Source organism: Acomys russatus, chromosome 5 (genome assembly GCF_903995435.1).
Source record: "Acomys russatus chromosome 5, mAcoRus1.1, whole genome shotgun sequence".
Taxonomy (NCBI): domain Eukaryota; kingdom Metazoa; phylum Chordata; class Mammalia; order Rodentia; family Muridae; genus Acomys; species Acomys russatus.
The window spans coordinates 53521081-53658060 of NC_067141.1; the positions used below are offsets into that span (position 1 = coordinate 53521081).

General features: G+C 42.5%; 2 protein-coding genes across 2 annotated transcripts; one reads left to right on the forward strand and one right to left on the reverse strand.

The window, feature by feature from the left end:
- Positions 1–25490: 25490 nt before the first annotated feature.
- Stambpl1 (STAM binding protein like 1) lies at positions 25491–80720 on the forward strand. The gene is made up of 11 exons (XM_051146353.1): positions 25491–25666; positions 56051–56134; positions 63687–63904; positions 68249–68324; positions 69648–69743; positions 71587–71944; positions 72845–72969; positions 74017–74154; positions 78169–78281; positions 79877–79976; positions 80391–80720. Exons 2-11 carry the CDS (start codon positions 56105–56107, stop codon positions 80445–80447), a joined length of 1311 nt encoding a protein of 436 aa, XP_051002310.1. The 5' UTR covers positions 25491–25666; positions 56051–56104; the 3' UTR covers positions 80448–80720.
- Positions 80721–81446: 726 nt separating this feature from the next.
- Acta2 (actin alpha 2, smooth muscle) lies at positions 81447–92282 on the reverse strand. Its single transcript, XM_051146354.1, has 8 exons — positions 92107–92282; positions 91447–91575; positions 88753–88863; positions 87143–87227; positions 86602–86763; positions 84965–85156; positions 83456–83637; positions 81447–82127 (listed from the first exon to the last, which is right to left on the reverse strand). The coding sequence occupies exons 1-8, from the start codon at positions 92233–92235 to the stop codon at positions 81984–81986; spliced, it is 1134 nt and encodes a 377-aa protein (XP_051002311.1). The 5' UTR covers positions 92236–92282; the 3' UTR covers positions 81447–81983.
- Between the last annotated feature and the right edge of the window lie 44698 nt (positions 92283–136980).

Genomic DNA, 136980 nt, shown 5'->3' on the forward strand with positions numbered 1-136980 from the left:
TTTACTTCCTCTTCAGTGCGGTTTGATTTTGTATTTCTTCTGTTTCCTAATATGCTTAGGCATCCTCATGCACCCTTTCTCCACACTCTCTGAAGCAAACCTTTTGTAGCTCTGTAAGAACTCCTTTGTACCTTCCCTTTGTTTCCTAATCAAATTGTTTCCTAATGTAATTTAAATATCTTACAATTGGCTTAGGAAACACACTCACCCTTTCTCCACTGGCAAAGCCATTCTCCGAAGCAACTCTTTTGTAAGCCTATAACAGCTCCTTGTAGATTCTTTCAACTAATTTGTGAAGAAAGAACTTTTCATTTCCCTGCCCCATTGCCAAAGCTGATGCTGGCTCCTCATCTAAGCTCTCCTCCCTGAACTTTAAAAGTTTAAGTTGTTTTCTATGTACACCACGGTTCATCTAGTTGGAGTCCATCTGGTTTTAAAGGAACCATAGACATTTTACAACTGTGGAAAAATAACTGTTTCCATGTAGGGATTAACTCTGAAGCCACTCCAACTTGGTAACCCTAGGTCACTGGATCTCAAACACTGAACTACCAGGTATGTTAAATTAAATTTAAATTTCGACAGCTTCTGAAATTCCACGGAACATTTTATGCTAAAAGATACTGTGTTGCTTCACTAAGAACTAAAAACCTTTGTTAATGGCTGAAGATGTTTCGATGTCACACCTAGTGCCTGGGAGGTTTTTGCATGGTAGATGGCAGCCGGGGACCATGCTGAGAAAGCCACAGCACCTGGGATAGCTCCTCACAGCAAGGCCTGCCCAGTCCACAATAGTGGTAAGAAAACAATCGGGTTCTAAAGTCAAGAGTCAGCTACCTACTCTGCAAACTCCATTAGTCCTCCAATGGCTCAGGAATTAGCTAGATGACTTAACACTGTGAGCCTGTTTCCTAGGAAAACCTCTTTCACACCATGAGGCAAATAATGGTACTCAGTGTGGCAACCCTGACAAGGGGAAGAGCTGCCTGCTGTACTTGTTGCATGGTAACTTTGTTTTGCTTCTGGTTGTCTTTTACATTTAAAAGGGAGATGATGTAACTCAGTGGTCTTGTAGGGGTTCAGTGTTCACTGTGTTCATTGCCTATCTGTGACTTTTAACTTACTTTAAGATAGAGGATTATTTAGCTATTTGGGAAGAAAGGAGATTGCTTTTTAAAACTTGGCTTGCTAAGGTCAGAGCTGCTAGTCCTGAACTGCCCAGATTCCTATCCTCGACCTTGGCAAAGCCTAGATCTTTCCAACCAACCACTTACCACAGCGTAAGACTTAGTATCCTGAGTGATTCTATCAAAGCTATTTCCCTTTATCATTCATTAATTCAACCGAACAAGTGAATGAACCTATTCACTGACTCACAGTAAAACATGGTATCATGTTCAACTTAAAATTGCTTTCACAGTGCTGAGCATTGAAGCATCTAGTGTGTTTGAATGACATAAGTCAGTATTTGGTACATGGCCTCCAGTTTATAAGGTCCTTAGCCTACTGACTCATAGAAATTTTCCCTAGTTTTTAATTGATCGATTAGTTGACTGATTTGACACAGGGTCTTACTCTAGCTCAGTGCAGCCTTGAATTCACAAATTCATGCTGTTTTAACTTTCCTTAGTGCTGCTGGGATTGCAGGTGTGAACCACTCTGCCTCACTAGAAGAGTTCTTTGATGTCCTTCATCTATCTCTCTTTCTCACCTACAGTTTACATTTCTCATCCCTACAATTATGACTGGAGCTGAGTGTGTGATGTAGTGTTTAAAGAGCCTAATAAAAACTGTGGCAGATAGGAATGCTACAGGACACTTGAAGAACAAGAAAACACATTTATATCTTAGGCATATTTTAGATTTTATTTGTGTGTGTGTGTGTGTGTGTGTGTGTGTGTGTGTGTGTGTCAATGTATGTATTTTTGTTGTGTGTGGGTATGAGTGTTTATGTGTGGTGTGGTGTGTAGAGGGGAGTGTGGGCAAGGAGTCCTGGAAAAAGAGCTGTGTCAATAAAGACTGGCTGACTGATTAGAATTGCAGTAATGTAAAGAGATTGGGATGCTGCGAGTCCAGAGCCTACTATACTTTATCTTGGGCTAGTATTAGTCTGCTAAGTAGCAATGATCACCTGCCCACCTCTATGTCAGCACTAACATGATGTGACTAAGAGATTTAAAAAACCCTTTTAAAATCTCTTAACTTAGTAGACCACTAACTTACGCCTACCTCACATTTAAGGATGCCATCACTTTACAAGAGAGATTACCCCACTTCGGTGTAACTCCTGCCTCTCTGATGTGCACTTTTAAAAGCCGTAATTCATAACTCTCTTTGTTCTCTTGCTGTAAAACATCATGAAACCGCTTGTACATTAGAGATGCACATTTTGAGGAGACATGAACATATGTGCCTCATATTGCTCCAGAATAAATCTTATTTTTTACACCTCTAAGGAGACAGTTTGCTTCCTTCCTTGACAAACCCTCCATCCACGTGGAGGGCAGAGGACAACCCTGAGTAGTGGCTGAGCCAGAGTCTCTCCTGTTGCCTCCAGTGCTTTGCTGCACACTCCAGGAGGGATGCCCTGGAGCCTCTGGGTGATGCTTCTGTCTCCATCTTCATCTCACATAGAAACACTGGAATTGCGGATGCTTGCCACGTGTCAGATTTCAATTACTTATTTTAAGCAAAAGTTTCAGTGTGTGAGAGAAAAGGAAATAGTTATGTTTCTTACACTGGAGAGATGCAAGAACTTTTAATGCCTTTATCCCTTTATCTTTATCATCATCAGCACCATCCTCATCATTATGCAGTATCCTTAAGAAAAGCTCCAGAGCTTGTAAAATAAAAGTCCCTCGACCCACATCAGCAGTAATGAAGCAGTCTCTGGGCTAGGATATAGAGACCTGAAACTAGGATTGGGCAACCTTAGGGTGGGGCGATCTTTATTCCTCTCTTTCTCAGAGCAAAGCCTGGCAGGAGATAGCGCAACGTGGTTCAGTCCTCACAGTTTATCTGGCTCCACACATAGTTTTGGACTTGCACTTAAATGTGCCAGAGTTTAAGATTCTGAACACTCTTCAAATAAAACAAACAAAACTGAACGGTGAGTGGTGTCCACTTCCTTCTTCTTGCCCAACCCTGAAAAGCTGGCCTTGGAGGGGTGCTTTCAAGCCAGGGCTGTCATGTTATCTGGATCCAGGCATGAAGCCACAAAGATCCCTTATGATGCATGGTCTGTGAAGTCAGAACATGTTATGGAACATTGATTTTTGACCTACTAAAGTTCCTAGGCACTACTGTTATGTATTTCTTCTTTTAGCTGAGTAATGTTGTTTCCCCAGAGGAAGAAAAAGAAGACAGTTGATTTACTGTGAGACCTAATACATAAGAGATCTCAGTGACAAGTAACTTGAGGATGGATAAAACTTGGAGAATTTAAACAACGTAAGTAGTGGGGAGAGAAAGACACTAATAAGAGATGAATGGCTCTTTGAAAAGACAAGTGGGAGGTCAAGAGAACAGGTGTAATGTTTGTGAAATGTGTTCTACCTCTTCCATGCCAATCATGCTCCCCTGGAGCAGGGATTTTGGGGTAGATGCCATTTGCTCTCTGGAAGCAAAATGATTTTGAAGAGCATTAACAGCTCACTCGTTTTTCAGAACTTGGCTCCTTTATACAAAAGAAGGGAGACCGACACAGTTCTGCATGGCCATGCCTTCAGAATCTGTGGTTTTAGCTTAAAATACTCTTCATACAAATATGCCATGTTTTGAGTGATGTGTTCTGATCTTTTTCATTTCCTAAATAGACATAGAAAGTATCTGTGGTTCTAAAAGGATTAAGATGAGAGACAAATAGGAACAAGCTTCCTGTGTGGCTGGAGAGATAGCTCAGTTGGTAAAGTGCTTGCCTCAAAAACACAAAGGCCTCAGTTGGAGTCTCTGAATTCACATCACAACCAAACCTGCCAAGAGCCGCCCTGTTAAGGGAGCTCACTAGGCATGTGGGCTGTCTAAGAGGTGATCTGGTGTTGGCAAGGTCTTATACCATGATGTACCCTCAAACTGCTTCCAGCCTCTGACATGCTGTCAGGAGCCATTGATTTGGGAAAGTCCAGGAGTCATGAGAGATCTCCGGAGGTGATTCGATATTTGCAAGGTCTGTATCGCAATGTGCCCCAGAATTGCTTCCAACCTCTGACTACCCTGTCAATTGTGCACTGCTGCATCTCTCTGAAATCTGGCATTAGAGCTGGGCATGGTGGCGCATGCCTTTAATCCCAGCACCCAGGGAGGCAGAGGCAGGTGAATCACTGTGAGTCTAAGGCCAGCTTGGTCTACAAAGTGAGTCCAGAACAGTCAGGACTACATTCATGGCCAGCCCGGTCTACAAAGCGAGTCCAGGATAGCCAAGATTACACAGAGAAACCCTGTCTCGAAAAACCAAAAGTAAATACACCTGGCATTGGTGTGAATTGTTATTTTCTGAGTACTGACCAGCTCTGATTGAGCAAACTTCCTAGAGGATCTTATTGAAGATGTACTTTTTGTTATCCATATGAATTAATCCCTGATTATGGAATTCCTGATTTGACTCAAATAGTTTTAAAAGTTAAAGTTAGTTTATGGCTGCAATAAATTCCTTTGTGGACCTCCAGATGCCTCACCAGGATAGCCTACCAGCAGATTTGTGGCTTCAGATAAGCCTACACCGCAGATGGCACCACGAATCCCGGTATTTCACCATAAATATAGCCAAATTTGTTTAAACTCCATGTGAACCTATATGGAATGAAGTTGCCTAGAGATGTCTGAATTTACTCTGTTTCTTAGAATGAAAGACAGACAGAATTATTGTCCTGAGCTCATAATGAACTAAGAGATAGCTGGATAATGTATAGCCAGGTCCGTCCTAACTGATAAGTTGTATACTCTTGTAAGTATCAGACCCCATTAACCTTAGACCCTGCCAAACTTCGTCATTTTGAACTCACCACGAACTTATGTAATGGATACATAGATAAGAAATATTTAGCTTTAAAGCATGTAACCTGTTATATCTTAGAATTCATCTGTTTTTGTGATTAATTGTACTCTTTTGACTATGAGGTAATTCCCTTTTCTCAGAAGTATAAGTACAGTCTACAATAAATGTGAGGAGGAGAAAATTGAGAAGAGCAGAGGAAGAAAGATTGAGCAGCTTAACTTCAGTTGAAGTTAAGACGCCTGACTTCATCCACCTTTTCTCCTGGTCCTCTTCTCTTGAATGTATGTGTGTGAGTGGTTTATTTTCTATCTCTCTCTCTTACTTCTTATTTCTCTGTAGATTCGCAAATAAGTTAGCAGACTCAGGGCCACCAGCCTTTTACGGCTAATAAGCCTAAGTTTACACCAACTTATTGGAGATCTCCGCAAAGAGGCCTATCTACAGATCAAAGCGCCTCCCTTTATGACCCCCGTGCAGTTTCCAGCCAGAAGCCGCTTTTACAGCCTCAGCCATAGGAAAGTTGTGGTCAGTTTAAGTTCTCCTCAGCCACAGTACAGCCAGTCCCTAGAGAAGAAACCTTGGGCTCTTTTTCCCTTTCCTTCCTTTTTCTTCTTTTAATCCTGATCGGTTGCCTGAGCCATCAGCTCTGGTCACCCAAGAGATAAAGTGAACAAGAAGGGCATCCGCATCCAACACCAGAGAAACTACCCTGGACCCTCTCCTGAGCACCAGCCGGGCATTAACACAAATCAAACCAAACACAAAGGCCTGTGTCACACACTTGTAATCCTAGCACTGGGGAGGTAGAGCTGGGCAGATTCGTGGGGTTGGAGGCCAACCAGCCTACCCTAGTAGGAGAAGATGAAAACAGTAAGAGACCTGTTGTCAAAGATATAGAATGAAAAAAGTAGACAGCATATTAGAAACAATCTAATATGCTGATCTAATATCTATTATCTAATATGCTGATCTAATAAACTGAGGCTATCTGTTATCTTTCTCTCTCTCTCACACACACATGTACATATATAATATGTGTATATATGTGTGTGTGTTTATAAAATATGTTATTTGTGTTTATATATATTAGATACACATATAGAACACCTATGTATACATACTATATACATATATGTGCATGCATAAATGCATATGCACATGTAAAATATATGTTGTGTTTGTATGTATGCATATGTATATATACACATACATAATATACATATAACAAACACACATGCACAGCACGCATAGCAAACAGCTCATAAAGTCCTTTAAGTATATATAATAGTATTCATTGTGCCAGACAATAGTCAAGCTTTACTTGTATAAACACCACTTACGTCGCCAGCCATCCTACATATGAGGCGTAACTACCCTTTTAAACAGTGACGACTCTGAGATACAGAGACCTGAAGCAACTTCTCCAGGGCTGTACAGTCAACGGCTACACAGAAAGGAAAGCTGGGAAATTCAGCTTCAGAATCTGTGATTTCAACCACTGTAGGATGTGATGTTATTTCCTCTGTCCATGAACATGTTCACAACTGCCTTATATGCAAAATCCAATAGCTGAACTTTTCCATGCTATACAATAGTCTACTTCAGAGTTCCTTCCTTGCTGTAAGTAACAACTTCCATTTATTTAGCATTCCAGAGCCTTCAGCCATGAACACAGCACATCGCATATGTTTATAGTTTAGACATAACAGTTCCTTGAGGCTCTAATGACAACTGCTGCCATCCATGATTCAGCTTGAGAACTTAATCCACATGGCCTCGTTTAGTTCTTCTTGTTCTTCTTCTTTTTAGAATAACCCCATTAGATTGTTGCTATTATTATCCCCCTCTCCCTGATAAGGAAACTGAGCCTCTGAGAGGTAAGGTTATCTTCTCCAGATAACAGTCAGCGAGAGGCAAAGCCCAGACCCAACCTCAGCCTTACGTGTGAGGCACTCCTCTGTACCTCTATGCGCTCTGGCTACCTAGAAGAAAATGCTGTTCATTCGATCTCAGTGGGCTTTATTTATTCCTTGGTGGCAAGAAGACTACATGCTGCTGTGATGTCTTCATTCTTTCCTGATCATGTTTTACTGTCTTCACCCAAGTACAGCTAGTTCTTGACTTTTTTATTTTTTTTTTTTAATTAATTCAATGGGACCAGCTCTTTTCCTGTTACAATACAACACTGGCGTTACTAACTCCGGCCATCCAAATGCTATAGCTGATAAAAATCAATGCTTAAGAAGGCTTCTGGAGCCAGCGGTGGTGGCGCACGCCTTTAATCCCAGCACTCGGGAGGCAGAGGCAGGTGGATCCTGTGAGTTCGAGGCCAGCCTGGTCTACAAAGTGAGTCCAGAAGAGCCAAAACGACACAGAGAAACCCTGGATACTGCTGAAGTCCATTCTATGACAAACACCATGACCAAAAGCAAACTGGGGGAGAAAAGGGTTTATTTCATTTTACAACTCCCAGGTCACAGTTGACTGAGGAAAGTCAGGGCGAGAATTCAAGGCAGGAACTGAAGCAGATACCAATGAGGATTGGTACCAACTGCCTTGTTCGTTATGGTTGCTCAGCTTGCTTTCGTAAATACCGAAGGGCTATCTGCCATGGAATGATATTGCCCATAGTAATCTAGCCCTTCCCACGGCAATCAGGAATCAAGAAAACCTCTGGCAGACTTACCCGCGGACCAATCAGATGGAGACAAATCCTCAGATGGGGGTCCCTCTTCCGAGGCGACTCTAGTTTGTGTCCCGCTGACAAAAACTAACCAGCATAGGATTTCTCTCAGGAATAATGGGTGAGGAGCTTTTTCCAGGAGTAGAAATGACTCAAAAACAGCTGCAACACCAAATGTGAGCGACAGTTTATGAAACCTGGAAACGCGGAGTGTGCCACACGCCCTGCAGGCAGCTCAGTTGATGTCTTTTCCAGGCCTCTTGGTTGATCTGGGTCTTCCAGGTAGCTTGCCTTGTTTGGACCTGTCTCAGCAGTCAGTCCCCATGGCTTAAATATGCTTCCAAATTCTACGCACTTTCCTGAGGGGGGGGGGCTAGTGAATCTGATCAGTTTCCACAATTTCCTGAAGGTGTTGAGTTATTTCCTGAGCTTAAGATGCTCCCCTGCAGAGCGGGAAGCTTCACTTCCTCTCAGAACATCGGTTCTTAACCTGTGGGTCGGGGCCCTTTTGGGGATTGCATATTAAATACACTGCATGTTAGAAACTTCTATTATGATTCGTAACAGTAGCAAAATCACAGCTACTGAGTAACAACAAAATACTTTTATGGCTGGTGTTAGGGTTTCATGGCAGAAGGAAGGACACCTTGGTGGATTGGAACCAAGGACTGCCACAAAGTCACACCATGCAACAGGTCTCATGTTGGAGATATGTGGGGGTGAAGCCACAAAGTCACACCATGCAACAGGTCTCATGTTGGAGATATGTGGGGGCGAGGGGCAGGGAAGAGGTTGGCTTTGAGCGAGGGTGGAAGGGAAAGAGGGAGCAGGCTGTGCAGGCACTGGCTTTTTATGAAGGGCAGGTAGCCCGTGACCATAGGGAGCACGCGCAACTCCTGGCTACAGTGGCAACGTATCACATTTTGGCAGCTGGTGATAATGTGGTTGCTGTCACTGGGTGACTGGAGCTGGGCTTGGGGGAGGAGGTTTCCAACCGTTGGGGTCACCACAACATCAGGAACTGTATGAAGGGGGTCACTGCATTCGGAAGGTTGAGAACCACTGTCTTAGAACACCCTACTGTTTCACCTGCACCTTAACATCCTGTGTCTTAACGAACTTCCTCCGAAGGCTCAAAGAAAATTGCTTCACTCTCAGAGCAAAGCTGCCCTGATAGCCACAGATGCAAACAGCAGGAGGCAGCATTTTTTGACAGCAGGCTAAGAAGGCCAGATAAAGTAGAGTCTGAAGGCAGATCTTCTGTACGTGGTCCTGGCTCTTCCCCCAAGGACTTCGCTTCCATTCATGGCTCCTGACTGCCCAGAGTTGATGGAAATTCCATAGTAGTGCCCCTTGCCTAACGTCCGAGGTCAGAGCATGTGTTCAAGGACCAGCAGGTGGCCAGTTATTGTGCTCAGATGAGAGAGTGGAAAGCCCTGCAGGCACAGTTGTGAGTGATGAACAGTGTTCAGGTGAACAATGGAACAGTGATTGAGTAGGATTTGGGACCACTGTGTTCCGTATGAGACCTTAGTTCAGTTTTGTTTTATTTTGTTTTTCTTTCTTTCTTTTTTTTTTTCTTTCTTTCTTCTCTTTTTTCTTCTTTTTGTTTTGTTTTGTTTGGCTTTTTGGTTTTTTGGTTTTTTGGTTTTCCAAGACAGGGATTATCTGTGTAGCCTTGGCTGTCCTGGACTAGCTTTGTAGACCAGGCTAGCCTCAAACTCACAGAGATCCACCTGTCTCTGCCTCCCCGAGTGCTGGGATTAAAGGCGTGTGCCAATGCATCTGGCTCTTAGCTCAGTTTTTTATGAAAAGTTAGGTCGCTGGATTTCAATTTCCTGATCTGGTTTTCTGTGTGAATTTCAGCCTACATCAGCTTTCCTGTCTTCATGTTTGAATTGACAGGCCCATAATCTTACACCTGTTTAAACTGACATCACAATCATGTCCAGACCAAACATTACAAACAAAACCCAGAAATGTTACAGCATAACTGAAAATAAGAGTCTGCTGATGGAGTGGTAATCTTCTTGACTTTGTCCTTATAAATTTGCTCATTTCAGGCAAGATCTCTGAGTGTACTCCTCCTTTTCTTGTTTTTGTCCTTTGTCACTTTGCTTTCTGCCTTTTGGGGCAGGACTTTCTGGTATATCTCCGGCTGGCTTTGAACTTGAGAATCCCCCTGATGCAGCCTTCTTCTCCTTCTCCTTCTCCTTCTCCTTCTCCTTCTTCTTCTTCTTCTTCTTCTTCTTCTTCTTCTTCTTCTTCTTCTTCTTCTTCTTCTTCTTTAAGATTTATTTTATATAGACGAGTGCTTTATCTGTGTTTACACCTGTAGGCCAGAAGAGGGCACCAGAGCTCATCATAGATGGTTGTGAGCCACCATGTGGTTGTTGGGAATTGAACTCAGGACCTCTGGAAGACAAGACAGTGCTCTTAACCACTGAGCCATCTCTCCATCTCCAGCCCCTGATGTAGCAGCCTTCTTAAAGGAGAGAGAGAGAGAGAGAGAGAGAGAGAGAGAGAGAGAGAGAGTGGACGAGAGAGAGAGCGAGAGAGAGAGAGAGACGAGAGAGAGAGAGAGAGAGAAAAGAAAGAAGAAGACAGAAGACATGAAGAAGAAGAAGAAGAAGAAGAAGAAGAAGAAGAAGAAGAAGAAGGAGAAGGAGAGAGGAGAAGAAGAAGGAGGAGGAGGAGATGAAGAAGAAGAAGGAGGAGGAGGAGGAGGAGGAGGAGGAATACATTTATTCCTGTTAATACACACCCTAATAGAGCCAACTACCAACTACCATCTGGCACTTTAAAAGCTTAAACCCAGTCACACTAAGGACACCTGAGTTCTCCAGCTCTCTGAGTGCTGTTTGAGTCCTTAATGGCCAGTTTCCCACATCTTGAACACCGCCATCATGGGTGAGCACTGGGATCATTGGTGAGCACCACCATCGTGGGTGAGAACCACCACCATTCATTCTGCCTGGCTTGAACATCAGTGTTCTCATCTGAAAAGTAGACTAGTCATCAAATTAAATGAGCTGCTGAGCCTGGTGGTTTATGTCAGCCATCTCAGCACCCAGAAAGCTAAGACAAGAGGATGATGAGTTCAAGGCCAACCAGGACCACATAGTAAAAGACTTTTGTCTCCCAAAAACTAAACTAAAACAATGCATCAATGAGTTAGCAACTTAAAGTGTCTTTGAAGTACATAAGAAACTGTCTACGACAGCGGCTGCCATCAGTTCCTCTGATCCCCATGCCTGTGTGCTGCTCAGGGTGTAAATATGTGATTGACTTCCACACAAGCCCCATCCCACAGCACATTAAGAACCAGTCAACTTGATATTTACCTACCAAGGCAAGACCATTAAACATCCAGGGGCCACTAATTCCCTGACAGAGAACTTTCCTCTGGATGCTCTGACTTCCAGTGCATAAGAATATGACTTCGACGTATTTTCAATGTCTTCCCAGAAGTCCTGGAAACACAGAAAAACCAGTAAGATCAAACAAACTCTCTGGAATCTGGAATAGGGTAGCCCTGCCTTCATGAAGACGGGGCTTGTCTTAGGTGGGATAACTCTATCCCCTGATGCTCCTGACAACTCCTAGCTCTAACTCTAATCCCTTGGGTTTGGAGCTGTAGTTGTTGTATGATAAATGTATATATATATATATATATATATATATATATATATATATATATATATATATATATGTGTGTGTGTGTGTGTACATATATATATATTTTTCATTCAGGATATTAAATGCTGGGCCATATATATCTTCTTTGTATGATTGTCAATAACATGTGTTTAAAAGGCACACCAGAGATCCACAGAGCCCAGGAAACATTTGGATTTTCCTTTGACTGGATCCTACTTCCTTTCAATATCCGTTCACCTGTGGCCTAAGAGCCCTTTCGAGTTCTTGTTCTTGGAACATTCTCATTAAGCTGCGTAGGGGCTACATAGAACATTCCACTTTACAATGTTACAACCCTGGCACATGCTCCAGGCTCAGAGAATGATGCCCATTGCCGAGGAACTTGGTCACATTAGTTTGATTTGTTAAGTTTAAAATAAACATGTAAGGAATGTGATAAATAGATATAAACTTAAATATATCCTAGAATATATATGTATAAATTTAAATATTTTGGATATATTTTATAAAAATTTTTCAAAATAAATATTTCAATAAAATGTGAAATGTATAGAATGAAATCTTGCATTTTTGTTTAAGATATTAAGTAGAAAATTTGGTAACAAAAATCTCCTTATTCATCTCTAGATAGTCTCATTCTATACCTCTGAGAAGATAATAAAACATTCTTTTTTTACACTATCCTAAATCTCAGAAACTGTAAGTAATTAGAAATGAACAAATCCAATTTTTGGATAAATTTTAAGTAGCATTACCCATGACCTTTTGGGTGCAGTTTGAATCTAATCTAACTTTGGCCCTCGGTTCATAATTCTAACCATTAAAGGGCCACAGTCAAGTTTCAACAATAAGAAAACTATATGGTGCTGGAGTGAGGGGGAGGGGAGGAAGAACCAGCTGAAAGATAAAGAGGCCACTTACCTGCCACTAGGACATAGGGCCACTTCCTACCCTCCAGCTAAGCTATCTACATGAAGGAGCTGGTGATGTAACACAGAAAATTTCAAACATCATCAGAAGTCTGATCCCCCTCAGAATTCTTCCCCATGTAAATGGCAGTATAGACGTGTAATTATGCTGCAAAATTACTTAGAAACATACCCTTCAAATCTTAGGTCTACCTCTAGCACAATCGTCTGTACTATGATGTCCAGAAATATTCAAGTGGTGCTATTTGCTGTAGACAAATATTAGAACCAATCAGACTTCCTCCAGTTGCAGAGTAAAACAGATAATACTTAAGACGGTGATAAAGTTGAACACTGCGGAGCAGTGAGATTGAAAAATCTATTTTAGCTACAGAAAAAAAATATAGATATGATGCGCAAACAAGGTATAGAGCAAAGAAGCTGGACACAAGGTGATCCAGGCTTATAATCCTACATGTATAAATTGATTTTTTTAGTACTAACAATCAGATCCAGGGCCTTGTGCATGCTAGGCAAGCTGGCAGCCATGAAGCTATACCTCTTATTTCCCACTTTAAAAATTTTACACAATTTGAAAGTGGTAAACTAACGATGTTGGGCTTTGAGAATTGAATCCGCAAATCACCTTTCAAAACTAAAAGAAAAATGCCTCAGAGGTAACTCAGGGAATTTCTTGGATGTTGGAAATATCCTATGTCTTGATCTGGATTATGTCTTCCAGCATGTTTATTCATTTTAGGATAATTAACTGAAAATATAATATATATATATGTATATATATATATATATATATATATATATATATATATGTATATATATATGCTGTCTTTCTATTACAAATACCTTCTCTTTCCTCCCTTTCAGGACAAAGAGATTTAAACATGCAATTGGTTCACAAATGTTTTCTGAAAGCCACTTGCCTGAGTGCTTTTACTCCTCTTTCCACTCCCTTTCACTCACCGTTCTCTCACAGAATTCCCACTGGCAAGCTTGTCTTTCTTCTCTTCCTTCTCCAGGTGGAGATGACTGTTTCGACATAAGGTTGTGCAAGGGCTTGGCCACCTAGGACTATGCTTCCCCTCAACCCTGAGTCATATATGTGGCATTGTGGCATCCAGATCATTTGAGAAACATAACAGGAAAAACCGGGATCCCTCTCAGGTGAAAAACAAACAAACAAACAGAAGAATAATTAATACTAAGAATAACTTCCAAGTGGCGCAAACAGCTCTGCTAAGAGCCTGGAATTGAAAGCCTGTCCCTGAGGGAAATTACAGATCTCTTTGACAGTGTCCTTAAAATTCGTGGTATCCATTTTAGAAATATAAAATGGTTACTAATATAGTAGATATTTTCCTATTGTTTTGGCTGCAATCCTGAAAAATATGTATTTGGAGACTTTCCTACTCCCAAACTGTCAAAGAATAAAAATTAATAATCAGAGCAAAACAACAAAAAAGGGGAAAGATTTCTCAAATTCCTTTTCATCTCTGACACAGGTCCTGAGTAGAAGCTGTGGCCTTTTCTTTCCAGTGACTATTTCCAGTTTCTAAAAGCAGTAGGTTAAAATTTAGCCAAGAATTCTAAGAAATGTGAAAGGCCTAAAGTTTGTTTTTGTTTGTTTATTTGTTTGTTTGCTTGTTGTATTGGCTCTAGGCTGGTGAGTAAGCCAGCTGTAGAAAAACTGGTGCATGACATAATAACAGTTGTGGGCCAAAACAATATGCCATCCATGAATCAGAGCTTGTTTGTGTACCTATTCCCCGTCATGACCATGGCTCTGATGGGAGAGATGTGAATGTGCGTGTAGACACATCCGGATATGAGGTGTCTGTGTTCCAGAGAAAGGACAGGCACACACACCCTTGCTCTGGAGAAAAATAATCTCTCTTCCTTCAATGTCTATGCAAACGTATTTGGGGAAAAAAAATCTTAGAACAAAGGCAACAAGTGCTCCAGATTGAACAAAGGACAGAAATGAGAAGCAGCAACAGAAAATTGTTTCCAAAGGCAGGGCTCAGTGATGAAGGCACTAGTTGGAGTGACTCAGCTTGATGATGCTGCAGTTAGTATCTGCCCCAAACCAGTTCTGGATCCCGATCCCAGGTAGGGAGTTTGAGAGCGCCATCCAGGATCTCTTTCCCTCCCAGCTGTCTATCTTGACTAATGCTCTAAAGAAGTGGTGACACTTTACTTGGAAATGCCACTTCCTGTCTTTTGTTTTGATTGGCTCATTTAGCCTCTTAGGCGGCAGGAAGGTCAGCTGCCCTGCAATCTATTAAAGCCAGGTGCAAGTTATCTGCCGCCTTCAGTTTTAAGAAATAGGAAGTGCAGCCAGAGGTGGTGGCGCACACCTTTAATCCCAGCACTGGAAGAGGCAGAGGCAGATCCCTGTGAGTTTGAGGCCGGCCTGGTCTATGAAGAGTGTCCAGGCCAGCCAAGGCTACACAGAGAAGCCCTGTCTGGAAAAAACAAAGCAAAAAAAAAAAAAAAAAAAAAAAAAAAAAAAAAGAATTAGGAAGTGAGTATATGGATCATTCAGAGTCTGGACTTGGAGTAAACTGCCTTGTGAACAATTTCTGAAGGCATTAGATCCCTGGGATTCAGGTTTCTAGAACCTTGAGGAGAGTCTGTCATAATCTATATAAAGAAACTCAGCTTCCAGCAGAGATCAAGGAGTCTGACCATTTGTTGGTTGTTGATTGAGTGTTGTTTCTCTGTACCAGCAATGCCTCATGAAAGATAATCTTTGTTCATTGGTTTGTTCAAGAATGTACAGTAATTGGACAGTTACCTGTGGACATAAGGTTGCTGTGTTACAGAGAAGGAACAGGCACATACACCCTTGCTCTGTAGAGAATTACTGAAACCCAAAAAATTTCATGCTTGAAGTTAATATTGACCTAATATTTAATATTGGTTTTCATCTCTGAAAATGTTTCACAATGTCCTTACAGTAGGTCTTTTTTATAATTTTCCAAGGTGACTTTGATATCCTGTATGCTGACAACTCTATGATGGGCTGTGTTATCTTACCATTTCTGTATTGCATATTAATTAAATGCTACACTGCAGCCCCCCTCAGCTATTGGAATAAGGAGTCCTACTGTCGTCGTCTGGTTTGCTGCTCAATTAAAAAGGAAAGAAGGGACAGGAGAGAGATGGTTCAGCGGCTTAGAGCACTTGTTGATTTTGCAGAGGACCCAGGTTGGTGCTCAGAACCCATATGGTAACTCACAACCACGTTACTCCAGTTCCGAGGGCTCGGATGCCCTCTCTGGTTCCTTGAGGCACCAAGTCCACATGTGGAGCACACTACATACATGTGGGAAACCACAAAATAAGGTCAATAAATCTCTTAAAAACTGGATGAAAGCAGGACACCCACATGCTGTCAGCTATAGTACTTACTGCTTCTCTGTAAACCATGCCTTTTGTAAGATTGCATTTTAAGCAAATGAATAGCTTCCCTTCTCTCACGTATGTGGGTGTTTTGTCTGTATGTAGTCCACACGTCATCTGCATCATCTGCATGCATGGTGCCCAAGGAGGGTGTCAGATTACCGGGATTGGAGTAACAGATGGGTTTCGAGCCACAATGTGAGATCTGGAAATTAAACCTGGATCCTCTGGAAGCAGTTTTGAGTTAAACCATGCCTAAACTAAAATACAAACCATGATTTCTGTGTCATGGTGGTAGTGAAGGCCAGGCCAGTTGTTTAAAGACAAACAAGTTGTTAATGTGCCTTGATGGTTTCCAGCTCCTTGAGAAAAGAGTATGGGAGTTTCTACTAGGAAACAGAATAGTCCTGCTGGGTCAAGATGGCATTGTCACCAAAAGGCATGGCCAAGGGATGGAGAGATGACTGCAGGGGAAATGTGCTTCCCAGGCAAGCATAGGTACCACCTTAGAGCCCCTGAACCTGTGCTAAAGCCTGATGCCGATGCTCAACACCTCCATGTTAACATGTAAAGTGGAGATGAGAGAATCCCAGGAAGCTCCCAGGCCAGCCAGCTTAGAGTAATGCAGCAGAGAACAGCAGGCCCTGCTTCAGACACATTGGAAGGTGAGGGCTCACACTGACTGTCATTTGACCTCAATCTATACACACACACACACACACACACACTCATACACCATGCACGCACTACAGGTATATACACACACACTAACACACCACACACTACATACACAAACTCATACACCACACACACATATACACACACTCACCACACAATACTACATACACACACTCATACCACACACACTCACATACCACAAACACACTACACACACATACTTGTACACCATACACACACACACACACACACACACACACACACCACTCACTCACAAAGATACTTTCAAGACAAGCTTGAGAACTCTCCCTAGAATACAGGGCTGTTTTTCAGTGTGTGGATGACCTGCTTAAATCTGTAGTCCTATTCTGGCAATTTCCTACAAAAATATCCCAAAATATCATAAAGCCCTTAAATGTTCTAGCTTCAAGGAGACACACTCTCAAAGAAAAAGGCCAAATCCTCCTCCAAAACAGTTGCTTCTTAATCACATCCAGACCACCTGGGACTTTGCCGCTCCAAACACTAAACAACATTTTAGGTCCTTTGGGGGGAATGGCAGGATTATTTCAGGGTTGGCTGACACATTTTGGCATAACGGTCAAACCGCTTTATAAAGCTATTAGGTACCAGAGGCCGTACTTTTAGAATGGAACCCTGAGATGCAAGGGGACTTCTCGTCTGTAAAACCAGCCCTAAATTAGACCCCAGCTCTGTCATACCAGACTTCATGAAACCTTTCATTCTTCAAGTTGCAAAAAAAAAAAAAAAAAAAAAAAAAAAAAAAAAAAAAAAAACACAGAATTTATACAGGTGTATTGACTAAATGCCTGGCATCTAAGTTTCAGTTTCTTTATGAGTAAAGCCCAATGTAGCTGTTATAAAGAATAACGGAAATTATATCTACGTAGCATCTAGCACTCTGTCAGGTGACACCCAGGAGAACTTGAGCCTTGACTGCAAAGGCTGAAGTGTTGTCAGTGCTGGAAATGGAAAGAATAAAAATCAAAGTGACAAAGTTAAACAATGGCATGTTTGGGATAAACATAGGAGAAACACGGGCAATTCCTGAGAAATTTACTTCCTGGGATAGACTTAGGAAGGTATCCTCCTGGTGTTAGTTAGCAGATAGAGCCCAGATAGTGGATGAGATCCGAAAGAAATGGAAGCAGGGCAGACTGAGACATCAAGGCTTGAACCTGACCAAATGCCTGCTGTTTCTGGCCACTCAAGGACAAGGTCAGGCTTAGGGGATCGTATAAAAGAGCCAGGGCCTTGTGATCTAGTTCACTTGGTAGCCTGCTTCCTTATCTTGTACAATGCTCTAGGTTTGATTTTTTAGCAACACATAAAACAGGATGTGATGGCACAGGCCTCAAATCCTGGTGCTAAGGAGGCATAAGTAGGAGGAGCCAGAGTTCAAGGTCAACCCCAGCTCTATCCCAGGTGGAGATCTCTGGAACCCTATCAGAGAGAAAGAGAGGGAGGAAGCAGAGAGGAAAGGAGAGGAGAAGAGAAGAGAAGAGAAGGGAAGGGAAGGGAAGGGAAGGGAAGGGAAGGGAAGAGAAGAGAAGAGAAGAGAAGAGAAGAGAAAGAGAAGGGAAGAGAAGAGAAGAGAGAAGAGAGAAAAAGAGAGCCAGGGGCTGGGAGATACACAGCTCAGTAGGCAAGGGCAGGCTGCACAGGCATTGAAGATCTGAGTTTGGATCCCTGCCACTCACATACAGCCAGGTATGGTCACACACTCTGGAATTCCTCTGCTGGAAGGGGAGACAGTTGGCTCCTCAAAGCTTGTTGGCCAGCCGTTCTAGCCTGTTGGTGAACTCTGGAATCAGTGAGAGATCCTGTCTCAAATGATATTGTGGGGATCAACAGATCAATAATGATACCAGACTTCAATTTGTCCTCCTGCAATACATCTGCATGCACCAGCACTTACGCTCACGCGTAAACACACACACACACACACACACACACACACACACACACACACGCACACATGCATGACAGATGCACACACATACACTATACTAAACACATACATACACACACCCCATACACACAAATGTGTAAAAATAAAACCCAGATACAAGTCAGTATAATATTTACTATAGCTGTTCATTTCTACCCACCCTAATTTCCTAATGCTGAATGACTGGCTCTCTTGAGTCTCCACTTTAAATCACACCACCCTCCCAGGTAGATTATGCTAGCATGCTTGTGCAGGGTCAAGGGGAGGAGGATGCAAGGTGCCCTCTATTGTTCTAATGCAGGGTCTCTTACTGAACTTAGGGTTCCCTATTTTTATTTTTATTTTTCCACTAAGGTATGGCCTACAAGCCTCAGCAATCCTCCTGTTTTCAGTTCAGTCCCCTCTCAGTTCTGAGGTGCAGGTGACCCCAGCCATGCCTGGCCTTTTACACAGGTGCTGGAGGTCCTGACTCAGGCCTCTATGCTCACACAGTGAGCCCTTTTATACACTGAGCCATCGCCCCTGCATATACTTTATGTTTTGTGGTCGCACTTTTCACTGCGGTAACTTCCGCTAGCAAATTTTAAATTCAACCAACACAATGCCACCTTTTATGTCTAGCATGTTTTCTTTCAAAAGTTGTTCAAATCTGTTGAATAGCTGAGACGTATTGATTTGCTCATGTTCTGTTACACTGCTTTATGTGGCTAATGGTGCTCTGTAGCTGTAAAGCTCACTGATTACATTGGCGTAGCCTCAGCAGAGACCAACAGCTAAGGGATGACGATGAAGAAATACTCCTTATCCCTCCTCTGATGAACTTTTTCTATCTTCCTCACACATTCTTGCACAATCTACCAGAAGACCTTCTTGTTTAAAAAAATGACAATTCAAACATTATTAATATGGTAATATCATATGTACCAAAATCCAAGAGGTCGAGGAAATATTAGCTGCAGAAGGAATTTTTGTTCTCCACCAAGGGCCTGCCTGCATATTGAAATGTGTCCCAGAATAAGCTTCTTTTACCTAGAGTAAGTTTTAATTTGAATAGCATCCAATTTAGTTTCCAAGCTCTTCTGAGCTACAGTTCTTGATTTGCAAATAGGAAAATCTGAGTTCCCAGGAATGTGGTCCTGAACAGTTTGTAAGTGGCAACAGGGGGATGTCACAGTTGACATTGTCTGGGTTTAAAGTAGTAGGAGAAGAACACCCAAGTAAAACTCACGTGTGGAGAAATGTCAAAAGCGCCCCAAGTTTCTGCTCCTCAGAAAAGTTCTTCCTGTGTTGAAACTACCGTGGCTATAACTGAAAATCGAAAGTCATTATTTTTAGCACAGATCAGTGGCTCCCAAAATTTTTAATTTCAAAATTTCCTTAGACCTTATTTTTCTTTACAATGACAAGGTGGTGACAAACTGGAGCCCTTACAGGGGCTAAGCTGCAAATTACCAAGAAGCTAAACTCCCAGCCCTGTTCCCTGTCTCTTCCTGCCCAGCTTGAGAGATGGTTGGATTTTTCCATCTGTGTCTGCATTCAGGATAGGTCACCACACACACACACACACACACACACACACACACACACACACACACACACACACAAATCTAGAACTCTCTACTGCAAACTCGTGAAAGGACCAGAGCGGAACTGTCAATTCATGGCTTTGTGTTCTCCTGAAAAATCCTTTTGAGCTTGTTGACAGAAAAAGTTTCATGAGCTCCCCAGACCCCACCCGGTCTAAATGACTGCAAAACAGAACTGTGAGAACACATGTTTTCTAGAAGAGTCGCCTTGCTTCCAAGCACACAATGTTATCAAGTAGAGTCAGTTGGGTGTGTTGGTGCTTGTCTCTCTCCTGAGATTTGACATTAAACATAAGTCAGAACCAGAAAATTCTAAATCTGCAACCAAGTTCAAGGCTAGCCAGCCAGTCTGGAGCCATGAGCAGTGCTGAGTCAAGAGACCACCACTTTATGTGCATACCTCAAACTGCTGGAGTAGTACATAACCAGCTTGGCATCCAGGCTAACGCAAATTCAGCCCTGCACACTTTCTACTGCCAGTTCCAAGAAATAAGATTCCAACAAACAAGGAAACTAGAGACCACTCCAAGTTCTTGGCTTCCAGGTTCCCTAACGAGAGTGCAGATCTCTGTGTTATAACCAGAGGCAAGAAAGGACCTTTTGGTTTTGAGTCCCCACACCCAGAGGCTGTTCCACATCTCAGGACAGCTCATCGTTGATGTTGTGGGACAGGAAAAATCTGCTTCTGGCTGTATTGCGCGTCCAGTGGGACTCATATGTCATCAGTTGGGAAATACTGAAATACAGGGTTACTCAATGAAGCAATTCAGAGTGCAGTGCCCTGTTTCTGTGAATGCCAGCAACGAAGTAAATGACAAGGAAGTAGCATCTCTTAATTCATGGCTCTTTCTGATATAATGTATGTGTTTCCTTCTTTCTTCCTTTATCCCTCTCCCCCTTCATTTCTTTTGTTCCTTCTCAAATATTTGATATAGAACTGTATGAACTAGGTACTGTGACAAGCACCATTTCACCAGCATGTGGTTGCCAATTTCATTTACTTTTTATCTATTAAATTCTCCTTCCTTAATAATAGTGTTGGACCCTAGAGTCTACTCGGGTAGAGGGTTGTCGTGAGAGACCACTTGAGGACCACAGTGTTGATGCAAAAGCACAAGGTTTATTGCTGACTGCGCGTCAGGGGACCTCAGCACTCACTCGGGAGGGAGGCACACCGAGTCACTGTTACAGGCTGCTCTTAAAGGCTAAAACCGCAAAGGTTAGGAGGGGCTGCATGCCCTATGTTAGGATTGGCTCTGGTGGTCGCTAAGGTGCTTGTCTAAATGTTATTGTCTATTGCCGGGGTTGTTGGTCTTGGGGGCTATTCTTGGCAGGGAGGGGTGTTGGGGAGTTTCCAGAGAATTTCCAGATGGTACTTTTCTGAAAACTGTTTACCTTAGTTGAAATTGTTTATCTCGGTTGGCCACCTTGATCTCAGAAACTGAAACTGGCCTTCAATTCTTTCTGGGTCACTTTCCCAAGCTTGTCTGGGTCATGTTCCCAGGCTTAGGCTGAGAGAAAGAGAGCCTTACAATAGAAAGCCATGAGATTTATAGAAAAATTGGGAGTACAATTCCATATAAAGGAGACAGTAGCCATCCTAACAAATATCTAGGAGGTAGATTTAATAAATTCTCCGGGAGGTTTTTTTTTTTTTTTTTTTTACACCCTTGATATTACATGGATAGCAACTCTGTCCTTGTTTGATTAACACTGGATCATAAGCAGCTTCAATGTCCTTAACATCACAATAAACATCGTGATTCCAGCAGTTGGTCATTCACAGTACAATGGAAAACTCTTACTCTTCATTTCAGACTCCCTCTGGAGACATTTCTTCTTAAAAATGGAGTTACAGGGGAGAGGAGCATGTCCATTTTATAGTCTTCACTAACATACTGAAAAAGTCCTTTCCCATCAATCCAAACGACACCATGAGATGCGGAAGCCCATTTAATCGTACCCTAGCCAGCAATACAGATATGGCTGTCTGTGAAGAAGCAGTCTTGGCTAACATGATTTTTTTTTTTAATTCATGTATTTTATTTTGCATATGGAAATTATGTATTTATAATAAACTAAATACAGTAAGAAAAGTTGTGAAACTATCAGGAAAGTCAGAATGTTTAGCTTGTTCCTATTTGGCAACCTCAAAGAAAATACCATTTATCCCATCTAGGTGAATCTGAAGTTTTGTACCTAAATTATTCTCTGTCGTGTCTTGTATTTATCAACTTAAGAACATCTTTCTAGACCATAAAACGGTTTTTTTTAAAATCCTAAATAAAACAACGTAAGCCTAACTGTGAAAGTATGAATGTAGTACTAGAGACTGAATGCTAGATGGAATATACTCACCCGTTTTAAACAACGGTTTTGCCGCTAAACTCCACCCCCCAAGGCCTCTTCTTATCATTTATTTGAAAAAACAACTTACTCTGTAGGCCAGCCTAGCCTTTAGCTAGAACTCACCCACTCCAGATTCCCCAGCAGCTGGGATTATGGGTCTGAAGACCTCTCTTTCCCTCTTTTCCCCCAACTCCCTTTCCTTCTTCCCTTTCTTCTCAACCGTCTCCTTAGATTTGTGGATTTTAGTTAATCTTGAGATTAAATCCTTAAAACTGAAAGGAAACAATACTGTAGAGTAAAATTTGAAATCTAAGATGAAAAAGTCTAGACTCTTGTAGCTCCTCTTCACAGAGTACTTAAGTCACTCCCAAGTTCATTGTGGCAAACACTGAAGCCATTTTCACCAGCTTATTAGGAAAGGCACTGGAAGGCCACCAAGCTGCATATCAAACAGGTGGGAAGCTGCCAGTTGGAATCAGAATGCGCTTTACTATTCCACTACCCCAGTTAGACATCATTGGCACTGCCTGTGTAGGACAGCGCCATTGTCATCTCTGAAGCTACTGTCCCTAGACACGAGAGCCCCTTCATAAGTCATAGAACTATTTCTAAACTTCTTTAACAATGAAATCTAGAGTCAAGGCTGGATAGGAACCTCTGATTGGCTGAACTTAAGTCATATGATAGTGGCCTACCTACCAAAGAGGAGATGTGTGTGTGTGTGTGTGTGTGTGTGTGTGTGTGTGTGTGTGTGTGTGTATCTGCAAGTGGACACGAGAGGGAAGCTTCCAGGAGTTAGTTCTTTCCTTCTAGCATGTGGGAGACAAGAAACTCAGGTAGACAGGCCCAGCAGCAGGCATCTTTACCCTCTGAGTCATCTTGCCCAAAATGATATTTTTGTTTTGAGACAGGGTCTTTACGTGCTGGCTACGCTGACCAAGAACATTTAAGTCTAGTCAGTTCTCCCACCTTAACCTCCAATTAGTTGGAGCTATGGGCATGCATCACCCTGCTCTCTTTTTAAGAGGGACTTAGAACGATACATAGAAACATCCATCCATGACCTGTCACTACTGTAAGCATATATATAAAATTATAGAGTGTGATTATTTTTCACTATTATCACTGGAATGTAGATTTTTTCTAGCAAACAAAGAGATTATCCCATCTAGAACATCAGACTCAAATGTCTACCAAACCGACAAATGACACTGAAGTGCATGCACACACAGGAGTGACGGACGACCCTGAGACTGTAGAAAACTGAAGAACCTAAAGGAGCTAACTGCTACTCAGTTACAGTGGGTGGAGAGTCTTAACATCTGTTTTGATAAACATTAAAACTCTGAATTTTGAGGTGCTAAGGACGTTGCTCAAGAGTAGAGCTCATCCTAAGCATTCTTGAAGCTCTGGGTTTGATCCCTCCCACAGCAGAAAAACAAAATTTAAAATTTTAAATATTTGTGGAATTTTCTGGTTTGGGTATTTGGAACAACAACAAAACAAAACCAAAAAAAAAAAAAAAAAAAAAAAAAAAAAAAAAAAACCGAACACCATTGCTTCTTGAAAATCAGGGCTACAGACTGCCTTTGGCAGTGGAAGCTTATTTTTTAACATCACAGTCGGGTGGTGCCACCTTAGAAGGGGCTAAGGGTGAGTCAAACAGCTCAGAAGATGACAGAGCCCGGGTTGCAAGTTTGGTTTCCAAAGGAAAAGCCAACCAAAGACAGCCAGTGCGCTTCACTCCACCTGTGGCCTTCTCTCCCACTTAGAGCTGGGTTCCCACCTAAGCTGAACAAAAAGACCCCCAGTCTCATCAGAGGCAGCAGAGTTCCTAAAGTCCTGTCGAGTTGGTGGGGTCTCTGCCCCCTCAAAGAAGCAGCTTTTGAGATAGTCTCAGTTAGATTAGTATCACTGTGATAAAGCAACATGACCAAAGTCAATTTAGGGAAGAATGGGTCAATTTCACTTCCCCAACACAGTCCATTCTTGAAGGATGTCACGACAGGTTTTAAGTGGGCTAGGAATCCCGAGGCAGAGACTTATGTAGAACCCATGGAAGGATGCTGCTTAGTGGCTTGCTCCCCAGAGTTTGCTCAGTTGCCTTTCTTACAGCACCTGGGACCACCTGCCTGGGGGTGGGTTGGGGTGGGTGGTAGCACCAAGCACAGTGTGCTGGGCCCTCTCACATCAATCAGTAATTAAGAAAATGCTCCACAGGTTTGCCTACAGTCCTGCCTTGTGGAGGCATTTTCTCAAATCAGGTCCTCTCTTTGCAGGTGGCTCTACCTTGTGTCAAGTTTCCATAAAACTAACCAGCACAGACGTGGATTCTCCAGACTCCTTCCTTCCTGCCCCCTCTTCCTCCCACACTCTCTGATTTAAAGTGCGTCTTCTAGTACTTTGCCCTGAGTAAAAATCATAGATAAATACTTTTGTCTGTGTCTCATTCACGGAAAATGTGTAAGGCGCAGCTTTTATACATGGGGCTGCAGTAAGTATGTAAGGCTACGCTTACTGTGATGCGGGCACAGATGGAGGGCCACAGTGAAGACATGTTCTGATGGCAACAATATAGTAACAACGAAGAGCTATCCGTTTGTGTTTTCCTAGCTCAAGAAGGTGGGGAGAGGGAGAGGTATTTCACAGCGGGAGTACTTAGTCACAGACAAATCTCAAAATGGGATTCCTACATAAGCTGTAACCCTATATCCGAAGCCATGACACCGGCAAATCCGGCTTCATCATGGCTTGTGCGCCAGTTTTGGAGTAGCCCAGCCAACCCCCCCCCCCCCACCCCCAGCTTCCAGAAGTTGATGGTTCACAGTGCGGTCCAGGTGGTACAACCTTGGGCAGGGAGTATGCAGGTTGTCTGGGGTTTAAATCACAGGCAACCATTTCACTCTGGCCCTAGGCCATCCGCAAGGACCCCCCCACCCTAGAGGCTTTTCTGCAGCACGTGGGAGGCTGTGGCTATGGAGGAGGGGGCGGAGGCAGAGGCGGAGGCTGCAACCAGAGGCTGGGGCAAGGGAGGCCCGGACAGTCGCAGTGACAGTTTTGTTCCCTGCGTTGCTGCGGGAGAGGGTGTCATCACAGATTCAGAGGCCACTAGCCAGTGCGTGGGTTTGCCAAGGTGCTGGGGCTGTCCTGCCAGCAAGAAGAGCGAGCCCAAGCTACGAAAGGCATCGGAGCTCGTCCAACCACGAGCAAAGAGAACCCAGAGAAGGAGGCACGGCCAGGACCAGCCCGCGGGCACCTCCCAGCCTGGTGCCACCGTCACCAAGCGCCGGTGCCCTGAGAAGCAGCCACCGCCGCCCGGGCTGCAGCGGCTACACGGATGCCCGAGCCACGCGGCCCGCGCTGGGCCAGCTGCAGTCGCCATCCCACGCGAGCTCCCGACACGCACGACTGCTGGTAAGCGGCCGCACACGTGTGCCCGTTGGCCGGGAGGTGCGTGGAGATGACTGCTAGCTTCTTTGTAGCCCTGCGGTCTCCGCCCCACGCGCCCCTCTCCGCCCTAGGTTTAGTTTCTTTTGGCTGGGGAAGTGAGGAACTGTGCTTCCTGGCCTCTGGGCCCTCCAGTTGGCGACCTGGACCCGGCTGCGCGTGCTTTTCTGGTTCAGACTTGGGGTGCATCCTTGCAGATGATGTCAGGCTTCTGAGAGCCCACCTCACTGGTTTTGCGTGGGGTTTCACGTTGCTGCACCGGATGTCAAAGAGGGAGGGGCGAGAACTGGTAAAACACCTTCATACTGGAGGGTGGGGGGGAGGAGAGGGCTTTCTAGATGTTGCATTGAGAGGGCTTTCTAGATGTTGCATTGATGCCATTTAGCCCCGTGAGACATATTCTCTTACTGGAAGTACTTGAGTGTTCGCTAAAAGCCTCAAGGGAAATGCACAAAAAAGGCGCAGTGCTATTAAAACATAATTTTCCAGAACTCTCCGAAACAACTGATGAGAGTCTAGTGTCCAAAGTGCTGTGCTTAATTGAAATTTAAAAGAAAAATTCACAATGAAACAGTAAATCAAGAAACAGAATCTGATTTAGAGGATTGGGGAAGGAAATGTCTAGGTTGGTGTGAGGGGGAGGGGCCGGTCTGCCTTCCCGAAATGAGTGAGCCCTAGTGAGCACTCCACTTTCCAGACCTCCTGCTAGCCACTGAAAATTAAACGAAGTCTTAAGTTTTAAAAGTGTTTCCAGAAATAAGGTTAATCTGAGCTTCTGTCAAGGTCAACATTGATTTGTGAGAGCAGACAAAAACCAACACTTGAATGTTTGACTTCCGGTTTCAATTTTTACATTAGTATTTGTTTTCAGACTTGTTTCAATGGTCAATTTTTTGTACTCCTGGCAGATGGTAAATTGAACTTTACAACTGTACCCTGTAACTTTGCTGGGCATTTTTTTGGATCTACTGTAAATATCTGTGTTCATTTTAAACGTGTTCATGTCTGAGCAGTAGGCTGATCCCATTAGAGCAATGGTTCTCAACTTTCCTGATACAATTCCCTCAGGTTGTGGTGACCCCAGACTTCATAACTGTATGCTGTATGAAGTATGCTACTTCATAACTGTAACTTTGCTTCTGTTATGAATCTAAATGCAATTATCTGCTTTCCAATGGTCTTATGGACTCCCGTAAAAGGGTCATTTGACCCTCAAAGGGATGGAAACTCGCAGGTTGAGAACCATGATCAACCAGGAAAATTAACTAGATTTAAGTCATTTGTTCCACTCGCCAATAGCAGGGTGTGTAGCTCGTGGAAATCCCATGCTGGGTACTCCTCAGCTGTGATGTATGTCTGCATCAGCAGCTTCTTGGGAATTTTAAGAAGAATTTTATTTTCTTGTTTCCTTAAGTAAAATATGTATCACTTAACCTATAGAGGCAGATTCTAAGTCCTTTACCCATTTCCAAGGGGTAGTAGCTTGGAGGAAGTAGTGAGGGGCCTTGGGTTCTGTGGCTGCACTTGGCACTAGAAAGCACTCTTTTGCGTGTGTGTGTGTGGGGGGGGGGTGTTTGTTTGTTTTTTTCGAGACAGGGTTTCTCTGTGTAGTCTTGGCTGTCCTAGAACTTGCTTTGTAGAGCAGGCTGGCCTTGAATTCATATTGCTCCGCCCACCTCTGCCTCCCAAGTGCTGGGATTAAAGGCTTGAGCCATCACTCGCCCAGCTTTTACAAAGCAGTCTTAACTGTATCTCTGATTGGTTGCTGAAAGGGATGGTAAAAAGTTAGAGTTGTTAATAATAGTGAACACTTTCTACTTTTAGTTGCTTGTGACCCCTACTTTAAGGAGTCTTCTCGGGTCTACTTTTGAGGATAATCTGGGAAATAAAATAAGACAAGCCTGATCCTCCTCAAATTAGTTGTTTGTTTGTTTGTTTGTTTTTTTAAACACAAAACTAGGCTTCATTTGTTCATGCGTGTCATTGTGCTGTTTTTATTAGCTCCCTGCATGGCTCCCCCTTCCCGTCACTCTCCCTGTTACCCCTTCATCCTTCATCCCCCAAACGGTTCCCTTTCTGTCTCCTGACATATGTACTACTGTTTCTTGTTCCCTCTTTCCCCTTTCCCCTTCCCACTAGATAAACTTCTTTCACCCTCTCAGGTCTCCTTTCCGCTTTCATATCCTCTCCCCCACCCCCACACACACTGAAACCTAGAATCTGTACACAAGAGAAAACATACTATTTGTCTTTCTGAATCTGGCTCATTTCACTTAATGTAGTGCCTCATTTTCTTTGTAATAATTTCATGTTTCTTTTCAGCTGAATAAAAAAAAATCTTTATAGGCTCATGACATTTTCTTTATCCATTGATGGACATGTAAGCTGATAATTTTTACTCAAAATTACGAGATGCATAGTGTAGATGCCCCTGGGTACCTGTCAAATGGCCTCCTGGCCATTTATGTTGTCATGTTAGAAACTTTTCCCCCACTTACTTATTTAGCGTATGTGTGCACATGGGCATTAATTAAGAGGACAATTTTGAGGATTTGGTTTTCTTCAACCCCCTATCTGGATCATGGGGGTTTTAACTCAGGACCTCAGCCTTGGTGCAAGCAGTTTTACACACTGAGCCATCTCTGAAGATATGCCAGTTGAGACCTTAATTAGCCCACTGGTGTCGTGTGTTTCTGTTTAATCAGCAATGTTTTTCTTGACATATTTATGGATTTATAAGTTATTTCCATTGAAACTATGAGAAATGACTCATGGTTACTGCTGAAAAATAGCAGAGCCAGGGCTTAGGGCTGATGGGTTTCAGCTGTTCGATAAATAGTTGTCAAATGAGCAACAGGTTCTAGAACGTCTTTGTCTTCCCAACCTAACTTACATTGACTCTTCTGGTATTGATTTTCTTTTTGGACATAACTTTATATGAGTCACTAAATGTTCCATCAAATCAAAGGATAGCTAGTACATTCAGTGAAGAAGATCAGCTTCCTCAGTGGGAGGACCAATAACCATTGTCCTAAAACAGTGGCTCTCAGCCTTTCTAATGCCAGGACCCTTTAATACAGATCCTCATGTGTGGGGACCCCAAGCACAGAATTATTCTATTGCTGCTTTATAACTGTAATTTTGCTACCATTATTAATTGTAATGTAAACATCTGATATATAGGATATCTAATATGTGGCCCCTAAGTAAGGTTTGATTAGTCCCAAAGAGGTCATAACCCACAGGTAAAAAACAACATAAAACACCATATTGAGACCTGTTGACCTGTTTCTCCCAGCTCCATGGATGTGTCTATCCTATTGGACTGTGTCCTGATGCACTATGCCCTATTGCGGACATATTCAGAAATCCTGAGCTGACATCACAGAGTCCCATTCAGGAATAATCTGGATGGAACTACATCTGGATGCAGCTTTTGTCAGAGATTATTTGCATCTCTAAGCAAATACACTGAATGGCTAGTACAGTTCTTCCTCTCTGTAGGCCAAGTAGAGAGGCCAGTTTAACATTTGGCAAGCTGCTCAGTCTTCAAACCACAGATCGTTTGATTCCCTTTCTAATTTTAAATTAAGTCCATGTTATTTTTGACTATCGAGGCACTTGGCTTAGAGACATTAGCTCAGATGGGTGGATCCTTCATAACCTGTATTTATGAAAAGTAGTCTCTTAATCCAACCACCAATGATTTGTCTGAGGAACTCCTTTGGAATGTTAGAAGTTTATCTTCTTCTTGCTGTCTCTCTGACCTTCCATTCCTAGTCATCAGCAATTCTCTATGTGATTCGGGGTCTAACTTCAAGATGAAAGTTAGAAAGCCACTGGAATTGGCTTAGATATTAATATTGTATCATTTAACAATAATGCAACATTAATTATATATTCTTCCCTTTATATGCTTCTTTGAAGAGGCTTGTCTCATTCTGAATAAAAATGAGCCATACTCAAAAATAAATGTGTAAAATTAAAAATTTCTTTTCACAGTTTTGAAATAACACAAACACTGCTATTTTCTGCATAATGAAATATGGTGTTTTTGTATCAATAGTCCTTTGATATAAGTAGGCCTCTGAGAACCTCCATAATTTCTTATGGCTTTTGGAAGCCATGCACTAAGATTTTATTTTATGAGTTAGACAACAGCAGGTTCCTTGACAAAAGTCAGTGATGGAGGCATATTTGCATAGGTGCATTCTCCCAACTGCATAGGAATGGGCTAGGAATAAGAAAAAGAGGGAGTGGTAACCTAGTGTTTGTCAGTAACAACCTAGTAAAAGATCCTTAGGACACCAAGATAAAGACAATTTCAGATGAAGACAATTTCAGATGTCAGGATTCCTTATATAAAAATAGGCATACAAATAATTATCACCATGTTACACTCTTGTTCAGGCACCTCAGCCTAACCTCAGCATTCTTTTCTTCTGAGCCCTGGTATAACTTCAGAACCTTGCAAAGTTTGAGAAGTGTTTATTAATAGATATTAGTTACTGATCATGCTATCTCAACAATGGTGGGGTGATTAGAAACATGAATTTATTTTTCCTTTTACTAGTTGTGTCATTGGGAAAGTAGCTCACTTCTTTGAGGCATGCTTGACTCATCTTTCAATTGGGAAATTTAATTTCTATTTCATAATAGTTGAATTGGAAGACGTGAATAAGTACCTGTGTAAATAAACATTATCTGATACGAATGAAGAGCCATGTGTGCTTGTTACTGTTTTCAATATTTATAAAACACCTATTTGTAGTAGACACCTTTCTGCATATTTTAAAAATTGAAGTACAAAGAGGCCTGGCATACTGTTAAGTGCCATAACCTAGTAGGTGACATATCTGGGAATCAAACCCAGACTATCTGCTTCCAACACCTGCTTTCATCCTATGTGTGCGTTTCCCTGTTGCCTATACTGCATATTGCCTCCTAGAGATACTAACAAGTACAATATGTGTGATTTTTTTTCCCCCATGGAGCATCACAGCTCCCAAATCAAACATAGAGTTCCCATCTCTGCCTTAGAATTGTTACTCAGAGTATTGTACTTTATGGAGGACTATTTTTCCTTGACGTTTTAGTATTTTGTAGATTATTTTTAATAGCTCATTATTGGAAACTCCATGGAATCTACAAGAGTAACCCTAGCAACAATTTCTAGTGATGGGGGACACGGAGCCTGGACTGATCATCTTCTGTAGCCAAGCAAGGCCTTAAGTGAGGGGATTGGGACATGAACCCAGCCACTAAACCTTTTACCTACAGACCTGCCTGCAGAGTGTGCTTGGACTAGAACCTAGCAGAGTCATCGTCATAAAGACCTGAGAGACTTCACCTAGACACTATAGGGGCAGATGCAGAGTCTCACAGCCAAACATTAGGCAGAGCTCCCCAGGTCCTGTGGAGGAGGGACTAGAGGGGTCAGGGACACACTAGGAGAACACAGCCCACAGTATCAACTGATCAGGATTCATAGGATGTTGCAGAGCTCTAGAAGCCTGTACAGGTCTGAGCTGCATATATGCATACATGTTAAGGCTGAGTAGCTTGATGTTCTTGTGGAAATCCTAACAGTGGAAGCTGGGACTGTCCCTGACCTTTCTGCCTACTTGTGGAACCCTTTTCCTCCTAATGGGTTGCCTTGTTTCTCCTACTGGTATGTGCCTGGTCTTATTGTAACTTGTTATGCTGTGTTGGGTTACTGTCCCTGGGGGGAGGGCTGCATTTCTCTGAAGGGAGGAGGAGGGGGTAGGACTGGGGGAGAGTGGAGATGTTGGAGGGGGAGACTTAGGGGAGGGGAGGGGAAACTGCAGGTGGCATATATGAGAGAAGAATAAAAAATTTTAAAGGAATTCACACACACACACACACACACACATATGCATGTGTGTGCACATGTTCGCCTTAAGTCCATATATAAAGATCAGAAAATAACTTTCAGGGGTTGGTTGTCTTCTTTCACCTTGTAGGTGTTGGGGATCAAATTCAAGTTAGTAGATGTGGTGGCAAGTACTTCTACCAGCTGAGCCCTCTCACTGGTTCTAATTTGTGTTTTTACCTTTGCTTCACAATGAGTTAATTTTCTGTCTTGTAAACAATAAACATACACAGCACATACATCTACCTTCATACTCAACAACTGTACTTGAGATAGGGTGGACTTAAAATGTGCAGTAGATCCTGAGTCTGTATTGGCTGTCACTATTCCAAGGACCTCTGTAGAGGAATTTTAATTTAGAACATGGTTGCTGTGGCAAGGGATCACATCCAAAGACCTTCTAGGTCTGTGTCCCCAGCTGGAGTATAAACAGGCCTTTAATCCCAGGAGACAGAGGCAAGTAGATCTCTGAGTTCCAGGCCAGGCTGATATAGAACAAGGTTCAGGTTAAGAAAGGCTTAGGTTCAGGCATGGTGACACACACCTTTAAATCCCAGCACTCAGGAGACAGAGGCATGCAGATCTCTGAATTCCAGTCAGTGCTGTTCAGGCAGTTCCACTGAGTCAGTGAGTTGAGGACAGTGCAGTAGAGTTGAGTTGGTGTTGGTTCAGTTCCTGGAATTCAGAGGCAGTTTTTCCAGGAGAGTTTTACAGACACAGGTTGTAGAGAGAGCAAGTTAGATACAGATAAAGACAGACCAAGCCTGAGAATGAGAAAGAGCCAGAAGATTAGAACAGATTGGTAGAGTTAGTTTGAAGCCAAGCAGAGAATATGAGCAAAGTAAATTGTAGCTGGTCTTTGGCTTCCTTTTTTTTTAATTTTTAAATTTTCTTTTATTAATTTATTCTTATTACATCTCGATGGTTATCCCATCCCTTGTATCCTCCCATTCCTCCCTCCCTCCCATTTTCCCCTTACTCCAGTCCCCTATGACTGTGACTGAGGGAGACTTCCTCCCCCTTTATATGCTAATAGAATATCAAGTCTCTTCTTGGTAGCCTGCTATTTTTCCTCTGAGTGCCGCCAGGTCTCCCCATCCAGAGGATGTGGTCAAATATGAGGCACTAGAGTATGTGTGAAAGTCAGACGCCACTCTCCACTCAACTGTGGAGAATGTTCTGACCATTGGCTAGATCTGGGTAGGGGGTTGAAGTTTATGGCCTGTATTGTCCTTGGCTGGAGCCATAGTTTGAGCGGGACCCCTGGGCCCAAATCTGCCTATCATAATGTTCTTCTTGTAGATTTATAGGACCCTCTGGATCCTTCTACTTCGCTATTCTCCCATGCTTCTCTCATCTGGAGTCCTAATAGGATGTCCTCCCCTCTGTCCCAGTTTCCTGGTAAGTGAAGGCTTTCATGAAACATGCCCCTTGGGCTAGTACACAGATATAAGTGAGTATATACCATTTGACTCTTTCTGCTTCTGGATTAACTCACTCATTATGATCATTTCTAGCTGGAGAAATGGCTCAGAGGTTAAGAGCGCTGGTCTTTGGCTTCCTTAAGTAACCACATGCGGTTCTCAGAGCCTGGATTATAATTATTGGTAGGGAGAGCACCCTCTTTCTCTGCCGGGCCTCCGCCCCGCCCCCTCCCCATGCCCTCACACCCTGTGATGGTGCAGAGTGGAGATGTCAGCTCCTGCAGATCTTCTATAGGGGACCTAGTCTGCCATCACCAATTTAAACACTTTCACAACATTACATTATACTTTCTAAATTGTGTTCTTATAAATAATTTGGGGAAGTCTTAACTAATAGCTAGTCTTTGGTTTGTTTTCAGGCTGGACCTGGCTGGCGTTTAACTCAGGGACACACAAGGCTGTATTAAGCATAGACTTGATCACTGAGCTATACAGGTCCAGTCCCAATGTTGTGTCTCACTAGAGCAGGTGAGAGTTTTTCCTGGTCTTGGATAAAGCTTTTCGATAAACGATGGAATACTTTCTTGAGGGCATTTTAAATATCTTCTGTGTCCTTTGATTTAAGTATTACTTTATTTAACCAAAGTTTCATCCCTTCTAAAAGAAAGTCTTCCATTTTCTGAGTTTTAGCTTGACTGCTGATGACAGAACTTGAGATTTTTGGTGAATTTTGGTAGCTTGGTTTTTAAACATTCGCCATAACTAATGCTTTAAGGACATCTCAGTTGAGCCAGAGATTTGGCAAAGGTTCCTATGAGAGGTAACTTTAAGTGAACCATCACAGATCAGTCACTGGTGATTTGACTGGGTGATTCATTGGCTTGATTTGGAAACAGGAGGTCAGGATGACTCATTTTAACCCTTTCTGGCTCCATGTGTGCCGACTTCCTGTTTTGCATTTGCCTGTGTTCAAAAAGAAGGTCCTGGTACAGGTCCCTTGAAGAACACTATATCTCAAGCTCAAATGACCGAGCAGTAATCAGCCTTGCGCCTCTCATTAAAGGCGGAAGGAAAACTACATTTAGTAATAGGATTACGTTTGAATTGCTCCTGCTACTGATCGCATGATTTCATTGATTCAGGTTGTTATACTGTGCCCTTCCACTAACGCTGTTTCCCTTAACAGCGTGGCTGTGCATTTCTGTGGCTACAAAGAAAGCTAGAGAAGTCTTTCTTGTTCACGGATTCACGCTTCTGCCTAATGGTGGATTGGCTCTGCTTCTTTCTCCTATCCGTTTTATCCCCAGAAGGGTTGTTTCTAATTTGTCACATAATTTTCTTTCCCCTAACAATAAAAGTGAAGCCAGGAGATGGAATGAGATAGGAAAGGGCTGCAAAGGGTACTGCTTTGTGTGGGTGTTTCTGTTCAGGAGCATGGGGAAGCTGCTCACTGACTCAGTGCAAAAGTCAAGTATGCAAATAAAATTAAAAACAACTCAGAATGGTGGATATGAAGCTTTGCCTTTCCAATTAGTAAAAAAAAAAAGAAAGAAAGAAAAGAAAATCAATGTGTAAATGTCAAAAGAAATATAACTGACTCTCATGTTCTAGTGACATATAGTTGAGTTTCTTTTTTCAAGTAGGGTATTGTCAAATAGTGAATACTTAGAAAGGTAAACCTCAACTTAGCCCCCCCAAAAATACCTTCCATCCTACATACATGGTTTCCCTTTCAGAATGTCAGAGTGGTGTCTGGCAGCTTCTGTCTAAAAGTCTCTGCAAGAGATTTGGATGCAATAGGTTAGGAAGGCATACTTTGAGAACCACAACTAACAGCGAAGTCTAGTTTCCTATCCAGATACTTAGTTCTGCTTTAATTTTTGAGCATGTATTCCTTCTGAATTACATATCCATTTCCACATAATCATAAAGTACAACACAACTCTCAGGGCTGCCTTGGAGTTCTTAGAATGGAATGGTGTTGCACCTTTCATGCCCTTTGTAATACCTGATTGTGTGGGGGGGGGCATTGTTGTTGTTGTTGTGTTGTGTACAGAAACCCTCAGTGTTAGCAGGAGTTTGTAGAGATGTCAAATGTCCTTCTCAATGCCCACTGTTTGTAGATAGGTTTGGTCAAGGGAAGGCTACAGAACATGTAGTAGACAGTGCAAGGCAGTCTAATAATGTGTGAAAGAGAAGAGGATCAGACCAAGAGGGTCCTAAAGGTCTGGCCAAGGTGCTTAATGTGGTCATTCCTGACAAGGTACCCTTTGGGGCTCAAGGCCTTGGGCAGCTTCCACAGATGCCACAGTGGAAGCAATAGGGCAGAGGATACCCAGAGATGAGAATCCATTAGCCAGCTCAGAGATGGCGTGGAGGAACCTGATTACTCGCCCAAAGCCATATAAAGTGCTGTCTCTTCCTAGATAAATGAGGCCTCACCCTTGATTTGTATTCACCCAATTCCCAGTGTCCAGTGTGGTGACTCCATGCCACTCACTCCCTTGGCCTGCACCTCTTGCCTTCACCCACGGATTAAATGTGATAGAAATAAATGTATCCCTCAGACTGAGTCACATGGTACTCCATCCAGAAACAGAGGAATGAGCTGAGCCAAGCCAAGCACAGGTTTGTCACCATTAAATGCAAATGGGAACTTGAGTAAGGACCCAGCTCTGGATTGAGTAGGGCCACCTTTAAAGATTTTGCAGTAGGGCTCTCCGTCTCCGTGCTCACAAATGTCAACAGCCAGGAAATTGTTGTTGGGTTCCAGTGATTGACGTCATGATGCGTAACACTGACATCACCCTGCTTGCTCATCTGTTTGCACACAGAGAAATTGACTAGCCAAGAACTCGAGCTTTAAGCAACCTGCTCAAAACTTATAAGCTTAGAAAATACGTAACTTTTCAGTCATAAGGTGATGCATGCATGTAGGAAATGATACAGAAAATGAATTAGAAGTCTCCTGTGATGCTATGTTTGAGGAAAAATTCAGCTGTGTACCAGATGGTTCAATTCCTAATGCCAATACAAGACGCATCCATATGCATGCTACAAGCATGATGTCTTGCCTTGAGTGCTTTCTACCGCTTGGTATTTTCACTGGATACTCTGACTTGGACAGCTTCGCAGTCCAGTATAGAAACATTTAATTCTTTTTCTTTTTTTCTTTTTTTTTTTTTTTTTTTTTTTTTTTTTTTTTTTTTTTTTTTTTTTTTTTTTTTTTTTTTTTTTTTTTATTTATTTATTTATTTATTATTTATTTTATTTTTTTTTATTTATTTTTCTTTTTTTTTTTTATCCCATCCCTTGGATCCTCCCATTCTTCTTCCCCCCTCTCATTTTTTTTGGCTTTTAATAACGTGTACAAGAGGCCAATTTGTGCTGCACAAATACTCTGTATGTGGGGACATGCCATCTGTCAGATTCTTTTAAATGATTCTCTTCAGATGACTATCTTTATTTCTAATTTTTAATATTTTAAAAACATGCCACAGTTTTGTTTTGTGTGTGTGTGTGTGTGTGTGTGTGTGTGTGTGTGTGTGTGTGTGTAAGTAATAAATCTAAAGAACAATTTTCAAATTTGAACTGCTGGGTCAACAAGAACATATGTTCTTCAGAGTCATCACTACTGAGTCTGACCAGTTATGTGAATTTCATCAATCGAGTAAATAAAATACCTAGTTTAAGTTCAAGGCTTTGGTTTGTTTAGTTTTTGTGGTGCCAGAGATCCAACACCTGTAGCTGGTGCATTCTGGGTAAACACTAGACTACTGACCTATAGTCTTGTGTTGTGATTAGGTTTGCTTGTTTGTTTGTGTTTTTAATTACTCATGAGCTTAAACCTTTTCCTCGCTTCACATGTGGCTGTAAAGATTTATCTAAAAACTTGTTTGTGTTTCACATCTTCATTCAGGCTTGTTTCTTTACTACTGACTTGCAAATGTTTCATCTGGTATAGTGGCAATGGGTATAATAGGGGCTGCAACTGGTTCAACTATTATGTTATGAAGGGGGAGATAAACCTATTTCTGTTTTGATCCGAAGTGTGGGATAGAGAAGAGGGCAGGATGTTTACCACATAGATGTGAGAGAGCAGGATGTTTTCCCACTTAGAAGTCGAACTACTTCGTGGGGAAGCGTAGTGAAAAACATTCTTGAACAGACTGAGAGGATATATATATATATACATGAGCCCAAAACAGGAGAGAAGGCTTTTTGGTTGGGACTTGGTGTTTGGTTGCTCATCCCTGCACTGCAAGAGGCTCCTACAGAGAACTGCTCCAGGGAAAGATTCAAGGCTTTGAACTGCAGCTAAGGCTTGAGGTTCCAGCTGCTGCTCCCGGTTTCGGCGACAACTTTGGTGGAATTGCTGGTCTGCTGAAATCCTGCTGACTACGCCAGGAGAATCATTCCTTGGAACTGATACCCAGAAGGTTTGGTTTCTTTATAATGTTCTTTAATATCCATTTCTGATAGTTTGGGCTAGTCGGGTTGTTAGGGAGGTAGGCTCGTTTAATAAGTAGACAATAAAATATAATTGGTAAGAAAGTTGAGCCTACAATAAAGATACTATTGAAACACTTTTAAAATACTTCATTTTAGTACAAACTGAAGCCAGACAAGAAATCCCAGCAGGGTGGGGCACTGGTTGGCATGATGTCCCAGCAAGTAACTGAAGAGCTAATGGCATTTGACAGCTGCTGGGGGAGGGTCAGTCAGCTTTCTTTAATGAGGTAACCCCTGATAGGTCAACCACACTCCAGGGCAGGACTGACTTCTAAGAGTAGTAAGTAGGGTAACACAAACTGGACTCAAATGGGGGTGGGAATTGTGACTTAAACTTGGGTAAAAAAAAAAGTGGAGAAGGGGGCTATGGGAGGACTTTAAATGGTGAGTATGATCAAAATACATAAAGTTCTCAAGGAATTGAAATGTTTCGTTTTAAAATAATTACAAATTGCCAAAAAATTGTAGAAATAACCTACAAAATTTATTTACATTGTTTACACTGATTCTGTAAATATTAACAGTCACAGAAGTTATAGTCCTGCTGTCTAAGGTTTGACTCTTTATTTCAAATTTTACCAAAGTCCTTCTTCTGGCAGAGGAACCAGTTCAAGATCACATTACACTTAGTTATCTCTTCTCATCAGTGTCTTTAAATCTTGAATCATCCCTCAATCTTTCCAGTTTTCATGATCTTATGCCTTTTTAGAACATTTTGGGGGCTTGTTTGTTTGTTTGGTTTGACTTGGTTCAGTTTGGTTTTTTTAGGCAGTCACTCGATTCTGGTCTATTTGACATTTATTCAGTTTTATATAATCGCTAGTGTATAAGCTAGTCTAGTGGCAATCAGAACACCCTGCCTGAAGAAGAGATGGTTAAGCCATTTCTGTGAGGATGGGTAGGAAGAAGTGTAGGATGGCGGCATACACATTTGCACTGACTTTGCATGAAGCATCTCAGTAACTGAAGATGCTGGTGTGTGGAGTAAGGGTGTGAAAGAAAGCAACTGGGTCAGAACGACCTTGGCAGGACCTATTGTAGACACTCAGCTGTCCCTTTTTATCCATGGCATTGAGTTCTTTGGTTTCAGCTACCTGTGACCAAGAAAGAAAAAAAGGGACTGCAATACAATATTTTGAGAAAGCAATTCTAGATCCACAAATCTCTCTTTAATTTTAAACACTAGCTATTTGAGAATTTCATACAATGTATTTGGCCATATTCACCCATCCCCCAACTCCTCCCAGATGCACCACCCCCTATCCAAACAATTTTGTGCCCTGATTAAATCTTTTGTGTATTGTTATAATTGTTCTATTTTGTCATTAGTTTTTATAAATCTTTTAAGTGTCTAACTTATAAGTGAAACTGTCCTAGATACACATGCTAAGGGGGAACAAAGCATATATTCAAATTTTGGTCCTCTGTGTAGTTTTAGGCATCCAGGGAGGGTGTTTAAAACATATACTTCATAAGTTAGATACTATATTCATAACTATGACATTAACAATGGAAATATATTAAAGACCTTTAAGCAAAGAAGTGATGATGTCCGAGTCAGGTATTAAGAGGCCACAGCATATGTCACATAATGGAGTTAATCAGAGAGAAACAAGTTAGAGGCAGATAGATCAAGTACTGAAGCTCCTCCAGAAAGGTGGGCAGAGAAAGTGGCAAGTATTTAGGGGCCTCCTGACAAGATAGAAGATGCAGGCTTGAGAGACATTTTTGAGAGCAAATCAAATAAATCTACAGGTGGAGTTGGTAGGTAGAGTCTGAGGTTGAGGGAGGGATAAGGTATGCTGTGTACTGTGTGGTGGCTCATTGGATATTGGTAAGGACCATATTTCCAATCCCCATCTCTGCTGCCACTCGCAGCATCTTTATTTATGTTTCTGCATCCCATTGTATCTGGGCTGTTTCCACGTTCTATGAGTATTCTTCAAAAAGTCCCCCCAAACTATATTACCCATCCCATTTACTGTCTCTAGTTCAGGCCTGGGCTACTTCTTTCCACGGTGAAAGACTCGCATCCTGACTGGGCCACCACATCTTGTCTTCTCATGGTCAGAGAAGTTTAAGTTTGTCAATAAGTATTAAATGCCTTATTTGGAAAAATCACCTTATTATCCTGAATTGATAATTAAACAAGAAGTTAAGTACATCTCGGGAGACTCATGGGTCATTACCCAATTAAAACTTGAGGCAAAGAAAAGAAGGTTGTTTTGCCTCGGAAAATGAACTACAACCTGTATTTTATTCCTAAGCTAGACATGGCCAAGAGCTATTCATCAAAAAATGTCTAACCATAAAGGTGTCAGAATTATTTTTTAAGAGGTAGACATATTTTTCAGTTATCTTATGATTGGTGAATTTGGAGATCTGCCTTAGCCAGCTTTGCCACCCTGGTGAAACTCCTGAGACAGATGAGAGTAGGGAAGATTGAGTGTGACTCAGGGTTCCTGGGGCTGTTTGAGTTCTCAGTCACCCAGCTCCATTACCCTGCAGTCCAAGACAAGGCAGAGCATCAAGACAGGAAGCAAGTGGTGGAGAATGGCTGCTCATTTCTCAGAAGCCAGGGGAAAAAAAGCAGAAGGGGGGAAAAGAAGAAGGTGTGTATGTGTGTGTGTGTGTGTGAGAGAGAGAGAGAGAGAGAGAGACAGACTGACAGACAGACAGACAGACAGTGACTCATGTGTGGGCATCCAATATCACCATCAAGGGATGATCCTACAAACTTCATGTCTTTTCACCAGGCTGCACAGCTTAAAGGTTCCACAAGATCTCAGAAGTGCTATCCACTATCTGAGAAACAAGCCTTCACAGTCCATTAGATAGCCGATTTATCTAATAGATGGATATATATATATATATATATATATATATATATATATATATATATATATATATATATATATATATATCTCAGCTGTACCAGCCATCTAATGCTGGCTGTTGGCCAAGGGAAAGACTTGCTGGTTGACTGCTTGCCTAGCAGATGGGAAGTCCAGTACTTATCGTCAGTATCTCTTCTGCCATGGATCGATTCATTAGAGAGTTCAACTTGTTAAAACTTGATAGGAAAATGAAGCATCTTTCATATAAGAAGTCTTGCTAGACTAATACACATGCAAGGAGTGATGTCAATTAAGAAAAATCACCCTTTTCATTACGATAATTGTTTCAGACAAAATTACACTTAGCAGAATATGTGTATACTCTTAAAACAACTGCTTATGAATGGTTTTTGTTTGGTTGGTTTTGGGTTTTGTTGTTGTTGTTTGATTTTTGTTCTTGTTTTGCTTTTTGAGACAGGGTTGTGTTGTTGTTGTTGTTTTTTTAACTAAAACAGGTAACAATTTTATTTTCACATTCACAATATAAATGAAGCCTGTACTTTTTAAAATACCACTTCTCCCCTCCAAAACTATTCTGTTGGAAAAGGGGAAGTTTTCTTATCATGCAGCTAGAAAACACTCAGGCTCAGTATGGTGCTCTCCTGGGGAAACAGAACAAGAAATACAAAACTAATGGAGGAGGGCCTTTCTGCTTTTACTTGTCTGGCTGAGTCATGCCAGGCCGAGTAGGAACCATCATAGGGTAAGCAGAAGGTCTCATCATTGGAGGCCCAGGCATCATGGGCATCTGGCCTCCCATGGGTGGCCTCATTCCAGGAGCAGGTCCTATGGGCATCTTCCCACAAGGAGGAGAGCCCATCATGGGCATCATCTGAGTGCCTCCCATGTGGGGTGCAGGCATCATGCCAGGATGAGGAGGTTCCCAGAGACTGGGAGAAGGTGGGATCATGGCCCCTGCAGGAGGAGGAGCAGAGAACAGAGCTGGGGTTATCTTTGTGAAAACGCGTCTGTTGTTTTTTCAGTCAGGCTCAGGGCCAGCTCCTCCATCCACTTTTAGTCGTAGTCTTTCGCATTCTCTTTGTGATTCCTACTGCTGCAGTGTGTCTTCCTCACAGATGGAGAATCATGGATAAGAGACGTATCACAGTAGTCACAATAAAACTTAGGCATGTTTGCTCCGCAGGCTGTTAGCTATCTAGTTCGAGAGAGGGTTTTTCTTTGTAGCCTTGGCTGGCCTGGACCAGGCTGGCCTCAAACTCACAGAGATCTGCCTGCCTCTGCCTCCCTGAGTGCTGGAACTAAAGGCTTTGCCACCAATACTTTTATATATATACTGGGGGGGGGGGGGGAAACGGCCTTTTTATAGGGGAACAACTGACAGACACAGCTTAAATCATCAAAGTTCATTTCTCTGATAATCAGACAAGCCAATGCCAAATCTCTGGATGCACCCTTAGGATACACCGTCTCATCTGCAATAGTTTTGCTTTAAAATGCTAGGCTCTAATTGATGCTTCGTGGTTACTTTGTATTAGGTGCCACACTCCCTTTACTATGCAATTGTTTAGCACCTTTACCTTTCTGCTGCTACCCTTGCCCTTAAACAAGGTCTGAAAGCTTCCATAGGTCTCTGTGTTTATTCCCTGTTGTTTCACCACCTTCTCGTTTGTAGATGACGCGGAAGGAGAAATACATTTATATGGAACAGCAGACAGCATATTTGTCCTTAGCCAATATTGAGTGGGAAATCACAGTTGGAAGCCCTGGTGGAAATGAAGGAATACAGAGCTGCAGCTCAAATTAAATGGTAGCCGTGAAGAAAAAAAGAAAAGAAAGAAACAGAGAAAGAAACCCCACTGTATTCTGTAGTATAAAGACCTTCCAAGTGCAAAGATGGAAAACCAACTTTGGGGATGCAGGTTGAGGGGAGGGGAAGAGGAGAGATACCTCCATGTCCTAGAAACCATAAGTACGTTCTAAAGAAATGTCGGCTGAGTGAAGGCTTAAGCATTTTTACTGTCTTAGAGGAATTTTACTTGATGCAGTGTCTCAAGTTTTTATGTAAATAAGCATATCTTGGACTGCTGGATTTAAAAACAGAGACATCGAGATAGCCAAGGGCACCTTTCCTAGAAATTCTGACTCACTTAGGATTAAAATTTTTTACCTCTTGTTGCCAGCATCTCTCTTGTTACTGTGGTCCAGGTAGTCCAGGAACTACCTTCAGAGGAAAAATTATATCAGCATCCGAGAGATGCCACTTACAGGGAGGGAGAGATAAGAGAGCTAGGAACCAGTTGCTTTTTAAGCATTTCCTTGGCATAAGGACCTCCTGAAGAGTGCTTAACTCATTACTAGAGAGAGCCAGGAAAGGGGAGGTGGGGAGTACCCTCACCCTGCCAGACTATAGTCGGATTCACTGACAGCCTTTTATGGCTTTTGGTCACTGCACTGAAGAACCAAACACAAATGCAATTACACACAGGAAGGCAAGGAACAGTGCAGAGCTGTATGGCAAAGGACAGATACTTCAGAGTAGCTGGCTATCGCTTTCTTTTGTTTGCTTTCAAATAGTGGTGTCACACTAACATCATTTGCTGGAGAACTCTCCTTAGGAATTTTATGACAATTACATAAAATTAGTCATGGCTAAGGACTGGCCCTATCTGCCTCAGAGCTTCAGCCATCTTGGCAAGCAGAGAGATTATGTCATTAAAAATGGGTTTGTTGAACTAAACACCTTTGAATAGTATTTTTTAAGTAATTTGGAAAAAAGGGAAGCATATTGCACTATACTGTAGAAATCAGCAGCTTAAATTTGAACTGAATAATTCTGTTATTTTTTTTTAAAGATTTACCAGCGGAAAAGGAAAATTATCATGCTAAATTTATGATTAGAAAAATGTGTTAAAGTCCAAGTATCTTAAACTTATTTACCAAATATTTTTATATTGCATATTAATTGATTTATCATATTTAAGAAGCTTGGAATCCCCACCTATTCAAGATAACAATGTTGCTTTCCTGCTAGTAAATCATCTTATACGTTTATGAAATATCTCTTGGATACCATAAAACTTAGAATTTATCTTAAAAGCCAGTCATACTTTGAACTGAGCCATGTCCTGCTAGAATAAGTGTGGATTCAGATTCCTTTATTTGCATGTACCAGGTGGCCAGGCACAGACACTGAATCATTCTGCCTATGGGAAAAATGTGAATGACTGTCCTTTTAATGTCTTGGGCACGGAGATTATGAATCATATATTTGTGATGCTAGACTGAAGTCCCATTTCAGCAGCCAGTTCTGTCATTCTTGCCTGAGGTCCATGGATTTGACCCTCCCCTGGATTTTACTGTTAACGCCCCATGGTTAATGAATTGCTGGGATCACTGCAAGGCTGTGACTGAACTCTGAACTCCTTGTCTTGCTTCCTTCCTCCACCGTGGCTCAATTTTATTACCTCTTCTAGAAGCTTTCCTTTTTTCCTGCGTAAAATGGAGCGAATGATAGTGGGCGCTGCGTCATGTGTTTGCCAGGCATCACCTCGCCTTCAGACAGCTTGGAGTTTGAACTCAAGCATTCTGACTGTGGGTTACGAGCCTGGTGTGTAAACTCATGTGTCTGTTATCTGAGCAGGCTATCTCCGGGGCAGTCTGAGATCATGTGTGTTGATGCACAGTTCCATTAGGGATGTCTTTATTAGCATGGCAGGTGTCTTGCCATTATTTGATATGTTAAAAGAGACAAATAATACTTTATTAGCACCCCCCCCAAAAACCCAGCTGTCTGTTTCCTAGGAAATAATAGAGCAGAAGGACTCCATCTACAGGTGGCAACATACAAGATTTTTACAACACAGTTCATAACAGTAGCAATTACAGTTATGAAGTAGCAACAAAAATAATATTATGGTGGGGGGGTCACCACAACATAAGGAAGTATATTAAAGGGTCACAGCTTTAGGTAGGTTGAAGATCACTGCAATAGAGGAAAAGAAAGGATAGAGTAAGAAATAAAAATGGAATTCATGGAGTATATTTAGAATCATCAGCCTGTAACTCTTTCATAGATAAATGCTTGCTACAAATCTATACCCTGGCTATTCTTTTTTTAATTTAAGACCTATGAAACAGGTTAAAAGACAGGAAAGACTGAAGCTAACACTTTCAGTGAGAAGTTGGAAGGTCTTTTAAACCCAGGACAGGTCAAAGGAGTCAAGCAGAAAAGAAAAGAGCATTGCTTCCAGCAAATACTTAGAAACAAAAATGAAGTGTCAAAAAACTAATAATGTTGTGGTTTCCATCAAGGAAGAATTAATATATGTCGGAACTGTTTCCTTCAGAAATAGCTAAACCTTACAAACTTATTGTCATATCATCATCATCATCATCGTCATCATCATCATCATCAGTATTGTGTCAACTCAGTTAAGGACACTTGCTGCTCTTGCAGAGGACCTGGGTTTGGTTCCTAGCACCCTCATAGTAGGTCCCAACCATCTGTAACTCCAGTTCCACATGATCCGCTGTCCTCTTCTGACCTCCACAGGCACAGCACACCTACATAGTAAACATACACACATGTAGGAAAACACTCATACACATCAAAATAGCATAAGTAAATCTATACAAAAAAAATTAAACTCCCCCCCAAGACTGGTGTGTATTTAATATTCTCCTCTGTAGCACCTCCCAGTCTTGATCACTGGTCAACTTCAAATCCATCTGCTACAGAGTGTTTACTTAGGACATAGCAGCAAGGATGAGACAGAAACCTGCCACCCAGTAGGTATTCACATATGTGTAGTGGTTGACAGATAGAGGAAAAAAAACAAAACAAAACAAAACAAAACAAAACAAAACCTCAATAGAAGCTACCTCTCATGGTTTTGCCTCTTCCTTTCCATTTGCATCCTTTTCTTTCCCCAGAGCTTCCTTTATCTCCGGGAAATGTGTTCTTTTGTATAACAACTTTAAAGACTGTTAACATTCAATTATTAATTGGCAAATTCTAATTGTGCATGCTATGTCTTTATCTTACCCATATTTTGGCATAGATAAAATGGAGTCTAGGTCACGGTACACTTTTCGTAAGTACTATAGGTTAAGTATTTTAAAATATCAGAGTGCTCTGTTTTAGAATCTTTCAAAATGAATAGAGGAGCTGTACCTCACTAATCGCCCCCCCCTAAAGCAGGTCCCCATCATTAAGATTATGACTCTGGAGGGCCTCCTTTGTGCTTCTGTCATTGAAGGCATGGGAGTAGCCCGCTTGCTTTATCTGAATCCAATTAGATCATTGCAGCTCAAGGCCTAGGATATAAGAATTTCCTTTCTGAATCTCCAACTAAGTAAATTGCACCCTGCTCTCCCTGGAGAATGAACTCTAACCCAGTGAAGGCAAGAAAGGCTGTGCATTTAGCCAGTGAGTCCTGAGATGCATGCAGATGGCATGAGCTAGTCTGTTCTCTCGCCTAGCACCTCACCTGCTTAGCCAGGTCACCTTGGCACTCCAGGAGAAAAGGACACAGCTAGGGAAAGATGCCCCCAGCTCTTTCCGGTGACTGTGAAGCCTCTAAGGAGAATGCTCACTGTCTGATGGATTCCTTTCTATATTCTGGAAAATACTGCTTTTATGGATATGAAAGTGGGTCAGGAGTTTGAGCTAAAGTACCCTCTACCTGGAAAAAAAAAAGTGGTTTTGTTTTTTGTTCTTGTTGTTACTGTTGTTTGTTTGCGGTTTTTGTTGTTGCTGGTTGGTTGATGGGTTGGGTTGTTTTTTGTTTGTTTTTGTTTTGTTTTGTTTGCAGGGGGAAGGGAGATTATGTTTGAGACAAGGTTTCTCTTTGTAGCCCTGGCTGTCCTAAAACTGTAGACTAGGCTGGTCTCCAACTCACAGATACCAGCCTGCCTCTGCCTCCCCAGAGCTGGAATTAAAGGCATGTGCCATCATCACCCAGCTTAAAAAGTATATTTCAAAGTATATTAAAAAGTTTGTAGCTTAGTTGTGCAGTACTTATGCAGCATGTGAGACCCTAGACTCTGAATATCCCTGGCCCTTCAGAAGGGGAGGGGAGGGTGGAGAAAGAGGGGCAAAGGAGGGAAAAAACCCTAAGATACAAAGAAGTCACAAAATACCAACCAGATATTCCCTTCTGTCCACTCTGGCCATTATTTGCTCCACATTTTAAAAGACAGAATCACAGCATCCTCCACAATCTTTGGGGCCCATGAAGACTTGATTACTGTGAGTTAGGAATCAAATGGCAAGAGGCTAATGGCTGCTGCTGGGTGGAAGAACAGTCAACTGTTCCCAGCGCAGAGTGGAACTATCACTTGGAGAAGGTTTGGGGATGAGGATATTTTTGTCATAGACCCTCAGGGTCTCGGGGTAGCTGGCTGCTCCATTTTTCACTAGGCTGCTGTCGCGGCTGGTCTTGTGGGAAAGCAGCTAGCTTCTTGGTGCTCACCATGAACACACGCATTTCAGGCACCCATTGGGAACACACACACTTCAGGGACCCATTGGGAACACACACACTTTGGGCACCCACTGTGAACACACGCACTTCGGGCACCCACTGTGAACACACGCACTTCGGGCACCCACTGTGAACACACACACTTTGGGCACCCACTGGGAACACACGCACTTCGGACACCCACCAGGAACACACACACTTTGGGCACCCACTGGGAACACACGCACTTCGGGCACCCACTGGGAACACGCACTCTTCAGGCACCCACTGGCAACACATGCACTTCGAGCACCCACTGTGAACACACGCACTTTGGGCACACACTGTGAACACACGCACTTCGGGCACACATGGTAAACACACATGCACTTCGGGCACCCACTGGGAACACACATGCTTTGGGCACCCACTGGGAACACACGCACTTCGGGCACCCACGTTCCCAAGCCTTATATGTCAAGATCATCAGGAAGCTGAAGCTCCCTATGTCTCTGCAGAAGGTCCGTTTAAGAGATTATTACATTTTCTAGAGGCTGTGTTAGGAAAAGAGTTAGGGATGAACACAGGAAGGCAGAAACTCCTGGCAGGGACCTGGCAGGTTAAATACAGCCTCATGGCTGGCTGTACTTCAGATGTTATCGGATCTCAAGAATGCAGACTGAACTGGGGCTGAGGTTAAGGAGCAGGCTGAGACTAAATCAAACATTTCTGATGGGTGTTCTCAAACAGCTGTAAGGGTGAGAACAGTGTATTCGGGCCATTTGTGAATGACATTGTGGACCTGGAGGAACACACTATGGACCACTCCTAGCAAGAGGATGTCAGAACCAAGTTTACCTCCTGCTTGTGTGAGTACAGAGCTGTTTGCTTTGTATGCTTGCTGGCACACTGGTCCTTCACTTCCAACAAGTAATTATATTTTCTTCTTGCATGACATGCAGGACTTCCGTGTTGCCTCTGACGTTCTGTTTCAGTATATTTCTGATTCTCCAAACTGCAAAGTTTATCGTTGGCACTTGAAGTTATCTTCGGCCTGTCTTATCCATGTTAGCTGTTGAAGTATAGAGTTAGAACAGAGAGCCCCAAGCCGGCGGCTCTCCTATTGTTTAAACATTTACATGGATTATTTCCTTCCAAGAAGCACCATTTGCTTATACTCTTAGCACTCAAGTTGTTTGCCTTCACTCCTGTTGGGCAATAAATAAATAATAAAAAATGATTTTGATTTCCTCATCAGAACCTTGATTCTGTTCCCAATCCACAGGTTAAAAACAATTGGGACTTAGGCTCCCTGGTGCCAGAATGCCTGATAACTGGCAATCTGGGACTGGGGAGATGGCTTGCTTGGTAAGGAACTTTAAGTGTGAAGACACGTATTAGTATCTCAGGCACACACACAAAGCCCAGGTATGGGTGGTGCATGCTTGCTTGCAGTTTTAACTGTAGGGAGCAGATACAGGTATATCCCTGAGGCTGGCGGGCTAGCTGCTCTTACGAAATCTGTGAGCTTCTGGCCCAGTAAAAGACCTTGTCAGAAATAAGTCAGAGAACAATGCAGAAAGGCAGTCCTACGCTGACCTCTGATTTCTACACACACACCTGCACATGAACACACACGAACAGGTACAGATGTCCCTCTCTCTCTCTCTCTCTCTCTCTCTCTCTCTCTCTCTCTCTCTCTCTCTCTCTCTCTCTCTCTCTCCTCTCTCCCTCCCTCCCTCCCTCCCCCCCTCTCTCACACACACACACACACACAACTGAAAATACAATTTTCATATAAAATGTTTCTAGTTTTAAATGGCAAAAACTGACCCCTAACAGTTAAAGTTTACTGCAAACAGCCAAATTAACTATTTATGACAACCAAAGGTAGCATTTGGAGGTGCAGCTCACTGTAGATCTGGGGGATTGTATGATATTTCTTCTAAAGAAGCCTGCTTCCAGGGTGGGGGGTTAAGGGGAGATAAAGGAAAGGTAGAAGGCAACCAGACAGGTGCTGAGGCAGAGACACGCTTGTGTTTTCATATTACTATAGGGATAGTCCCCGTGTTTCCCTTAGTCCCTGTCTTTGCTAGGATGCAGGTCCAGCTGCCTAAGCAATCACCCAGAGCAGTCAACAACAGAGAAATCTGCATCTCTCTAAGTTGTCTGAGTGTGAGCAAACTAAGATACTCTTCTTTTTCATGGTGGCTCATCCTTATGACACATCTCACCTTCATGTGACTTCTGCTAGCAAGAGGGGCAGGGGTGGGTGGAGCATGTCATATAAGTCCCCCTGAGCTGGAAGCTTGCTCCCCACAGGAGTGAGAAAACAGATTCGTGGTGAATGTCATCACAAATGTTAAGGCGAGAAGAGATGAGCAGAGGTAAAAACAGTTAGGGAACATTACAGGGGGGAAACTGAAGAGCTTACAGCTGGGCATCATGTAACCAAGCCAGCCAGAGAAGAGGAAGGGTGCTCTCTGATACCCAGCTGCATCCTTTGCAGCACCCTTCCTTGAGGAACCTGTGCAGGACTCTGCTACCCTTTTCACATATTCTTTCTGCTAATGTGGCCAATTGCAAGCAACTAAATAGTAAGTAAGAACAGTTTTGAGAAAGCCTCCACTCATTGTAGGAAAAAGACTACCCAGACTAAAAAAAGCCAAAAAAAAAAAAACAAAAAACAAAAACAAAAAAAAAACCAAAAAAACAAAAACAAACAAAACCAGGAATTAAATGTGAGGTAACCAAGACCAATTTTGTCTCCGTCTTGGTAGCTATGGTAGAGTTAGCTTCGTGATGACACCACATGCTAGCCACGTAAATGTGAGGAGAATGAGCACAGACTCTCCACAGCCTGGAACACCTGCAAGGTCAATGATATCAATACCAGCCAGATCCAACAGCTAGCAGACGGTCAAGGTCGACAGCTGACAAAGGAGAAGTCAGCGAGTGTGTGTGCGTGTGTGCGCACGCCCACACACACACGCACACACATGCACATGATGGGCAATACATGAACAGAATGTGACCGTCTCCCAACTGAACCAGAACATACACAGATGTCACCCTATAATCAGTTAAACCTGTGATAGGCCCCAAGTGCTAACCAATCTCAATAGAAATTACCTCAGTTTTTGTCCAGTTTCTACGATGAATACTACAGAAACTGCCCCCTCCCTAGACAAAACAGTTTAACATTTTCCTCCTTCTTAGGGCTCCCTTCCTGCTCTTGGGAGTTTCACTTTGCCCCAATTCCTCACTTTTTCTTCATTTCTCTTAACTAAGAGAATTGACTCCACTTTGCTTTCTTCTACAAGTCCCACACTGGAGTGAGACAGCCAACGTGAGCATCAGTGTCTCAAGTTGACTTTTGGGGACCACTGAATTTCTTATGTCTTAAGTCCCTGGGTCACTCAAATCCAGGCTCAAGAAAATTTCCTATCATTTTCAGTCATTCCTGTTATTTCTTTTCATGACCCAGACCTCGACTCCCTCACCTCTGTTCACACTCTATAATCTATGGTGACGTGACCACAGGAGTGGAAAATGTCGGTCTGAGCTATGTGCCCTGTATCTACTGAAAATTATATATCAATATAAATACTAGAAGGAAAATGGCATAATTGAAAGAAAAGTGGAATAATTGCCAGCCTGCTGGGCTTTTTTTTTTTTTTTTTTTTTTTTTTTGGCTTTAGTTTTGTAAAGCTGGGTGTCTCCTATTATTTAAATTCTCTCGTTATATAAGCAAGATTCCAGTGGCATAAATGAAAGATGACCTTGTCATTGATATTTGCTCTGTTGAATTCTTATAGTTTGCTTTAGTTTTGCTTGCAGTGGCAGTATGATGAGTTTTTATGTTGTTCATTGGCTTGGATGCCTTAAACTTCTTGCTCTCTAAAAGATCACTAATTTTAAAAGATGTTTTGTTTTGTTTTGAAACAGGGTTTCTCTGTGTAGCCTTGGCTGTTCTGGACTCCCTTTGTAGACCGAGCTGGCCTAGAACTCACAGAGATCCTCCTGCCTCTGCCTCCCTGGGTGTGGAGATTAAAGGTGTGCACCACCACGCCCGGCTAATAGCTATAAATTTTTAAATGTGTTATGTACAGTATTAAATATTAAAACAGACATTAAGAGTATTTAAATGGAGGTTCTGTGAGTTACTTTACCCACTTGGAACTCTCTAAAACACACTTGTGAGGGATTGACACTAAAGTGCTTGCCAAGAAAGCTTGCGGCCTGGGGTTAGATCCTCGGCACAGACATAAAAGTTGGGCCAGGAAGGGCTTGGCTCTCACCCTAGCCCTGGGGAAGGAGAGGCAGGAGGAGCCCTGGGACTTGCTGACCAGCTAGCATAGCCAACTATGGAGCATCACATCCCCTGAGAGATCCTGTCTCACAACATGTGGGGAAGGGATCAAGGAAGGCAACTGACGCCTATCCGTGACCTGCACACTCATACACACCTGTACATATTCACTCATACTCTCACATGCAAGCTGGAAGGGACTCTGGCCAGCCCGAGCATGGCAGGCATTGCCTCTGGCAGGCCTTGCCTTTCTCCTGCATTCCCTGGGCTTGCTAAAACAAAAACAACAACAAGAACAACAACGACAACAACAAACAAAAAACCCAAACAAATAAATAAACAAAAAACATTAAATTACACTTCTAAACCTAGCCCATAAGGTCGATCCCCTTATTTGTCCCTTCCTCCCCCCAAGGCTGACTACCAACCTCCAACTATCAAAGTATTGAAGTCCAACAATCAAAAGTCCCCACTTTGATCTCCTTAATTCACACACCCAGTTAAAATTAACCAACTCATCCTAACATGGTGTGTCCCCTTGTGCCTTTATAAACCGCCATTTTCCTCTGTGCCTAGAGACATCCTCTGTCCCCTGGGGACAAATACCGCTGCCTCCCTCCCTTGTTCCTATCCATCTTCTTCCTTGTCCTTTAGCTCCTGTCTCTGACTCTTATTCCCTGCCCTTAGTCCTTCTGGGGAAAATAAGTTTCCTTTGTACTAAAAACTTGGTCTTAGGGTGTCTTGAGCCAATACTGGTCCCTTCAGTGCTTGCCCACACATGCACCAGAAAGGAAACGCTGTAGTAATATCATGAAAATAATACTGACCTTTAGCACCCCATGAAATCATTTCCGGATACCTAGTCTATGCTTTGAGAGGCACCAACCTAGATTGTTGTGATTACTTAGCCATTATAAGGCCCAGAGCTAGGAACTTAAAAATACAGGAATTCATATAGGCACAGTGCCATCAAGCAATGAACAGTTCACATAATAGCCCAACCAATCTGTGAACTTCTTTCATCTTTTATTTGGGAGGAGTTGGTTTCTCCCACTGAATAATAAACGCATGTGTAAATGCTCAGAGTGATTATTGTACCTGTGTCAAGCTAATTAATTCTAGTGTTTAAGATTTATGAACTAGGCATTTTATACAAACAGACACTTGTTACAAAGAAAAATGTGTTCATTCAGTTTTGTACACTTGCTCTTGTGTCTAGCCACCCACTCTAAACACATCATTTCTAATTTGGTGTATCCGTTGTCCTCTTAGAAATGTGAACTGTTGAGCGGGTACATTTCGACCTTCTTTACAGCCAGGCTGCAGCCATGTGACCTAGGCATAGCTGATGGACATCTGTATTTCATGCTCTGATATGGAAACTACAGACATGTAGAAATCCCCAGGCAACTGCACATAGTTTCCATGGCAACAGTTCATTGCAGGAGTCTCTGGTAGAGGAAGCTGCTGACAATCCCCTCCCCCTTTGGGCTGTGACAGAGACAGCAGGGTGGTGTTTTGGTCGAAGGAGACTTCTGTGAGTTTAGGGTGGTGTTCCTGGAAATGCAGCCTGGGAGCCCAATTTTGCTGGCCTCCCTGGAAACACATGATCTCTCCACTGTTCTCTGAATTCAAGAGTTGGGGTCTTTGCCTGTAGCCAAGTATCGTGCATGATTCAGTCCCAGGTGCAGTAGGTGTGGCTCTTTTTAACACATCTCCAGAAGCTCTTGGATGAAAAATCCCTGGACTCAGTTCTAAAATGCCAGTTCCTGGGCTTAGAATCTTCGTGGATGAGTTCTAGGACTCTGTATTTTAATTAATTCGTTAATCAATAAAAACATAGTTTCATGGGTCCCAGGCTGTTCTTGAACTTGATGTGTAGCTCAGAATGGCCTGGCACAGGAATTCTAACTTCCTGCTTCCACCTCTGCAGGAACAATTCTTTTACAAAACCAGATGACTGGCTAGTATTTCTTTGTCCCCATGCACTGTCCCTCACCCATTCACATTGTTCTAGCTCTTTCTAAGCTCTCCTTTCCCCCCTTCTTTTTTAAAAGTTATTTTACTTTTATTGGATGTCTGTGATTTACACATCATGCACCAAAATCCCTCTCCTATCCCAGTAAAGTAAAACAAACAGACAAACAAAAACTCTTGTCACAAAAACTGTAGTGTATCACACAGTAGAGCCTTTTATCCACATATGTTTCCTTTCAATTGTTCATTGCTACGAGTCATGGGTCTGGTTTGAGGCCTACACTATTGGTGCCTGAGCCCCCCACTTCTTTTTGATGTTTGAAACAGGGCCAGGGTCTCACATAGCCAAGGCTGGCCTTCAGTGTTCTATAGTGAAGTCAATTGAACTTCAGTTTTCTTTATCGAACTCAACTCTTTTTGTAGTTGAACCTGACTTTGAACTCCTAAATCCTACTGAGTCTGTCTGCTCCATTAGCGCAGACATGTGAAACTACATCAAGCAGAGTCTCTTTCTTTCTTTCTTTATTTTTTTGGTCTGAGAACTAAGAAGTGTCAATTCCCCTGTGAGAGTTGCCTGCATTCTACATGAGCCATGGTGCATCTGTGATCAGTGCACACTGTTGACTTGTGACTATAGCTCTCCAAAGCAGTTTCTTTCCTAAGTAACCTTGTCCCTCAGGTGGACAGCTCAGCAGTTACTCCAAGGTTAGATGGAGACAAGAGGAGACCGGCTAGAAGCTGTGAGGCAGAGTCATTTTCTTCGAAGGGTTTCGCTGGATTTGGGATGAAAAACAACAGGAGAAGAGTGGATTGATCGGATTGGAGCCTTGTGAAATCATAGAATGTTTCAGCTTAAGAGACTGCCACGTCCCAGAGTTTCCGAAGTAAGAGGAGAAGAGGAATGTCCAAAGTTACCAAAGTGGCAGGTAGAGCAGACCGAGTGTGACCCGGTTAACGGTTAGAAAGCAAGGATGTCAGTGTTCTTGGTAGTGAGGGACAGTCAAAGAAAGAGAGTGACTCAAGGATAAATTAAGGCTTTGCTGGCAGCACCGCACTCCAGCCTCTGTGGACTGAACGATGAAAAGTCACACAAAAGCATAATATGTATCACTTGGTTCAAAAACATTGCTTTTAGGCTAAAACAAGTTCCTCACACCGAAAATGCCTAATCTAATCTATATGTTTTGTGAAGAAAAATATCACACCCCTGATACTTTTGTCCTTACTGTGTACTGTTTGCAGTAGCTAATAATGCGAGACATTCCAGGTGTGCCAGGACTGGCTTGTGACCAAAGTCATGCAACGGCCGTAGAACTCCTTCAGAAAGCAACTCTACAGATAACAGGAATCACCGTTTTCTATAATGATTCCTTCAAGGTCAAAGTCCTTCTAGAAGACTACTATTTCATTCTAATGTTTACTCTAGATATGATGATTCTACTGGGTTTCGTGCTACATACGAAAGGAGAGAGAGATTGACCTCCACTGTACAAAAGAAGGGCTGGCAATTGCTGAGCTAAGATTTGAACTTAGAGATGGTCTTCGGGGCACACACCTTTAATCCCAGCACTCAGGGAGGCAGAGGCAGGCAGATCACTGTGAGTTTGAGGCCAGCCTGGTCTACAGAGCAAGTCCAGGACAGTCAAGGCTATACAGAAAAACCCTGTGTTAAAAAATTTTTTTTGATCTTGGGCATATTCACTCAACACTGTTGAAACCTAGTTTCCTCAACCTAAAAATAAAGATTCTAATAATTTTAACATTAATAGACTATTGGCTATGGGGTAGGGCTCTTGTGTAGTTTATGCAGTAGCACATGTAATTCTTGCTACAATTATGTCAATGGCACTATTACTTCTCCACTTCTCAGATGCCCCGGCAGTATAACTTACCTGTAGTCACACAGCTAGCTGATTTGCTATTGCTACCATATCTATCGCCTTGAACATAATGGCTAAAGTCAGCCTATACTCACCTTGGGTTTTTGTGGGACATGTGTCTGAGTGTATCTTACCTAGATTCTCTTTTTGGCATCTTAAGGCTTCAGTCAAGCTGCTGGCCTAGTAAGGACAGACCAGGGATCTATAACTTGGGTGTTGGTGGCTGGAGGCTCAGCTGTGACTGTGACTCATCTGAAGTCCTTGTGGTTGTGGTGTAGAATTAGCTTTCTTGCAGCTGCAAAACTCTTGACATCTGGCTCTCAAAACAAGCTGTTCAAACTCTCACTTCCTCTGGTGAAGACTTGTTGGCACCCTGTCTTTTAACTAACTTAATGCCAACGGCTTAAGAGGTGTTAATATGTCTGCAATGCACCCTCATCTTTGGTATGTGACGGAACATAATCATGGGAGCAATATTCACTTACCGTGTTCCATAGGCAGAAGACCCACCAGAACAGGACAGGCTTGTCCATTCTCAAGGGGAGGCTACTCCGCAAACCATGACTCACAGTGACGGGGATGCACAATGCTGTCTTACACTTCTGCCAAATGCAGCTTGAGGGCCCTTTAAACCTAGCACGCTCTCCAGGTGAAGAGTCAGTCACCTCAGCATCCTTGATCATAAAAACCATCCTCTTCCTTCTGCCTTTGAAGGAAGTTAAGCCTGTTTTATATATAGCCCTGTCCAGGATTCTAAATAAACCAGCACAGAGCAGCTTCATTGCTCTGCTCTTCAAGCGTTAACTCCCAGCATCCCCTCCTCTTTGAACATCAGTTTCAACACACGCACACCAGCAACCACCCACAGTTTTCGATTTTCTAGAGAAGACCTCCATAGTCTCTTTAGGCACTCTGGTTTTATACTTTTTTTTTTTTTTTCAAAGTGCTCACAGTCTTTTGAACTTGGGAACTGAGACTTGAGTTCTCATAGAGTTAACCTCAGCTTTTCTTGCTCTGTGTCTTCCAAACAGATGATGTGATTGAGAAGAAGGAGTTGAGCACCTCGCCTTTGCAGCCAGGACAGCATGGAGCAGCCATTCACTGTGAATTCACTGGTAAGTCATGCCAACTGATGCTTTGCTCATGCTTGAGAAGCTCAAAAGAAGAGCAGAAAGGATGGAATGTAGAATTACTACTGCTTTAAGATGAAGAGCACTGCCTTGTAGGTAGGTTTGTGGCCCTCTGTGTGGCCGTGGCCTTCGAGGAAGTGACTAATAAAGCCATCTTTGCACGACTTATAAATAGCGTTTTGCTCTCAAATATGTGGAGTTTTAATCTGTGTGGCTAGAATCTGGGAGTGTAAATCCTGTAGGAAAACACTAGAGGGGCTTTCAGAGTGGACTTCCTATTGCGTACACTCCAATTTCTTTGTGCTTCGGCTGCTTTACAGATAAAAGCTGAAGGCTTGCCTCGTGTGGTACCAACTGAGAAGTGTGACATGCTCAGCGCTGAGGTGTTGCCTGGGCATCCCGCTTATGTGTCTGTGTTCTTGAAACTCTTGACCTTCTCACTTTCCCTCCACAGGCCTTCAGAATTCACAGCTTTTCTACCTGCATCCAGAATAGTGTGTTTGAGAGGCAGTGGCAGGGCTTTGGGATCGTGTTTGCTTGCTCAGTGTCCCAGATCAGTCCCTAAAAGTGAACGAATAGAGACATGCTAGTCTCTTTGGCCCTCATTTGTGCTGTCTTTAGGAAATGCTCTGGTTGTTAACTTTGTCACTGAGACAGTGATCTATGGCTGAGTTTTAATTCAGTGCTACTGAGTTTTACAGGGGAGTGTTAACTGGGGGAAAGTAGGAAAAAAAATCTCATTTAGGAAAAATTGTGTACTGAAGCTCATAGTTCCTGCCTGTCATGTAGGGAAATCTTCTAGAGCTTCTCTGGAGTTATAAAATTATTCCAAAAACTAGAAGAACAGTACCATAAGGTGTGAGTCAAAGCAAGAGTGTGTGCAAGGGTGTTTTTCTATGTTACTTAGTACTTTCTTTTTTTTTAATACTTTATTTTTATCTTATGTGCCTTGGTGTTGTGCTTGCATGTGTGTTTTAGTAAAGGTGCCAGATCCCCTGGAACTAGAGTTACAGACATTTGTGAGCGGCTATATGTAGGTACTGGGAATTGAACTCAGGTATTCCAGAAGAGCAACCGGTGTTCTTAACCACTGAGCCATCATTCCAGCCCCAGTACTTTATTTCTTAATTGATATAAATTTTCAAATGTTTTATTGTTTAAGAATTTCATACATTTATACAATTATTTTGATCCTATTAACCCCTACTAACACTTCTCAGAGTGCTCCCCCCACACACACCAGTTAGTTTTATGTCCCCTCTCCCATTTTTTTAATGACCTGTAGAATCCAATTTGTGCTGCCTGCAAACTCATAGGCATGGGGTACTAGAGCAAGACTAACCTACCAGCGGGTCACAGCTTTAAGGAAAACCAAGTCTTCCTCTCTAAGAAGCCATCAACTGTCAAGAGCTCCTCAGCTAGGAGTGAGGACTCATGAAGGTCTCCCCACTCACACTGGAATGTTGTACAGGTCTTGCACAGTTGACCAGACTTGCTATGAGTTCATGAGTGCATATGCCATCACCAAAGGCGTTCTTTTTTTTCTTTTTTAAAATATATTTTATTAATTTATTCATATTACATCTAAATTGTTATCCCATCCCTTGCATCCTCCCATTCCTCCCTCCCTCCCATTTCCCCTTACTCCCCTCCCCTGTGACTGTGACTGAGGGGGACCTCCTCACCCTGTATATGCTCATAGGGTATCAAGTCTCTTCTTGATAGCCTGCTATCCTTCCTCTGAGTGCCACCAGGCCTCCCCATCCAGGGGACATGGTCAAATATGAAGCACCAGAATTTGTGTGAAAGTCAGACCCCACTCTACAATCAACTGTGGAGAATGTCCTGTCCATTGGTTAGATCTGTGTAGGGGTTCAAAGTTTACTGCACACCTGGAAACAGCCTAAGTGTCCCTCAGTAGAAGAATGGATAAAGAAACTGTGGTACATTTGCACTATGGAATACTACTCAGCTATTAAAAACAAGGAATTCCAAAAATTTTTAAAAATAGGTAGAATTAGAAATGATCATAATGAGTGAGTTAACCCAGAAGCAGATTGAGTCAAGTGGTATATACTCATTTATATCTGCATACTAGCCCAAGGGATATGTCCCATGAAAGTGTTCACTTACCAGGAAAGTGGGACAGAGGGGAGGACATCCTAATGGGAGTCTAGGTGAGAGAAGCATGGGAGAATGGGGACATAGAAGGATCTATAGGGTCCTAGAAACATACAAGAAGAACATTGTGATGGGAAGATCTGGGCCCAGGGGTCCTGCTTAAACTATGGAACCAAAGGCATTCTTTTGCACTTTGGAGACATTCTGACTCTTACCTTTCTGCCCCTTCTTCCATTATTGTTCCTGAACCTTGTAGGGCCTATGACAAAGATGTCCCATGTGTGGCTGAGCATGCCTCAGACAATTATTCTCTGCACATTGACCAGATGCGAGTTTCTACACTAACTGCCATCCACTGCACAAATAAACTTCTTTGATACGGTCTAAGAGCTGCACAAATCTATGGGTATTTAAAGGGCAGTTTAATACTCTGTTTAGCAAAATAATAATAGTAGGTCCTTTGAGCTCCCAGTCATGGGGTCTTGGCCAGCACCAGATACACATTTCCTTGTGGCGTAGACCTAAAGTTCAGTGAGAAAAGTAGTTGCCTACCTCCATGATATTCAGGCCACTCTTGCACCCACAGGCATATCTAGCCATGGTGATCATTATTGTAGCTCACAAGATTCATAGCTGGTAAAACTGTTGATGACCTTTCTTCATCAGAAGCCCAAAAAGCATTATATCCAGCAATAAAGAACTTCCTGGGCCATACTGACCTGATTTCTCCATGTGTTATGAACAAAGTACATAGTGTCTTCAGCAGTAGGGTCTTACTGTCAAGTTCTAGTGGGAAATCATGAGCGATAGCAGTAGACTGTGTTGCGTAGGGCACCTCCAGAACGTTCCTAACAAACATCTTGAGAGAAGGCATCATACACCTGGCCCTGGGCTTTCTATCTGGCAATCTCTGACTTCTCGGAGAGGCATTATCCCTTAGATTAGAAAACTCTAATTGTATTATTTTTATAACTCTCTATCACTCTCACCCTCTTCCTCTTTCTCTCTTCCTCTCTCCCTCTCTCTGGATAGATATATTTAGTAATCTTATAAAATTTTAGGTTGCCATATGGCTTTTTCAAACATCCTTAGTGTTAATCCCCCCCCCATCCCATTCTCTGCCCTTCTCCCACAGCCCTCCTCCCTCCTTAAGCATTTTCCCCATCATTCTCTCTGTGTTACATCACCTGACCCGTGCTGTCCCCTGCTCCCTTAAGATCTGTCTGTTTTCCCCTTCCCCTCTATGGCTCCTTTCTAGTTTACTGGCTTCTACATGTACTCCAAATTAAATACACAAATATAAAGAATTGATGCTAGGATCCACATATGACTGAGAATGTGCCACATTTGTTTTTCTGGGTCTTGGTTACCTCACACATTATAAAGCTTCCCAATCTTGTCCATTTACCTGGAATTTTCATAATTTAATTTTTCCCTTGCAGATGAATGCAATTCCATTGTACCACATCCTCATTGTTCATTCACTAAGTCATGGCATCTAGGTTGTTTCTATGTCCTAGCTATTGTGAATAGAGCAATTAGCAAAGATGTGCATGTGTCTCAGAGGTAGGAAAGAGAACGCTTTGGGCATATGCCCAGGAGGGGCGCATCTGGGTTATATGGTAGAGCTGTTCTTAGTTGTTGACGAGCCACCACGGTTATTCCCATATTGGCTGCACTAGTTTGTACTCTGACCAACAGAATTCCCTTTCCCCTACATCTGTGCCAGCATTTGCTTTTTCTGTGTTCTAAATCTTAGCCATTCCAACTGGAGTACACTGAAATCTCACAGCAGTTTTTATCTGTAATTCTTTGATGGTTAACGATGGTAGAACACTTTAAAAATACTCCCTGGCCATCTGCATTTGGTTTTTTGTTGTTGTTGTTGTTGTTATTTTGTTTTATTTTGTTTTGTTTTTGAGAACTCTCTGCTCAGTTCCATAGCACACTGTTTAACTGGATTGTTTTGTTGATGTTTAGCTTATTGAGTTCTTTCTATATTAGAGACACTAATCCTTCTACCAGATATATAGCTGGTGAAAATTTTTCATTTTAATGCAAGTCTATAGGCTGCCTCTTCAGTCATTTAAAAGATTCCTTTGTAGTATGGGAGCTTTTTAGTTGCATGAAGCCCCACTTATTGATTATTGATGCTATTTCCTGGGCAACCAGGGTCCTAGTCTGAAGGTTCTTACTTGAGTCTCTGTCCCACTCTTTCTTCTAGAAGTTTCAGGTCTAGCATTGTGCTCTTTGATCCATTTGTTATTGATTGGTAAGGAGCAGGGTAGGAAAGAAGGACTGAGTTTCATTCTTCTGCATGAAGACAGATAACCACTTTTCTATTAAAGATGCTCTAATTCTCCAATGTATAGTTTCCCCTTCCTTCTCAATACCAGGTGACTATACGGTGCATGTATTCATTATATCTGGGTCCTTGATTCTCGTCAATTATTAAGTTGTCTGTTTTTGTTCTGTTTTTACCACTATAGCTTTATAGTAAGACTTGAAATCAGAAACAATGGTTCTTCCACACTGTTTCTCTTATTCAGGATTGTTTCGCTATCCAGTGTCCTTTGTACTTTCATATGAGTTATTAAGCTTTTCTTTCAATTTCTGTAAATAACTGCAACAAATTTTTTGATGAAGATTTCACTGAATCCATAGATAACTTTTGATGGGTTGGCCGTTTTCACAATATTAACCCTAGCCACCCACACGCATCAGAGTTCTCTCTACCTTCTGGTGTCCTCTTCATTTCTCTGTTCAGAGTCTTAAAGTTTTCATTTTATAAGTTGATTCCAGGTATTTTTTAAGCTACTGTGAACGGGATTATTTTCCAGGTTTCTTTCTTGGACTGTTTGTTGTTGGTATATAGGAAGGCTGTTGATTTTAATGTTAATTTTATAGCCTTCCCCTTTTCTGAAAGTGGTTATCTTCTCTAGGAGTTTCCTGGTGGAGTCCTTGGGGTACCTCATATAAAGCCATTTGCAACTAGGGAGACTCTGACCTCTTCCATTCCTATTTGCATCTCTTATTTCATTCTGTTGCCTTATTGTTCTGGCCCTGTATTTTATAGGAGTGATGACATAGTTGTTTGTTCCTGATTTTAGTGAGAATGTTTCAAATTTTTCTGCTTAACATGATGTTGCCTATTGGTTTCTCATATATACTGGTATTGAGGTGAGATCTCTACTTCCTACAGAAATTTTATCATGAGAAGATGTTGTTTTTTTGTTTGTTTGTTTGTTTGTTTTAGAAAATGCCTTTGACAACTTCCAACAGTATCTTTTTGAAACCATATTTGTAGGGCCTGAGATGTTAATTCAACATATGTATGTGCTTTGCAATGATTGAAGCAGGGCAGTTATCATTTCTAGTTCTCCGTCAGAAACTTTTGCATAATTTTATAAATTGTGGTCTTTTGTCGCCCTATTGTGTTTTAGAACTTTAAACTAACTCTTCCTGCTAACTGTATTTTGGCTCCTGTTATCTAATGAAGGGAATGTGGTTTTCTTTGGCATGAGCTCACTTAGGTAGGAAAGGCATAGACTGCACTGCTGCTCATCCTGTGTCTCTAGTATTGGAATTCCTGACCAGGAAAAAAAGAGATGAAAAAGTGTAAGGTGGGCACCAAAATTTTGTGTGGCCTTTTTTTTTTTTTTTTTTTTTTTTTTTTTGTCGTCACTTGGCCTAGAATCTTCTTTTCTCTGGGAACACAGGAGACTAAATCTTACTACTTCCTGACCTGTAATTGGACCTGGTATGCCCAACAAGTCACAGGAAAGGTACCTGGAGGCCTTGCAGAGAGGAATGACAGGCCCGGGCTCCTCACTGGGGAGGAAGTAGCAGGAAGTAGCTTCCATGTTCACTGTGATACGTCCAAAAGTACCAGCACAGGGAGCATGGCTGCCTTCAGCTTAATGGAACTGTAGGAAAAGTTGTAGAGCTCTTGATATATGTTAAACCTCTAGAAGCGAGACATATTTCATATTTCTAGTGTTCTACTAACCATACAATTGGAAGTAAAGTAAATCAGATGACATGAGAAAAGCTCTATATATCTAGTCTCCTGCGCCCTGCCCGTGAACGTTGTTGGCTCAGTTGTCCACAGCCAGAATGAAGCTTTATCTGATTTAATTCTTTTTTTCAGTGCTTTCTACAGACTTTCTTCAAATGTTTCACTTTCACTGTAGCGGGGCTTGTAAGTTACCCATATCTGATTAAGGAGAGTCCCAGGAAGCTAAGTTTTCTCTGAGGTCACCATCTTCCTGGAGTGTGAAGTAACGGTCAAGAGGTCTCTAGGTGAAGAACGCATTACGTTCTTCTGGGAATGCTGACTGAAGCATCAGTTGTGCAGCCATCTGCAGAGAACCTGAGTTTGTAGATCTGCAGTAGAGCCAGTTAGGGATTTGCATTCTTAAGAAAGGCCCCGTGGCTGCTGTTGCTGCTGCTGTAGGTGGCTGGACCACACACTTGAGACAGACAAGTCTGAACTAGGCAGGAAACAAGCTGTGGCCTGAGTGTTGTATCCGTTGCCTTGGCAAGGAGCCAGACTTGTTTCCACATTGTCGAACAGCTGCTTTCACATGTGGAGAGCAGAAGTCAAGTAGTAAAAAAAAAAAAAAAACATCCTGCTGGGCCCTTAATAAATAGAAAGAAGATTCTGAGTCTTGCCTTTCTGAAGGACTACTGTCTTCTGAATAGTTATCCTTAATATGCATGCTCTCTGCACTTCCAAGGCTTTATTAGTAAAGATAGCAATAGACGTGACTTTTCTTCATAGTTTACTACCATTTTCTCAGCCAAGCACTAATTAGCAGAACAATTACTATTAGATGGAAGTTTATTAGATGTATTTATGTTTTAAAATGGATTTCGAGGGTATTCTTTTTTTCTGAAAGACCTTCTCTGGGACTTATCAGTCCCAGGGGTTTTTGTTGTCATTTCTTTTTGTTTTGTGACAATGGAGGGAGACCCTAGACAGTGCCAATTAGAGTAGCTGTTTTGTGGGATAGGATCAAATCTAACAGTAACTTTAATGCAAGCAGCTTTCTGAAGAATCAATGACACAAGCCATACAATGACAAGAATGACCCAGGGTGGATCACACCCACAGCTTACATGAGGATTAATGATCCTTTACCAGAAACATTTGCATACGTAGGAAATGCCACATAATTCTACTTTGAAATTTATGAAGAGGTCTTTTACCAATAAAAATTTATGTTCGTCTTGGATGTGTGTCTTTTGGGGGTATGCTTATGCAGAAAGGTTTTATGTTAGGTTTATCATTAACTCTTATTGAATGGGTTTTTGGAGGTATTAGTATTGGGTTTTGGGAACAGAAAATGCATGCACTAAGTAATTATATACATTTAAAAAGATTATAATTGAAGATTTAAATGTTGTGTTGCAGAAAAAGTTAGCTGCCATGCCTGACCATACAGATGTTTCTCTAAGTCCAGAGGAGCGGGTCCGCGCCCTAAGCAAGCTGGGCTGTAATATCTCCATTAATGAAGACATCACTCCACGTCGCTACTTCAGGTCCGGAGTGGAATTGGAAAGGATGGCATCTGTGTATTTAGAAGAAGGAAACCTGGAAAATGCCTTCGTTCTTTATAACAAATTTATAACGTGAGTCTTGTTTTAGAGCAGCAGTCCTCATCCCATGGGTTGTGACCCCTTTGGGGATCAAATGACCCCTTCATTGAGATCACATATCAGATATCCTGCATATCAGATGTTTGCATTATGATTCATAACAGTAGAAAAATTATGGTTATGAAGTTGCAGCAAAGGCAGTTCTATGGTTGGCAGTCATCGCAACATAAGGTACTGTACTGAAGGGCTGTGGAAGGCTGAGAACTAGTGTCTTAGTGCTATTTAGAATGAGAACATGGGGAGGCTATTTATGTGATATTTTGGTGTGACAGTTCGCGTACCATGAGAGTTTTCACATTCAAACCAGTTTGACCATCTTGAGGCTGAGGAATGAGAGGAAGCTCTGGGAGGGTTGAGGCTCTCAATAGTCAGACGAGCCTGTCTCCTTCTTCCCAACTCTAATTTCACATTTCGTGCCATTTTCTTCCCATAGGAGCATGAGTGTCCTGAGAGAAGGAGCCATAGCACTCTATGGAGAGCAGTGGTTCTCAGTCTGTGCTTCACACCTGGGTCAAATGATCCTTTTAGAAGGATTTGCCTAAGACATTGGGAAACCCAGAGATCTGCATTACAATTTAGAACAGTAGCAAACTGTCACATTGTGAAGAAGCAATGAAAACAGTCTTATGGTTGGGGGTCACTACAGCATGGTGAGCTGTATTAGACAGTCACAGGAGTAGAAGGGTTGAGAGCCTCTGCTCAGGAGCGTGTCGAGTCTACCATTGATGTTTTGAAAGTTTGATTTGAAGAGTTAAGACAAGAAACATGCAGGAGAGACATGGTTTCTGGAGCAGGTACAGTAGAGTCCATCTCACATACAATTGAGCACACAGAAGTGTTTGCTTCTTCCTGCAAGAATTTAATATACAAAAGATGTTGAGTAGAACTGACTACACCACACTATCCATCAAAATATACCACATTTCCACTCAGACATTGGGTTTTGGCTTTTTTTTTTTTTCCCCTTATATTGATGATACTTTTTAAAAACTTTTTTTTTTTGTTTTTGTTGTTGTTTTCTTTGACATTTTTTAGTAATACTGTCTAACTTTAAGAGCCCTCATAAGTGGTTTGGACTACACTGCCTAGAAGATTTCCTCTAATCAGTAATGAGGGAATGTAAGATAAGCCTTGTTGTTTTAGTTTAAAACCATATATTAATTAATTTCATTAATTTGTTTTTAATTGAAAAATAGTTGTGTATGTTTATGATGCTTTTGTTTGCATACACATTTCAGTGGCTAAGTCAAGCCAATTTACTATTTTGCCTACTTGCCATTTTTCATAGTGAGAATGTTTAAAACTTCATTGTCTTGGCAACTTTCTAGTTAGTGTGTAGTTCATTGATTATAAACACCATGTTGTATACCAGATCTCTAAACTTACTTCTCCCATCCAACTGAAACTGTGTACCCTTTAATGTTTTAAAAAGTGTGTGTATTTATGTATGTATGTGCGTATGTGCATTTGTATGCATGGATACAGGTGCATGGGTGCCATGGCACACACGTGGAGAGTTCAGGACACAACCTCACGTGTCAGTCCTTGCCTTGCCTTCCACCTTGTTTGAAATAAGGTCCCAGTCTGTGTTATGTGACACTGTTCCTAGAGAGACGTGAATGTCTATGCACCCCATAGAGGGAACTGACAACAAACCAAAGTGAAGATACCAGCAACATCCAACTTGATCAACCAATGGGTTTCATTGGGGTTATTTACAGGAGTATAGGTGAAGGCTTTTGTACAGGAACAGAAATGACTCAGAGACAGCTGCAATACCAAAAGTCCACCCAGCACCCAGCGTGGGTGACAGCTCATACCCGGAAACCTGGAGCACACAGCACAATCTATCTCTTTCAGGCCATTCAGGTAGTTTAGGCCTCTTCTAGGTAGCTTAGCTTGTCTGAGAGTGAGGACTGATTAGCACTCCTTACTGTTTATATATGCTTGAGAAGGGGGGTGGATCTAATAAATCCTGGTCAGTTTTAGGGATTTCCTGAACCTTTCAAGTTATTTTACTTCCTCAGTTTAAGGAGCTTCCCTGCAAGGTGGTACGTTTTACCTCCCTTTAGATGGCCCTGTGTCTTAGCAAGCTTCCCTCCAAGATGGAGGTTCTCTCACTCAGAGGCAATTGCTGTACAGCATTACTGATGACTGAAGTGTGCTTGTTTCCAGATTTTAAATGAGTTCTGGAGATTCAAACATAGCTACTCAATGCTTTCCCTTTTAAGCCATCTTTCTAGTGTTCCCCCACCTCTCTCTGTTTTCCTTACTTAGACAAAGGGTTTCATGTAGCCCAGACTGTTAGGAAAACACAATGTACCCAGAAGGCATCGTATACCAGCAAAAAATGAAGTTAAATTCCTGGTCTTCTAGCCTCTCCCTAGTCTTGAGGATTACAGGTGTATGCCACCATATGTGGCACAGCCTTTGACCTTTACAAAATTCAAGTGTATGTGAGATCATGAAATACCTGTATTCTGTAGTTTGCTTATGTTACTTATAATTTGAGTAGTTCAGTTGGAAGGGATATTCTGAAAACATTCAAATTGAAAGAATAAAATATTTAAAAAACTGTTTTTAATGATTCCATCAAGGACAAAAGTAAAAACAATTTACATATTATTTAATTTCCACCTTAATAAGCTTGAAATTTTAACCTAGAATTCAGAGAGTGGGTGACTGCCTTCATCCCACGTGGAAAAAAAATCAATTGTTAGCAAGAAGTTGAGCAATAAATATGAAACGGAGAATTGTCTACCATAGTCTATGGCCAAAATGCTCCAAAAGTTTTAGTTTCTGAACTATATTTTCAATGGGTCATGTATTTTCCACCTTCAGACCCAGTTTTGTATAAACTCTTCCAGCATTTTCCTCATGAAGGGAAAAAGTCCAGGATCCCCTCTGGGTTAGTGGGTACTCAGAGCATTTGAACTCTCTTGTCATGTTAGCTGAGAGAGAATTTTTGCTTCACTTATTTTTCCCCGGGCTTGAGTGATGTGTCAACAAACCAGGCCTTATGGGAGAAAATCTCTGAGGACTGAGGGTCTGTGATGGTCCTCTGTTTCTGAAGTCTTTGGCAACTAACAGCTTTTCTTCAGCTTCTCTAAGGCTTAGCTGTCCTGTGTCAGAAATGTAAGGAAGTTAGGCCAGTGTGTAAGTGTGGCCCATCACCCTGTCACGGGGTGAGATGAAATGAACATCTGGTTAAAAGCATCGGAATCAGTCATTGTAAGCTACTCACCCATATGAAGTGATCTACACCCCACCATGATCTAGGAAGGAAAGGCTAGTCATTCATTTTACAAACCCATATTGATTGCTTACTATGGGCTGACACCATTCCTCATGCCATGGATACATCATAGAACGAGGAGGAGAGATGCGTGCCCCTGCAGAGGTGCTATCTTCACTTTCCCTGGGCGCAGTGCACCTGGTTTGCACGGTTTTCTCTTTGCATCTGCTGCATTTTCTCCTGTAACACTTCCACTAGTGACTCTGTTGCCGTCTCTCTCTTAGCCGCCAATTTTCAGTTACAAGTCTAAACACATGACAGTGATGCGATAGTGGTTGTTCTGAGTCTGTTTTGGGGATTCAAGGGATTTATATCCGTTGTTCCAAAGCCTTACACATAAGTAAGACAGTGCTCTGATGGGTTCAAGTACCCAAGACCCAAGAAAGAAGAGAATGAGGAGAGTATGTAGAAATCCTGACCTTAACCCACGTCTTAGTCTGTTTTCTATTGCTGAAGGCTGTGACCACGAGTAGCTTGAGGAGGAAAGGATTTATGTTTCAGCAAACAGTTCCAATCACAGTGCATCACAAAGGGAGGTCAAGGCAGGAGCCCAGATGCAGAAACTAAGGCAGAAGCCATAGCAGAACACTGCTTTCTAGTTTGTTCCTCATGCTTTGCTCAGCCTGCTTTCTTATACAGTACAGGACCACCTTCCTACGGGTAGCACCGCCCATAGTGGACTGGACCATCCCACACGGATCATTAAAAAGTCCCACAGGTTTGCTTATAGGCCAATCTGAAGGAGGCATTTTTCTCAACTGAGGTTCATCTTCCCAGATGATTTGAGCTTGTGTCAGAACACTAACCGACACAAGTAACAAGGAACTCCAAACAACGTGTTCTTTGTTTGGTGTAAGTACTTTTAGAAACAGAATAATAGTCCGACCAACCTTTCTTGAAAAGGTGGGTGGAAAGACCACAGTTAAATAAAAGGTCGACTTTTTTTTTTAGGATGCTCATTAGAAAGTCTCTGGCTTCTTGCTGTCACAGAATGCTAATGCTGTGTTTTTCTCTTTCTCTAGATTGTTTGTAGAAAAACTTCCCAGCCATAGAGATTACCAGCAGTGTGCAGTGCCGGAGAAACAGGATATCATGAAGGTACCCTGGCCAGATGCTCTGCCGTTATTGATTCACAGCTTCTTTCCCTCTTTGCCTTGTTCTCAAGGGAGCTTAAGCACAAGAAGCCCATTCCATCAGCCCTAGCATTTGGATTTCTTCCTAAGATGCTTAATGGTTATGACTGTATCTGTTCAAGGTGTTTAATTGATGCTAAGAAGATGAGGAGGAGGAGGAGGAGGAGGAGGAGGAGGAGGAGAGAGAGAGAGAGAGAGAGAGAGAGAGAGAGAGAGAGAGAGAGAGAGAGAGAGAGAGAGAAATGCTCCATCAACTTAGGATGTGAAGAAGGAATTATATTATGGTTTTTCTCAGAAATTGAAAGAATATTGTTTCCCTGTACTTACTTGTACTTACTTACTTACTTAGCTGCTTTTGACTGCTCTCTACAGGGTGGGATACCTATTTGAAAATCCTTAGTGATTTTTTTGAGGTATTCCCAAGGTTCAGCTACAGGCATGTAGTGTGCTCCATAATGTTTCAACCCCTGAGCGCTACAGATGACAGTGATCCAATTAAACTCTATTGCTTAGTGACATCGTAACCACTTTTGTTTATGTAAGTGTATACTATGATTTTTCACATAGAAACAAAAGTCACTACGGTAGATGTTTCTCGGTATGTATCTCTCTGTAACCATTTACTTCCTAGGAAGAAATTTTGGTGGGAGAGTTTAGCTAGAGGTGAGCTGCTTGGATCCTGGTCCTAACTGGATCATCCATCAGCTGCTTACGTAAATCAATCTCACTAGGCTTTTGCTTCCTTTCCATTGACTCTATCCAGTTTCCTGAAGAAGCTGTCTGAGATCCCTGCTCCCTTACCCCTTCCTAAGATGTGAATTCAGTAGATCTGGGATTAGGACTTGGAATATCAACTGTTAGGAAAGGTTCTTGAGCTGCTTTTTGCATCTGACATCCCTACACACAACACACCCCTTCATGCCCCCTATAACACCAATGTTAAGTGATTTACAGATGCAATGAGAAATTCTACTGATACCTATCTAAGATACCTACCTAACTAGTGGAATTAATAGAGATTGTACAAAGGAACACACATACAGACACACATACAAACACACATAGACACACACAGACACACACACAGACACACACACACACACACACACACATACACACACTGTATTCTGGAATTCTAGAATAGCTTTATTTTTCAGAGCTCAGTTTTGCCATTTATAACTTGAGTTCTAATGTACATTCCAGCTATTTTTCTTTCTCAGCTGATGCACTGAAAAAGGATACTGAAAATCTCACTAATTTGTGTCTGTGTGTCTGTGTGTTTTTAAAGAAACTGAAGGAGATTGCCTTCCCAAGGACAGATGAATTGAAAAAGGACCTGCTAAGGAAATATAACATAGAATACCAGGAGTATTTGCAAAGCAAAGTAAGTTCAATTGGCACATTTATTTCTTTGCTGTTTTCTGTGAAAAATGGCTTTTGAATTTTATTTGTGTATGAGTTTTTCAAATATATACATTTCCATTAAAAATTAAAGATGCGATAATGTAAAACTAATAAAAAATTCATGTGCGTGTCCAGGTTAAGCACGTGCTCTAAGGATGTGGTATTTTCATTTCCTAAACCATCTACTAAAGCTCTGCATTAGGAAATAGAGTTTCTGCAGTGATTTAAATAGGGCTTCTAACCAACTCTTGCCAGTGTAACCTTGAGCCAGATGGCAGATACATTTTTTTCCCGCAGATGAACAGAAGGGGCTGAAAGTAAATGCAACAGAGCATGATTTTTGATGTATTTAATTATGTAGGCCCTGGAAATGTGAACTTAGTTCTTAAATAGTACAGTCAACATTCTGTCAAGATAGAGAACAGCCTGAAAGATAATCAAACTTCCCGTGGATTTTTGTTTCTGCACTTTTATTACATAGTGAAAGAAGACTGAAAGGCATTGGAAAGGAGAGAGTAACCAGGAAATCTCTGAGGTTTTCAGATTCAGAATGCAAGCCTGAAGTCTCAGGAGATTATTAGATGTGCTGGTTTGCCTCTTTGTAATGACTATTTGCTTGGGGGTTGCCTACCTCACCGCCTCTCCCTTCACTGTGGTCTCTCTGCCTCTGCAAACAGTGCCAGAGCAGGAAGGCTGGCTGATGTGAGGTATTCTAACTAACCTGTGAAAGGAGCATACATGGATCTCCTCGGCAGGGCCCCCACTGGGCGGAGCACATCAGACCACTGTGCTGCGTTCTGCTTCTGGTAACACCAGTGGCCTCACATATTCCACGTGGAAATTTCTGGAGACGTAGAATGGCAGCAGCCAGGCCTAGGGGAGAGGAGCAAAGCTACCCAGAAGCCCTGACTGTGGGTATCACTGCCATCCTCTGATGCTTGTTAGAAATGTAGAATACTTGTCAAATAGGAATTCCTAGTGCTAACAAGGCCTGGGGTGTGTGGAAAGCATTGTGCAAGCTGAGTCCCCAGTGCTCTCCCCACCTTACAGTACCTTGCCTGTAGGAAAAGTTTCTTTCCACATCACCTGGTGAACTTACTAACTCTTGGGTATCCCCGTACCCTAATAATACCCAGATATTTTGTTAGCACTTGGTATTGGGATTCTTAATCTTTAACCCAACTTTTGGTTAATAGTTCTGATAGAAGAAATGCAAAACACTTCCGGGAACCACTTCTCTGTGATTCCCTTTCTCCATAAATTTCCCCTAGCAGATGCGCTCTGTAGACAAATACAGAAAGGCTCTAGGAAGCCCTAAACAAGAGCGTCTTAGTATAATGGGCATGCTCTCTTTGACTTTTCCAGCATGGCAGCCACCAGCCCAGGGGGCTGCTGGGTACTTAGAACCTGACTAGTGTGTATTGCTAATTTTATTTAATCTCAGCTAGTTTGTATTAAAACAGCAGCGTCTGGCATGTGGCTATCGGATTGGTGTTTAAGCAGGGCTGTTTAAGGGGTGAGGTATTTTGCTCCATGTGGTCTGATGGGGCAGGAAGATGAGACACTGATATTCCCGTATTTAGAAGCACTGGGAAACAGAGAGAGTAACTGCTGTACTGTCTCTGGTGAAATACAATGAATTTAGAAACTGTTGTGTTCATCAGATTAAGTGCTTAAGCTGCATATTTATTTTTTGTTTTACTATTAATCTCTCTCTGTTTCTGTCTCTCTGTCTCTCTCCCCTGCCAAAAAACTTACTGCTTTCACTTTTATGGTTTTGTCTCTGAAATTGATGGTTTTTTTTTTCCTCACAACTATCTTAGAACAAATATAAAGCCGAAATTCTCAAAAAGTTGGAACATCAGAGACTGATAGAGGCGGAGCGCAAGCGGATCGCTCAGATGCGCCAGCAGCAACTGGAATCCGAACAGTTCCTGTTTTTTGAAGATCAACTCAAGAAGCAGGAGTTGGCCCGGGGCCAGAAGCGAGACCAGGACTCACCCGTGCTGTCCGAGCAGACTGATGGAAGCACCCTGTCCTGCTTTTCCACCCACCAAAACAACTCCCTGCGGAATGTATTTGCGGATCAGCCTCAAAAAAGTGATAGAAGCGATTTTGCTGACCACTCTCCTCCAGTGAACAGGGCACTAAAGCCAGCGGCCACTCTAAGTGCTGTTCAAAGTAAGTCAAGTAGGGCACAGGTGCATCTGACCTTTACTAACTTTAAAACCCAACCTACAAAACTTGCCTGATGATAGACCAATCATATTCTTATATTGAGTAGGGAATTTAAATCATGAGTCCAACCATTTATTTTCCTTCTCTGTGTTTTACCCAAGACATACAAATATGTTAAAGAGAAAACACTGGAGAGGAAAGAAGATACTGAAAAATTATTTGCTGAAACCCTGGCTCAGTGGTCAGATACTGAAGTGTTTAACATTAGTCTGGACTGGTGGGGTCTCGGTCACATAGCTAACAAGTGAACAGTGTGACTTTCCACCAGCGTGTAGTAGTGTTAAGTACTGTCACAGTGGCTCTATCAAGTGCTCCAAATTAAATAGGCAATTCTTTTTCACAGAGGCACCTATATAAGTCATCGTAGGCAGTCACTTTGCATGCTATTTTGCTAGTAATTATTTTCAAAAATAAAATGAGCTTTTGTAGACTGATCGCTCACGTTCATTCGAATTGAAGGTAGCACATAGCAAACACAGTAAGGAATATTCATCCCATGTCTTATGATATATGAACTGTGGCCTGAGGGTCCTTTGGCATGTTTGTGGTGTGCAGAAAGAAAAGACACATATGCAGGAATTGTTTGACAGGGCAACTGTGTAATAGAGTTTACTCTTTATAAACCTTCTTGTAAAATAATTTGTGTATGAAGTATACATGTCAGTTGACCCTCCTTCTAATCAGTGTTTACTTTCAAGAGTTTTTTTTCTAACTAACTATGGAAAGTGAAACAGCTGGTAGTTTCAGTGTTGAAATTTGTACTTTAGTTGCTCTCTGAAATTCAGTTCTGAATGTCAAGATCCAAGATTTGTTCTTAGCATGTTTCTCCTTTCTCTGCCTTAGATTTAGTAGTTGAAGGCCTGAGGTGTGTAGTTTTGTCAAGAGATCTTTGCCATAAATTTCTGCTGCTGGCTGAATCTAACACAGTAAGAGGAATCGAAACCTGTGGGATCCTCTGTGGAAAACTGGTACGGTCTTATTTCATCTCTCTCTTTGAGTAGCACTGGCCTCCCTGTGATAACAAGAGTAGGATGTATGGGTGTGTGTGTGTGTGTGTGTGTGTGTGTGTGTGTGTGTGTGTAAATATTATGAAATTAACCTTATACAATTAACTTCCTTAGATGACTGCCATTAATCATGGATTCAGCCTTCTAAAGAATGAACTGTAAAATTTCATGAAACACTTCTTTAAATAAAACATTTAGAAAACTGTTAGGTTACAAGTCAAGATGTAAGCAGTAGTGCTCACTGTGGAGGGAGGCCCTGAGGCTGGAGAGAGGATGGTTCTGTAAAAAGATAGGAAGCCCAGCAGGCCCTGAGGATGACAGCACAGTGACCTAAAACACTCATTTTTACTCTAAGACCCTTTCTTTTCCACATTTACCTTTTCCGCAAGGAGAGCGATGTATTTCTTTTTTCTCTTTACTCAATTCTAAAAACCATATTATGTTAACTTTGGAAGACACTGGTGACTCTTAGAGAAAGTCCTATTATTTCATAATTACATACAATGAGATCTGGTGCTCTTTTCTGACCTGTATTACATACAGGCTGAACACTATATACATAAGAGAGAGAGAGAGAGAGAGACACTTCAGCCTCCACAACTCATAGGAATACCTTTTAGTAACATCACACATTTGCTAAATTCATCTCTGTCCCTCTAAAGAAACCCAGCCTTGCTGTGTGAAGACATTTCCCATTGTTGGTCTGGTATGCCAAGGCACTATTTGTTAATAGATAGCCATTGCTCTCTTTGATACTAATTTTATTTGTATTTTCAACAACAGAAAGGGGTCTCAAGCCCCAAACAACAGGTGTCCAAAACTTTTAAGTAGAGTCAGTTTCTCTGTGTGTTTTCTAACTGTGATCGTGTGTAGAGAGAGGGGTGGTACAAGCAGTATAGGCGGTACATATGAGGAGGTCTGGCTAGCTGATAATGCAGCACTCCATATCCTGCTAAGATGTCTCTTCTGTCAGAGACTTGTTACTTTCTTTCGATAATTGTTTCCTAGACGCATAACGAGTTCACTATTACCCACGTGGTCGTGCCAAAGCAGTCTGCAGGCCCAGACTATTGCGACGTGGAGAATGTGGAGGAGTTATTCAGTGTTCAAGACCAACACGGTCTCCTCACGTTGGGATGGATTCATGTACGTTTGACATTTTGGATTTCAGTTTATTTTTGTATGCTGTGTTGTTTCATTCCTACAGGAATTCAGCTGAATTTAAACTGTTTCTTGTTTTTATAATTTCCCAGGGGTGATAAGTATCATGATATTGCATCAGTTTATTCAATGCTGAGCAATGCATAACTGTCCCATCTGGATTTCCAAGGGGAATCTTATGTTTTCTAGCTTCACCCAGAATTAGGAAAGCTAACACATGACGACAGGTCTTCCTCTCATGGGTTCAGATGAGCCTCACCCAGACTCTTAACTGTGTAATAGTCTCCTGTCCTTCACTATAAAATTAAATTATAAACGTTTCACTCATGACGCGTCTTTTAAACAACATTTGTGTATACCAAAGAGGGTCCACACACTCTAGTGTCCTGCCCCGCAGAGCCAAAGCGTATGCATCAAATGGCTGGGGAGTTGAACAAATGGCTAGGGCCAGAATGTTAGGTTCTGACATCTCCCGGGACACAGTCGGTGTGAAGCTGCACTTAGACATCAAATAGACCTAAGGTTAATAAGTGTCAGCTCTGCTAAGAATTCATGAGAGGAACACTGGGAAGTGGGGCCAGCTGTAATGGTGGCTCCATCATCCACGGAGTGGGAACCATAACTGATGAAGTGAGCCTAGCTGTGATGGTGGCTCCATCGTCCACGGAGTAGGAACCATAACTGATGAAGTGAGGCTAGCTGTGATGGTGGCTCCATCGTCCACGGAGTAGGAACCATAACTGATGAAGTGAGGCTAGCTGTGATGGTGGCTCCATCGTCCACAGAGTAGGAACCATAACTGATGAAGTGAGGCTAGCTGTGATGGTGGCTCCATCATCCACGGAGTGGGAACCATAACTGATGAAGTGAGCCTAGCTGTGATGGTGGCTCCATCGTCCACAGAGTAGGAACCATAACTGATGAAGTGAGGCTAGCTGTGATGGTGGCTCCATCATCCACGGAGTAGGAACCATAACTGATGAAGTGAGGCTAGCTGTGATGGTGGCTCCATCATCCACGGAGTGGGAACCATAACTGATGAAATGAGGCTAGCTGTGATGGTGGCTCCATCATCCATGGAGTAGGAACCATAACTGATGAAGTGAGGCTAGCTGTGATGGTGGCTCCATCGTCCACGGAGTAGGAACCATAACTGATGAAGTGAGGCTAGCTGTGATGGTGGCTCCATCGTCCACAGAGTAGGAACCATAACTGATGAAGTGAGGCTAGCTGTGATGGTGGCTCCATCATCCACGGAGTGGGAACCATAACTGATGAAGTGAGGCTAGCTGTGATGGTGGCTCCATCGTCCACGGAGTGGGAACCATTAACTGACATCATATGTTGCTCAGTGTTGAATGAAACAATGCCAATGAATTTCCTAACATTTTTCTAGAGGCCAAGAAAAACTATGAATTTTATTAACGAAGATAGTCTGTTTGTTTTCATAGTTCATGTTATCTAAGAGATTTTTCTATTTAGTTGTACACAGCTCAGTCTGGGCACTGTGCCTGTCTATGCATCTGTAAGTAAAATGTCTGAGACCAGATAATTTATTAAGAAGAGAGGTTTCATTCTTATAGTTCTAGGGACTGGTATTGGCACTGGTGTCCAGAGAGAGCTGCTTTCTGTTTCCAAGACAACACCTTGGTCCTCCATCCTTTTGGGGTGGGAGGTGGAAGACCAAGAGAACACCCCCTTCACCCTGAATCCCTTCTGCTGGGCTGCTATTAGTCACCTCCTAAAGGCCACACCTCTCACTGCTCTCCTGTTGACTAGGGTCCCCTAGAGAATGTCAAGGGGACCTCACCATTCTAATGATAGCAGACGGAGACAGGTCATCTCACTTAGCATGAAATGCGCGTCAAAAATCTGGGTGTCCTCAATAAACCCTAAAGAATGAACAGGGGTTGTTTTGCATTGTATTTGTTTGTAGAAAAGTGTGGGCATGCGCACGCATGCACACACACGCAACCTAGGCCAGTGGAGCAGATGCCAGCCCTGCTCGGACTTTGAGTCCCTCTATCCTTAGTCAGGACTGCTAGCTTCCAAGTTCTCCCATGGACTGAGGGAAGCCAGTGACCTCTCTCACTTCTCTGACGTCATCAGTAAACAAGCTAGGATGTGAAAGCCCTTTGAAAAATTAAAACCGGCCCTCAAATGTGAGAATGTATTTGTAAAAGAGAGCAGCGAAGCTTTCTAGTCATCTATTTGGTTTATTGAATAGTAAATACCTATATGCCTTACTGTTGGATCTGAATTGCTGTTTTGAAGTATTTAGCCTAAGAGAATTTATATAGGATGCACTTTAAAATGCAAAATAAGCCACAGCACAGAAGAACTGGGGAGATGGGTCAGTTGGTACAAGTACTTGCTGTGTAAACACGAGGACCTGAGTTCAGAACTACTGTCGCTACCTAAAACATGGGGTGCTACAGTCTGAGCCTAGATCCCAGCACTGAGGAGACAGAAAAGGGGCAGATCCCTGACAACTGCTAGGCAGCCAACCTAGCCTCGTTACTGAGCTCCAGGATCAATGGGAAAAACTAACTCAAAAAATAATGTGGTGAGCCATAAAAAGGATAGGCCTGCTGTTAACCTTTGGTCTCTGTATGCACTCACACACACAAACAAACATATACCACGATATCACACATGCGTGGACAAACACACGCACCACACACACCACACACACACACACACACACACACACACACACGCACGCACGCACGCACGCACGCGCGCGCACACACACACGCATGCACATACAAGCTGCATCAAGGAAATTATAACAAACTACATATGCAGTGCGTTGCAGGCCAGTCAGTGTTCTTCTTGATAAACAACTCCCAAAATAGAATCAAAAGTTTTCCTAACAGGTGATGTGTCTGTTACGTATGTGCTACAGTGAATTTAATTTGTTTAGTTAACAGACTGGTCATCATTCTAGACTTCCAGGGCTTTAGATTTAAATTGAGTTTACAGTGTCATTCTGTTGGAGTTGAATGAAAATGCACAAGTGTTGCAATCCCGAAGCTCAAGTCATGCTAGTTTTTACAACACACAGTAACCACCAGCAGTCAGTCCCAGGGCTAGGCCCTGCAGTTACACTCTTCCTCAGGAAGAAAGTCTGAATTGGGATCTGGTAGGCCTGAATTTTAATTTTAAATGTCTTGGCTTGACTAACTCTTTTGACTTCTAGAAGTCACTGTGCATGTTGTTTACCTCAATCATCGCCTTGTCTGTAGAAGAGACATAGGAATAACAACAGCACAGACCTTAGTGAGAGCCCCCAGACACCGTCAGCAACTTGGAGACCCTTTTCTCCTGTGGGTAAAGATGAAGAGCCATAGACAGTCTCAGTGCTGTGCTTTATTTACTTCTAGGAGTACAAAATGAGCCCAAGACCCAGATTTCTGATCTCTGTGGCAAGGTTGCTTCATCTGGAGATCCTCATGTGTGGATTGAGATCTTCAGATTCTTACCTTGTTAGATTAATTAATGGAGGATCAATTCAAAGCCTCTGGCAAAGTGGAACTGTCTCATTCTTTCTCACAAGGGAAGGATATATACTCCTAGAAACTTAATTTATAGTTATTCCAAACCAACAAGAGTATGCTAGAAGAAAGAATTCTGTCAGCCCCCATGCCCAATTAATTTGTATTTTCATATTATTATTCTTATTGGCAGTGGTGGTGGTGGTGACGGTGGTGGTGGTGGTGGTGAGATGTGTGCAAGGGCAGGTGTCCAGGTGTCATAGCACACATGTGGAAGTCAGAGGACATACTTCAGGGAGTCAGTTCTCTCCTTCCACCATAGGCTTCAGAGATCTAATCCAGGTCAACAGGCTTGCATGGCAAAGGCTTTTACCCACTGAGCCATCCCACCAGCCCTCACCAAAACATGGTTCCCCCCCCCATGTGTATTGGCTTACTGAAAGTAACAGGAGGAGTTTTAAGCAAAGCTTCCCTAACGAGACTGTCTTCTTTCCATGTGTAGACACACCCCACGCAAACTGCATTCCTGTCCAGTGTGGACCTTCACACTCACTGTTCCTACCAGCTTATGTTGCCGGAGGCTATTGCCATCGTGTGTTCCCCAAAGCATAAAGAGTAAGTGTGACAAGAGGGCTCTGCAGAGTCCACCATGCCATGGCACTTGGATATGAGGCCCTTAGGAAAGAGATGAGCTGTGCTAGTACCCGTAGCTCCACAGTCTTGTTTGTTTGTTTGTTTGTTTGTTTGAAGCCCCTTCAAAGGTGAAACTGCTAGTTATTCCATGTAACAGGGATGCTATCCCAGGTGACTTTTGGAGCCATATTTCTACTGTTCTTTGTTCTATGAAAAAAAATTTACTAGCTTTGCTCATATACCTCCAAAGCTTTCCTAGTTTGGGAATACAAATGTTATTATATAATATGTTAACACAAAACATAAGTCTTGAAAAGAATTGCTTTATTCTTGAGCTAAATGCAAGTAGACATGGCCGGGAATGTGTGTCCAAGTTGCCCTGAAAGACATACTCCACCATGGGAGTTGTCCCATAAGATTTTATTATTTACAGAACAAAGCTACTTATAAACCATGACATTTACTAAATACACTTACAGAAATAGCATGGTTACAGCAAAGGGGTGGGGGGCACGGACTATCTCGTAGTGATCAGATGTTGTCTGATGGCATTTGTAACAACATTTTGGATTAGTTAAAGGTCTGTTAAAAATATTTTCTAAAGGGACTGGAGAGATGGCTTAGTGGTTAAGAGCACTGGCTGCTCCGTCAGAGGACCCAGGTTTAATTCCCAACACCTACATGGCAGCTAACAACTGTCTGTAACTCAAATTCCAGTGGATCCAACTGCCTCACACAGATAGTCATGAACACCAAGCACCAAATGTACATAAAAATAAAGAAAAATTATTTTAAAATATTTTCTAAAACCTGTGGTAGTAGTTATAAACACAAAGGTGGTCAGTGAATAGTTTTTAAGGAAATGGAAAACATCTCAAAATAATTTGGCCCTTGTCACAACATGCACAACTCTCCACAGTCAACAAGTGTAGCATGGTCTTGTTTTTGAAATCTCTTAACACAAGAGTGGCTTTTCATTGTCTGGAGACTTCAGTTTACAAGTAATTGTAATCGTAAGAATCAGACAGACATTTTTTGAGGCCTGATATTCTCTCTCTCTCTCTCTCTCTCTCTCTCTCTCTCTCTCTCTCTCTCTCTCTCTCTCTCTCTCTCTCTCTCCCTCTCTCTCTCTCTGAAAGCTGTAGGATACCTGACCACTGTGACCCCTATCTCTTCATTCTTCTTCCTTACCTGTCTTGGACTGATGCGAAGAAGACACTAGATGATAATAGTTTCTATGACTTGTTTATCTAGTGGCTAACACCGCCACATGCCTGATGGTTGGCATAAAGCACACTAACATTAGCGCAGAAATCAGAACTATCTGCTCAGGTAGAGAACCATACGTATGACCTTTCATATAAGGTCTCAACAGCTCAGCTGCCTGTCCCTTTTGGGTCCTCTGGATACTTGGAGATCAATGGTCCTAAAGGCAGTCATGGCAAAGCTAGTTGTAAAAGTCATGGGGGAATTCCTGGTTTGTGTTTTCTTCCTCCATCCCATGTGGAGGATGTACGTGTTTATGTCTTCCCTAGGCGGTCCTTAACGTTGTGCTTCTTTTTCACCCTCCTATTTAGCACTGGCATTTTCAGGCTCACCAGTGCTGGCATGCTTGAGGTGTCTACTTGTAAGAAAAAAGGTTTCCATCCTCACACCAAGGACCCCAGGCTGTTCAGTGTGAGTAGACACCATGGATGATTTAATTGTTGCCTTTGTTGTTGTTGCTGCTGCTGCTGCTGCTGCTGTTGTCCTCATCATTGAGACAGGGTCTTTCTGTGTAGCCTTGGAACTCACACAGGCCACACCGCCCTCAAAGGCAGAGAGTTCCACCTCGTCTGCCTCCTAAGAGCTGTGATTGAAGGTGTGCACCACAAGTCCTGGCTCAGCAGCAGCGGTTAGTCTCACAGATGTGCAGTGTGACTAGCAGCACAAATTATTCTCCCAGATGTTTAGTTTATACTGATTCTAACCCAACTCAGCAATATTTATAAAATTTAGGAAAATGTAAGGAAATCTACATCCCTCCCCTAAAGAAAAACCATACATTAAACATTATTAGGTAACACTGTTTTTTTTTTTTTTTTCTTCTAGATATGCAGCCATGTGTTGGTAAAAGACATAAAAACAACTGTGTTGGATCTGAGGTGACAAGCTCTAATCACAAGACCAGATACCTGTCATGGATATGTGTGGCTGCCGAATTTCTTATGATGTTCCAGAAGTGACTGCTGATATTTTATATTTATATATTTTAGACCAAGACTTTGATATTTATTGTTCTTGCACATTTTTGAAGTTTCCTTTTTGGGTTGCTGTGTCTCCAAAAGAGGCCACATGGTGTTCAATCTATACCTATTAATGTACCCAAATGGTATCATCAGAAATAAATTGTGCTGCAAATAACAACATGTCTATTTGTAATATCTTATTTGGACTTATTTATTTTATTATTTTATATGTGTCAATGTTTTGCCTGAAGTGTATATGCGTACCATATGTTTGCCTAGTGCCAACAAAGGTAAGATGAGGGCTTTGGATGCCCTGGGATCTGAGTCACAACCAATGGGTTTCAAACCACCATGTGAGTGCTAAGAATTGAGGCCAGGTCTCCTGCAAGGACAAGAAGTGTCCTTAAGCACAAAGCCAACTCTCCAGCCTCAATATGTTTTGTAGTTTTAAAAGAACAAAAGCCTTTGTATGTCGCGAGCTGATATACAAAGGAACTGCTGGCATGAGCAGCTCCCTCAGGAACTACATTTCTGAGACACCTTGGTTTCCTCATCCGATGAGTGATGATAACAGTATTTTCACATTAAAGAAAAAAATAGTGATGGTGTGTGAAAATCCTGTGTATGGTGAATGACATGAGTAGTCCCTGGAAAATACAGCCGGTTTTTCTTTCCTTTTAGTGCAAATATATCCACTGCATTTTTGTCTGAGAGAGGTATTAGTCAAAGGAAGAGGAACATCTGATCCAGGTACATAGGGAGAATCTTAAAGTAGTTTCTCAGGGTTTTAGAAAGAGTATTCTTTTTTTGTAACAAATAAACTCAAAATATATATGTACTCTCTAAAATGCACAAAGTTTGAAGTACATTAAAATTTAATGCACAAGTCTTGATGCAAATTAAAAGTCACACAAGCATATTCATGCATAGATGTATGCTTTACTGCAAAAGATTTTATTTTAATAAAACCATTATACTTGCCAAATTTTAAATACATGTAAAATTGTTTTTGTTTTTTACCTATCAGGCTACCTATATGTATAAAGTAAAATAGTCACTCAACAAGTTTTGAAGTCAGTGTGTCTTTTTTCCTGTTGGCACGAATACATATTACACTCTCAAATGCATTCTGTTTACATTATTTCAATGGGAGCTTCCTCTGTTGCTTGGGAACTTGTCTTTCTAATGTGTCACATCCTCTCCTGACCACTAGAGGGAGCCACCCTGTAATAAATGAGGCCCAGCTAATAGGAAACAACCGATTCAGCGTTGATAGGCCAAGTCTAAAAAGTTAAGGGTAGCACATGTCTGATTGATTTATTTTTAAAAACAAAAAAACAAAAAATTACGAGTAACAAGTCAAAGCTTTGGGGAGGGATGATTTGGAAAGGAACTGAAGGCGCTGATCCACAGAAACATTCACAGTCGTGTGCTAGAGACAGAGCAAGGGGGTGACTTAGAAGCATTTGCGGTGGACGATGGAGGGACCGGCTTCATCATATTCCTGTTTGCTGATCCACATCTGCTGGAAGGTAGATAAAGAAGCCAAGATGGAGCCGCCAATCCAGACCGAGTACTTGCGTTCCGGAGGGGCGATGATCTGCCAGGATAAGAAAGGAAGGGCATTAACCAGGAGCGAGTGCCACCTACTGGCGCTTCCTGGAAAACAAGGATATCCTTCTCTGTGAGGAGGTGGGATTTGAAGAAACTGGTGTGGAGAGATTCCCCAAGTGAGCCATTAATTTTTCTGTCTCTTTCTGCCCCATGCAATCTATGCTAAACCATCCCTAACTCCTTTTTCTGTTCACTGGACAAACACAAACTGGCCCTCGATCATATGGGGTATTTGCATAAAGGCCCTGACAGTCTCTGACTCCAGCGGCTGAGCCTAAGAGCCCAGCAGGACCTGAGCTTTCTGTAGAAATCTTAGTGTGCGCAGAGCCGTTGTAATTGTTCCAGCACTTACTGTGCAAGTGCTCTTTGGCCACTGCTTTCAAAACATATGCACCGTCCAAGACCCGGGGCTCAGAGCCCTTCCCCAGCAGCGGCTGGCCTTATTCAAAGTACAGCCCTTACACACCAGTGCATGCTCGCTTCTTGGTTTGGTTTGGGTGCATGGCTTAGGCAGAGCACAGAGTATCTGGCCAGGGTGTGATCTGTGTCAGAGACTCAAACATAGAGTGGAGCAGCACCAAATTCCACTCCAGTCATAGTTCCTTGGAGAGCTGTGGTTGCTTTGGTGAATGAAGTGTTGTGAATGCTGGTTTGGAGTTCACTCTCTGTCTACTAGCAAACTCTGGTTCAACGTTCTTTTTTCTCATTCACCTAGCTCTCACTGGGTTGGCCCCATGCTAAGTGTTTTACAGGCATTTGCTCATTTGATTCCGATAAGGATTTTGAGTGGTAGGTATCCAGTGAGTTTCAAGTTACATACAAAGAAACAGGCTCGGAGGTCTGACCACGCATGGCTGTGTCGACATCAGGTTTGATTTCATAACTGACCCTCACAGGAGTTTTGTTCTGAAGCTACATGTTTTTATTTTTCCATACTGAAGGGGTTTGGTGATAATTTCGATTTTAGAAAGTTGCACAAATAGCAGAGACCTTCTGACCCCACCCAGGCTCATTTCCTGAATGTGTCATCTTGGTGTTCCCAGTTTTATTGGCTCTCTGGCCGTACTGGGCCCCCAAGTTTCACATTCATTTTCATTTAAGAAGTAAAGTTTGGAGATTTGAAACTTGCCTAACTCCTGCTAGATGCAACCTGCTGTTCTCAAAGCCTCTTTTAAGGGGTATGTGTTTAAATCACTTTAACCTCATTCCTTTTGGGAACAATAAGGAGCCTGTTAAGCCGATTCCCACGCTTGTGGCTTGCTCTAGAACTGCCCTTCCTGCTGCTTCCTGAGCCAGAGGGTCTTAGTGTGGTACCTTAATCTTCATGGTGCTCGGTGCGAGGGCTGTGATCTCCTTCTGCATCCGGTCGGCAATGCCTGGGTACATGGTGGTGCCCCCGGAGAGGACGTTGTTAGCATAGAGGTCCTTCCTGATGTCAATATCACATTTCATGATGCTGTTATAGGTGGTTTCATGGATGCCAGCTGACTCCATCCCTGGAAAAGAGACGGCCATGGTCTTTGGGTGCTGGGCAAAACTCTGGTTGAATGTGGAAAATCTGATTGTCACAACCAAGTGATCCCCTCCTGAGTGAGGCTGGCAGGTATCACGAACTAGAAGCTACCACCTAAGGGACCAAAGTACCCTGTTATAATCCATGCCATCCTCCTGCCTCCGATCTAACAAAGAGGCTCAGGGTGAGGTTACAACATGCTAATACCAGTGTCTCAGAAAACATCCTGCTGTACTTGTCTCGACTAAGAGGCTAGGCTTTCAGATGTCCTGTTAAAGGAAGGGCCAGAGCCATGGATCAGAGCACTTCCATCTCTCCACAGGTGTTACTTTGCACCTCCAACACCGAAGGCTGGATGGTGGTATTGTCAGAGAAATGTCTCTCCAACTTGGATAAACTTTTCGCTTGGTTGCTTGTGCTTTTGTTTGTTTTTGTTTCAAACAGGTCTCTCTGTGTATCCTTGGCTGGCCTGGAACTTGCTCTGTGGAACAAGCTGCCCTCAAACTCCTAGAGATCCACCTGCCTTTGCCTCCCTTGTATTGGGACTAAAGCCCTATACTGCCACATCCAACCACCAAAGATATTTTTTATGCTATCTTTATACAGACATTTAGGGTGGGAGCATGGGCCTGAGTTTCCTGTTGCCTTCTGATGCAGGCTTCTTGAAATAAATGTCTAGGTGGCCCCCTCAGTCTTCTTAACACTGTGATCTAGTGATGATAGTAACAACAACACCTAATTATTAATTGCTGACAGGACCAGATTGTTGAATGCTTGTTTTGGAGAGGCCCTGGGCAGAGGGAACTATACAACTCTGCTATAAATCTTCCAGCTACCCTAGTATGAGAAAAATGAGTCTCGGAGAGGTTAGGTGATATTCTCAAGATCGTGAAAATAGAACAAGAATCTCAAGCCCAGACCCTCAGCCTCCAAAGAGGATGCCCTATGCGACCCCGGTGTGCCAATGTGGAATGAATGCACTTTAGATGCTCTGGTTTCCTTCTTCCCGCAGCATTCCCCTACACTGTCTTCCCCAATCACTCCCGTGTGCCACTGTGTCCTAAACATAGACAATGTTCAACTTTCACATTTTATGCATTTGTCTTGACTATGACTTACGAGAATTTTCCTAGGAAGCCAGCTCTTCTCTTGGCTCCTTCGGGTCTTCCCATTTAGAAAATGTGGTGCTTTCCCTACTTTAGAACTGCTGCTGTTTCTGAAGCCCTGGCTCACTTCTACCTGCGAATGGGCACTGGTAGCCGAGGCTTAACTGGGTGCAGAATGGGGAGACTCTACTTCCCATTGCCTACCAATGAAAGATGGCTGGAAGAGGGTCTCTGGGCAGCGGAAGCGTTCATTCCCGATGGTGATCACCTGCCCATCAGGCAATTCGTAGCTCTTCTCCAGGGAAGAAGAGGAGGCAGCAGTGGCCATCTCATTTTCAAAGTCCAGAGCTACATAGCACAGCTTCTCCTTGATGTCGCGGACAATCTCACGCTCAGCTGTCAAACACATAGAAAGAGGATAAACATTAGCGTTCGCACAGTGACTAAAATCTTCCTGCCCCATGTCAACTCTTCTGCAGGAGACTCAGAGTTTTCATGCCTCGCAGATCTTTGCTGCCCTGCCCAGATCGCTAGTAGCTTGATCTCAGACACGTTCTTCACTTTCCAAAATGAAGCAGATGCTAGCTCAGGACAGCTCCAGTTCCAACATATGGAGAGAGACATGGAAAAGGTGGCTGCCTGCCACTCAGACCCCTATGCTTTGAGCTTCCAAGGCACTGTTCCACCTGGTTCCTGGGAATCTTTGGGAAGTGTTTTGGGGAACAGGAAAGAATTAATTCAACATTGTATTGGAAAAGAAGATTGTAATGTTTCTCAGGGCTCAAACATGGAGCCTAGAATTAGCTTCAAATATGTCTAAAACCCTACAGCTTGCATAGTTGCCAATGTGTAAGGATTTAGAGAATTAGAGACATAACTAAAGTGGACACATTAGTAGTTCAGTGTGTCCCAGCACTGGCCTCTTGTCGAGGGAGTGTAAGCTGCACCGGCTTTGATGCAAGGCACGCACATATCACTGCCTGCTAGGTACGTTAAAAATTAGCTAATAATTATTGAGCATTCACTCTGGGCAGAACATTCCATAGACCTTGTAGTATTTCATATTCTTAGCAGTCACAGAGAACAGAATCTGTGACTGGGCCCAGTTTACATGTAAAGGGACCACAGTTTAGCAAAGTTGGTTGCTGCCCAAGGTCACACAGCTAAAGGGTAACAAGCTGGGATGTGAGTCCCATGTAGATGTCTCCAGTGTTTGCTAACCACACCTCTCTCCATCTTTACACTTTCCTTTCTATTTATAAATGCAGAAATTAAAAATTATCCAAGTAGTTCTGTGGGCACAACTGAGCAGTAAAGGGCTTGGCTGGCAAATTAAAGGCCCTGGATTTGACCTTTACCACCATACACAAAAATGGATGTCCACTCTGACTTGGCCACTACACACACCAATGTCTATAGCTGCTCTCAAAGAAACTGCAATGACTTTAAAACCACAAAGCAAAAAGAGCTAAGCTTTACTTTGTGCATTGGGGTTGGGCTTTGCTGTTGGCTAAGTCTCTAACCCACTAAGTTATTTTTATTGTTTTAGTTTTTAATTTTTAGTTTATTATTATTATTGTTTGTGTGTGCATTAGTGTGTGTGTGTGTGTGTGTGTGTGTGTGTGTGTGTGTACCAGAAGGCAACTCTTGGCAGTCAGTTCTGTCCTTTCACTGTGGATTCAGGAAGTGACCTCAGATTGCCAGGCTTGCACAGCAAATGATTGACCAGCTGAGCCATCTCTCCATGACCCCTCTCTATGGTGACAGAACTCTTTCCACTAAGTTCCTGTGAGCAAGATGCTGTCTTCCATCCTCTTCCCTTGACCTCCCCTGGGCCTCACCAGTAGTCACAAAGGAATAGCCACGCTCAGTCAGGATCTTCATGAGGTAGTCGGTGAGATCTCGGCCAGCCAAGTCCAGACGCATGATGGCATGGGGCAGGGCATAGCCCTCATAGATAGGCACGTTGTGGGTAACACCATCTCCAGAGTCCAGCACGATGCCTGGGGAACAAGTGAGCACATGGTAGTCACCACAGTGGCTGCTATGCAGTGACTTCTGTTCTATTATATTGAAGACTATGGGGAACAGTAAGTCCTAAGTCTCTTATATGAAAGAAAAAAAATGTATTTTATAGGAGAGATAAGATGAGATATGGCTAGGGAAAGACACAGAAAAAGGAGCAGGGAAACCATTGGGGAAAGTCTTGGTAGCGAAGTGCTGTGAGGTCCATTTTGAAAATGCACATTTGGAGGGGGTGGTGTGGGTGTGCGGGACCCATCTCTATCTGTTCTAATTCACTTGTCATCTGTCACAACCCACAGGTTAGAACCATCAAATCTCACCTTCTCTGGTGAGTTTCCCACTCCCCTGGCAACCTACCAGTTGTACGTCCAGAGGCATAGAGGGACAGCACGGCCTGAATAGCCACATACATGGCGGGGACATTGAAGGTCTCAAACATAATCTGCAAAGGAACCCAAAGGGTTAAGTAAATGATGCTGTCAGTCTTTCATAGAGCACTTAAGAGTACATACGTATCCTGGCCAGAATCAGACCTTCCAGACACATGAGACCAAAAGGAAGGAAGCCAGCTGCTGCCTCTAGTCTTGGCCCTCAGTTGGATGTAACAGTATCTACGATGCTGTTTGTTTTTTCCTTATTTTTCAATTGTAGAGGAAGAAGGGTTGGACTAAATGAGCCCTCAGAGAGAGAATGTGTCTAAGAGTTATTAAGTTTATCAAAGTCAAGAGAAAAAGATAATATCCAAGGGACATAAAGAAAAGCCCAGGGCTTAGACTGGCTTAGAATAACCCTGATTCAGTTTGTTCTTTTCCATGTTTTTATGCAATTGGGGGGGGGGGTTAATGCTAACCCTTGATTCAACTTCCCCCCCCCCCCCAGCTGTGGTGGGAGATGCTTTGATCCTGGCAGATAAGGCCTATATTATGGAGTAGTGGACTACATATAAATGCCGATTTATTAGCCCATGCAACTCAGGGACAAGCTTAAAACCAGAGCCCCCTAGGTCCTTCCTGCATCAGAAGATGTCCCCAGACTGCATTTTAGTAGCACTCTCTAGTTCACAAACCAGAGGCAATGTCTGGTATTTGCTAGAAATCAACAGTTCCCAGTCATTTCTCCACTTTCACGCAATTCACGGGATGCTAGATACTTCTTTCCAGGGAGAGTGCTTCCCAGAGCAACTGATGTGCTGGTGTACACCCCAAAGGCCCTTCCAAGGAGGAGGCCCTGGGTTGTGTACATTCATGCTTCTTCAAGGGGAAAAGCCATGGGTAAGCTCCAGGAACCACCACTCTTAACTACGTGGCCCTAGGGAGATCACGTAGTGCATCTGAGACTTAATTTCATACTTAAGGTAGCTGGGATGACAGTGCCTGCTCCACATCATTAGGAGCTAGAGTGCACTTGAAGCACCCCAGGCTTGACCGGGGGATGGAATTGTGGAATTGTTGGTAGATGCAAACGTTTAACAGCTCAGCCACACCAGAACTCTCTGCAGCTGGTTCACTAGATGTTCCTTTACTGTATGGTCTTAGGATTCACACAGACAATAGTGTCACTAGACTAGTAGTGACAATAATAATCACTAGTACTTGTTGGACATTTCTTATGCCACCCACCACGATGTTCACATATCATTTTTCCATCAGTGCTCTGAATATCTCTCCCTTGAAAAATAATAGAATCAGTATTCCCAACAAACAAGAAAACTGGGGTTCTAAAAAACAATTAAGTGGGCCTCAGTAGCTGATAAGTGACAGATTCAGTTCCTACTATATTATACTGCATTTTGAATGACTTAGGAGAAGTTCTTAACCCTAAATATGTTCCCTTCTTAATTAAACCTTTACATTTTTTCCCTTGCCCTTTAAATGTGTGCACCTCGACACCTGGCTCCACGGTACAGTCTTATCCTGGTTACCCTTTTCCCAAGTCCAGCAGGGTTGGATGCTGGAGCAAATATTTACCTGGGTCATTTTCTCCCGGTTGGCCTTGGGGTTCAGTGGTGCCTCCGTTAGCAGGGTCGGGTGTTCTTCGGGGGCCACACGAAGCTCGTTATAGAAGGAGTGGTGCCAGATCTAAAGAGCAGGGAGAGAGAAACACAGAGATGTGCTATGGCAGGGCAGAGAAGATCCTGGAAAGGAAGCAGAAGGTGCAGAGCAAAACTAGAACCAGGCGAGACTGTACAAGTCTGTGCAGAGAGTGTGAACAGCATACACAAGGCTATCCGTCTATTGAGTGACTAAGCGAAACCGGAACCCATGTCTGTGTGGCAGGGTGGTGTAGTGGTCAAGGACATAGGGTCTCTAGCCAAGTGTAGGTTCGGACCTCAGCTGGGTAACTCTCTGTTCATGCAAGCTGGCAAGTTCATAGCTCTTTTCATCTCTAGTGTCACCATTGGTAACTGAAGGAGAAAATAAACAGTATATGCTTCTCTGGTTCTTTGTGTGACTTACATAAAATCAACTAGACAGAGCAGTGCTGGGACTAGAATAAATGGTATCATCCATAATTCAGGTATATCTTTTATATGCATGTCTTCACTTTAGCCTATGGGAAATTGATTTCGTATAATAAATAAAAGGGCAAATGACTACTATACATCTAAATGAATGAGGCTCACCTGAAAACCTAAATGCCATCTTTAATGCTTCTAGAAGTCTCTTGGCTGTTTGTGTTTGTGAGTGTGTGTGTGTGTGTGTGTGTGTGTGTGTGTGTTGGCCTGGGGGGCGTGTCAATGGCTGTGTGCAGGTGGGGAGAAGGTCTCTACCTCTGCTTCCCTCTGCGTCCTCACCCTCCTGGGATGGAGAGAACAGCCTCTGTAGGCACAGGCTAGACCTTCTGTTCAGGAGTACACATCAGGCCTTAGACCTTCTCCCAAAAGCTCATGCACACCTGTGTGTAGTACATAAATGCGTTTTTGACAAAAGTGTGCTAGCTTTGTAGATGAACAACCTTTTGAATCTCTGGGTGTTGAAAAGAGCACAACATTACTGAAGGTGCTAAAATAATTCACCTTTTGATAAAGGATCATTGTCCGCCTTTGTCAGGACTGTGAGATTTGCCCTGACATAGGCAAACACAGCTGATGACAGTTTACGGACTGACAAAAGTAAAACCAACCGTAAAGGCTCTGTCATGTTTCAAGTTTCTTGGTTTTGGTTTTGTGCTTTCCAGTGAAGAAAGGGACACTGGAACATCCTGTCACTTGGGGGATGGAGGAGTGGGAGATGGGGCATGGGGGTGTGGGGGATAGAGGTGGGGAATGGGTGATAAAATGAAGGAAGGGTGGGACTGAGCAATTTGGAAAACCATCTCCATAATTCATCATTACAGTAAAGACCAGTGGGAAGCTATTCTTCAACCCCTTCATCTTATTCCGACAAACAAATAATCAATTGAATAATATGCTGCTCTATAAAATAAAAAGGGATAAGTGAAGTGTCTAAGAACACTAGTCAGTCATCTACTATACACTGTGGTTACCCAGAAACAGGCTATAAAAAAACCCCAATCATTCCTTTTCTCCAGGCTATGTTTTAATTTATTTGCTAGAGTGTAGTTTTGTTTTGTTTTGTTTTCTCATTCCACTATGCTCTGTCCTGCATCATCCATGCTGCAATGCTGTGAGCTCCATGGAGAGACTTCCAATGGACCCTTTCCCACTGATGGTGCTGGTTCCACATGATACAAACTGCAGTTGCAGCAAAGCCCACAGTCAGATTAAAGCCAAGGACAGGCTCCCCACGCAGAGGAAGAACTGTGTAAGCCTTCATTACCAATATATTTTAGCAGTTCCATGTGTTGGCTTTATTTTTAAATAATAAATGTGAGCATATGTGGGTGAGTATATGTCTTTGGAAGGATTGAAAAAGCTAATAAATAGATAAATAAAAAACAAATGTTGTAGTTTAATATGTTCCGATGCATTTTTTTAAAAGTCAATTTCCCATTGTTCCTTTTGCTTTTTTTCCCCTTGTTATTTACTAGTTCTTTTTTAAAAGACACCTAATAAGAAGCTTCATAATCCTTGACTTAACTCTTTTTTCCCCCATTGGCACTTTCACAATGGCCTGAGAGCAAGGGTCTTATTCAGTGTGCCACAGAAAGAGAATTTAAAAATATTCATTTAAAAAATTTGTCAGTCACAATTGTACTTCATTATGTTCAGGGGCATTTGGGAATGTACCAAACTCATATGTTCTTCTCTTTCAATTGTGAAAATTAAAGAAATTGCTTGTGTCAAATTAATAAAAAATAAATAAATATAAAAAATTTTAAATATTCTCACAAATGGACTGGCTAATTCTAGCTCTGGGCAGCTGGTACTCTTGGGGATACCGTCCTCGAAGGACAATCCAGTGGGTGTGAGAGAGAATGAGTCCCACACGAGCAAAGAGCTTTTGCTTACCTACAGAACTGTCTCCCACCAATTCGTTTATTAAAACCAATAGGCAAAAGGAGTCATTTACAAAATAAGACAAGTCAATTTTGTTTTCAGTGAGTAATAAACCAAGTTAAATATTAACAATGAACAAGGCAGTTGAGCAAGGACAGCCAGCTACGTCCCATAGCAGCCCACATGTAGCGTGTTGTTCTGATATCGGGGGGCATTGGAATTCTGCATACTGAAGACTCAGCCTGTGGGCAGTTCCCGGTACCTTTTCCATGTCATCCCAGTTGGTGATGATGCCATGTTCTATCGGATACTTCAAGGTCAGGATCCCTCTTTTGCTCTGTGCTTCATCACCCACGTAGCTGTCTTTTTGGCCCATTCCCACCATCACTCCCTAAAATGGTTCAACATAACACAAATCACACATCTTTCCCCAAACTTGTGAACCGAAGATTTCTTTAGCGGCTAGTATGATAGAAAGCTACATCAGTTAACAGTGAGTCCTTTCGACTAAAACTGAACTCTACAAAGCTGAGTGGCCATGGCTTTCGTTTTAGTTTCTTTCCCAAAAGTGCTGATGATGTACATAAAGACAGCTTATCTAACAAGCTCCCCCCCCTCCCATGGCCCTGCTACCTCAGGGAAGATAATGGTCACAGTGACTGTACTGTGGTTATATATAACCTTCCTGCCTGATAGATGAAATTAGCACTTATTCCTGAATATTAATTATCACCAGTATGAAGTGTGTGTTTGTGTGTGCTTTGTACCACTAGACTATCGTTCAGACTGCCACAGACATGTTTCCCACAAGGCTATGTAAGCTCTGAGCAGAAAGCAACTAACAATTATTGGATATACGTAAACACAGAGGGATCTAGCCTAGAGACCCTCCTTCTCTGTGTTCAATGAGACTATGGCTCACCTGATGTCTGGGACGTCCCACGATGGATGGGAAAACAGCCCTGGGAGCATCATCACCAGCAAAGCCAGCCTTACAGAGCCCAGAGCCATTGTCACACACCAGAGCTGTGCTGTCCTCCTCTTCACACATAGCTGGAGCACCTTTACAGGATTCTGCAGAGACAGGGAGGAAGCAGCCCCTGCTGCGCCACAGCATTCACCCAGCCTCCCTGGCTCCCCATCACTCCCACCCACAGACTAAGAATCTCAGCCAACGCACTCTTTATCTTGAAATGCTGTCACTGGGCTGTAAAGCCTTTGAGGAGCTGAAACTCAGACTTCCAGGTTAACACCGCAGGCCCTCAGCACGAAGAGTGGCATGTCACAGACACTCTCAAGCCAGTCAGGCAGAGTATTAGGGAGTAGATGAACTACAGAACACAGATGGGAGTCCAGGGTCCGGAAACAGATTTCTATGGGGCATGTTGATAAACACATGTTAAATAACTATTGGTGTTCTCTGTCTATATCAACCCAAACTCACATTGTTTTCCAAATATAAGCTAATGTTTTCCCCCAGAAAGGTAGATTTGGAGGAATGGGCAGCATGTGAGAATTTGAAAAAATTAAAATAGTTGCTTGTAGCAAATGTTTAAAAGAGAAATCTTTTGGCTCTAAAGCTTGCATACTTGGGGTGTGGTGATGCACACCTGTAATCCTAGGGCGTGGCGGGCTGAGTCAGGTGGATCACAAGTTTGAGGCTAACAAGACATATAAAAACATGAGTTGAAAGTTTCCAAGAAAGTGTTTGAAATTTTAGGAGTTATAATGTTTCCTCATTAATTAAAGCCACTGTTAGGCTGAAAATCCAACAGTATGCTAATAGCTGTTCTTACCTAAGAATGATAAGTTAAAGAAAAATAGTATAACCATAATACAATGTAGGGGGTTGTTCTGTTTTGTTCTGTTTCCAAAATGCTTACTTATTCTTAGCAAGGTGTTTACTGGGGTTCTTTTGAAGTGGTTAAGTATTTGGTTTTGTAGATGTTTTTATTTTCTTCCCTGAATTCTGGGGTATAGTCTAAAGTTGATTAATTGAACATATGCTCCTTTGCTTTTAAAACAATATTTTAAGTAGCTGAGTGTTAAGCTTGGATTTTTCACAGCTCGGAAGGACATCCAGAGTGTTGTGCATAGATACTGGCATGCAGCTGTCATTATTCAGAAGCTCAGTTTGTGATCTTGGTCTCCTTTCAACACTGACCCCCAGGGCTAGAGGGAGCCCTTCAAGGTGTGGGTTTCCTCTCGCAATAATGAAAAACGGATCTGTTGGCGGTTTGCTCTTTCCTCTCTCCACTTTTCCCTTTTCCTTTCAGATGCTGAATTATATTTAGCTCCCTTTCTAGTAAATAAGGAGGAGTCGTCCGGAGGATAGTTTCTAACTGCCAGGAGGCACAGACAGAAGCGGGGTGACTCTCAGGGCAGCCTGCTGCGGAGGACCAGCATATGCATATACTAAGCCTGTTTTCCACATTCAGCATGGGGGCTGCAAATGGAATGTGCACTTAGAATTAGGATGCCCTGTGAAAACAGGAAAGATAACCTACACAAAGTTTTCATTGGACAGGATGGCTTGGGGTTGTGCTTTAATATATTTAAAAAAAAAAAAAAAGTAGTCTGGTTTTTTAAAAATGCAGGAGAAATACTGTGAAATTCAGTAAAGATGTATTTATATTTCACCAAAAATGTCCAGAAATTTTGTCTTAATAAACTCTGAAAGGAGCATTGCCACTAGAGAGGAAGGCTGCGTGTTCCCAGAGGGAGCTGCCGCTGAGGTTTACAACTCTTATCTAACCTGAATGGGCAGCTCAGTTTGAAGCGGGAGCATTTCCTAATTAGGTAAAACACACTGGCTCCAGTGTCCGCTTTTGGAACTGCACCCGCGTTGGGGAGTTTGGTGCAGCACAGTGAAGTTCATCTTGTGCCAAAAATGAATTGTTCGCAGGAGAGAAAGGGAGGGGAGGGGAGGGGAGGGGAGGGGAGGGGACAGGAGGAGTACTGTTCCGGGCTTGTGGGATTCAAAATGCAAACCATATTTAGTCATGAATCACAAAATGGGAGGAAAATCTTATCGAGAAAACTCCACTCCCTGCTGACGCTACCAAGCCCCAAGTTATGATGACCATGAGCCTGGGGTAGCAAGGCTGACTCCAAGGAGACTGAAGGATGCCTGAGGCAGAAAAATGCAAATCAGACCTGCCTGGGATAAGATACTTTGTTCTTTCTCTGCAGAAAGTGCAGAAGCTATGCTATGCTGCAAATGACCAATGGCATAGGTCCGAACAGTAAGGGCACCCGGTACACTCACAAGATACATGTTTCCTACATGGGATACTAGCTGTTAGATCCAGGGAGAACAGGAGCAATACACACATTCAGCCAAAATCAGAGAGCAGGCAACTGTCCCACTTCACTCCTGACAGCCACTCCCAGTTACCTCGTCTGCACTGAGAACACAGTCTTATGAAAAGTTTCCACACTACATCTGAAGCATAAACAAATCCAAAAATTCCCAAGTCCTAAATAGAAATAACTGTGTAATTTACCATATACAGGCAGACTTCAACCCCTCAAGGAAGCTGCAGGATGCAAGCAGTTGGTTTAGTACAAACAGATTTTACAGGTCACACACACACACACACATACACACACACACACACACACAAATAATAATAATAATTTCAGCCTCATCTCCTTTTCTAGGATATCAAGCTTCATTTCAGCCCCATTTGAATGTAAAAATCATGCAAGCTAAAACGCTTCATTCATTTTAACAGTATAAATATTTACTAAGCAAGGCAGAGCTTGCAAGCCATCCAGATTCCCACAGACAGAGTCTGGCCACACAGGGAAGGAGAAGAGCCTGTGGAATCTCTAAGTCACATCCCTGGGCTGGTGCCACTTACCCTGATAGTGACTGGCTGGGCTTCTCCACTCTGGGTGGGTCGTATCCAGGGAAGCTGACTGCTGAAGGGTTATATAGCCCCTTGGTCTGATCCCCTCCCACTTACTTCCCAAACAAGGAGTAAAGACAGGCTGGAGCTGGCCGTTCACTCTAACACAACCATATAGGGACCTTAGCACAAAATTCTCTAATCTGGGTGGCCAGAGGCCTGGGTCTCTTCCACTGCATTCCTCTGCTTTGCTCCCGAAACAGGAGGCAGCTCAGCTGCTTATGGGGGATAAACATCCCAAGCCTTCAGAACAACTGCTCACATGCCCAGACACTGGGCTAGTGTCGTGGAGGCAGACCCAGGCATGGTCTGCACATTCCTCAGAAGACGCCAGCCCACTGTCAAGCTGACCTCTTTGGCCATGTGCTAAGGAACTGAGATGAGAAAGGGCCTGCCTGGGACTAGCTGAGGTTTGAAAGCAACATTCTAACAAAGGTAGCCTGTAACAAAAGAGACTTCAGTCCCTCATTCTATGTTGTCATTTTATGGTAGTCATTGATGATACATTGTAGTCGTTGATACATTGAGGCACTGGGCATAGTATTAATGAAAATAGAAGCTGAAGTATGTAGACAGAATTGACCAGTCTATGTTATCAATGAGGAATTTAGAAGCCAGAATCACTCTGAGTGCTTTACCCCTTAGGTGTGTTCCATGTGTTGCTGGTTTGCCACTGACATCTGACAGCGTGATTAGGGACCGTCTTTTGGCCACAGGGATGACCTGTCACCCTGTCATAAGAATAATTTGTAAAAGAAACATGAAATGTTGAAATACAGCCTGCTGATCCTCCTCCATGCCCATGAGCCCACTGGGCAGAAATAGAGATCAGGAGACCCTGCCATTCTTTAAAGACAGCAGCTCTTTGGCTTCAATGGACAGAGTCAATCATTTTACATTTCCGTCCTCCCCTCCCCCCCCCGCAAGCCAAAATTCAAATTCCATTCATGATAGAAATATGTTGGATGGATTCCATGAGTGCTTCTGAAGTGTTCATATGTTAGGAAAACCCCAGTGTGATTGGCAGCAGCTTCCATTCTTGCTGCCATTGTCTCATATGTTTGATTGATGGTGTCCAAAAGCTCGCGTGCGTGTGCGTATTTATCTTTGAAAGTTTTCACTGTTGAATCTTAGATGAATTTAAGAGTTGCCAAACCATAATGGGATTTATCTGTGTTGTCTAAGAGTTTTCTACTCTGTATTTGGTTTCTATCAACTAGGGAATACAATCATCTGATTGCTCAAATATAGAGACTGCATAGTGTCACACGGAGTGGGGCACTTATGACCAATCCAACAGTTTTCTTTATAGGTGTCATATAAAGCAAAAATTCCATGTTTTCTCTTGTTTAGTCCCTGGCATGGATATCTGTGTTGGTGTATAGTTTCACAATTGGTATCTTGATCACTTTAAGAGGGGGGTATTTCTTTTCTTTTTTTTTTTTCTTTTTAATTTTATTAATTTGTTCAGATTACAACTCAATTGTTATCCCATCACTTGTATCTTCCTGTTCCTCCCTCCCTCCCATTAGACCCTATTGGCTATTTCTTTAAAAACTAAGAGAAGAGCTTCGATAATCTTACATTATTTTTTTGTTTATAGTGGTTGTATTTGTCAGTAATCAGAATATTATGGCACAAACACACAAAAATAAAGAAAAGGTTTAGATTTTTAAGAATTAAAAAATAAGCCGGGCTTGGTGGTGCACACCTTTCATCTCAGTACTCAGGAGGCAGAGGCCAGCCTGGTCTACAAAGTGAGTCCAGGACAGCCAGGGACACACACAGAGAAACACTGTCTCAAAAAACAAAAGCAAACAACAACAACAAAATTTTTTAAATACCTGAAGTAACCAGGAAAAATATGAAACTGAAAACCAACTTCTGAGCACTGGATTAATGGTCTTACTGTGTGAGTTTAAGGGTTTATATCCAACACAGGTCTCTTCTATGTGAGAAAGCCGCACTGGATGAGTACATGTATGTATACAAGGAAAATTCCACTCAAGTGCTGAGATAACTCCTGGAGTTGACAGCAATGAATGACAGGACTTATGGACTTGATTAGGGAAAGAGTAACATCTGGTCATTTGGCTGTAGTGCAGAGAAACCATAAAATAAATCCAAGTTGTAAACATCCATCCAAGACCCATCTCCAGTTGTATTGCTCTACAGACATCACAGAGCATCTTGGTAATGTGATTTACTGATGATTTATTGTGTAGTCCTTGAGAACTGGAGATCATTTTAGTCCTCACTGGGCCCCAGGCCAGAGCTGTATTAGTGTGGTACTTACTGGCAGTGCCCGGAATGTTCAGAATCAGCAATGTCTGATGCGGGAGCCACTAGCCACATGTAACGATTGACCACTCCAATGTGTAGAATTGACATTTTCATTTCATATAATCTTTGCTTTGGTATGTGTGTGGGGTGTGCATCCTTTGTCTCTATGTATTTACATGTGTGAGGGCACATGCATGTGCATAGGCATGTCTGAGAAAGTCAGGGGTTCCAGCTTCCTGGCTTCTGCCACACCATCAACACTAAACCTTCATCAGGACTCCTCTTGTTGCCCTGTGTCATGGAGATCCTTAAGCTCTGGATCAGCAGGATTGGCCCATCACTTGTTGGGGAACATTTCACAGATTATGTAGATTTGGGGGTGGGGCAACTCAAAGCCCTGGGTCTGGGCCTGGGTAGTAGCTGAGCTAGTCAGGACCCTGGCTCTTCCACATCCAAACCACCAGGGCAAGCTCTCCAGTGCTGGTGGGGCATTTTCTTAACTAATGGTTAACATGGGAGGAACCAGACCACTGTGCACAGTAACCCCTCTGGGCATGTGGTTCTGGGTTGTAAGCAGGCTGAGCAAGTCATAGGGAGCAAGCCAGTAAGCAGCATTACTCTGTGGCCTTCAGTTCCTGCCTCCATGCTTCTTCTTTGCATTCATGCTTAGAGTTCCTGTCATAATGGACTATGCATTGTGAGATGAAAAACTTTGCACCTTCGAGGAAATGCGGAAGAACAAATATCAGCTGAGAAAAGGGGGTATGGGATCCAAGAACATCTACAAATTAAAAACTGCGTGCAGAGGACCTCCATGGCCATGCGCAGTCCATAGCAGCTTAGAGCCACAAATGTTATAATTTACAACACTGGAAAACTAAGCAGTTAGTGTGTAACAGACGCCAGCCCTACACTCAGCTTTAAGCACTATCTCTGTAGATGCAGTTTTAAAAGCAGACACTCAGGGCTGACAGGGTTGAAGAGGCTTCACACTTGTTCACAATGAGTGATGGGCACACGAGCCAGATATGGCTCTATACGAGTTGGGGGAGTCACGGTTACAGAAAAAAAAAAAAAACTGGTTGAATTCACAGAAGAATGGTTGGTTCATCACCAATGGTAGATAAAGGATGCATGCTATGAAACAGGAAACAAGTTACCTCCTCAGGCTGTGGGATATAGAAAAAGATACTACCCATAAGGCACCAATTTCAAAGAAAAAGTATAGGCAGGCAAGCTGAAGAGAAAACTATCACCATGAAGCCTGCCTGACCAACTGCTGAGAGTCTATATATATGTCACTATTGAATACCATCACTGTCTCTGAAACTATCTTTCCAAAATGAAAGTGTTCTGGTTTTGTTTTTGTTTTGTTGTTGTTGTTTTCCGACACAGGGTTTCTCTGTGTAGCCTTGGCTATCCAGGACTTGCATTGTAAACCAGCCTGGCCTTGAACTCACAGCGATCTGCCTGCCTCTGCCTCTCTAGTGCTGGGATTAAAGGTGTGCCCCACCACGCCCAGCAAGGAACGTGTTTTTAATTTTTAATATTTTTCAGTGTGTGTGTGTGTGTGATGTGTAAGTGTGCATGTACATGCTTCAAAACCTCAAAAAGGCATTAGATCCCCTAGTGCTGGAATTACAAGTTGGGTGCTAGAAAACAAACTGAGACCCTAAGAAGACCATCAGGCTTTTGGGACCATTCAGCTATGTGTCCAGTCCCTCAACCAGCTTTTACTGTCATAAAAACATAAGCTCAGCCTTTGAGGAAAATGGAATGTGGAGCAAAGACTTGGTAATTCCTTAAATGTTTTGTCTTTGTTCCCAATAAATAACAGAAGAGGAGAACTTGTATTTGCTCAGTGCCTAGCACTTCCCCAAGGATAGCACTCATCATGTGGCTTATGTGCTGACCGAGAGCTTCTTTCTCTTTGGGAGTAAGGATTATCATTAGTGCCTGACAGTTTTAGTGTTTTACAGCATCTGTCTTAAGATGGTCAAGTTACTCTTTCTTCCCCCCTCAATACAAAGTTTCTCTGTGTAATAATCCTCGCTGTCCTGGAACTCTCTTTGTAGACCGGACTGGCCTCCAACTCACAGCAATCTACCTGCCTTGGCCTCCTGAGTACCAGGATTAAATTGGTGTACCACCACGCCCAGCAAAGTTAGTTACTCTTTTTTTTTTTTTAGAAAAAGCATTATTTTGGTTTTTTTCCTTTTCATCATTTTTAAATTAATTTATTCATATTACATCTCAATTGTTAGCCCTTCCCTTGTATCCTCCTATTCCTCCCTCCCTCCCACTTCCTCCCTTCTCCCCTCTCCTATGTCTGTGATTGAGGGAGACCTCCTCCCCCTATATATGCTCTTAGAGTATTGAGTCTCTTCTTGGTAACTTGCTATCCTTCCTCTGAGTGCCGCCAGGCCTCCCCATCCAGGAATTTTCGAAATTCGTGGACAAATGGATTGAACTAGAAATTATCATAATGAGTGAGTTCACCCAGAAGCAAAAAGAGACAAACGGCATATACTCACTTACATCGAGACACTAGTCCAAGGGATACGTCCCATGAAAAAGTTTACTTACCAGGAAAGTGGGTCAGAGGAGAGGACATCCTATTGAGACTTTAGGTGAGAGTAACATGGAAGAATGGGGAAATTGAAGGATCCACAGGGTCCTGGAAACCTACAAGAAGAACTTTATGACAGGCGGATCTGGGTCCTGGGGTCCTCCTCAAACTAAGACACCAGCCAAGGAGAATATAGGCATTAAACTTCGAACCCCTACCCAGACCTAACCGATGAACAAGTTAGTTACTCTTACCCCTCTCTAGAAGTCCTAGGAGATGAGGCTATTTAATGATGTAAGACTTGTCTTCCTGGATTAAGACAATAGTATCCCCCCGCCCAAGTGCTGTCAAATCTCCATCTGCAGCAGAACGCCATTTTCATCAAAGGCCAGTAAAGAAGGAGGCTGGGAGCAGGGTGTTGTGGCGCACGTCTTTAATCCCAGCTCTGGGAGACAGAGGCAGGTGGATTGCTGTGAGTGTGAGATCTGCAGGACAGCCAAGGCTACACAGAGAAACCCTGTTTCACAAAACCGAAAAGAAAAAAGAAAAAGAAGGAGGAAGAAGAGGAGGAGAGGGAGGAGGAAACAGCTGGGCAACCTTCGGTATTAATATTTTGGGTTAGAAAGGAAGTCCTGGAGTAATCAAAGGATATCCCCATGCAGTTTGTGCAGGCAGATTGTGCAATGCACCCTTTGCATTTGTGCAAGTTTGTCTTTGTTTATTTTTAGCCTTCCTTTTGTTCCTTCCTTCTTCCCTTCCTCCCACCATCTCCCTCGGTCTGTGTCTCTCCCTGTTTTATTTCTTTCTGAGACTGACCTGGCACTTTTTGATGCCTGTTTGACCTAAAATCCATAGGAATTCCCTATGCAAGATTATAATTATAAGTGATAATCTCCACTCCCAGCTTCTTGAAGATTTCCCCCAAAACTTTTCTTCTCTGCATATCCATATTTTATTACAATGTTATAATTTTTAATTACTTTCTAGCTTACCCCAAAAGGCCCATTTTTAATGTTAACCTAACTTCTTATTTCTAGTTCTCATTATTTGGAACAGGCCCTATTTTGGGGATCATATACCACTTAGACATATATTTTTGGATTGTACATCAGGAAAAGAATCATTTCTCTATCTTTCTGAGTGCTGGTCTCAGGCCTTTGCAACAAAAGAGAGGTGAATAAAAGAAACACAAATGGAAGTTTATTAAGACACACACTTCATATCCAGATGGGAGACACCAAAGGGATGAGTATTCTAAATTAAGAAGTGATTCATATCCTATCTATATAACAGTGCTTGAAGATATGACCACATAGGAAATGTGCTTGAGTCCCTTGGCATGTCAAATTGCAGAAAAGTAATATCTATATGAACCAAAAGGCAGATAAATGCGAGTAGTAAATTGTTTCATAGATACCTCTGTATCAGTCTTCAAGCAAGTGAGGGTCTGAGATCCTCTCTAGTCATCAGCCGTTGTCCTTCCTGGTACTGAAATGTGGTACTAACTCTCCTCACCATCATGACAACATAGGAAACAGACAACTTAAAGGGGACAGTTTTATTTTAGCAGTTTGAGAGGTGTCAACCCCCCATGGCCATGTGGGAAGGGTGGGGCAGAGCAGTTACATTATAGCCATCAGGAAGCAGAGAAAGAGAAATAAATGTAAGGAGTTAGGGCAAGACACATTTTTGAGGGTGTGCCTCGAATGCCTTACATCCTTCAACTGGACCCTGTGCCCCACTTTCAGTGCTTCAAATAATGCTCCCATCATTGTAGTGACACATTCAACACAATTACCTTCCATCAACATTTATCTTTTCTACACATTTTTCCTACCATCAACCATTGGGTTGCCAACGTTTGGGAAAAGCCACTGTGCTGGTTATTCCCTTGGGCCAGCCTGCTCAGGAATGCAGTTATGCAACTTCCTGTTTTCCACAGCTTTCAAAAAGTGGCAGTGAATGTCTCAGACACTAATTCTAATTCATTTCAAGGAAAGAGTAGATAAGATGCGTAAAATAAAAGGACTTCTCTGTTTCTGGGCTTTCTCTAGCAATTCTGTTTATGACAACCTGGGAGCTTGGGCCTGTTTCCTATATGTAAGGTGTGTCTGGCGTCTTCCCAAGGTCCTTGCTCAGGAGTTTAAGCCTACTGGATTCATCAGAACTATCCAACAACCAAAGACTCACACACAACAGAGACTGGATCACACAGGGTCTAGGATATCGGGCCATTCGGCAAGACAAACAAGGGGCCAAGGGTGGCTGTCAGGCTTCTTCCTTGCATGTACACAGCACAGATTTCCCGGGGTTGCTGAGTGTCAGAGAAGTCCCTTCCTGAAGGATCAGCAAAGCTCATTGGAAGAGTTTCAACTTGACAATACATTGATAATTGCCATGGATTTGCCATTAATCAACTATTATTGCACTTTTGGTGTACAGCCCTTACAAAAAAGTAAATTTCTTATTAAATATAATCCCCCCACTATTTTTCCCACCCGCCAGTCCTCAGAAATGATGTGAACAAAGTTTCCTTAAAGTGTGACCTAAACTTCCAGAACCATAATCAACAAAATCACCGGACAGTGAGTTAAGACATGCTAGCCCTACGCCTCCCCAGCCAGACTCTCAGATGTGGAGTGCACAGACCTGCATTAAAACAAGAGCCACCCAATAGTCCAGAGACATAAGACAGGAGGTGAGCATGACCTCGATCAAGTCATCGAAAGCAATCAAAAATAATGATAACATTAGTATTATAGTTGTCTCCTGTGAGACCGCGACTCCGCAGGCACAAGTCCCCAGGACAACACAGAAAGAAAAAAAAGGAGATCTGAGTCAGGATTTGCCACTGATAACTGTCTGTCCGGCTTTGACCAGTTCACAGAATCCTTGGGTCTTTGAGCTGTGTATTTACTGTTATTTCTACCTCTAACAGTTTTTGATTGGAATACTGAATTTGAAAAATCTAAAAAGAGAGGTTGATACCCTCATGGTCGGGAACTGGGACCCAGAGACGATCACTAACACGTGCAGACAGAGTCAGCTCCTTGTCACCGGTTGCTCTCTTTCCACAGCAGCCACACCTGTTAGGTCCGGAGCAGAACTGAGTGGCTTTGTTGTTGTCCTCAGTACCGGGGACTGAACTCAGGGGCTTTACACATGCCAGATGCGAGCTCTAACTACGGCTCCATCCTCAGTCCGGCTCAAGAACTTTGGAAACTAAAATGTCAATCTGCGGAGTGTTTTGTCTGCTGTCAGCTAACTTTGGATCCATTCAAGTTTAGGAATAGATGTTGGGAGGTACTTAAGCATTTGCTGTGGAGTAATGTGGAAAGAGGCAGACACTGAAATTTCTACCTGAGGAGGACCTTGAGCGTTGCTTAAAAAAAAAAAAAAAAGGAATGCCAGAAGAGTAGAGGGGCCTGAACAGTTCAGAGCTGGCTTTGAGCCAAGGTCATTCTGGGAGTACATGCTACTCTGAGCATCAGATATGCTTTATGTCCCAGAAAAAAAAAAGTGAACAGAAAAAGCCCTGTGAGATATCTTTGGATGCTTCAAGAATGTTAGAAGCAGCAACTTGGAATTTGAGACATTCTCTTCCTTGCCTACAATTTTGAGACCCTATAGGGCAATTTCATATGGCAAAGCTCCTACCGCCTTGAAAATCCGATTGGAATTTGAGATGGCTGGGGCCAGACACGACTTTTATTATCTATGCAAAAGAGATATTATTAAACAGAGGCCAGAGTGTGGAATTTGGAACTAGGTTAGATTCAAGGATCATTGTTTCAAACCTCCTGGCTTAGTATGTCTTCGGTTTTGTTATTTATGAGATAATGGCACCGCACCTTCTTTTATAGATAGCCATGAAGATGGCAAGAGTGTGGTGGAGTGCTGGACTCTAGCAATATAATATTATTATAATCTTTGTCATTGTCCAGTTCTTACACGCATTGTATGACAGTCCACATTACTAAACTCAAAGTTGCTAACCACAGCGCACGTAGCCACAACCGTCCGATAGCAGCAAGAGTCAGCACTGCAACACTGTTTCTTTAACCTGTCACAGATGGAGAAGGGACATATAAAACACAACGTTTTGTTTTCCGATTTTCCTTCTGGGACTTGAAACTTTACAAAGATCAATTAAAATTAAAAATCAGGCTGAAACTTGTAAGTTCCATCAGTCCAGAAGCATTTCAGTCACCACTTAATTCAGAGCCGGGGGCCGGAGAACATGATCATACTCCTGTGTTCTTTCTGAGGATGCTAGTCAGAATAAGCACAATCTATTTAGTTATTATTTAACCAATTAACGAAACTTCTATTAACATTTTTTTAAACAGAGATTCAGCCATTACTGAAACATAATTTGTAGACTTAAAACTGGGCAAATGGCTGCAGTGCAGAGGAATGCCATCATAGACTACCAGGAATGCAAACGGAAGAATCACTAGCCACCTCTCAGGTAGAGGTGCAGGTGCTGGGCTGCCGCTTTCTGGATGCTGTACTCAGAGAGCGTGTGGCCACATTCCAGCTGCTTGGCTGCAGAGATGCTCCTCTGCTGGTTCAGGGACTGCCCTCCATAGACACCATAGATCTTGGCTTTCATACTCCGGATGCTGTTTCTGGGCTTTCTCGCCAGTCAGGGTCTTCATGAAAATCTGCATTTCATTTTGGTCTGTTAAAGAAAGTGATGAACCTGCAAACTGTCAAGCATGATCAAACTCCTAGGTATAAAGGCCTCTTGTCGCTCACAAATCTAAATCTTTATGCGAATAAAATCTCAGAAGAGTGCTAGTGTTATAGTCATACTGTAAGGTTATATATTTTATTTGTAACCCAAACAGCATTATTCATATAAAATATTTTTTTTTTGCTATAGCATATATCAATAACTGAGGTTTTTCTTATGAGCTTGAGGTATGTCATGATCACAACATTTTTTTTTTCAGAAGTACATTCTTTAATTCAGGAGTAACTGTTATAATTATCTGGTTTTAGCTTGCCTTTTTGTACACTGATGTGTATTTATGCTCCTGAAATTAGGTGTAGCTGCTCTCATTTAACCGGAATATTTGATTAATCAGAATATGGATGATGCTTTTAAGTGGCCTTAGCTGTGTATTCAACTCGTTTTACAGAAAAGATATATCATAACAATATTCCTTTCAGGGACTAGAATGTGAAGAAATCACCGTGCAGCTTTTGTCCACGTTGGGTTTCAAACTCAGAATGGAACATCAGAAAAGTGTTTGTTTTCCCGAATCCCTGACAACAAGGACTTAGTCCCAAACTCAGCCGTGAATGTTGGTACCATAGGCCCTGCACCAGCCTTGAAAGAATGCAGGCATGCTTTGCATGTGAAACACATATTTGTCAGTGGCATACTTTTTTGGTAGAGAGGAACAGAAAATTCTGGCTTCCTCAGAGAATTGAATGCCTCCTCCCAAAGCAGTCAAAATACCACTGAGAACCTTGACCTTATAAGGGAAGGCAGCTTCTGAGTCACAGGCCTTTGCTGCTCCCTTCTCACTGGCTGGCCTGCAATGAGCCTCTGCTAAAAATGTTCCAGGCAGCTAATGACTTAGAGATTTCTCTCTTTTTTCTAGTAACTTATATGTGTGTGCTGAAAGAATTCTACGGGTTCCTTAGGCCTCATGCACTTCTCTGAGAGCCTTCTTGGAAGTAGGCATAGGTGGAGATTTCCCAGAATTGGGCATTTTTGTCAGGACTCTGTGTGTTTAGCACTTTGGGTAACAGGTAATCTAGTTTGATTTCCATGCCTCAGACTGAAGATGGGGATGTGTCTGGAAAGAAGGTCTTACTGAGAGAAAGTGCCTTCAGCAGATATAAGGTGTGGAGGGTGTGGAGAGCTGTGTCCTGGCTGTAATAGAACTCTGCCATTTCCCCTTCCACTCTAAACAGCATTCAGGACAAGAACCTTTACAAATAAGACATTTGCTGATAAGCCAAGAAGTATAGCCTTAAGTTCTGGCAGTGGGGACTCAGAATTGTTTCCCTATGGTTAGCCTCGAGTCTTCTGCTGCCTAGCTTGTGATAATTTCTCAAAAAAAAAAAAAAAATGGGGTATTAATAGTCTACATATAAACTTCTTTGAAAGAAATTAGTGCTTATTTCCACTATCTGCTGTTTTGAGGTATTAGGTGTGCCCAAACCTATGCTCATAAGACCTAACAGTTAGCCGTTGATGTTTCTTACAAATCTGAGAAAAAGATGAGTGTTGTACATTACACAAAGAGGCATTTCAGAGTTTTGTCTCTGGTGATCCTCTCTTTTTATTTATTTATTTATTTATTTATTTATTCCTTTTTTTTTTAATTAATTTATTCTTGTTACATCTCAATGTTTATCCCATCCCTTGTATCCTCCCATTCCCCCCCCCCCCATTTTCCCATTATTCCCCTCCCCTATGACTGTTCCTGAGGGGGATTACCTCCCCCTGTATATTCTCATAGGGTATCAAGTCTCTTCTTGGCTACCTGCTGTCCTTCCTCTGAGTGCCACCAGGTCTCCCCCTCCAGGGGACATGGTCAAATGTGAGGCACTAGAGTATGTGAGAAAGTCATATCCCACTCTCCACTCAACTGTGGAGAATGTTCTGACCGTTGGCTAGATCTGGGTAGGGGTTTAAAGTTTACCGCCTGTATTGTCCTTGGCTAGTGCCTTAGTTTGAGCGGGACCCCTGGGCCCAAATCTGCCTATCATATTGTTCTACTTGTAGATTTCTAGGACCCTCTGTATCCTTTTATTTTGCTGTTCTCCCATGCGTCTCTCATTTAGAGTCCCAATAGGATGTCTTCCCCTCTGTCCCAGTTTCCTGGTAAGTGAAGGCTTTCGTGGGACATGCCCCTTGGGCTAGTATGCAGATATAAGTGAGTATATGCCATTTGATCCTCTCTTAATATGTTTTTAAAAAATATTTTCTTTGTGTGTGTGTGTATGTATGTGCATATATGTGTATATTTGTGTGTATGTGTGTATAAATATGTATGTATGTGTGTGGTGTGTATACATATATGCATATATGTGTGTATGTATGTGTATATATGTGTCAGTATGTGTGTGCATAAGTTTGTGTGCATGTGTGTGAGGGTGTGGTATGTATGTATATTTATATGTGTGTATGAATATATGTGCTTGTGTGATTGTGGCTGTGGGTGTGTGTATACCTTCTGAGGTCATAAAAAGAGGTTCAGATCCCTGGAGTTGGAGTACAGGTGGTTGTGAGCCACCTAAATGTGAGTGGTGGGAACTGATCTACGTGCTCCACAAGAGCAGCAAGCACTCTTGACTTCAAGCTGTCTCTCCAGCTCCTAGAATTTTAACTTTAAGCATTTTGATGTTCGTAGTACCACCATACCATTTTTTTCCAAATCACTGGATCATCAGTTTTTCAGGAGAGGAAATACTGCCTTGGTCATCTTCCCCCCTCTCAACTAGATCTTTTCACTTTTATTTGGTGAGACACAGCCTCGTTAGGCCATTGAAGCTGGCCTCAAATTCCTGGTCCCATGACGTCCTCCTGCCTCAGTCTCCTCACTAGCTGGGACTTCAGTGTACACCAGCATACCCAGCGTACGTCTTTTTTATAGACTTAAATAGTAATATTGTATTTTCTTCATACACTTGCTACAGTCTCTAACCAAGGTCTATGCACGATGATTTCATTAAATGCCCCTTCCCACCTGGGCCATATGAAAGACTCTGGCACATAGATCTCCACTGGATCCCAGTACCTATCTTAGAGTTGGCATAGGACGTTCTCAGTAAGCATTGCTCATATGGGTGCTGCTTAATTATGAAATCTAGTTAAACTTTTATGATGAGCAAATGAGAACGTGGATACCTGTAACTCTCTGACAAACAGGTGCTTTTTGAGAAGTGTGCTGGTGTTAACTCCATATACAACTATACTGGTGTTAGAAGGAAATATGAGCTCACAAGTTTCTAGAATAGATGCTTTTCAATACACAGGCACTCTATATATCCCATGCTTAATGCCGAAATTCAGAATATGGTGGATGCTTAGGAATACCTCAGTTTTTATGTTCCCACACCAAAGTGCCTGCCTCTTCATTCTTTACTGAAGAGCAAAGTCCTTGCTATGTTTATGTGGTTTTGTTTTCCCAAGAAATTTCTCCCCAATATTAGTTCTCCCCACCCAAGAAGCACTCAGGAAATCTGACTGAGCTAATTTTTCTTCTTCTTAATCTTCTTCGAGTGCAGAAAATGCTCAGCTTCTCCTGACATCTGGATCTATTTGCTTCTAAGCTTGCTGACGCCCAGGTGAACCTCACATCAGTGAGATCACCTGCTGAGAAGTGCTGGGGACATCTAATGAGTCTTTGCCTAAGTTAGCACAATTCATATTAGTTCTAGGAAACAGAAAGACCAGAATATTAATGTGGCATTGGGAAAGTCCAGGAATTAGTCAACATAACTCTAGAATTCCCAACTTAACATTTATGCATCTAACATCTGGCAAAAGGATGCACCCAAGTTCATGTCTGAGATTAGGACTCCATCACTCAGCAACAATCTGTTTCCTCTTCCCTAACTCATAAGAAACACACAGAAGCCAGGTGTGGTGGTGCACACCTGTAATCCCAGCACTTAGGGAGGCCGGAGCAGGTGGACCTCTGTGAGTTCGAGGCCAGCCAGGTCTACAAAGTGAGTCTAAGACAGCCAAGGCTACACAGAGAAATCCTGTCTTGAAAAAACCAATTGAAAAAGAAAGAAAGAAAGAAAAGGAATATGGAGAAGAAATAAAGGAGCCTAATCTTTAATCTTTGATCAGTCAATTGTAGATTTAGATTGTAATATATTTTCCTGAGCTGGACAAAATAATGGGCAGGCATTTTATTGGCTTGAATTTTTGCTATTCAACATTTTAGTTATTTAATGGATATCTCATCTCCAAGAACACATGATAATAAATAGTGTATTTATTTTCTATCTTCAAAAATATAACTTGATCAAATAAATACAGCTACAACCAAAGGGCAATCACAGAATAGGCAAATCATAGGCCAAGTATATAGCATAGTGGGTAAAAGTGCTTCTCATGTAAGCCTCAACTTGACTCTGGAACCCATCATGGGAGAGGAGATTTGACTACCATGTTGTCCTCTAACCATATTTGTGCTGCAGAATGTGCATGCCTACACTCACACATATATCACACACATTAATAATAACAACAACAATAATAGTAATAATAATAAACAATAGATATAGAATTAATTAATTAATTTAAGAAGTTTAAATGATCAAATTCCATGTAAGATATTTGGTAAAAGATGTCTGTGGGAGAGAGAAAATTGATGCTATCTCACTCTTTGTCTGCATGACTCGCTTCAATTCATGTTAGGATCTGAGTGATGGGTAAAATAAAATATACTAAGATTGGATACCAGTTTTATTTCTTCAGATACTACCAGATAAATGTTAGAAACAAAAATATTACTCATCTAATTCCTTCTAAGTATTTGGATTTGTTCTGCCCCTTATTGGCTTGCCAGAAATAAGAAACAATAATACCCACTTGAACAGCTGCCTTTTAGTTCCTAAGCTGATAGAAAAAAGCTATTTGCAAATGTAGATGTGTAATACAAATGACTGTAAACATAGCAATTTTTTCAATATCGGTTTCTTGTTCTTGCTGCATAATCTCCTTGAGAAACCAGCCAAGAGTGGCAGTCACATGGAGGTGCTCTGACAGAAAGCTGGCCTCAGCACCTAGTTTCTAGATGGCTATCAGTGGTGTGTGAGTCAGGGAACCTTAACGCTGCTAGCTTGTGTAGTTGATTGTTAACTGGCCATTTTAAATGAAATGAAACAAAGTCTCTAAGTCTTCACAAATAAGAACAGATCAGTTTAGATTTAGCTGTTGTCTGGGCTTTGGGCAGCAACTAATATAAGAGATTAGCTACTTTTTAATACAGTAGTGATATGCTACAAAAGTTTAGGAAAGTAATTGATATCTTCTTCTTATTAGTCTATTAATAAATATTTGAAATGTTTAGATTAGATCAGCCATTATATGAGCAGTTCCCACGTGCTACCTTTGCTATTTTGATCTGTCTTCCCCTGTCTTCTTCTTCTTCTTCTTTTTTTTTTTTTTTGCCTTCTTTTATAATATTTGAATATTTTATATGTTTACTAATTTGTACACTATTATGTTACATCTGTTTCCTGTGACTTTGAAGGAGCTTCTCTAAAGATTACACTACATGTGTTTAAATAGCCATTGCTCACTTGGAGGTAATACTGCCTTGCTGATGGAAATAATTAAAAGCCTCTGAGAGCCTAGTCTATGGTCCTTCATGTCGAAACTGCTAGCAAACACAGGCAGTGGCACAGTTTTCCTTTAGTATTTTTTCTGCTGTTTCTGATGTTGCATATACACCATCAAAGCAAACACACTTACCTTCAGTGTTTCTGATTTGCTTTCCAAGGTCTGTCTCCTGAAACTCCTAAAAGCAATTCTGTGGCATTCTAAGGCATTTTGGACAACAGTCTAGCCATTGTGAGCCTGAATGTGTGTGTGTGTGTGTGTTTACATGTAAGGAGACACTGCTGGGAGAAACCATTGACTATTACAGAATCAAAGTTGAACTGACAGGTAATTTTAAAAACCAAACTTGTAAATCCTTAGTCTTTCTAAAAAGTAGTTTTAATTTCTGTGATTCATTTCTCTGCTTTCATTATGCCATGGCATTCATGACAGGTCAGTGTGCCTCCCTTCCCTTCACATGTGAGATCTAGAGATAATAAACAGAGACACAGATGGTTCTGAGCTGCCATGCCAATGCTAGGAACCCACATGGCAGGCCAGCTTCTCTGGAAGAGCAGCCAGCAGTCTTAACTCTCCATCCCCGGTCTAAACAGCTTTAAGAGAAGTGGGAACTACACCGTTCTTCTGGAGAAAGTGATTGGGCAATCCCAGAGGTTTCCAGGTGAACAGTTGCGAAACCCTTCCATGCTGTTCACGACGAAGAAAGCATTTCATTAGACACGGTCCTTTCCTTCCTCTTTCTAAAGAAAGTACGCTGCTTTATCCTTAGCAGCCAATCAATTTATCAGTGTCAGGCACTGGTACCCGGGCCGTGTTTGCGATACTGTATTCATCACTTTTGCATCACAGTAGCAGAAACAACCTAATGGAGGGAGAGAATTTTGGCTCACATCTTTAAAAATTAAAAACATTGAGTTCAGTAAATATATGAGCGTCTGTATATAGTTGACTATGTATGCATGCAGTTGCCCATATAAACCAGAAGAGGGCGTTGGATCCTGTGAAACCGGAGTTATAGGTGGTTGCAAGCCACCCCATGTGGGTGCTGGGAATCAAGCTTAGGTCTTCCGCAAGACTAGTATGCATTCTTAGCTACGGAGCCATCTCTCCAAACTTTTGGCTCATGGTTTTTGAGGATACAGTATAGCGTGGTCCAGAAGGCGTGATGGAGTTCACAGCAATAGCAGCATGTAGTGGGGACATGTTACATGCAGTAGACCTGAAGAAAAAAACCCCAAGATCAGACCAGCAGTCGGCATAAGCTTCAAAGACCTCCCCTTAACCTATCACCAGGCCTCACCTCCTAAAGGCTCTGATGCCATCAAAACAATGCAATGTGGTTCAGTGGAGGCATTCCAGGTTCAAACTGCAATGGATGCCATACTTGCTTGCCACATAGTAAGCACACTCCAAAGCTTTCAATGTCTTGGTTTTTTTTTTTTTTTTCAGGGCCAAATCAATTAACTAGATAAATCTCAATTACCTTATTAATCCATAGTCATTTGAATATCATCTGCACTCATTTTGCTACTAAACCAGAGCCTTTTCTGAAATGCACTAGATGAACTAGGTTATTTTTTGGCAAGCTGAATATAGGTATAAATATTTACCTGTAAGCTTTTCATAGTTGCAGAAATGACTTCAGAGCTTTAAATTTTTTCACCATTACTGCATGTGGGTGATATCTGTGGTATGTACCCATGTGTGCACATGTGTGTATGTGTGTGTGTGTGTGTGTGTGTGTGTGGTGTGTGTGTGTGTGTGTGAATACAGGTACATGTGTGCTGTGGCACAAGTGTGGAGGTCAGAGGTCAGTTTTCCCCTGCAGGTTGTTAAGAGAGGATCTTATTTCTTCCTTGATACATACTCCTGGCTGCTGACCAGTGACTTTCTGAGATATCATCCTGTCTCTGCCTCCCATCTCACTGTGACAGTGCTGGGCTTAGATGCACACCACCTCGTCTGGCTTTGTAAGAAGAGTCCCAGGGATTGACTGAACCCAGGACCTCCTCAGGCTTTTTAGGCTAGAGTTTTTACCCACAGAGCCACGTCACCAGCCTCAGAGCCTTAAACTATTAAACTTTAAAATTAAGGCTGACACACTGAGATGACTCATAAATGATAAAAAAAAAGAAAAAAGAAAAGCGGTTAAAAGAAGTAGCTTGCCTACTTGATAAAAGAGTAAAGTTCTCAAGACTTAATTAGTCACTTGCTAAATCAATTAAGCTCTCAAGCCCTATCTCTAGGAAACCAATATAAATAGACCATTTTGTTTTCCCATAAAGAGAGCATAAAGAAAGCACTTTAAATTAGTGCCTTATGCCTGAAAAGTAAGATTAAAACTAAAGCCCTATCTGTTGGTTTGAAAACTTTGACAAAGCAGTTCCATCATAGGATGCAATTTGTTGAGGACCTTCAGGGACCATTTTTTTTTTTTTTTTTTTTTTTTTTTTTTTTTGAGTACTTAGGCGAGTCAGCTAAAGATTAGTAAGTAATAAAAGTGTTTCTGTGAATTCCATCTGACCATTGACCTTGGAAAAGTTGTTTTAAGCTTTGTTTGGTTAAAAAAAGAAAAAAGTCCTTCTTCTCCTAATTAGGCAGCTGTTTTTGGAACCTGACAAATGTTCTAATGTTTGAGGGTCAGGAAATATGTGGCATGTGGCCCTTGTTTAAGTAATGGTCTCTGTTATTGATAGAAGCAGGTAAAGGACATTCCTCTGAACAAAAAGAAAACATAAAAAGGAGGAAAACCAGAAGCTATTGTTAATAGCTAGGGATCTAAGGAATAGGAAAACATGTTACTGCTTTTCAAATTATTTTATTTATTTACTCTGAGAATTGCATTTGTCTGTGGAATGCGTTTTCCTCACACCCACCTCCCCCTCCAACTTCTCCCAGACTCCCTCAAGTTGCTTCCCAGGTCACAACTTCCTCTTTTCCGCTGTGATCCACTGAGTCCAGTTAGCACCGCAGGAATGTCCAAGGCTGTAGGTAGGGTCCACTGTAGCACAAGCCATATCCTTGAAGAAAACCGAGGAAATAAGATCTCTCCCTTTTCTCCATTCTTGGTGTTCAGATAGGTCAGAAATCTCAGACGCAGGAAAAAGAGCTCACGGTAGCAGGGGCCTAGAGACAGATGATGTGGAGCTTCCTGAAACCATATCTTTGAACTCTGGAATGAGCAGAACTCAGGCCCTGACTGCTTTTCTCCCAAACTGAAAATTCCATGGGGGATAAGAAATTAAAAAAATAGCTATCACACTTATTATTTATTGTGTGTGTTTATGTGTAGGGATGTGAATTCAGCAGCACGTGTGAAGAGCAGAGGCCAACACGCAGGACTTTATTTTCTCCTACCACCTTGTGAGACCCCGGAATTGAACTCAAATTGCTGACAAGCTCTTTAACTGCCGAGCTATTTTCTTAATTTGCTACTGCCTCACAGGGTACAATGATCAACTACGCAATGGACTCTGGGTAAAACTGGTGCGATGTGCTGCTCAGGTAGGAAGAGACTTCTAAGTCCTTGACAATTTACCTACTTTAAAGTTGTCTCTCTCTCTCTCCCTTAGCCTTGAGATGTGTTCAGTGTAGTGTAGAATTAGCATATTGGATTAACACTACCACTACCGTGCTGAACCAGGGAGCAGCACAACTGGAGTTCGAAGCTTACCTTGAATGTTGTGATGATGTAGGCCTCAGGGGGCGTCGTCACTTCTTTAGAAGTCCCAATTAATTGCCACTCAAATCCAAATTCTTCCTCAAGAGTTGAGGCCAAGACCAAATCGCCTCACCACTGAATCATACATTTCCTTCACCCAGTGAATTATTATTTTCATGAAGAATTATTAATATGTTTTTAAAAAGCTGGGACAAGCTCTTGACTAGTTCTTCCACACAACCATATAAAACCTAGAAAACAACTCTGTGTGTGCTTGCTGACTTTTGCGGTGGGGTACCAGATGCACACTAATGTACCTGCTTTGTGTAGGCTCAATTTTCTTAACCAATATATTTTATTACAACTTATTAACCAAGCATATGTCACTTATAACCTGACTAACCAAAACTATAGAAAATGAGGATTAAGGAACACAACAAAACTGTAAGGATACCAGTTCCAAGGAACGATTCTCCTGGTGTAATCAGCAGGATTTCTTCTGCTGGAACCTGGAACCTCAGCAGGAGCCAGAGCCCTGAAGCCTTCCCTCGGGCGGTTCTCTCTAGGAGCATCTCAAAGTGCAGCGATGAACAGCCAAAACTATCTGAAGTCTCCAAAGAGTCCTGCCTCCAGTTCTGGGCTCATTTATATATCTCCTCCCAGAGTCTGTTCATGGGATCTTTTCAGCTGGCAACAATCAAGTTCTCGCACGAGGTGGCTGGTCTTCGAGTGGATTAACACCACCTGTTCTCTCACAAGACCCTTCCGATCCCACACTTGGGATCCTAAAAACAGGTTCATCTCTCCTTCAGCTTTGAGCACAAGTTTCTATCACACCTACTCTTCCTTATCAAAAACGAGGGAAAGAGAAAGGAGATAGTCTGCTCAACTAGAGCCCAATATAAAGCAAAAGAAGAAAGGCCAACCAGGCGGGCCCATGCTAAAGATCTGGGTCCAGTAAGAGAAGGAAGTCCAGCTGGGTGTGGTGGCCTTTAACCCCAGCACTCTGGGAGGCAGAGGCATGTGGGTCCATAGCTGTGAGTTTGAGGATAGGCTGGTCTACAAAGCGAGTCAAGGACAGCCAAGGCTACACAGAGAAACCCTGAGAGAGAGAGAGAGAGAGAGAGAGAGAGAGAGAGAGAGAGAGAGATCCACAGACACCAGATCCCCAGCACACTGTCCTGCTAAGGTATGGAGGAAGTTCTTTGGGTGAACATCGCAAGGCAGAGGTGGGTTATTAAACTCAGTCTTCCCTTCTACTAACCCATATTAGAGTTCTTCATTCCTGGCAATATCACCTTAAACACTTCCTATAATAGCTGAGGTTAGATGTGACACTTCCTCCTTTTTAATGTCTAGAATGTTCCTTTTGTATCATTATTATTCATGGTAGCTAATATCCACCAAGGACTCACTATGAAACATAGTTTATGTCAGCTATCTCCTTTAACCTTCATAGAAAGCAAAAGCTCATTCTGTTGTCATTCATGCCATAGATGAGAAGACTAAAATCTCAGAAAAGGGATGTACAGGTGGTTCCTGACTTAACAGTGACTCGACTATGGTCTTTTGACTCAACAGTGTTGGTGAATTCACATGGCCATTCTACAATTTCCTCTGTGTGAACGGTATTCCATAAATCAAAGTAGCATTAAGAGCATCGCTATAAAATAGGCGTTGTGAAGTCAAGTGTGATGGCTCCTGTCAGTTATCCTGGCATGTAGGAGGCTAGCCTGAGATGCACAGTGAATTTGATACCAGCCTAAGGCTACACAGCATGTAGAGCTATAGTTCCTACCATCAAGGCCACACTATGCTAATTTTGGGTTCTAACAGACACAGAAAGCCAAAGCCAACAGGCAAAAATTACGCTTTCGAAGACCCAATAACAGACCTCTTTTGAAATATTATTGCTCATTTAGTTATTCACTTTACTGTTTACAATTTTCTGTTTTTCTGGCCCAGATGTAAAAGAAGGGGTTTGGTTTTAAACACAGTAAGAATTTGAGAGAATGAACAGAAAAAATAAGTGGAAATTATACATGATGCAGTTGAAATATAAAATTAAGATGCAGGAGCACAAGGTATAGATCAGTACATCCTAAGAGTGGATGGTTGGTGTTTTACATCACTTTAGAAATGAAGGGACCAGAGGCAGCAGGAAGTGCTTTGGCAAGCAGATGGTGCCATGCCTCATCCATGCCAAATACTGGAAAGCAGCAGGAACAGGAGAGAACTGGAGTGTGCTGTCTACCACCCTAAGAAAGTGACCAGAGACTGAGGGACCAGGGATGATTGTGACAGTTCCATGACTGTCTCATCCAGTCTTACACAGTAGGGCTGTGAAACTGGGGCCATCCTTATCCTGCCTAACACAGCTCTGTGGGACCTCACTGTTCAGGCCCTTATAAGTAGTTGTAGAATTAGGGAAGGTCATTGGGAATCCAAATTTAAGCTCAAGGCCTCCATGTGAAGAAACAAGAAGATTGGAGGGGGAAAGGAGAAAGGAGAAATTATATAATATAATTATGAAAAGATCATAAAATATAATTATATTGTAATCTCAAAAGCAAAAGAAATGATAACAACAACAACAAAAAAGAAACAGGAAGAAGTATCTTCCCAGGTACCTGGTATTCTAATGAGGAACATGCCGCATGCCACATGCCATGTAAGGTCAAGTAGCTACCGATGAATAAAAGAACAATAATGCTGAATCTAGATTGATTTCAAACAACCATTTAAATAGACAGGAAGCCGTATGTCACAGACTCCAGTGTGACATTCCCCCTTGATCCTCAATTATGCCAAGGAAACTCTAAGTTTGGAAAGGTCAGAATTGGGTAATGAGACCCAGGGGAGGCTACAAGTCTCTAGTTTTGCCTCATATGGGAAGTGAGATTCAAGGAACGCCCTTTTAGAGGAGACATTTGGGTGACAGAGTGAGAACAAACACAGGAAGGCTAGCTGCTAGGGGTTTACAACTAAGGAATACATCAAAGAAGAAGCGGCTCAGTTGGCACTGGAAACTGAGCAGGCTCCAGACCTGTGTGCCAACCTCAGCCCTAGCATATAACAGCCGTGTATACATTCCTTTCGTTCACAAGACATCGGTTTCTCAATATGAAAGACGAAAGTTCCTATGATGCCCTGATGCAACATGGGTTTCCTTTACTTACATGAATCAGACAAGTCTGAGAATTAAGTGAGATAACATAACCGATAGGGTCTGGCATATTTTGAGTTCTCAAATAACTAAAATACATAAAAGTAGCACATTGCAGAATTCAGGGAACAACTGGCTTGCTTGGAATCCCATCTCTGTCTCTGTAACTCACTCAACAGGTGATGAATGCATGATCCTTCTTCCTAGTACGGGGTTTTTTTTTTTTTTCTTTTTTGTTTTGTTCTGTTTTGTTTTGCTTTGCTACTTCCCCTGTGTCAGGAGGCATCATGGGAACTCCTGTAAGCACAAAATACAACCATATTTATATGGCCTTTATAATGGTGCCGAACTCATACTGAGTTCTCTAAATGGATTGTCTACGATTATTAGGAGAACCAAAACCAGTGTTTCAGTTAGTTAAGGGCTTTTCACATAAGAGACAGTGGATTTTTAGATGAGCAACCACACCGAACTTAAATGTCTTTTCAGAAGTGGAAGAAGTCAGAACTAAAAGGCAGTGGGTGTGGCACAGAACTGTAAGATACAAGTCCCCAAGACAGAAATAAAAAAGGCAAAGACTCAGAGAGGGGTAGGGTAATTCATGGACATTTATGGTCACAGTCTCCTGATTGGCCAAGAGACACAGCAGACATCCAGCCAATTTTCCTTCAGTTCACAGAAAAGCTCAGTGTACTTGAAAAGGAACTAAAGTGCTTACTTCTCTCTCTCTCTCTTTCTCCTCTCTCTCTCTCTCTCTCTCTCTCTCTCTCTCTCTCTCTCTCTCTCTCTCTCTCTCTCTCTCTCCCAAACATGTGCTTATGCCTTCAAGACAAACTTATTTCTGCTAACTGAAAGTGCAGCTTCTGCATTATAGTGTAAAGCTATCTTAAGTAGCAGATAACTAACAAAACTGTTAGGAGATTATTGAGTTCACTAGTTTCCCTGCATTTCGCTCCTGACCCAACTGCAAAGATGCCCAAATAATAATACAACTGACAAAAATATTCAAGGAAGAAAACAGGCAGGTTGGTTTCATGTATTTATTGGTGAATAATTTCCATGAACTGGCTATACTCTTGTCATCTCTTGGGTCCTTTCAGGTCATGATATCACTGTTGCCTGGGCAGCCACTTATCCTTCTCAGATTTTAATGCATTAAGACTCCAAACTTAACAATGGCACTTGTGGTGCTGGCATGGAATCCAGAGGCTTACCACAGTGCTAAATACACACTCTACCATTGAGCTACAACCCCTGCCTTCTTTATCCGTTTGAATTTGAATGGCATCTCACCAAATTTCCCACAACACTCTTCAACTTGTAATCCTCCTGCTTCAGCACCCCAGGAAGCTGGGTGTGGTCCTTCTGCCTCAGCCTCCAATGTAGCCAGATTCAAGGCCTGCACCAACAGATATTATTGCATTTAGTAATGTTAGTAGGTGATTTATTCCATTCTGAGATTTGCAAGTCATGAAGTTAGAGTGTGAATTTATGGCTGAACCGTCTTCATTATCTTGTATTTCCATCTAGCTTTGTGGCTTTGTAAGCTATCATTCTTACAAAGAATGGGTATAAAGGACAGATTTCCTTCTCTGTGGGATTATTCAATGCAACAAGGAGGTTCCAAAACTCTTCATATCAGAATGCTAGTCAAAACAAAACAAAACAAAAAAAAAAAAAAAAAAAAAAAAAAAAAAAAAAAACTCTAGGATTTAGGAAAAGACTATGATATGTAATGAACCAACAGGAAGACAAGTATTTGACTGAACCACAAAACAAGCAGGTTTTATACTTCCGTGACCATAAGGCCACTGATGTAATAGGCCTAAAAGGAATACGGCTTAGTATGAACTTTACAAGTCTACCTCTGAAGCCCAAATAGTCACTGGATGACCATGGGCAAGGACCACAAGGACCTACTTCCTAGGGAAGTTGTTGCCATGCAACGCATCCATACACATTCAGGCCAGTGCCCGTGTCATCATGCTGGGAATAAATGTAATGCCTGGAACTATCCTCTCTCCACACACAGACAAAACTTATGGAAATCCGCTGGTTGACTTGCCAAGAAGAGGACTACTGTCCTAGTGTCTTTACTCAGTGTGGAAGCTGCTGTAAAAATATCCATTGCTCCCACAGTTTGCTACAATTAGGAAGTCAGGATACTTCATTGTTGCCTGTATGAAAATTTCTCAAGGTGCAGGATTGTGTAGGGTGAGAGGGAGGTCTGCCGTGTGTATGGTGGTGGGTGTGGTAGTGGCGGTGTCAGACTCAGGGTTCTCTCATACCACATGAGGCCTGTGGCTTTAGGTGAGGCTGTCATGCCTGTGCCTTTACCTGCTGAGCAACCTTGGCATTCCTTTGTCACTCAGTAATTTTTTTTTTTTTTTTTTTTTTTTTTAGCAGTTTTGCTTTTGCTTTTGCTTCCACGGACTGCTCTTTGCACTCTGGATGTTAAGCAATTGGTTGTCAAGGTTCCCACATCAAGGGGAATTTCTAAATGCTCAGAGGTCCTCTATAAGGAAGTAAGATGCCTTAGGAAATGGTGGGAGCCAGTCCTGGAAGGATTTAAGCCAAGAAAGGGGCTCAGCTCCCAGGAACATAGGGAGGAGAATCAGGTTTGAAATGCTGGATGTTAATTTCACCATCCAACGTTCCTCCAGCCATTGCTTTCCTAAGCTTTCTGACTACATAGGTCAGAAGTTACCAAGAGTAAGTAGGAATGGCCCAGGCTTCACAAACCATCAAATCCCTCAAATTATACCAAGATACTGATATGTCAAATAGCATTATAATATAGTTCAGAATTTAAGTTTTAAGCATTAAAAACATCAGTGTGCCATGCAGACATCCATTTCCATATTTTTATTGAATTATTTTTGTTTTAATATACCAAGAACTTCATAAGTTTGTGCAGCTTAAGCTCTCTGATGCAGCTCTCTCAGCCTATGAAAATTTTATTCCTGAGTTCAGTTATTCTTGTTTGTCTAAATAAAAAAGTCATATGAGAGAGAGAGAGAGAGAGAGAGAGAGAGAGAGAGAGAGAGAGAGAGAGAGAGAGAGAGAGAGAAATAGAAATTGATGGTTTTATTTGCAGATCTAATGAGAGGAAACAACATACTCTCATGTGAATAACTACTCTGAGCCAGTAATTCTTTTCAGTTCCTGCCTTGATTTCGTTAGAATGAGTCACCAAAGATCATGCATTGGAAAAAAAAATTAAGCTGCACATTTAACTGTAGATAGTTACACAGAGCTGAAGTCTTAGGGAAGTATTTACAGTGAGATGTGATCACCAAGCCCTGGGCCTTGGGCTGCTGCTTTATATGGAGAGAGACCTGAGCCTACACACCCAGCTTTCTCACCTCAGGCTGTCATTGCATGTTATGAAGCAGCCAGGAGCTGCTCCCTAGATGAGGCCCTTGGCCCTAGACATCCAGCTTTTAGAAATGGATGAAATAAACTCCCTTTCTCTATGAATGACTTAGTTTGTTGTATGCTGTAATGATATTACAGTAGAGATTAAAACAGCTATTTTCTGAGTCTAAAAAAAAAAATAGAAAAGTAAAATAAAATAACAGTAGAACAGCCAAGTCTATAGGTTATCATATGTTCCCTAAAAGGGAGATATTACAGATTAACACACTGTGCCAGTGTTGGTAAGTATAGGTAACCTAGAACAGGTGTGGGTGAGCCACATGATCTTGAGAAAGTCATTTGTGAAATGCTAATAAAACCTCAGAAGACCACATTGATTTCCACCAGCAATGAAGGAGTGTTCCCCTTTCTCCACATACTCGCCAGCATGTGCTCTCACTTGGGTTTTTGATCTTAGCCATTCTGGGTATAAGATGGAATCTCAGAGTCATTTTGATTTGCACTTTCCTGATGACCAAGGATGTTGAACATTTCTTTAAGTGTGTCTCATCTGTTGGATATTCCTATGTTGAGACTTCTCTGTTTAGTTCTGTAGCCCATTTTTAATTGAGATATTTGGTTTGGTGGTGCATAATTTCTTGCATTCTATATATATTTTGTTTATTAGCCCATTGTCAGATACAAGGTTGGGGAAGATCTTTTCCCAGTCTTACAGAAGCTTTTCATTTTCATGAAATCCCATTTATTAATTGTTGATCTTAGAGCCTGAGCTGTTTTTATGGTTCTTCTTGCTGTATGTAGTTTATTGTATATTTGTGAAATAATATAAATATATATATATATGTAAAAATATTAAAAGGAAAATGAGCTGCAGGTTGTATGGAAGAGATGGGAAATGGAAGGATGGGGTGGAGGGGGGTGGTTTAGAAGCTCCACAAGGATACTACCAAGGCTGGTGAATCTGGACCCGGCGGTGGGGGGGGGGGCTGCACAAACTGATGCACCAATCAAGGACATTGCGAGCAGAGAACCTAGAACCTCTGTTCAGATGTAGCCAATGGACAGCTCATTCTCCACATGGAAAGTGGGTTGGGGGAGAGCAGGGAAAGAACTCTGGTGCCTGTGATTTGATCACTGACTGCCCCTTGCTGAGAGGCCCTGTGGGAGCCCCGAGGAAGGGGGATGCAGGCTCTCCACTTCAGACCTGATAGGCTGTGGTTAGATGGTGGAGGGCAGAGAAGGGAGAGAGGGTGGGAACAGGAAGATAAGGGCGAAGGGATTACAGTGGAGATGTAATGTAAATAAATTATAATAAAAACATGTATAAAAAGAAATAAAATAAATGTAAAAAAAACTTTTAAAAGAACCTTGAGAACACAAGAATAACTCTCATGCAAACCATCATTATTCAGTAGGCTTCTATTTATTAGGGGTCCAGAACTGAGGCTGAGAGAGCTTAAATACTATGCACAGCTAATGAAGTAACCGTGTCAGGACATAAGTCCCTGGAGTCTATCCATGGAGAAAGGAAAAGTTCCCATGAGCACTCACAGTCTAACAAACCAAACTTCCTAGCCTCTTTCTCCCAGCTCCTAGTGTATTCCCCAGCAATCCCACTGGCTATGTAAGTGACTAAAGTTCCCTTTTGCAGCAAACCATCCATATACTTCTCTCTGCTTTGACTCAAGTGCCCTACACTCTAAACTGGGCTTTGGCTCTCTTGTCCTCTCTCTCTCCCAGTTCCAACTCCACGATATTGCCTTAACTCCACAGGACTCACTGTCGTCTTTCCTTCTTGCCATCCATCTTCTCTCTCTCACTGTCTGTCAGCATCTGCCCACTGGGAAGGCTGTGCACTCCGCAGATACCTCTCCCACTCCACTGGAACTAGTTGGGTCTTCAGAGATAAACTGCCTCACCCATCCTCACCTGCCCACACCCCACTGCTCCACCATTTTTTTTCACATCGCCTCTCTTCCAGGGCCCAAGGCTAGACTTGACAGTCTTAGTTTGTCCTTTGGGGACAGACCACAGGATAAAGTTGGCAGGAAGGACTATGCCCTATGCCTTATACTAACCCCTTCTAGAGCTACAGTGTTCTAACCTTAGTGACTAGGGGAACAATTTTAGTGGTATGCAGACAAATATTTTATTTCAAATTTATTTTTGTAGATATTTTCTATTTTTGGCAAGGAACGCCGATTTTCCATTTTCAGCTAGCATGTAATGTCTTACTTTAAAAATAAAACAATTGAAGAAACAAGTAAGTTGATTTTTAAAAATACATTTTTCTTTTTGAGAAATTTCTCTCTCTCTCTCTCTCTCTCTCTCTCTCTCTCTCTCTGTGTGTGTGTGTGTGTGTGTGTGTGTGTGTGTGTGTGTGTAACCTTGGCTGTCCTGGACTTACTTTGTAGACCAGGCTGGCCTGGAACTCACAGAGCTCTGTCTGCCTCTGCCTCCCCAAGTGCTGGGATTACAGATGTGTGCCACCACCTCCAGCTTAAAAATATTTTTTTCTGAAACAAACATATAGTTAATATATACTACAGTGCACATACACATGAGCAAAACACTTGGGCACATTAAATGAGTAAATCTAAGTGGCAAGAAGAAGAAATTACCCACACCCAGTGATAAGAATTCACTAAGTGATGTTGAACTTTACATTTTGTCATCAGTTGGCCAGCTGTCATTTTTAGCCAGGTGTCCTGTTGATTACCGAAAGATGACACACTTATCAATTGGACATATGCTCTGGGTACTTACCCAGAAGTAGGATGAGTTATGCTGAGTAATGATGCATCCAACATTTTCCAACGGAAAGCACAGAGGTGGCCCAAGATGGTCATGTCTAACACTGTCTTTAATTTATTCCTATTACATCTCAATTATTAACCCATCTCTTGTATCCTCCCATTCCTCCCTCCCTCCCACTTTCCCCCTACTCCCCTCCCCTATAACTGTGACTAAGGGGGACCTCCTCCCCCTGTTTATGCCCATCTAACACTGTCTTAAGTGGAGCTACCTGGAGACTAAACCCCATCAACACCAGGTGAGCACTTTTGAAGATATGTACCTCATCCTGCTGTGTGTCAGTTCTGAGCACCTGGTGATAAGTGCACCAGTCAAGCATGGTGTCCGGGAATGTCTCTGTGTTTAGTGCAGCTTCATATACAGAAATGGCAGGGCAGGGCACTCACTTGGGTGTTGAAGTCTGGGTCTGCAGATCAGTGGTTCTTCCAATCTACCTGTTTCACCCCTCTCCCCTCCTCCTCCATCCCACCCTCGCCACCCCCCCCACTTCCCCCTTCCACCCCCCTTCCCTCTCTGGCACTCTGCGCTGTTGGGGGTTGGGCTAGTGCCATGCATTTTAAGGCCAATTACTGGTCCCTTGCTCAGAAGATGTGTAAACCTTGCTCCACCCAATTTAAAGTTGATTGGTTAATAAAAATGCTGAAGCTTGGGATTGGGCAGAAGAGAAGGAGGTGGAGTTTTTGGGGTTGTGTGGCCAGTGGTGGGAAAGGAAGGAGGAGGTGTCAGAGAGGAGGTTCCTAGGGAAGATAATAATGAAAGTACCTGGAACTTTGGATGGGAGGAAGATAAAATGATAGTGAGATAATAGATTAGTTATTATGTTTACCTCTGTGCTTAATTTTGAATGAATCATAGTCTCAGTGTGTGGTTATTTGGGGGAAATTATTGATTAATGAATAAAGGTTTTGCTAAATATTACATATTAATTTCATCAGCGCTGCATCTCAGTTTCTGAATGTTTTTTATATTGCCATTCCCATGTTATTGATGTGGCAGTTTTCATGGTGGGAAAATTTGGAAGATTGGCTAGCTTGTTTCACATCTCAGGAGCCAGGCATTCAGCCCTCATCAGTCAGGCTCCTGGGCACTTTTCTGTGAGTAGTACTGTCCCTTCAGGCATGTGGACATGCTTGTACAGGAAGTAGTTCAGGAAAAGACAGTAGAAGTCAGATAAATTCTTTTCCTTTGACTTGTAAGCCACCTTCGGACTGGCAGTGTGTGCTTTGGAGGCGGCTTCCAGGTGTGCTGAGCACTTTGCAAACATATCTCTTCATCCTGTGAGAAATGCAGTCTTCGAGAAGTGAAAAATACCTGTATAACCAGTACTGTGGAGTACTTACAAAAGTAAAGTTCTTCCTTTTCCCTGTCTATGAATTGGTCAATAGAAAATGTGGTCTGTCATTTGTCCAGTGTAAGCTCTGGTGCCCTCTAGTGGCAGAAAGTTTATTCTGTAGACACAGAGTCGACTGCCCTGGATGTCACAGTCTCCCAGGCACTCTCTAGGCAATCTTCCTTATTCAAGTTTGAAAACGAAATGGCTAATGTTAAGCAAGTGCTTTTGGTAACAAAGGATGTCTTACACTGACCATAAGCTTTAATGGCATCCTCTTAGAGTTGTAAGAATTTAGCATACAGGAAAGCTGAGAGTTGACTGGGTTAGGCAGCATATGGAGCCCAAGTTTCAATCCTAAAGTCATTTACAAGTCAGGTGGAGCCCCAGGCTCCATTTCTCTATTAACTTCCTCTCAGTGTGAGTACTCTGCTTTTCCCTCTGTCAAACCACAGGCCTTTCCCAACAACCAACAAGCCAATAGCACATCTCATGTATGTATTCATCCCATTTTATATCCACTGAGGAAGAGCTGCGTCTCAGTCGCTCCCAGAAAATGACTCCAAGGTTTACGCCACCTGAATATGATGTGTGGCTTTCCTGACCGAGTAGAGTTCCTGGTTCAAGGCTTTAGAAAAAAGACTGACCACTATTAAGAAAGTGGGGAATCCCACTAGCAGGCTGCCCTTGGATTTGAACTACAACTTTTTCATGGGTCGCCATCTAGATGACCTACACTATGGATTCTGGACATGGCAGACTCTGCAAACATGTGAACCAATTCCTGAAGATCTATCGTCTCTTTATCACCTCTCCATATACCCACCCATTTATCCATCCATCCATCTGTCCATCCATTCATCCATCCACCCATCTGTCCATCCATCCATTAACCCATCCTTCTATTCATCCATCCATCCATCCATCCACCCATCCATCCACCCATCTGTCCATCCATCCACCCATCTGTCCATCCATCCATTACTCCATCCTTCTATTCATCCATCCATCCATCCATCCATCCACCCATCTGTCCATCCATCCATTACTCCATCCTTCTATTCATCCATCCATCCATCCATCCATCCATCCATCCATCTGTCCATCCATCCATTACTCCATCCATCCATCCATCCATCCATCCATCCATCTGTCCATCCATCCATTACTCCATCCATCCATCCATCCACCCATCTGTCCATCCATCCACCCTCTATCCTACTGATTCTGTTTCTGATTCCCTGGAAATCACTGACTAAAACAACCACTCAGATAGTCAAGGAGAGAAGAGATGAGCAGTTTTTCCAGAGCTAACTTAGAAGTTCCACTACAGAAAGGAGAAGAAATGATGTAGGGTTTTAAAAAATATCATGGATGTCCACTGTAGTTGGAAATTATTAAATCAACTGATGGTTATTTAGTCAAAGCAGTTTGGCTGACAACAACATTTTAAAACACTAGCTCCACTGAAGAAAGAACAAAAGTATTGTTAGGAGTGAGAAGGTGAAGTGTTTTTACCTAATAAGTTTTTAGGCAGTCAGATATGTATGTGAACAGTGTACAATGTGTTCAGAAGCATAGTAATCTGTTTACAGTAGACAAATACTTTAACTTGGATGGCGTGGTTTGAGTAAGACAGTATGGCTGTCCAAAACACTCCCCACACCCAATACAGTGCCTAAACTGTACTAGCGAATGCATTTCTTAAAGCTGTGGAGAAAGCTCAGTGGGTAAGAGTGCTTGCTGTGCAAGCAGGAATGCCTGTGCTTAGATCCCCAGCACCTACCGAAGAAGCCAGGCATGGCTACCCTCCTGTAACTTCAGATCTGGCAAAGGTGGGCACAGAGATCAAAGCTCTCAGGCTTGCTGGACCACAAGCCTAGGTGACAGAACATCAGGGTCCAAGTTCAGTGAGACAACTTGTGTCAAGGGGATAAGGCAGATAGTGATAGAGGACACTCTGTGGCAGGCGTGGGCACACATTTGCACACACACACACACACACACACAATTGTTGTGTTTCGCACTTGAAGGCATGATGATTCTTCAAAATATACATAGAATAAAAATAACTTTTAGAAATACTGTCAGTTGGCCTTCTGTTATCACAATAAAACACTTATCAAAAACAAATTAAGGAGGAAAGACTTCAATTCATCTTACATATTACAGCTCCCCGATCACAGTCTGTCACTAAGGAAAGCCAGTGCAAGAACCTGGAGCAGAAGCCGGGAAGGGACCCTGAGTACCGGCTTGCTCTTCACGGCTTGATTAGCTCACTTTGTTAGCCATCTCAGAACTACCTGCCTAACAGTGGGCTAGGCCCTCCCATGTCAGTCAGTCATCAAGAGAATGCTCCTCCAGACATCCCCCAGACTAATCCCTTGGAAACAGTTCCTCCACTGAGAGCCCCTCTTGTCAGATTACTCTACTTGTGTCAAGTTTGGACAAACACTAACCAACGCAAATACCCAAAGTAGTTTCCCCGCGATATCAACATTCAAGATTTACTCATTTAATATATATTCCTGGAAAGGTTCCATAAGGAAGAACTTCAGGGTACAGATGTACATTTATCTCCATCTTGGATGATATCAATACAAACTAGCATATTCAAGAGGAAGAGAAATCACAGATTCCGATACTCTAAGCCTTTTTTAAGTTGTATTATTGTTTTGTGTGTACGCATGATGTGTGTGTGTGTGTATGTGTGTGTGTGTGTGTGTGTATGTGTGTGTGTGTGTATGTGTATGTGTGTGTGTGTGTAAGTGCTGCTGTGTGCACCACAGGTAACACATGTGGAGGTCAGAAGATACCCTTTAAGAGTTGTTTTTCACATTCCAGTGTGGATTCTGGTGATAGCATTCAGGTTGTCCGCCTTTCCTGGTAAGTGCCTTTAAAGTAATTTTATAACCACTTGCCCTGCCAAGTTGAAAAGTATTAAGAAAGAAAGAATCTAATGTGAAAGTTGCTGCCTCATAGTTTATACTCAAGCGATGTTGATTTAACTAAGTGCCAGTTACCAAGAGTGCTCACGCTCCTCAGCCCCACCCAACGCTCACTTCCCACTGCTTGTGCTTCCTCTCCCCTACCCCTCTCTTTTCCTTCCTTTCCTTTTTGCCTAGGATGTTTTATTTCAAATGCTTTTTCCTTCCTTTCAAGTTTAGAACAGTTATAGGAAGGCACAGCCTGTGGCTTCTTCATGGCGCTGATAATCTACAGGAAGATGATGCAAGTGGGGGTGGGAGGAAGGGAGAGAGGGGTGTGGGGTGAGGGTGGGAGGAAGGGAGAGAGGGGTGTGGGGTGAGGGTGGGAAGTGGGTATAAGTGCAATGACCCCTGCCAAAAAGAATGAAGGAACACAGACAGGAAAGAGAGGAAGGAAAGTGACAACACAGATTTGGAGAGCTTAAAAAAAAAAAATGCTCTCAGAAGAAAATACTGCAGAATGTCTCTCCCTCTCCCATCCTTTCTCTCTAACCTGAGTGTGTGTGTGTGTGTGTGTGTGTGTGTGTGTGTGTGTGTGTTTGCATGTTCTTAATTAGATGAATCCTCCAGGGGCCAGGGAGAAAGGAGGTGGTAATATGCAGATGGCCTCCAGGAACCACTTTCTGACAAGGACCTCTTAGTGTCTCCCTTTGAACAAACTTACCTTCTGGAAGAGAACCGCTCCGCCAGCCTATGGGTCCAGCCTATAGGTCTGACCCTATATATAGGTTCAGGATATAGATAATGTCCTGCCTGTCAGATATTTACATTACAATCCATAGCAGTAGCAAAAGTACAGCTTTGAAAATGAAGACATTTTATGTTGGGGGTTACCACAACTGGGTAAACTGTATTAAGGTGTCACAGCATTAGGAGGTTGACAGCCACAGCTGTAGAACAGTCACCCAGCACTAAAGTGCTAGCTACTTTTCCAAAATAATACTGACTTTGAGCTGTGTTAATTAGCTGGAGCGGTAAAGAAGTGCTAGATTTTTTTTTTTTTTCAAAGAAAGTTGGTCAGGAAATAATCAGTGACAAAAGGAGGAAGTAATAGGGTTTAATACAGCTGTGTGAGTTTTTCCTTTTTTTTTTTTTTCTGATAGATTTATATCCTGAATACAGTCCCCATCTCACTACTCCTCCCAGCTCTTCCCCATCTTCCCTCTCACTCAGATACTGCCTTTCCATCTCATTAGAAAACAAACCAGCTTCTAGGGAATAATAAAAAAGAAAATATGATGAGAGAAAACAAAAATTAACATACTGAAATTGGACAAAATAAACAAACAGAAGGAAAAGACCCTGAGAAGGCACAAGAAACGATAAAGTCTTGCACACTCAGGAATTCCATAAAAACACTAAATTGGGGCCATAAATATAGATGCAAAGGACCTGGTACAGACCCATGCAGGCCCTGTGCACCCTGCCTCAGTCTCTGCGAGTTCATATGTGTGTTGACCGTGTTGACTCAGAGGGCCTGTTTTCTTGTTGTTGTCCATATCCCCTTGGCTCTTACATTCCTCCTGCCTCCTCTCCTTTCCCTGGGTTCCCTGAGCCCTGAGGGGAGGGATTTGATGGAGACATCCCATTTTGGGCTGAGTGTTCCAGGGTCTCTCACTCTCTGCATAATCTCTGACTGTGGGTCTGTGTATCAGGAATCACTTTATGGAAGAGAGGGAGGGAGAAAGAGAGAGATAGATAGATAGAGAGAGAGAGAGAGAGAGAGAGAGAGAGAGAGAGAGAGAGAACTTATGTATTTATTTGTTAACAGTGGTATTTGGTTTTACTCCTATATACCCCGAGGTCCCTGGGCTATCTAGTCCTAAGTTCTTGGTTACCCAAGCGGTGTCGAGTGCGTTTCATCTTGTAGAGTCGGCCAAAGGCAAATCAGGTGTTGGTTGGTTACTTCCACAAACTTTTTGCCACTATATACGCTAGCATATCTTGCAGACAGGCTACCATTGTAGATAAAAAAGTTTGGGGTTGAGTTAGTGTTTACATTTCTCCTTTGGTAGTGTGCAGAGTGCCTTCCTGTGCCAAAGACTCTAGCATGTAGGAATGAAGGCTCTATGGAGGCACTTTCTTCTTGTTCTCAACGTCTCCATATTCCATGAGTTGTGTAGGTGTTGTCTTTAGCAATGGGCCTTGCTGTCAGTTTGTGGAAAGCAACCCATAGTCTTGGCAAGAGGCTGCATTGCTTGGGGACTCCCATGTGACCCTTTTGACTGACAACTCAATTTGAAGGTAACCCAGTCCTGGTACTGGAAACTTCATCTGGTGACAGGAGATGTCCAGTTGGGGCTCTGCTTCCACCATTATTTGGTGATTTCATTTAGATTGCCTTCATGTAAGTATATACTTTAGAAAGCTTCGACTGTACCAGGTTTTCTCACACTACCCCTCAAAGATCCCTTAGTTTTAGCTGTCTCTCCCTGTATTCCCTCCATCCTCTTCCTCTCTCCCCTACCACTGGGTCCTACCATACCAGCCTCCTCACCCATTCACAACTACCTGTTCTATTTCTCTTTCACAACAATATCTACCTGCCCCCACCCCACCCCCCCCCCCAGTCCCTTACTCTACACCTAACCCCTTTGTTTCTACAGATTCTAGCTTGATTATCATTGACTTAACAACAGCTGTGTGATTTGCCTTGGTCATTTAGCTTTGTTCTCCATTGGGGAAATGCAGCCAGGAGGACATTTTTGCCCTTCTGGACCCCACAGGCCAGTATCTCTACCTCCTGTAGGGTGATTGTCACTCCGTACATTATTGATGGGCTCTGTGGAGGGACCCTCCCTTAACAGGATCCCAGGGTCTGTACCTTCTCTATAGTACTTGCCATTTTGAGGTCCCCAGGAGTCTCAACAGTTCAGTCACGCACAAAATACTAGGGTCTGAGTGAAGGCAACACCATCTTTGTCTCCAGTAGTTAGTCAAGGTCCAACTCACTCAGGAAGTCAGAATTCTTTCCAGGGTGAGCCACAGCAAACCGAGGAAAAGCCTCTCACTTGACCTGAGCCTGTGGCTGTGGAGGCGCCCAGAAGGGGAATGCCCATTTGTGCAATCAAGCCCTACTCGGGCTTCCCTCTCTGCAGTAACCGCCTCCTCCCCGCCCCCTCCGCACCCCCCCCCCCCTTCCCCCGCCGGTGAGGTGATGAATCAGTGGATTTCCCCTGAGGCCAGCAGAACTTCCTCCCGACCTGGGGCTTTACAAAGGTTGTGTCTGGTCTCTCAGAAAACTGACATACAAGTGTATAAGGCGATTTCTGGGGAGACCGAAAGGAAGCGGTTTGTGAGCCCCAGAGGAGGGCCCAGGCAAAGTGCACACCCAGAAGCCATCTAGGGGAAGGGGGTGGGGCCAGCAGACTGCCTTGAGAGGAGTCGCAAAACTCTGAGGGGTGGAGACTTAGGTTGGCTTTTCATTGCTGCAGACATGCTGTGGATCTGCGCTGGCCTGGCTCTGGTAAGCTTTGGGACGCCTGGGATGTGGGACGCTGCGCATTGGGCACCACCGCATGAGAAACGGCCAGAGCTCGGTGCTGGCGCGGACTTGGATAGGCACTCCGGCCAAGAGACGTGCCCAGGCAAAGATCCACTTTGGGGCAGGGAAGGGGTTCACTGTGTGCCACTTGGCATTTCTGACAGTTCGCTCTACTGGGGAAGTTGAGCGGGCTCTGAGCTGTGGTTACTTACTACTCAGACATAGGAATGTACCATTTCTCAAAGTAACTTTGAGAAAGTTACTTTGGATTAATAAGCCTCTGAAGGCTTTACGTTCTTGTGACAACACGGAAAAAATAAACTAATTTTCTTCCCTTCCGGGAATTCAGCAGTGAAGCTGTGGGTAGCTGGACTGGTGGATATTTTTATACTGTTGTTGCGTCCTGTTTCTTTTCTCACCGTCTCTCTGCTGGCGCTGACAAGGCAAGTTTGTCCAGGTAACTCTTGTGCTCTGAGTCCCAGTCCCGTGTCTGCAACAGGGACTTGGCACTGAGCAGCAGAGTCCCCTGCTCAGTAATGCTAGCTTGAAAATGGCTAGCCAGAGAGATTCAACCTTTGGAGGTGCAATCCAGTTCTAGTGAGTTTAAACAAACTGTTTTATTAGGATCCTAAAAACTCCCGAGTACAATGGTCTTAAATCGGTTTTCACGGAGGCAGTGGGGAAGGGAGGAATACAGCCTAAGCTCACTTTTACAAGGCGAAATGGGGATCAAAGAGGGTAGTCATTGCACGGAGATCGCACAGCTAGCAAGTGACAGCGCTGGGCTTGTACTCAGATCTAACTCCAAGGCACAAGCAGTTTGTGTATAAACTGACAACATGACTCCTCCATGGCACGGTTAAGGAGAAGGGTGTGTGTGTGTGTGTGTGAAGGGTGTGTGTGTGTGTGTGTGTGTGTGTGTGTGTGTGTGAAAGAAAGAACAGTTAGAAGCATCTGGAAGAGTCCAGAACAGAGAGAGAAAGTAGACTGAACATGGTCAGCAGACTGGACATGGCCAGGCTTATCTGAGAGAGGGCGTGGGAGTGGGATAACAGGGGATAGAGAACAGAGAAAAGCTAGTGAGAGAAGCAGGAGCAGATATAGAAAGAGCATAGTGGAACAGCAGGGTTACAGGGAGACCCAGTCGCTGGGGGATGGGAAGCCCATGAGCTGGAGGGAGATTAGGGTAGAGGAAGAGATGAGAAAGCTAGCATGCACTTTGAAATGTGTAACAGGTGCTTGTGGTACAAGGACATGCTTTGGTGAGGTAATAGGCATCACAGATGGTCATATGTCCCTTATTTGAGAGGCAAAGGAAATGAATTTCCACATTTAGTCAAACCTTCAGCACAAGCCAGCCAGATAAATTAGCAACATGATGCAGATAGCAGATACCTTGTCCTTGGCTGGGCATGCATAAAATTGTAATCCCTGGAGGCCTTTTCATAGCCAGTCTTTTTCACAACCTGATTTATTGACCCCCTCTGTCCCCTAGACCCATAGTGTTCTACCCCTGGAAGGGACATAAGAGAACATAGTTTCTCATCACCAGTTTTTCTGAATTCCCATGTCCAGGTTTGCGGCTGATGAGAATTGTATATCCAGGGCTAGTAAACTCTAGTCAGTCTTATTTTTAAGGGGTCTGTGGTCCAAGTGTCAGCCCATCTCTCATCGTTCTGAGTGCCTGTTTTTCAAGGGATGACACCAGCTACTTTAATAGTCGTTGAGATGTGAGGATGACTGGGTAGAGTCCCTGCCAGACAGATTCCAGGGTCTGGGCAAGGATCCTCTTTGTCCAAGCCAAGTCTCTCTTGGCTGGAGCTGGTTGGCGGGTGATGGCAGGATTCCCCTCACAATCTGGCCAATGCTGCTCAATGGTCTGGCAAGGTTCCTGCCCTGTGAGCATGCTGTAGATTTTGAAACTATCAAACCTTTTTTTGTTATGAGTTTTAAGCTGACTTTCTGTTCTATATTTGTAAGTTTTTTCAAAGACCATACCAAAGGAATTTACAAATCCTGAGATACAGAAAGTTTACAGAATAGTCTTATAAATATTGAGACAATACTTTAGCAAAAGTATAAAAAGGAGGAGTATTTAGAGAGTTAAATAAAACCCAGAAGAGGAGTGTGAGATCAGGACCAGTAATCTCTACTGGGAATGATTTACTTTTTAGCCGCTGTGAAACACAATGTGTTTTTCCCGTGTTGTTCTGTTTTACCATCCTTCTCTCACAAAGACAGGCGGCCTTCCTTTATCCAGGACAGAGACTTTTGTAGGAAACTTTTAAAGAAGCAAACTTGGGCCTGGAAAGGGAGGGCCATAACTCAGTTCCAGAGCCAGCTTTCTTTTTTTAATATTACTTATACCCACAAAGCAATTGAATTTATGTAAAACTGAATTTATGCAATCAGAGGAAGAGACTTGAGCAAGGCAGGGAGCAGAGAAGGCTTAGATGGAAGATGTCTTGAGAGTAGAGAGCAGAGAAACTTTGCGGATAAGAGACTTGAGGATCATTTGTTCATGAAGTGGCAGAAGTTGTTCCAATTTGTGAGAATTTGGAACTCTACTGTGCCATCTTTGACCGCTGGGTGTACCGAAGCCAAGCCATTTGCAGTAGGTGGTGTAGCCTAATGGGGTGAGTCTGGGGGCGAAAAAGAGATTAGAGAAGGCAGATGAGTGCTCTAAGTGGGAAGAACCCAGGATTAGAGAGAGGAGCAAGTTCCTAGAGGAGAGAGATGGGAGCAGGGGAGGGGGGAGAGAGGCAGCACAGTGAAGAAGAAGTGGAGAGGCTTTAGAGGACCTCCTCCAGAATGAAGATTCTGGAATCTTAGAGGCCCGGCAGTGCATATAGGCAGGCCTGATACACGTACAGGTCTCAAACTGCAGACTCCAGTGAGCCAACAAGAGGGATCTCCTGAGGGAGAGGTGAAGAGAGGCAAGCCGTTGGCCATGGTTAGAGACACAGTAGCTCTGGAGGGAGCTGAGAGACAGAGCTAGCAAGGAGGCAGCTGGGAACAGAGTGAGGAGACACACAAGAGAACAAGAGAGATAAAGCAAGCTTCCTGGAGGAGCTCAGAACATAGGGGGAGGGAAAGCAGAGGTAAGGGAATTGGCTACTGTTGGCTGGCTTTTATCCAACTTCAAGAAATCCTGCAGTACAGGTTAAGCTAATTTCTGGATAGTTGGAATGCCTTTTGGAGTTTGCTGATTGCATCTGATTATCCGGAATATGCCAAGAGTGGAATAGCAAAGGCCTTTATACTTGGCATCTTAAAAAGGAGTGAAAACGAATCCCTTCGATTCTTTAAGAAGTAATGTATAAAGTTTGGTCTTTAGAAATGTCCTTAGGGAATGATAAGATTATCCTCAGTGTAAACTTCCTTGTCGTCACTCCATCACTGCAGTGTGGGTGGCTTGGACACGCTCTCAGTGATACTGGTAAAATAATAAAATGTCAAAAGTCTGGAGCTGTGCTTAACTTAGGTACAGCTGCGTCTTTGCCACAGGATGGGTGCCTCAAGCACCCAGGACACAGCCTTCCTTAAAGAATGCACACATGTTCATGTATGCACATGTGAATTTTTATACATGTATTAGTATGTAAATATTAAAAAGTCGAATTTGTTATAGTTATGATTTATGGCCTAGGAAATTAAAGTTTCTTAAATAACGTTATAAACACAGATGAGTAAGACCATAATGATAACTATCACTGACATAATCATTGCTGCATTTTATGCTACCTTCCACCCATCCCATGAGACCCTCAAGTTTCCTTGCTCAGACCTTGACCTTGTCCAATAACCATGCCCCCATTTTTCTAGCATAGTGTCACCAAGTTTTGTTGAATACTGATAATTTCCAGGAAGCAGATTTGGGGGACTGGCTTTCCTTTATTCCCTTCCCCAAGTCATCCTGTCTCCAGTCGTGTTTACAGACACAGCAGCTGCCCCTCCCCAACCCTTTGCCTCTCTTCCCTCTCCCTGCTTCTTAGAGATTCTTTTCCTTCTCCTAGTTTCTGGAAATCTGTTGTGTAATGAATAAGTCTGAAGTTCCAAAACTTTCACAAATTTTTAGAGGCAATTGCAAAACAGTTTATTTTACTTTATCTGTGTATTGTACTGTGGAAGTCCCGTGTGTGTGTGTATGTGTGTGTGTGTGTGTGTGTGTGTGTGTGTATGCGTGTTTGTGTGTGTGTGTGCTTGTGTGTATATGTGTGTTTGTGTGTGTGTGCTTGTGTGTATATGTGTGTTTGTGTGTGTGTGCTTGTGTGTATATGTGTGTTTGTGTGTGTGTGCTTGTGTGTATATGTGTGTTTGTGTGTGTGTGCTTGTGTGTATATGTGTGTTTGTGTGTGTGTGTGTGTGTGTGTGTGTGTGTGTGTGTGTGTGTGTGTTAGGAAGTGGGGAGAGGTATTAAGGGTTTTATCCTGTAATGTTTACAGGTATGACCAGTCACTCAATAGACAGCCACTTTCTTCAGATTTCTTACAGCAATTGTTAAAAATGGTGGTTGAAGAAAATGAAAGGTGATTTAGAAAGGAAATGACACATTTACAAGTAATCCTACAGAAGAGCCATACAACTGTAGGTATTTTGGGTTGTTTTCAAGAGTGGACAGAGATAGCCATTTAATTTGTAATATAACCATTCTCTTTAAAACAACTCTAGAAACGTGAACTGTTTTCTGATTTTTGAGAAGGCTTTATTTATCCCAGAAGGGACTTGAAAGTTTTATGAATGCAATAACAAGACTAAATTTAAATCCAAACATTAGCAACAGAGGCAGAAAAATTCAAGTGTTGTGGGTTCTGGAGCATTGAATTCTGGGTCTTGTGATTACAAGGCAAGCACTTTTCCAACTAAGCCATCCTTTCAGCCCAAAACACAAATTTTTAGATCATGGCAAGTCTGAAAAGTAAGAATTGAGTTGATGTTTGGAGGCCATCTGCATCCCTCACCAGCTATAGTTAACAGAGAATCTTCTACCACCACTGTCCACAGTAGACAGAATTATCACCTTTATAGCAGATGGAGACTTTAAGGCTGGAAGAGATTTTATTCTGACACTGTGATTACAACAGGGTCAAAGGTGACAAAGCGCTGACAAGCAGGATTTGATACTGTCTCTTAGTAAGCTCTTGAGAGCTAATAGTCTCAAGGTGGGAGGGCAGGTGTATCAAAGACAACGTCCTGAGGGCTCGGCATGCTCGGTGGGGAGGGTAATCAGCAAAATCCAATTGCTAGATGGAGAGAAACACTGTTTTTCTGAAATAGTTAGAAACTTGAATAAGGAAATCCCCCTGCAAAAGCCCCTTCTAACTTATGTGCTTTGGATGAACTAACTGGGTTCCAAAAGTCCCTTACAAAGCACATGTCTTATATTAGGTACTAGAGACCACTTGCTAAAGAGTAACAAAAAGCTGTGATTTAAAACTGCAATGAAATAATGCAATAAAACGTAACTTGAAACCAAGTTGAAGGTAATGAGCCCATCTCTTCTTCTTTTTGCACAGATAAATATTTTAAAGTTGCCCATACAGGATGAAATAAAACATAAATACTGGAAAATAAAGTCATTATTTTTTTTAAAATCAGCCTTATGGGGACATTTTAAATTTTTACTTAATAGCTTCTGAGCCTCATCCACACACATGCATAATTGCATGTTTAATCAGTGTAATCTATAGTCTTGTCTTTGACAATTTCTCTATATACTAACCTGCTTATGTTTCTTAAGGTAATTACCATTTCATAATTTTTATTTGACATTTTATAGAAAGGTTATTTATTAAATGAGCTTGAATTACCATTATTTTGCTCATTAATCTTATATTTTCTAAAGAAATGTCTCTTGGGTCTAAGAAGTAGCTCAGTGGAAGCGTT

Excerpts from the sequence above, each read along its gene's own strand:
- Stambpl1 (XM_051146353.1), top strand. The coding sequence starts at position 56,105 with ATGGAGCAGCCATTCACTGTGAATTCACTG. Across the intron at positions 63,905-68,248 it reads CTTTATAACAAATTTATAAC|ATTGTTTGTAGAAAAACTTC; the intron begins GTGAGTCTTGTT and ends CTCTTTCTCTAG. Across the intron at positions 74,155-78,168 it reads TCACGTTGGGATGGATTCAT|ACACACCCCACGCAAACTGC; the intron begins GTACGTTTGACA and ends TTCCATGTGTAG.
- Acta2 (XM_051146354.1), bottom strand. The coding sequence starts at position 92,235 with ATGTGTGAAGAGGAGGACAGCACAGCTCTGGTGTGTGACAATGGCTCT. Across the intron at positions 85,157-86,601 it reads CTATTCCTTTGTGACTACTG|CTGAGCGTGAGATTGTCCGC; the intron begins GTGAGGCCCAGG and ends TGTGTTTGACAG. Across the intron at positions 83,638-84,964 it reads CTTCCAGCCATCTTTCATTG|GGATGGAGTCAGCTGGCATC; the intron begins GTAGGCAATGGG and ends TCTCTTTTCCAG.